Consider the following 144,179-nt stretch of genomic DNA (forward strand, 5'->3'; position numbering starts at 1 on the left):
AGGCATACACATTAAGGACTGTTCTTAGAATGATGCAATGCATGTTCATTCTCATTCATTCTGATTGGCCCCCTCAAACACCATTGTTCAGATTTACATAATTTAATAGGATCTCTGTGATAGGCTAACAACCCATATAAATAGAATGAATATAACGGGTTTGTAACCTCTAATCCTGGCAATTAATTCTATTCTATGTAACAACCACTCTATGACATCAGCAGCCATAGAGATAGAACGTGTTTCATCTCTATGATGGCAGTCTCATAGAAAAACTGTATTCTTTGAGATGGAATGTTTAAACCGTCTATGTAAAAACCATAGAGATATATGATCTTGGTAAAATGTAAACATAAGTACTGATCGTCTAACATCTAAATTATTATTAGGATAGGCGACTTCTATCATTCCTTTCTACAATAATATGCTACACAAACTTTCTTAACATCCAAAAAATACAGTTAGTAAACATTTCCTGTTGGTGGTTTATAGCCGATGTGAAATGGCTAGCTAGTTAACGGTGGTGCGCGCTAATAGCGTTTCAATCGGTGACCTCACTCGCTCTGAGACCTGAAGTAGTTGTTCCCCTTGCTCTGCAAGGGCCTCGGCTTTTGTGGCGCGATGGGTAACGATGCTTCGTGGGTGGCTGTTGTTGATGTGTGCAGAGGGTCCCTGGTTCGGGGCGAGGAGAGCGACGGAAGCTATACTGTTACATAATGTTATGTAAGTCTGCTCCTGGGAAGGACTTGCTGGACCCCTCCACACTCCCAGGAAAACCAGGTACCCAGCATCATATTGGAGGTCGGTATTGACTGTAATTGTAGTATTATAACCCCTCTTTTTAAAGGAGCAGAACATACTAATGTTAGGTGAGGAAATCACTCACCTGTCAGTTTGAAGAGGTGAAGAAAGACCAAGAGATCTCTGTGCTTCAGGAGGAGCTGACAGAACTGATCCTTTCTCATAATGAGAATGTGGTCAGAGGTCAGGTAGGAAGTAGGAACCTCTCGGTACTGTATATTTCAGAGTTCTGTGAGAGTATTGTTGCTCATGTACTGAACAACAACTGTGACCTTTGTCCATTTGACAAGGTTTAATGGGTATACAGACATATACTGATTACAACAGCAGTGCTCTATCTTTAACAGTCCCATCTATCCCTCTATCCCCGACGCTAACTACAGTATAAAAGTGACAAAAAATTAAGTAAAACCTTGAGCCTTCAGTTTACAAGACTTTTCAAACTAAAACTGATACCAGAACCAACAGAGATCTAGAATTAGACTTTTCAAACTCAAAAAGATACCAGAACCAACAGAGATCTAGAATTAGACTGTTCAAACTAAAACTGATACCAGAACCAACAGAGATCTAGAATTAGACTGTTCAAACTAAAACTGATACCAGAACCAACAGAGATCTATAATTAGACTGTTCAAACTGAAACTGATACCAGAACCAATATAGATCTAGAATTAGACTGTTCAAACTCAAACTGATACCAGAACCAACAGAGATCTAGAATTAGACTGTTCAAACTAAAACTGATACCAGAACCAACAGAGATCTATAATTAGACTGTTCAAACTAAAACTGATACCAGAACCAATATAGATCTAGAATTAGACTGTTCAAACTCAAACTGATACAAGAACCAACGGAGATCTAGAATTAGACTGTTCAGACTCAAACTGATACAAGAACCAACGGAGATCTAGAATTAGACTGTTCAAACTAAAACTGATACCAGACCCAATACAGATCTAGAATTAGACTGTTCAAACTAAAACTGATACCAGAACCAATATAGATCTAGAATTAGACTGTTCAAACTCAAACTGATACAAGAACCAACGGAGATCTAGAATTAGACTGTTCAGACTCAAACTGATACCAGACCCAATATAGATCTAGAATTAGAATGTTCAAACTCAAACTGATACCAGAACCAACGGAGATCTAGAATTAGACTGTTCAAACTAAAACTGATACCAGACCCAATATAGATCTAGAATTAGACTGTTCAAACTAAAACTGATACCAGAACCAATATAGATCTAGAATTACACTGTTCAAACTAAAACTGATACCAGAACCAACGGAGATCTAGAATTAGACTGTTCAATCTAAAACTGATACCAGAACCAATATAGATCTAGAATTAGACTGTTCAAACTCAAATTGATACCAGAACCAACGGAGATCTAGAATTAGACTGTTCAAACTAAAACTGATACCAGAACCAACAGAGATTTATAATTAGACTGTTCAAACTAAAACTGATACCAGAACCAATATAGATCTAGAATTAGACTGTTCAAACTCAAACTGATACCAGAACCAACGGAGATCTAGAATTAGACTGTTCAAACTAAAACTGATACCAGAACCAACAGAGATCTAGAATTAGACTGTTCAAACTAAAACTGATACCAGAACCAACGGAGATCTAGAATTAGACTGTTCAAACTCAAACTGATACCAGACCCAATATAGATCTATAATTAGACTGTTCAAACTAAAACTGATACCAGAACCAATATAGATCTAGAATTATACTGTTCAAACTCAAACTGATACCAGAACCAACAGAGATCTAGAATTAGACTGTTCAAACTAAAACTGATACCAGAAACAACAGAGATCTAGAATTAGACTGTTCAAACTCAAACTGATACCAGAACCAACGGAGATCTAGGATTAGACTGTTCAAACTCAAACTGATACAAGAACCAATATAGATCTAGAATTAGACAGTTCAAACTAAAACTGATACCAGAACCAACGGAGAACTAGAATTAGACTGTTCAAACTAAAACTGATACCAGAACCAATGGAGATCTAGAATTAGACTGTTCAAACTCAAACTGATACCAGAACCAACGGAGATCTAGAACTACTAGGTGTCACTGAACTCGATCATTACCACCAACCCTGGACTGTCTTGTCTCATTACGCACACCTGGTTCCCATTCCCCCTGATTAGTATGTGTATATATGTGCCCTCTGTCCTCCACTGTCCTTGTTGATTATTGTTCCATGACCATTGGTCTTGTGAGTACCTGCGCTCTGTTGTATTGGCATGCATGTCACCGTGTTAGTGTGTACTTGTTATTACGGGTCTCGGTCCCGTGTATTGTTATTACGGGTCTCATCCAGTGTATTTATTAGAGGTTTGCACCTCACTCTTTGTTTGGGTTACAGCCCTGTGTTATATATATACAGTATATATATATATACACACACACACACACGTTTGTTTGTTTTGGGCTTCGTCCCCGTCATGTTCATGACACACTGTCACGGTCGTCCTAATGAGGAGACCAAGGCGCAGCGTGGTAAGCGAACATAACTCTTTAATAAAAGAGAGAACACTGAACAGAACTAAACAAAACAACAAAACGAACCGTGAAGCAATATGGCTAGTGCAGAACAGGCAACTAAACATAGAATATAACCCACAATACCTAAGTGGAAAATGGCAACCTAAATAGGATCCCCAATCAGAGACAACGATAAACAGCTACCTCTGATTGGGAACCAATTCAGGCCACCATAGACCTACAAACACCTAGACTTACAAAAACCCCATAGATCTACAAAAACCCTAGACAACACAAAACACGTATACCCACCTTCGTCACACCCTGACCTGACCAAAATAATACAGAAAACATAGATAACTGAGGTCAGGGCGTGACAGTACCCACCCCCCAAAGGTGCGGACTCCCGACCGCAAACCTGAACTTATAGGGGAGGGTCTGGGTGGGCATCTACCCTCGGTGGCGGCTCTGGTTCTGGACGCCGCCCCCCATCTTTACACTGGTCCCTCCGCCTTTGTAGAGCTGAACCGTGGCTCGTCGCTGGAGACCCCGGGCTGGGGACCGTCGCTGGAGACCCCGGACTGGGGATTGTCGCTGGAGGCTCCGGACTGGGTATAGTCGCTGGAGGCTCCGGACTGGGTATCGTCGCTGGAGGCTCAGGACTGGAGATCGACGCTGGAGGCTCAGGACTGGAGAGCGACACTGGAGGCTCCGGACTGGAGTGTGTCGCTGGAAGCTCCGGACTGAAGGGTGACACTGGAGGCTCCGGACTGGAGGGCGTAGCTGGAGGTTCCGGACTGGAGAACGTCTCTTGAGGCTCCGGAATGGAGGGCGTCTCTTGAGGCTCCGGACTGGAGGGCGTCGCTGGAAGCTCCGGACTGGAGAACGTCTCTGGAAGCTCCGGGCTGGAGACCGTCTCTGGAGAATCGGAGCTGGAGACCGTCTCTGGAGGCTCCGGGCTGGAGACCGTCTCTGGAGGCTCCGGGCTGGAGTGTGTCGCTGGAAGCTCCGGAATGAAGGGCGACACTGGAGGCTCCGTACTGGAGGGCGTCACTGGAGGGTCCGGACTGGAGGCCCTCGTTGGAGGCTTCGTGCCCTGTCTCATCACTGGAGGCTTCTTGCCATGGATCATCACTGGAGGCTTTGTGCCATGGATCATCACTGGAGGCTTCTTGCCATGGATCATCACTGGAGGCTTCGTGCCATGGATCATCACTGGAGGCTTCGTGCCATGGCTCATCACTGGAGGCTTATTGCCATGGATCATCACTGGAGGCTTCTTGCCATGGATCATCACTGGAGGCTTCGTGCCATGGATCATCACTGGAGGCTTCTTGCCATGGATCATCACTGGAGGCTTCATGCCATGGATCATCACTGGAGGCTTCTTGCCATGGATCATCACTGGAGGCTTCGTGCCATGGATCATCACTGGAGTGGAGAGACACACAGGAGGCCTTGCTCTGGGAGCAGGCACAGGACTCACCAGGCTGGGTAGACATACAGGAGGGTTAGTTCTTGGCCGAGGCACAGGATTCACCAGGCTGGGGAGACATACAGGAGGCCTTGTCCTTGGCCGAGGCACCGGATACACTGGGTCGTGGAGGCGCACTGGAGGTCTCGAGCTAAGAGCCTGCACAACCCGTCCTGGCTGGATGGTGACTTTGGCCCGGCACTTGCGGGGCACAGGCACAGGACGCACTGGGCTGTGCAGATGCACTGGGGACACAGTGCGTAGAGCTGACGCAGGATAACCCGGGCCGAGGAGATGCACTGGAGACCAGATGCGCTGAGCCGGCACCCTCCGTCCTGGCTGGATGCCCGCTTTAGCCCGGCCGATGCGAGGAGCTGGGCTATAGCGCACCGGGCTATGAGTGCGCACTGGGGACACCGTGCGCATCACCCCATAGCACGGGGCCTGACCAGTCACATGCTCGCCACGGTAAGCACGGGGAGTTGGCTCAGGTCTCCAACCTGACTCTGCCATACTCCCCGTGTTCCCCCTCCCCTAAAACATTTATTGGGCTGCCTCTCATGCACGCCTCGTTGAGCCAACTCCTCGTAGCGTCGCCTCTACGCCTTCGCTGCCTCCAGCTCCTCTTTAGGACGGCGATATTCTCCTGTCTGTGCCCAGGGTCCCTTGCTGTCCAGGATTTCCTCCCATGTCCAACTCTCCAAAGACCGCTGCTCCCTCTTACCACGCTGCTTGGTCCGTTTTTGGTGGGTAATTCTGTCACGGTCGTCATATTGAGGAGACCAAGGCGCAGCGTGGTAAGCGAACATAACTCTTTAATAAAAGAGAGAACACTGAACAGAACTAAACAAAACTACAAAACGAACCGTGAAGCAATATGGCTAGTGCAGAACAGGCAACTATACATAGAATATAACCCACAATACCTAAGTGGAAAATGGCAACCTAAATATGATGCCCAATCAGAGACAACGATAAACAGCTGCCTCTGATTGGGAACCAATTCAGGCCACCATAGACCTGCAAACACCTAGACTTACAAAAAACCCATAGATCTACAAAAGCCCTAGACAACACAAAACACGTATACCCACCCTCGACACACCCTGACCTGACCAAAATTATACAGAAAACATAGATAACTAAGGTCAGGGCGTGACACATATGCTATTTTGGGTAGAGAAATAAAATAAAATAAATGTGTATTCCTGTGCCTGTCTCCGATCATTATACAATGCGACACACATCGAGAATTAAATATAAAAACCTGTCAAAATAAAACGAATAAAAAGAAAAATGTATATTTATATAAAAAATTGTGAAAATGCAGTGCTGAAGTAACCATCGTCATCTCACATACTTTTCTGTGTTTCTTTGCGTTAACTGTGGAGTTGATAGTGTGTCTGTCAGAGGAGGTCAGGAATCAGAGGGAGGTAGGAGGTGCAGGAGAAGAGACAGCAGATAGACAGGTTAGAAGAGGAGTTCCACAGGCTTAGAGATGCCAGCCCTGGGTGGGGTCCTGAACATGGAGGGTTCCCAGCCCTGTTGGACAGAGAAGCAACTCAATCTGAGACAGACACCAAGCCATACAGAATGAGGTTAAGCCTTAGTTAACTCTGTCAGAGTTAGGAATTCACAATTTGTTAACATTTGAAATTGATATACAGGCTGCATGTAATGTTATCTTCTGAAATTTGACATAAAACTAATATTGCATGGTGGCCATGTCTGCGTCTTGGAACATGGCCACAAACACAGCTCTTCAGTTATACAGAGAATTATGTGGACAGTGAGGAGGACGACAACACTTACTTTATCACTTACTGAACAGATGAGAGAAGTGGAGAGAACCAACAAACCACTGATGAGGGAGTTAGAGGAGGCCAGGAATAATCATGTGATCTCTTCTGGTGTGTTCACATGGAGATACAGTATCAAACACAGCTTTAGAGCCTAAACTGGGGGAGGATGAGCCCACAATCCTAAATCAACCCTTAGCCCTCACCCCCTGAGATCTGAAAGGTTTGGATAGGTGTGAACAATCCTGTCAATAAAAGGTGAAACTTGTGTTGTATGTTATCCCAATCAATACTGCATTTGTACTCTGCAGGTACAGTGAGTTCCTTGTGTAGAACTCTGTCCATAAAGGAAGGAGAGCTGATCACTGCTAAAGGCCAGCAGGGTGAGTTGAGACAGCACCTGAAGAACCAGTTGGTCCAGCTACAGGCCATGTCCAGGAAGTTATGAACATGCTTTGAGTGTGTAGAATAGGTTATATCTATAACTGTCAATCAAACCTGGGTCAAATATGTATTTCAAATAATTTTAATATTTATGGGGGAAATATTGCAGGCTTAAGGATTTATACAAGCATAAATCTTACTCTGTTAATCTTAGCTGTGCGCTATGCCCTGAAAAAGCAGGAAACGACTGGTTTCGTTGGACTTGTCTGACCCTGTTCAAGTGGGCCTGTACAGGATACGGTTCCTGTTTTCTCATGGTATGTGATGAAGTATGAGATGCTTAGCAACACTGCAAAATGTGTAACCATATATGGACATATGGCTCTTTGCCAGCTGGCAAAGATAGACGCTGAGGAAAGCTATAAAAGACAGTTTAAAATGTGTTTGGGGGCTTTTCGCTGTGTACCATTTTGGGTCTCTGTCAACCAGCTCCATTTTTGCTAATCTTATTAATAAAGAACTTTGCTGTTTGAGAGAACCTGCAACCTCTCTTGCTTTCCCTTTAATGTTTAGAATGTCCACGACATACTTCAGGTGCTCATGATTTAGCTTAACCAGCATGCAGAGTTTACACTTTTGGGACACTTCAGTTCTTTCCATTGTGCCTAGATCAAGCACATCTAAAGTCCTTTCAAATACACTGTGAATGTGACTTTTCTATGAACTGCCTTTACTTTCAGTTCTCCTGTTTACGTGAAGGAATGAGGGACTCATGAGAGTGCTGGAGGAGGAGAATGGAACTCGTGATCATCATCATTTGATAACTTTGTTTGTACTTCCTCTTAGAGTCATGCCCATGGTTAGAAAGCCTAAATACTTCTGTGGTTGAAATAATATTTCACCTTCATGAGCTGTACTAGATAAGGCATTGGTCGACACACATTTAGCAAAGTACAGTTTCCTTCCAAATAAGATAAATAGTTTAACGTTCAAGCGAGAAAGTACCAATGTCATCTTTTCAGCCTTATTAATACATTGTAAATGTTTACTGTTACAGTTGGATATTTGGTTCACATTCAAGATCATGCTTGTTAGTGTATGTTTCTACCAAATGTGTAAATATATACACTGGGTGTACAAAATATTAAGAACAGCTGTGCTTTCCATTACATAAACTGACCAAGTGAATACAGGTTAAAGCTATGATCCCTTACTGATGTCATTTGTTAAATCCACTTCAATCAGTGTTTTACATTTATTTTAACAGGTAAGTTAACTGAACACATTCTCATTTACAGCAACAACCTGGGGAATAGTTACAGGGGAGAGGAGGGGATTAATGAGCCAATTGTAAGCTGGGGATGATTAGGTGACCATGATGGTATGAGGGACAGCTTGGAATTTAGCCAGGACACTACAGTTAACACCCCTACTCTTACAATAAGTGCCATGGGATCTTTAATGACCTCAGAGTCAGGACACCTGTTTAACATCCCATCTGAAAGACAACACCCTACACAGGGGAATGTCCCCAATCACTGCCCTGAGATATTTTTTTAAACCAGAGGAAAGAGCACATCCTGCTGGCCCTCCAACACCACTTCCAGCAGCATGTGGTCTCCCATCCAAGGACTGACCAGGACCAACCCTGCTTAGCTTCAGAAGCAAGCCAGCAGTGGGATGCAGGGTGGTATGCTGCTGGCATAAAGAAAGCTTTTTAAGCCTTGAGACAGTTTAGAAATGGATTGTGTGTGTGTGCCATTCAGTGGGTGAATGGGGCAAGACAAAAGATGTAAGTGCCTTTGAACAGGGTGTGGTAGTAGGTGCCAGGTCCACCGGTTTGTGTCAAGAACTGCACCGCTGCTGGGTTTTTCACGCTCAACAGTTTCCTTTGTGTATTGTTGGGGTAGGTTCCTTGTTCCTTGTCAATCATTGGCTTATTGGTGAAATCAGCAATCAGACAATATCTTCTTTAAGTAAATCAATTAAACCTTTAATACAATTGCAGACAGAAGTTGACAACGGAAACACAGCACGCATGTTTCAGTAAGTTCTGCAAAATAAAAAAGGTCAAAGTTGCTTTAATATACTTGCAGTGATGTAACTGCCTACGTCAACACCTTCTACTCGTGAGACCAAGCCCATGCATATACAGTTATACAAACTTGCAGGAGAAAACAATAGTCCCGTGTTTTCTAAGGGCTCAGCAGTAATTTTCCATTCCGTGTGGCTTACAGTGGTGTGTCTGACTTGTCTCTTATCTATTTACTCCCCTGCAGGAGTCTATGTATCTATTTTAGCCTTGAGGTGCTTTCTCACAGACACCCTGTTTTGACTGCAATGGCTCACACATCTCTCAGACCATTTCTTATAAAAGGCACAGACTAGAAAATAACTGTGGAACAGTATTAAACCTTATAATGCATATATTGCTAATCTGGGGTCCAGGACACTATAAATGTAGTGGGGGAGGGTCTTATAGCCCTTCCCCTTCTATTAATACAACATAAGCATTATCAATTATTATAATACATCAAGGGTGCAGCCCCTATCATGACCCCAAGGTGACGCCCATCAGTATCGAGAATGGTCCACCACCCAAAGGACATCCAGCCAACTTCACACAATTGTGGGAAGCATTGGAGTCAAGATGGGCCAGCATCCCTGTGGAATGCTTTCGACACTTAGTAGAGTCCATGCCCTGACGAATTGAGGCTGTTCTGAGGCCTTTTGCCCTCAGAACAGCCTCAATTTGTCGGCCTCAAAAGTTTGGACACACCTACTCATTCAAGGGTTTTTCTTGACCTCAGGTGTGTCGAATTGCTGCAAAGCAACCAAAGCAAAGCAACCAATACTAAAGGACACCAATAATAAGAAGAGACTTGTTTGGGCCAAGAAACATGAGCAATGGACATTAGACTGGTGGAAATCTGTCCTTTGGTCTGATGAGTCCAAATGTACGATTTTTGGTTCCAACCGCTGTGTCTTTGTGAGATGCAGATTAGGTGAATGGAAAATCTCTAAATGTGTGGTTCCCACCATGAAGCATGGAGGTGTGATGGTGCTTTGCTGGTGACACTGTCGGTGATTTATTTAGATTTCAAGGCACGCTTAACCATATTGGTTACCACAGTATTCTGCAACAATACGCCATCCCATCTGGTGTGCGCTTAGTGGGACTATAATTTGTTTTTTCAACAGGACAATGACCCAACACACCTCGAACCAAAATGATCAATACTTTGTAGTTATTTATCTTTTGTAATGTTTTTTTCTCTTTTCTTTACTCTTCTTTTAGTTAGTTTTCTTCTGAGTGGCAGACCGTGGGTAAAATGTATGTATATACATTATTGTCACGCCCTAACCTTAGAGAGCCTTTTTATTTCTCTATTTGGTTAGGTCAGGGTGTGATTTGGGTGGGCATTCTAGTTTGTCTGTTTCTTTGTTGGCCGGGTGTGGTTCCCAATCAGAGGCAGCTGTCTATCGTTGTCTCTGATTGGGAATTATACTTAGGCAGCCTTTTCCCACCTGTGTTTGTGGGTAATTATTTATTTTCTGTGAGTGTTTGTGTGTGCCACGGTTGCGTCACGTTCGGTTTCTGTTTACCTGTTTTTTGTGAAGGTTTCATTTCGATTAAAAATGTGGAATTACATGCACGCTGCGCCTTGGCTCATTTATGACAGGGAGTTTGAGGATGTGACAATTATGGAATATAATTTGATATGAATTTAAATGTTGTACTTGTAACCCCCTCCGCCCCCTCCCCAATGAAGAAAATTTAAAATAAATATAAGGTTGGTAAGAAGAAAACAGTTGTCATGATATTAGCTGGAGCTGTTTTCTAATTAATAATAGTTAGAAAAAGAACTGATTCATTTTAGGAAATGTATCTGTTTCTATTTCATCGGTAAATGTATTGTTTAGTGAGTGAATTATTTTTTTGTGTTTGTGTTTGTGAGTCAGAGAGGAGCGTCAGGTAACCTAGCGGGATAAGAGCGTTAGGCCAGTAAACAAAAGGTCGCTGGTTCGAATCCTTAAGCAGACTAGGTGGAAGAAAAAAACATTCTGCCGACGTGCCTTTCAACAAGGCCCTAAGAATATTTGCTAAATGTAAAATCTAATGAAATTCCAGGGTTAGAGGTTTCAAGCCTGTTATATTTATATGGGTGTTAGCCTACCACAGAGATCCTCAATGGCGTTTGAGGGGGCCAATCAGAATGAATGAACATGCTTTGCATCATTCTAAGAACAGCCCTTAACAGTGTATGTCTTACTGCTTCTTTGCAGCATTGTTTGTATTTCGTTTTTTCTTATGCAATAAAAGTAGAGTTACAATTACATGAAAACAGTGGGAATTACAGAAACAAATTCATCAAATTAAATTGCAGGCGAAATGTTATATATAAAAATAATTATTTTAAGAAAACATACATTTATTATGAATTCACAATGGGGCTAATATCCACTCCTAATAAACATGCATTTTTGATAACCTTTGGTATTTAATGTTTAGATTGAGCACATCGAAATGAATGTTATACTTTGTCATTTATTTATATTAAATATATATATGTAACCCTTATTTAACTAGCTAAGTCAGTTAAGAACAAATTCGTATTTACAATGATGGCCTACCAGAAGGCAAAAGGCCTCCTGCGGGCACGGGGGCTGGGATAAAAAAATATATATATAATATAAGACAAAACACACATCATGACAAGAGAGACACTACATAAAGAAAGACCTAAGACAACAACATAGCATTGCAGCAACACATAAAAACACAGCATGGTAGCAACACAACATGGTAGCAGCACAAAACATGGTACAAACACTATTGGGCACAGACAACAGCACAAGGGGCAAGAAGGTAGACACAACAATACATCACGCGAATCAGCCACAGCTGTCAGTAAGTGTCCATGATTGAGTCTTTGAATGAAGAGACGGAAATAAAACGGTCCAGTTTGAGTGTTTTTTGCAGCTCGTTCCATTCGCTTGCTGCAGCGAACTGAAAAGAGGAGCGACCCAGGGATGTGTGTGATTTGGGGACCTTCAACAGAATGTGACTGGCATAACGGGTGTTGTATGTGGAGGATGAGGGCTGCAGAAGATATCTCAAATAGGGGGGAGTGAGGTTTAAGAGGGTTTCATAAATAAGCATAAACCAGTGGGTCTTGCGACGCGTATACAGAGATGACCAGTTTACCGAGGAGTATAGAGTGCAGTGATGTGTCCTATAAGGAGCATTGGTGGCAAATCTGATGGCCAAATGGTAAAGAACATCTAGCTGCTCGAGAGCAACCTTACCTGCCGATCTATAAATTAAATCTGCGTAATCTAGCATGGGTAGGTAGGCCATCTGAATCAGGGTTAGTAAGGCAGCTGTGTTGAAAGAGGAGCTGGAGGAAACCAAGTCTAAATTTAACCTTAGCCTGCAGCTTTGATGTGCTGAGAGGACAGTGTACGTCTAGCCATACTCCCAAGTACTTGTATGAGGTGACTACATGACGATAAACGAAGTATGGCCATAGCATCCATGTATTGGCTGGTTTGGCAATTTGAAGTGTAGGTCATTGTTTTAAAAGCGTTATGAAACGTGATAGAGGATTACACACTATCTCGAGTGACAATAATTATATACTTTAGCTGTGACGCGTTCTACACGATTTCAGGATTTTCCTAGGCAGACCGCTTTGAAGTTAATTAATGGGGGGAAATGTATTATACCCACTGATATAACATAGGCTTTCACCAAATTGATTTTTATTTCCGGGGTGGATTATCCATTTAAACTGTATAGTGGAATATCAGTAGGTTGCCTCCCACTTTTCGCAAACGTTATTTGGAAAGTCAGAGTGAAAGTAAAATAGTCCAACTGCGAACCAAGACGGGGTAAAATACAGATTATGTGTGTACATTTAGAAATAGCCTACTTAACATGTACCGTGCAGTAACTGAAAAATTATGACATCTTGATGAATGACTGTATTTGTAATTTTAAGACAAGGCAGTTATCTTCCTTTTATTCAATGTCTGTTCTGCCTCGTGACTCAACTGCCTTCTGATTGAGTACAGCAGCGCAATTTCTAATCGAATTTTCCCTTTTCTTGAAAAATTGAAATGTTTGGCCAAGTTTTTGGAAAAAAAATATTTAAAAGCTTGCTTATTTGTAACAAGAAAACGGACAAAATAATATTGAATGTCAGCGGCCCTGACTTGGCCTGGCTGTAGGCTTTCGTAGTTATTTTTTGCCTGATCCCAGATGTAGGACATTGCTGGATGGATGGATTGGCAGTGTGATTTCGGCCATTTGATTTCTATAGGCGGGCCGTTTTTTTCACCGGACCTCCTGTGTGCACGTGTAGCATTATAGCTTCCGTCCCTCTCCTCGCCCCTACCTGGGCTCCCCTGCACACGTCAACAACTGCCTCCCACGAAGCATCGTTACCCATCGTTCCACAAAAGCCGCCACACCCGGCTAACTAGCTAGCCATTTCATATCGGTTACACACGAGCTTGCAAATGTTAATGCGTGTTATAATACAGACCATAGGCAGCTGTTGAGTTTCAAGTTTGGAGAAGCTTACAATTTATCTTACCATTTCTATCGATCTGCGTGCCAGTTATGATTATTTTTAAATACACATTTTTGTGTAACAATTTAATTTCAATAACGTTTTTGTTTCTCAAAATTGTTGTCACTTGTTTAATCATACAAATCTGATTTAAAATTCAACTAATGCAAGAGTACCAGCCTTTGCAATATGGACACAGTGATACACTGTGATCCATTGGTAGCTATAGAAATGAGCGCATGGAATTCAGAGATAGCCTATAGGCCATTGCAGCAGTAGACCTATAACTTCCATCGTCAACTAAGTAAAATACAAAGGCCTAAGGCCAAAAAAACTGTAGAAAATATATTGATGAAAATTCTTTCAATTACATGAATCTTTACTCCGCTTGTCTGCCTCCCTTTCTATCTATCTTGAGTTGAGCTATCTCTTGTGAAGTGCAACATTGTATCAACTCAGGAGGTTGCTCAGGTGTATGCGCTCCCTCAACGTTTATCAGGACAGAGGTTTGTTTACACATGCTCATTGCTCACATGGAGCACTCCAAACAAAAGACAACGAAAACACAGACAAAACTCCAACATGATTATGAAATTAACCACAAGTTGTTTCTCACAAGTGTAGCAGGTTGTGAACTCTACAAACAACGTTTCCACTCCGATAACGAGAAAGGCAAATGATTGTAATGCATGCATTAGCAGTAATTAATGTAACCAAATGACGGGGATTAACAGTACATTTACCCGCGTACTGGTTACATATGTCATGGGGAATTGATCCAAAATAAACAAAGGACAAACAATTCACACAATGAATGTTCAGGAATTGTCAGGAGACAGCGGAGTACATTCTGGAGAGCTGAGTGCATGCATTCTGGAGAAAGACGCCCATATCTTCGCCACACAACTCTGCTTATTGTCTCAACATTTAAAAATATACTCAAGACACATTATCTTCACACATATTAGATGCTTTTCAATGACAAATCAATAACAACTAGGTTTATTGCCACGTGCGCTGCCCAAATGTTCAACTATCAGGAAAAAGGAGGGGAGTGGGTCCTACTGTCGAGAGAAGGAGGGGAAATGGGAAAACCATATAAATAATGACATGCCCTCCTAAAACGGTATAGAACACCAGTTCTGTTTGTGATACTAAGAGTAATAACGACTGTGTATTATAGATGTATTTAGGAAAAGTCAAGGACGGAGTGGGGTACGATTTAGAAAATGGCAGTGTAATAAAAGCAGTTCTGTTGTGGGTTTTATAGAAACACCATGTAATTGAACAGTAAACATGTATTAGCCTACCTTTTAACGTGGCATGAAAAAAAACAGTCATGATACAAGTCAAATTAATTAATGCAATGATTCAATTTGTGCATTACACATTAAAAAAATATTATATTCAATATCCTATTACAAATTCTAAATTGTGGAATTCAAATACAATTTCCGTTGGCACTGAAATCGCTCCATAGTTACCACAGGAACTTTCTAGTGTAGAATATCTATGCCTTTTCAAATAGGCTAGCCTACTTAAACGTGTGTCCTCCCATACCCTTCTTTGAAGAAATTACTGAGTTGATAGGACTGGATAAAGCAGGACTTCCCTTCATGTAAACCCACTCATACTATACATGGATATTCACAAGCTATGTGCCACTACCATAGAGAAGAGAGAAGTAGCAGTCAGTACTGTGTTCAAGGGTTAGAATAGAGGACAGTGACACCTGCTTTGTTCAGTCTCAAATTCAACTTCATATCGTCAGTGAAAAAATACTTTTCTATGGTTGTGTTTTCAATAAGAAAACCTCCAGCACACTGGCAATCTTGATGCTTCCAACAACTGAATGGATCAATACATTAGTACATCCATTGCATTGTGATCCATTACATTGTTGGAAGCATCAAGACTGAGAGTGTGCTGGAGTTCATATTAATTTTAAACTTGGAGATTTTTATTTGAGTTCACTTTTTTCCATGAACCTGGTAACACATGGTGAGTATTCTAGTTGTCCATCAGTCCAGGTAATAATTAAATTAGGGTATTTTATAAACCTGCCAGACACCAGTTTTAACTTGAAAACAGAGTTTTTGATCAGAGGCACAAACTATTATTCTTGTTAACCACATGTCTATTTTACTACAACCTTTTTGACTATTTCTGTTAAGCGCTCATAGATCCACTCATATTCCAATCATTTATGTAATTAATCTCTCTGATTCCTAAGGTTTCAATGAAGTCTTCAGGTCAGTTCATGATACACCGTAACTCTTAAGAATTTAACAAATCCAGTGTGTGGGTCTTCCAGTGAGTTGGTGATGATTGAGGAAACATGGAACAGTTTGAAACCTTCATATGGACTGTAAGTGAAACATTTCTGTTATTCACATTTTGTGGCTCGGCATGTTTCACACAGCATACATTCCTGGCACTACACAGTATGCTGAATTCTTACACACCAGGGGGGGTGCCAGCTCACTGACAGAAGCCCCACCTGGTCCTACATAATTACATTATATTTGAAATTAGAATATATTGGTTACAATTGTGCTAACTAGATCTGTACGTTTTATAAATACACATCAGTTATGATTTTGGGAATTTGTTGACATTTTTTCTACTTCCAGAGAACTATTATATTGGTGCATGTAAGCATTGGATCCTGTATTGCATGTGATAGAGCTGAGTACAGAATAGAGGATACATGTTGTCTCATGTGTTCACCAGGTAAGGAACCTCTCTTTACATCATCACCAGAGGTTCATAAATGATCAACAATAGAAAAACATGACATTGTGATTTTCTATTCCCCAGGAAATCATGTACATAAGCATTGTACTGAATTCACCACTACCTCCTGTGTGTCCTGTGTTGATTCTACATTCCTTGATGAGCCCAATGGTCTCATGAAATGTGCACCATGTTCCAGCTGTGATTCAGGTGAGAGTTGTTCTACATTTATAACAGCCAGACATTAATACTAACGTCATGTGCTATGTTGATGTGATTTATTATTGATATTTGACTGGCTTAATATGTTTGCTTAAGATAATGAATGAAACAGCCATGTTCTTGTATGTTCTTCATAGATTTGGGTTTGAGGGTGAAACAGCCATGCACATCACAAACAGATGATTTTTGTGAGCCACTGGAGGGGTTCTTTTGTTGGTTCTCAAACAGAAATGGTTGTAAAATAGCCCAGAAACACAGAAGCTGTCAACCTGGTCAATACATCCATCACACAGGTTGGTCTCCTTTCAAGTATTCAACATGATTTTGTTATGATCTCTAGTGTGCCAAGTTACTCTACTGAATTAAAAGTAGCTGATTGTTTAATTGATTGAAATAATTTGACAATTAAAATTAAGTCAAAATGATTACATGGGGAATGTTTAAGTATAATGTTTACAAGTTTGTTTTGAGGAAGACTAGTTTTTATTTACTTTATAATTTAAAGTTATGTTTAAACCTTCATTTATGCAGGAACATCATCTACAGATACTGTGTGTTCTGACTGTACTGGTGACACCTATTCAGATGGATCATTAACATCCTGCCAGTCACACACACAGTAAGTGTGGCTTACACAAATAGTTTTTACTCTGAAATTCAAATTTACCTAACACAAATCTGAAACTGAAAGATGTATGACCAAGTTATAAATGATTCATTAATGTCCAGTATTTCTCTGTTTATAGATGTGAATCCTTGGGACTTCAGGAAATTAAACCAGGATCTCCTTGGTCGGATTCAGAGTGTGGACCACAACTATCCCATTCCACAGCTAGAAGCAGATTTGGTGCTGTGGCATCCATAACAGTTCTCATGATATTAGCTGGAGCTGTTTTATTAATAATAGTGAGAAGAAATGTCGGCATTTTATCTGTTTCTATTGCGTCGGTAAATTATTTAGTGTGTGTGTGTGAGTATGAGTGAGTCAGAGAGAGGAGCGTCAAGTAACCTAGCGGGACGGCAGGTAACCTAGCAGTTAGGAGTGTTATACCAGTAACCTAGCAGTTAGGAGTGTTATACCAGTAACCTAGCGGGACGGCAGGTAACCTAGCAGTTAGGAGTGTTATACCAGTAACCTAGCGGGACGGCAGGTAACCTAGCAGTTAGGAGTGTTATACCAGTAACCTAGCGGGACGGCAGGTAACCTAGCAGTTAGGAGTGTTGTACCAGTAACCTAGCGGGACGGCAGGTAACCTAGCGGTTAGGAGTGTTGTGCCAGTAACCTAGCGGGACGGCAGGTAACCTAGCAGTTAGGAGTGTTGTGCCAGTAACCAAAAGGTTGCTGGTTTGAATCCCTAAGTTGACTACCTATTAACCCTAATAGCATCTGCTAAATTATTTAAATGTTACAAATTTGAGATTGCGTGTGCATCTATCACTCCAGTGCTTAATTGTTAAATTGTAATTATTTCGCCACTATGGCATATTTATTGCCTTACCTCCCTTATCTTACCTCATTTGCTGTATATAGACTGTATATAGACTTTTCTATTGTGTTATTGACTGTATGTTTATTCCATGTGTAACTCTGTGTTGTTTTTTGTGTCGCACTGCTTTGCTTTATCTTGGCCAGGTCGCAGTTGTAAATGAGATCTTGTTCTCAACTGGCCTACCTGGTTAAATAAAGGTGAAAAAGGTAAAAATAGAAATCATCGTCAATCTACACACAATACCCCATAATGGCATACAAAAACAGGATTTTAGATATTTTAGCAAATGTATTATAAAAACTACAGAAATAAAATTGAGCTCAGGTGCATCCTGTTTCCATTGATCATCCTTGATGTTTAGACAACTTGATTGGAGTCCACCTGTGGTAAATTCAATTGATTGGACATGATTTGGAAAGACACACACCTGTCTATATAAGGTCCCACAGTTGACAGTGCATGTCAGAGGAAGAAGCTGATTAAACAGCATACTCATTACACAGGTGCACCTTGTGCTGGGGACAATAAAAGGCCACTCTAAAATGTGCAGTTTTGTCACACAACACAATGCCACAGATATCTCAAGTTTTGAGGGAGTGTGCAATTGTGATGACTGCAGGAATGTCCACCAGAGGTGTTGCCAGATAACTACATTTTCATTTGTCTACCATAAGCCGCCTCCAATGTTGTTTTAGAGAATTTGGCAGAACGTCCAACCGGCCTCACATCTGTAGACCCCGTGTAACCATGCCAGCCCAGGGCCTCCACATCCGGGGTGCTGGGAAGTATTTATGTCTGTAATAAAGCTCCTTTTTATGGAAAAACTCATATTTAAATGTATATTTTTTTTTTCTCCCAATTTTATGGTATCCAATTGGTAGTAATAGTCCTGTCCCATCGTAGCAACTCCCGTACGGACTCGGAAGAGGCGACGGTCGAGAGCCGCGCGTCCTGCGAAACACAACCCAGCCAAGCCGCACTGCTTCAGTGGCAGAGCCACTGGAGAATTGCGATGCAGTGCCTTAGACCACTGCGCCACTTGGGAGGCCTGAAAAACTCATTCTAATTTGCTTCCTGTTCTTTGACGGACTCTGGCTGGACTGAAGACAACGCAAAGTTTGAAAAATGCGGCGCCTTCAACCGCAAGGGGGCTTTGCTATTCCACTCCATTGCGAACGTCTCCATTGAAATGCATTACATTCGGCTCAATGTAACGGAGTACTTATGGGTAGTTAAAGGTTCAATAAAAAAATGAAAATAAATATATATAATTTGCAGAGAACCTGGTTTATCACAAGAAGGCAGCATTGTATTCGATATTTTGGATGAAAACATTCTAGAACAGGGATGGAGGCCACAAAATATCTGATGATGAGGGGCCGCAGTTGCTCGCAGCTCTGTGTACCCACATCCATACCACTCCCCCATATATTTTTTAAGTTTTAGAGTTAATTTCATGCAATTCTAATTATTTAGCTATGGGATGTACAGAACATGCTGCAGTTTTCAAGGAAGTTTGCTGCAATTCTACACATGTTGCCATGAAACAGAAAGCAAAATTAGCTGCACTCTCCCTAGATAGAATTGTGTGGTTCAGTGGCAGATTTTCAAAATAAAATGTACATAATATGAACCACACATACTGTTTATCATCAGCAATTCTTAATCAGATGAGATACACAGCTAACTCAAATTGAATTTCATTCATGAATGTGGGCACTAATTATAGTTAATATTCCAATTATCTAGGTCCTCCATTCCCTAACCTGAAGCCTCCTGTCCCCAGCAGGAAAGACCAGGACAACATTTTGGCTTAAGGTACAACAATGCATCTCCTCCTCATGGACTGCACCAGATTTGCCAGTTCTTGCTGTGAGATGTTACCCCACTCTTCCACCAAGACACCCTCCGATCCAACAGGTCCCAGACGTGCTCAATGGGATTGAGATCCGGGCTCTTCGCTGGCCATGGCAGAACACTGACATTCCTGTCTTGCAGGAAATCACACACAGAATCAGCAGTATGGCTGGTGGCAATGTCATGCTGTAGGGTCATGTCAGGATGAGCCTGCAGGAAGGGTACCACATGAGGGAGGAGGATGTCTTCCCTGTAACGCACAGGGTTGAGATTGCTTGCAATGACAACAAGCTCAGTCCGATGATGATGTGACACACCGCAACCAGACCATGACGGACCTTCCACCTCCAAATTGATCCCGCTCCAGAGTACAGGCCTCGGTGTGACGCTCATTCCTTCGATGATAAACAAGAATCCGACCATCACCCCTGGTGAGACAAAACCGCGACTCGTCAGTGAAGAGCACTTTTTGCCAGTCCTGTCTGGTCCAGCGACGGTGGGTTTGTGCCCATAGGCAACGCTGTTGCCGGTGATGTCTGGTGAGGACCTGCCTTACAACAGGCCTACAAGCCCTCAGTCCAGCCTCTCAGCCTATTGCGGACAGTCTGAGCACTGATGGAGGGATTGTGCGTTCCTGGTGTAACTCAGGCAGTTGTTGTTGCCATCCTGTACCTGTCCTGCAGGTGTGACGGTCGGATGTACCGATCCTGTGCGGTTGTTGTTACACGTGGTCTGCCACTGCGAGGACGATCAGCTGTCCATCCTGTCTCCCTGTAGCGATGTCTTAGGCGTCTCACAGTACGGACATTGTAATTTATTGCCCTGGCCACATCTGCAGTCCTCATGCCTCCTTGCAGCATGCCTAAGGCACGTTCACGCAGATGAGCAGGGACCCTGGGCATCTTGCTTTTGGTGTTTTTCAGAGTCAGTAGAAAGGTCTCTTTAGTGTCCTAAGTTTTCATAACTGTGACCTTAATTGCCTACCGTCTGTAAGCTGTTAGTGTCTTAACGACCGTTTCACGGGTGCATGTTCATTAATTGTTTATGGTTCATTGAACAAGCATGGGAAACAGTGTTTAAACCCTTTACAATGAAGATCTGTGAAGTTATTTGGATTTTTAAGAATTATCTTTGAAAGACAGGGTTCTGAAAAAGGGATGTTTCTTTTTTTGCTGAGTTTAGCTAGCTTTTTTATGACCAGCACTGTCCAGAGCTTGGGGAAGTGTGTCTGCGCTGCGGCATGTGCGTGAGATAACTTTACCAGCATCATAGCAATACGTATCCGTGAATCGTTGGGACATATGAAATACGAGGGATAGTTATTACACATTGATTACACTATGTAAAAAATGTATGAACGTGTTAAATTATTATGTGCAGTCATATTCAGGTCGTGATTGTTAAACAAGCTTATTTGACGAGTCAAATAGTGTTTTGACGTGTATCTTTTTTGACGCGCAAATATGGAATGTTGTTTGGCTCTCTGCATGTTTGGGTCTTTGCATTCCATAGCCACCCCGCTGGGCTACCCACCGCGCCGCTGGGCTACCTGATGCCCCTCTCTGTTACTCACTCATACTCACACACACTAAACAATATTTTACCGATGTAATAGAAACCGATACAATTCCTAAAATGAATCTGAGTTTTTTATTAATTAGAAAACATCTCCAACTAATATCATGACAACTCATGGATGCCACAGCACTAATGCTGCTTCTAGCTGTGGAATGGGATAGTTGTGGTCCACACTCTGAATCCGACCAAGGAGATCCTGGTTTAATTTCCTGAAGTCCCAAGGATTCACATCTATAAACAGAGAAATACTGGCCATTAATGATTCATTTATAACTTGGTGATACATTTATCCATTTTAGATTTGTGGTAGGTAAATTTTGTATTTAGGGAAAAAACTATTTGTGTAAGCCACACTTACCCAGTGTGTGACTGGAAGGCTGTAAGTGTAGGGGGCAGTATTTTCGTTTTTGGCTAAAAAACGTACCCATTTGAAACTGCTTATTTCTCAGCCCCCGAAACTAGAATATGCATATAATTGTCAGATTAGGATAGAAAACACTCTAAAGTTTCCAGAACTGTCAAAATTTTGTCTGTGAGTTTAACAGAACTGATATTGCAGGCTAAAACCTGAGAAAAATCCAATCAGGAAGTGCCTCTGTTTTTGAAACCTCTCTGTTCTTATGCATCCCTATCACTCATTTAACGGGATATCAACCAGATTCCTTTTTCTATGGCTTCCCTAAGGTGTCAACAGCCTTTAGACATAGTTTCAGGCTTTTATTTTGAAAAATGAGCGAGAACGATCACATTGCGTAAGTGGATAGGTGGGGGCTCTCAGAGTGAGTTGTGCGCAACAGAGAAAGGCGGCCATTGTTACTCCCGGTCCTATTGAAAAACCAACACTCCCGGTATATATATTATCGAATAGATATTTGAAAAACAACCTGAGGATTGATTATAAAAAACGTTTGACATGTTTCTGTGGACATTATGGATATTATCTGCAATTTTTGTCTGCGTTGTCGTGACCGCTTTTTCCTGTGGATTTCTCAGCATAACGCGCCAAACGAACGGAGGTATTTGGATATAAAAATATCTTTATGGAACAAAAGGAACATTTGTTGTCTAACTGGGAGTCTCGTGAGTGAAAACATCCGAAGATCAAAGGTAAACGATTAATTTGATTGCTTTTCTGATTTTCGTGACCAAGTTACCTGATGCTAAGTGTACTTAATGTTTTGTCGAGCGATCAATAAACTTACACAAACGCTTGTATTGCTTTCGCTGTAAAGCATAATTTCAAAATCTGAGACGACAGGTGAAAAGGCTCAACTGTGTTTTGCAATATTGCACTTGTGATTTCCTGAATATGAATATTTTCTAGTAATATTATTTGACTGTGGCGCTATGCTATTCAGCGTTGCTGATGACAATTATCCCGGATCCGGGATGGGTGGTTCAGAAAGGTGAACCATCTGAATATGTATCACCGGTATAGTCAGCACACACAGTATCTGTAGATGTAGTTCCTGCATAAACGGAGGTTAAAACATACAGTACGTTTAAATTATTAAAACTAGACTTCCCAAAACAAACGTGTAAACATCGTACTTAAACTTTCCCCATGTACTCATCTGACTGAATTATTTTCATTGTCTAATGATTTCAATCAAACAAACAGCTACTTTTAATTCAATAGATAAACTTGGCACAATAGAAATCATGACAAAATCATGTTGAATACTTAAAAGGACACAAACCTGTTTTTCTGATGTATTGACCAGGCAGATAGCTGCTGTGTCTCTGGGCTGCTCTACAACCATCCTTAGTTGGGTCTAGACAGTAGAACCCCTCCAGTGTCCCACAGACAGTGTCTGATGAAGGTGTACATAGCTGCTTTACCTTCAAACCCAAACCTAGGAAAAACACATAGTGTTTATTGTAAGGCTAAGATGTGATGTGTGAATAAAAACAGCACATGTGTTTTATGTCTGGCTTACTGACCTTTTTTTATTTATTTTTATTTATTTATCCGTTATTTTACCAGGTAAGTTGACTGAGAACACGTTCTCATTTGCAGCAACGACCTGGGGAATAGTTACAGGGGAGAGGAGGGGGATGAATGAGCCAATTGTAAACTGGGGATTATTAGGTGACCGTGATGGTTGAGGGCCGGACCTAAGTCACAGATGGTACACACTTCACATTCCATGAGACCGTTTGGCTCGCCAAGGAATGTGGAGTCAATACAGGGTACACAAGATGTACTCGTGAACTCTGTGCAGTGCTTGTGTACATGGTTTCCTGATGGGGAGATGATCAAAACATAGGCACTTAGTCAATCAAGATGATAATCAGATATTCCAGAAAAACTTTGATGGCCTAGTTGAGATTTCAGAGACAATCAGGGCTGAGTCCTGACTCTCTGTGTAACATATACATTGTCCATTAATGTTACATATATGCATACATTTGAGTTACAAGTTTGTCCCTCAACAAAATGCGGCATTAGTGCACCCTTCATCCACATCAAAGCAATGCATACCATAGGTGCTCCTCTAATTACATTTACATTTAACAGACGCTCTTATCCAGAGCGACTTACAAATTGGAAAGTTCATACATATTCATCCTGGTCCCCCCGTGGGAATTGAACCCACAACCCTGGCGTTGCAAGCGCCATGCTCTACCAACTGAGCCACACGGGACTACTAATCTAGGCCACAGACAAGTACAGTGAGTGTTGTTCAGAACTATTTTTGAACTATAGTTTGAAGCACTTCAGAAGTAATACTGTAAATATCTCCAGAAAGGGACAGAAAACATTTGAGTTTAGTTTATTAATAACTCAACCATTTTAAAAAACAAGCACACATAAAACTTGAAAAAGCCATACATGCACATGAGTAAAATCATCGAGGACAACACACAATAAAGTCTGGGACTTATTTCCATTGTGGTCCTCTTGAGACAAGATGGCTAGGCAAGATCGAACACAGTTAAACACAGTATGGCATTGAGATAATAAAACATAAATACAAAGAAGAACATCTATCTCATCACTGTAGTTACATCGTAGGGGTTATTCATATAGGCACAAAAGACATCAAACATATTTTTAAAGCTGCCCAGAGAGGACGTAGTTTTTATAGGCAAAGGCAACTCATTCCATTCTGAGGCTCCAGTATACAAGAAAGTACCTTTCCCAGCATTACTCCTGAACCTGTATAAGCACACATCAGCAACACCTGATCTGGTGCTGTCATTGTGTGCATCCCGAACACAGGGAAAGTAGTCAATTAGATATCTGGGTGTAGAACCATAAATACTCCTGTACACCAAACCTAGTCTAATCTGGAACACCCTAGCCTCAACAGACAGCCAGTTTAGTTCCTGAAAGCAGCTCCTGCCTAGGTGAGTACGTGGACTCACCTTCAATATTTATTTTTTATTTATTTAACCTTTATTTAACCAGGTAGGCAAATTGAGAACACGTTCTCATTTACAATTGCGACCTGGCCAAGATAAAGCAAAGCAGTTCGACACATACAACAACACATAGTTACACATGGAGTAAAACAAACATATAGTCAATAATACAGTGAAAAAAATAAGTCTATATACAATGTGAGCAAGTGAGGTGAGATAAGGGAGGTGAAGGCAAACAAATATATGTATAAATAAATAAAAATATAAAAAGGCCATGGTGGCGAAGTAAATACAACACAGCAAGTAAAATGAAAACTAAAAACACTGGAATGGTTGGTTTGCAGTGGAAGAGAGCGCAAAGTAGAGACAGAAATAATGGGGTGCAAAGGAGCAAAATAAATAAATAAATACAGTAGGTAAAGAGGTAGTTGTTTGGGCTAAATTATAGATGGGCTATGTACAGGTGCAGTAATCTATGAGCTGCTCTGACAGCTGGTGCTTAAAGCTAGTGAGGGAGATAAGTGTTTCCAGTTTCAGAGATTTTTGTAGTTCGTTCCAGTCATTGGCAGCAGAGAACTGGAAGGAGAGGCGGCCAAAGGAAGAATTGGTTTTGGGGGTGACCAGAGAGATATACCTGCTGGCGCGCGTGCTACAGGTAGGTGCTGCTATGGTAATCAGCGAGCTGAGATAAGGGGGGACTTTACCTAGCAGGGTCTTGTAGAAGACCTGGAACCAGTGGGTTTGGCGGCGAGTATGAAGCGAGGGCCAGCCAACGAGAGTGTACAGGTCGCAGTGGTGGGTAGTATATGGGGCTTTGGTGACAAAACGGATGGCACTGTGATAGACTGCATCCAATTTATTGAGTAGGGTTTTGGAGGCTATTTTGTAAATGACATCACCGAAGTCGAGGATTGGTAGGATGGTCAGTTTTACAAGGGTATGTTTGGCAGCATGAGTGAAGGATGCTTTGTTGCGGAATAGGAAGCCAATTCTAGATTTAACTTTGGATTGGAGATGTTTGATGTGAGTCTGGAAGGAGAGTTTACAGTCTAACCAGACACCTAGGTATTTGTAGTTGTCCACATATTCTAAGTCAGAGCCGTCCAGAGTAGTGATGTTGGACAGGCGGGCAGGTGCAGGCAGCGATCGGTTGAAGAGCATGCATTTAGTTTTACTTGTATTTAAGAGCAATTGGAGGCCACGGAAGGAGAGTTGTATGGCATTGAAGCTCGCCTGGAGGGTTGTTAACACAGTGTCAAAAGAAGGGCCAGATGTATACAGAATAGTGTCGTCTGCGTAGAGGTGGATCAGAGAATCACCATCAGCAAGAGTGACATCATTGATGTATACAGAGAAGAGAGTCGGTCCAAGAATTGAACCCTGTGGCACCCCCATAGAGACTGCCAGAGGCCCGGACAACAGACCCTCCGATTTGACACACTGAACTCGATCAGAGAAGTAGTTGATGAACCAGGCGAGGCAATCATTAGAGAAACCAAGGCTGTCGAGTCTGCCGATGAGGATGTGGTGATTGACAGAGTCAAAAGCCTTGGCCAGGTCAATGAATACGGCTGCACAGTATTGTTTCCTATCGATGGCGGTTAAGATATCGTTTATGACCTTGAGCGTGGCTGAGGTGCACCCATGACCAGCTCTGAAACCAGATTGCATAGCGGAGAAGGTATGGTGGGATTCGAAATGGTCGGTAATCTGTTTGTTGACTTGGCTTTCGAAGACCTTAGAGAGGCAGGGTAGGATAGATATAGGTCTGTAGCTGTTAGGGTCAAGAGTGTCCCCCCCTTTGAAGAGGGGGATAACCGCAGCTGCTTTCCAATCTTTGGGAATCTCAGACGACACGAAAGAGAGGTTGAAAAGGCTAGTAATAGGGGTGGCAACAATTTCAGCAGATAGTTTTAGAAAGAAAGGGTCCAGATTATCTAGCCCGGCTGATTTGTAAGGGTCCAGATTTTGCAGCTCTTTTAGAACATCAGCTGACTGTATTTGGGAGAAAGAGAAATGGGGAAGGCTTGGGCGAGTAGCAGAGGGGAGGGCAGTGCTGTTGTCCGGGGTAGGGGTAGCCAGGTGGAAAGCATGGCCAGCCGTAGAAAAATGCTTATTGAAATTCTCAATTATAGTGGATTTGTCGGTGGTGACAGTGTTTCCTATCTTCAGAGCAGTTGGAAGCTGGGAGGAGGTGTTCTTATTCTCCATGGACTTTACGGTGTCCCAGAACTTTTTTGAATTTGTGTTGCAGGAAGCAAATTTCTGCTTGAAAAAGCTAGCCTTGGCTGTTCTAACTGCCTGTGTATATTGGTTTCTGGCTTCCCTGAAAAGTTGCATATCACGGGGGCTGTTCGATGCTAATGCAGAACGCCATAGGATGTTTTTCTGTTGGTTAAGGGCAGTCAGGTCAGGAGAGAACCAAGGGCTATATCTGTTCCTGGTTCTAAATTTCTTGAATGGGGCATGCTTATTCAAGATGGTGAGGAAGGCATTTTAAAAAAATGACCAGGCATCCTCTACTGACGGGATAAGATCAATATCCTTCCAGGATACCCCGGCCAGGTCGATTAGAAAGGCCTCCTCGCTGAAGTGTTTCAGGGAGCGTTTGACAGTGATGAGTGGAGGTCGTTTGACCGCTGACCCATTACGGATGCAGGCAATGAGGCAGTGATCGCTGAGATCTTGGTTGAAAACAGCAGAGGTGTATTTGGAGGGCAAGTTTGTTAGGATGATATCTATGAGGGTACCCGTGTTTACGGAATTGGGGTGGTACCTGGTAGGTTCATTGATAATTTGTGTGAGATTGAGGGCATCAAGCTTAGATTGTAGGGTGGCTGGGGTGTTGAGCATGTTCAAATTTAGGTCGCCTAGCAGCACGAGCTCTGAAGATAGATGGGGGGCAATCAGTTCACATATAGTGTCCAGAGCACAGCTGGGGGCAGAGGGTGGTCTATAGCAGGCGGCAACGGTGAGAGACTTGTTTTTAGAGAGGTGGATTTTTAAAAGTAGAAGTTCAAATTGTTTACTACCCTGATCAGCTTATTCTGGGCCATCTGGAGCTTCCCCTTCAGAAGCTTAGATATGCCCCCAAACCAGGAAGTACTAGCCTAGTCAAAATGGCATTGAATGAGGGCAGTGGCTAGCACTTTCACGGAGTCCTTATCAAGCAGCTTGGACTTTCTTGCCACAAAACTTAGTCCTGGCATTTACCTTCCCTAGCACTTTATTGGCCATGCTCACACCCTCCAAGCGTCCATCAAGGTTACATTCCAGGTAGCTAACAGAGTAGTAGTCAGCACCTCACCCCCTAACTCCACTCTGATTTCAGAGGACCTACGCAATTTAGGTCTGGGTCCAAAAATAAGTGCAGAGATAGCTTATTATCTCCAAGCCATTTGTTAATGTTAGTAAGCTCTGTGCTAAGTATGCTCTCCAACATAGTTTTACTTTTGTGAGACACCAGAAGTGTAGAGTCTCTACCTGATAAATAGGACTTTACCCAGCCTAGAGGGCTACTGCTTAATCCCAGTGCCTCCATTTAGGAGATTAGGAGACAGTGGTTAACTATATCAAAGGCCTTTTGTAGGTCAAGCATCACCATTCCACAGAGATTTCCCACATCAATCTCTTTCCTAATGAAGTCAGTCAAGTAAAGTAGACATGAATCAGTGGAGCAGGTTTTTGTAAAACCCGACTGAAAATCACACATTAGACTATGTTGACATATTCATAAATGTGCTCATGTAGAACTCTCTCCAAGATCGTTGATGTGATACTGAGAATAGATACAGGCCTATAATTGCCAGGGTCAGACTTTGACCCCTTATTATACAGAGGTAAAACTTCAGCTTGTTTCATGTCCCTGGGAAAGATGCCTTGTTCAAGAGAGAGATTAACGATATGCGTAATACAAGGGCCAATTTTCTCAGCAGAATGTATATGTCACACCCTGATCTGTTTCACCGGTCTTTGTGATCGTCTCCACCCCCCTCCAGGTGTCGCCCATCTTCCCCCATTATCCCCTGTGTATTTATACCTGTCTTCTCTGTTTGTCTGTTGCCAGTTCGTTTTGTTTCGTCAAGCCTACCAGCGATTTTCCCTCTGTTCCTGTCTCGCGATTGTTACTGTTTTCTAGTTTTCCCAGTGTTGACCATTTCTGCCTGCCCTGACCCCGAGCCTGCCTAACGTCCTGAACCTTTGCCCCACCTATCTGGATTACTAACCTCTGCCTACCCTGACCCTAAGCATGCCTGCCGTCCTGAACCTTTGAACCTCCTATCTGGATTACTGACCCCTTCCTACCCTGACCTGTCTAATGGGAGCCGTCACATTAAGGAATCTACATTTAAAGGTTATTGCTTTGTCATTATGGGGTATTGTGTGTAGATTGTTTTCCCTCAATCTATTGAATCCATTCTAAAAGGCTGTAACATAACAAAAGGTGGAAAAGGTCAAGGGGTCTGAATACTTTCCGAATGCACTGTATCCCGGTATGTACAAGCAAAACAGTCTTGTATCCTCGTGTCTGCTTCGTCCGACCACTTTCTTATGGAGCACATCACTGGTACTTTCTGTTTGAGCTTTTGTTTGAAAGCAGGAGAATGGAGTCATGGTCAGATTTGCCAAAGGGTGGATGAGGGAGGGCCTTGTAAGCGTTTCTGTGGGTAGGATAAGCGACCTAGAGTTTTAGGGCCCCTAATGGCGCAGGAGGCGTGTTGGTAGAAGTGATGTAGGACAGTTAAGTCGCTCCGCTTTAAAGTTTCTGCCCACTAGAAAGGCTGCCTCTGGGTGAGCAGTTTTTTGTTTGTTTATGGCCCAATACAGTTTATTGAGTGGTGTTGGCCCGAAGAGGAATGTAGACAGCTGTGATCATTACAGATGAGAACTCTGTTGGTAGATAAAAGGGCAAAATCCTTGAGGATAATCTGGTTGTCTGCTTTCCACCAGATACTGGGAGATTAATTCACCTTTCAGCAGGACAATAACCTAAAAACACAAGGCCAAATCTACACTGGAGTTGCTTATCAAGAAGACAGTGAATGTTCCTGAGTGGCTGAGTTACAGTTTTGACTTAAATCTGCTTGAAACTCTATTGCACGACCTGAAAATGTTTGTCTAGCAATGATCAACAACCAATTTGACAGAGCCTGGAGAATTTGGAAAAGAATAATGGGCAAATGTTGCACAATCCAGGTGTGGAAAGCTCTTAGAGGCTTACCCAGAAAGACTCACAGCTGTAATCGCTGCCAAAAGTGATTCTAACATGTATTGACTAGGGGGTTGAATACTTATCTAACCAAGATATAGTGTTTTATTGTTAATTTATTTTACAAACGTTAGACATTTTCTTCCACTTTGACATTTTTTTGTGTTTTGTGTAGATCGTTGACCAGAAAAATGACAATTTAATCAATTTTATTCCCACTTTGTTACAAAATGTAGATAAAGTCAAGGGGTGTGAACACTTTCTGAAGGCACTCCAATTATAATTTAATGGCTTCCGATCCACCTGTGCTAGAGATCTACAGACACGTGCAGTGTGTTCCCTGACCTCTATCAAAGTGAATTACAAAAAATAAAATAAAAAATCCCTTTTGATTATCTACAAATATTTATCCTTTTACAGCTGTGTTTATTAATTAATGTACAGATCTCATTTTCAATTGCTTTAACAAGTTATAATAAAAAATGTTTGAAACCTCTTTTTTCAATACTCCAGCACCCTCCCCTTGCTTGAATTATGAAACTGAGCCTTTTTCTAAAATGTTTTATGAAATTGGAGAACACATTGGGAGAGAAGGGTGTTTTCACATACAGTCCTCATTAACAGAACAGATCTCAGTCCTCTTTAAAGTAAACTTTGACATAAAAACAGAAGCAAAAGGACTTCTCTTTGCATTCACACTGCCCTTGGCTTTGAATGAGGACTCTTTTGCCAGTTCACTTCACCTATTGTGGTCCGTGTCCTCTTTGCATTCACATTGCTATGTTTAGAAAGGAGGCAAGAACTTTTTCCAACATTCACTTAATGCACTCTGGGTTTTTACAAAGTGCAGGACAAGCCCTTCCATCAGAACAAGTTATTAGACAGCTAGATATACCTACTTACAGTATGGAAGCTAATAGACTGCATTTAGTTAAAATATTAGACATAATAATTGTAATCAGAATATACTATTAAGGGAACTATACAGTAATTTCTCATGGCGGATCTTGGGGATCTGTTGCCATAAGGTTTAGATTTTATTAGTTATTTGAGTTATTTTTTTAAAAGAGAGGTTGGAATCAAGTATGATGCCTTGGTACTTAAAATCAGATACCACCGGGAGCTTTTCCCCTGATACATAGACATCTGTCTCAGAGGCATCAGTTGTTTTCTTTGTGAGGAACATGCAGACTGTGTTTTGTTTTATTGAGATGCAAACATGAGTCTCTGCGCAACTTTGTCATCTGAACCATTATAGTAGTGTGTTCTTGTGTAGCTTGTTGTTTGTTATTTGCATGAATTTATCACTGTATTATCGGCATACTTTGGATTTTCAGACCCTGTACAGACAGAAGGAAGATCATTGATGTAGGAGCTGAACAGTATTGACCTTTGGGGAATGAAAACCTTGTGGATATGAGTGGGAAAAAGTTACTTTTGATTTTTACGCTGATGAGACAGCGCCAACTTTTGAAAGATTTTAGATTTGTTAAAAAGATCAGGATAGTTTTTACTAAACATATCAACAGGTTGAAATGATTAGATTGCTGATTAAAGGGGTTATGGGTTTGTTTATTTGTTTACTGTTTATTGTTTATTTTAGGTGTTGATTTTACTTAATTAAACATTGTATTATCTGATGTGTTTGAGTATGATTCTTTCTTCCAGGACGGATGGAAGTTATCTAAAGTATGTAAGTTAAAGGAGACTGTCACGATCGTCTTGTGAAGAGAGATTGGACCAAAACGCAGCGTGTGAAAAATAAGACATCTTCTTTTTATTTGAAGAAGAAAAAACAAAACCAAACACTTTACAAACTAACAAAACAACAAACGACCGTGAAGCTACAAAACGAAAGTGCACACACAAGCTACTAACGTTTAGACATATACAATTACCCACATAGACCTAGTGCCTATGGCTGCCTTAAATATGGCTCCCAATCAGAGACAATTAATGACATCTGTCTCTGATTGAGAACCATTCAGGCAACCATAGACACAGCTAGACACCTATACTAAACACAAACCCATCTACTCTACCTAACCCCCTAAACCATACAACCACCCAAGACACTACAAAAACACATACATCCCCATGTCACACCCTGACCTAACTAAAAATAATAACGAAAACAAAGAATACTAAGGCCAGGGCGTGACAGAGACATGGGAGAACACGTCTACATTTTGATTAAATGCCTGGGATTAAATATCACTGAAATGTACTACATTTGCAACAGAGGAAAAATTATTACATTTAGATAGTAATGATATCAGGATAATTGTATCTAAGGGTAGCATGTTTACTTAAGCATACATATACATTGGTGTAGATTAAAATGTATGATTAATGATTGGAGGAAGTACAATGGAATTATCATTAGGTGTTGTTTATAGTTAACTTAAGTTTTTGTGTGTTTTTACATTAAGGTTTGCAAATACACACACGCAAAACATTTGTTATGACTATTTGTTGGTGTTTTTAAAATACTATGTTTGATTTGTGTTCAAATTTGTGTTAGTGCTAAGGTATCTTAATAACCTCCGTTTCATCTTCAAGTACCATGTCACAATGTGCCGTGTCAGTAGGATAACCCAACACAATAAACTAATATTAGATTTAAATACCCATAAAGGTTATCAAAAGGGATTATGTTTATTCTGAGTGGATATTAACCCCATTGTGAATCCATATTCAATGTGTTTTATCCTGCAATTTAATTTGATGAATATGTTTCTGTAATCCCCACTGTTTTCATGTACTTGAAACTGTAATAAAATAAAACACGAAATACAATCAATAATGCTGCATTGAAGCAGTAAGGCATACACATTAAGGACTGTTCTTAGAATGATGCAATGCATGTTCATTCTCATTCATTCTGATTGGCCCCCTCAAACACCATTGTTTAGATTTACATAATTTAAGAGGATCTCTGTGATAGGCTAACAACCCATATAAATAGAATGAATATAACGGGCTTGTAACCTCTAATCCTGGCAATTAATTCTATTCTATGTAACAACCACTCTATGACATCAGCAACCATAGAGATAGAACGTGTTTCATCTCTATGATGACAGTCTCATAGAAAAACTGTATTCTTTGGGATGGAATGTTTAAACCGTCTATATAATAACCATAGAGATATATGATCTTGGTAAAATGTAAACATAAGTACTGGTCATCTAACATCTAAATTATTATTAGGATAGGCGACTTCTATCATTGCTTTCTACAATAATATGCTACATGTATATTTCAGAGTTCTGTGAGAGTATTGTAGCTTATGTACTGAACAACAACGTGTGACCTTTGGTTTAATGGGTATATAGACATATACTTATTACCAAAGCAGTGCTATAACTTTAACAGTGCCATCTATCCCTCTATCCCTGACCCTAACTACAGTATAAAAGTGATCTAACTATAATAGTGTCATCTATCCCTCTATCCCTGACACTAACTACAGTATAAAAGTACTATAACAGTGTCATCTATCCCTCTATCCCTGACACTAACTACAGTATAAAAGTGATCTAACTATAACAGTGTCGTCTATCCCTCTATCCCTGACACTAACTACAGTATAAAAGTACTATAACAGTGTCATCTATCCCTCTATCCCTGACCCTAACTACAGTATAAAAGTGATCTAACTATAACAGTGTCATCTATCCCTCTATCCCTGACACTAACTACAGTATAAAAGTACTATAACAGTGTCATCTATCCCTCTGCATTTGAACCCTCAAGGTTGACTAACATTTCAACTAAAGGAAAATAAGCAATAAATAAACAACAGAGATCTAGAATTAGACTGTTCAAACTAAAACTGATACCAGAACCAGTAGAGATCTAGAATTAGACTGTTCAAACTAAAACTGATACCAGAACCAGTAGAGATCTAGAATTAGACTGTTCAAACTAAAACTGATACCAGAACCAACAGAGATCTAGAATTAGACTGTTCAAACTAAAACTGATACCAGAACCAACAGAGATCTAGAATTAGACTGTTCAAACTAAAACGAATACCAGAACCAACAGAGATCTAGAATTCGACTGTTCAAACTAAAACGAATACCAGAACCAACAGAGATCTAGAATTAGACTGTTCAAACTAAAACTGATACCAGAACCAACAGAGATCTAGAATTAGACTGTTCAAACTAAAACTGATACCAGAACCAACAGAGATGTAGAATTAGACTGTTCAAACTAAAACGAATACCAGAACCAACAGAGATATAGAATTAGACTGTTCAAACTAAAACGAATACCAGAACCAACAGAGATCTAGAATTAGACTGTTCAAACTAAAACTGATACCAGAACCAACAGAGATGTAGAATTAGACTGTTCAAACTAAAACGAATACCAGAACCAACAGAGATCTAGAATTAGACTGTTCAAACTAAAACGAATACCAGAACCAACAGTGATCTAGAATTAGACTGTTCAAACTAAAACGAATACCAGAACCAACAGAGCACAACACACATCTAGAATTAATCTGTCAAACTAAAATGAAACATAAATAAATGCCAAAATTGTAGTAACTTTTTTCTCATCTCATACTTTTCTGTGTGTTTATTTGTATTGGAGGTCTTGAATGACCGCCTCATCCAATTCTTGTTCACTTTGTCTAAAATGTAAACTAAAATAGAACATCTCTGATTGAAAGATAACCTGCTGTAAAATGTATACTGAAACTGGCATGAATTAACTTACATTAAATAAAGAATATATTAACCAAACTAGACAAATTAAAGTGAACAAAATCATTTCTACGCACAATTAACAGATTATTCTCCTTCTCATCTCTTTATGGCGTTATTATAAGATGTCGGGAACAGGACGAATGATAGAAGACATGAGGAATGAGGAAAAACTTGTTCCTGTGTTTCACCCTGTGTTTCTCTGTATTGAAGGTTGAGTTGATAGTGCGTCTATCAGAGGAGGTCAGGAATCGGAGGGAGGTGGAGAAGAAGGAGCTCTATCAAGCGAGGACACAAGAGGAGCTCCACAGGCTGAGAGAGGCCAGCTCTGTGTTGGGTCCTGAACATGGAGGGTTCCCAGCCCGTTGGACAGAAAAGGAACTCATTCTGAGACATACACCAAGCCACACAGCATGAGGTTAACCCTCAGTTAACTAGAAGAAACTCACTCTGAGACAGAACACCAAGCCACACAGCATGAGGTTAACTAGAAAAACCTGCTCTGAGACAAACACCAAGCCACACAGCATGAGGTTAACCCTTAGTTAACTAGAAGAAACTCACTCTCAGACAGAACACCAAACCACACAGCATCAGGTTAACCCTCAGTTAACGAGAAGAAACTCACTCTCAGACAGAACACCAAACCACACAGCATCAGGTTAACCCTCAGTTAACTAGAAGAAACTCACTCTCAGACAGAACACCAAACCACAAAGCATCAGGTTAACCCTCAGTTAACTAGAAGAAACTCACTCTGAGACAGAACACCAAACCACACAGCATCAGGTTAACCCTCAGTTAACTAGAAGAAACTCACTCTGAGACAGAACACCAAACCACACAGCATCAGGTTAACTAGAAAAACCTACTCTGAGACAGAACACCAAGCCACACAGCATGAGGTTAACCCGTAGTTAACTAACACACGTACTCTACACACACGTACATTTTGTGTTGTAAATATGTATTGGTGTAATGGTGTTATATGATGCGCTGTTTTATTTAAACATTTTGTTTGTTAATTGTGTGACGTGCCTTAATATGTCTGGACCCCAGGAAGAATGAGATCCATAGGTAGTGAAGAACCGGTTGGTCCAACTACAGGCCATGTCCAGGAAGGTAGTGAAGAACCGGTTGGTCCAACTACAGGCCATGTCCAGGAAGGTAGTGAAGAACCGGTTGGTCCAACTATAGGCCATGTCCAGGAAGGTATGAACATGCTTTGTGTGTAGATTTGTAGATTAGACCTGGGTCAAATATATATTTCAAATTATTGAAATACTATAGCTGCTCATTATTTAGCTTAACCGACAGACAGAGGCAGAACAAAATTTGAAAACAAAAGGGAGAGAACAGCGGAGCATTGGCCTGCTTATTCGTTGTATAAAATTACACAATCATTCATCAAGATGAAAAGATGTCATTCTTAATGTTAGGCTACATTCACAGAACATGTAAAGTAGGTTATTTCTACGTAAACACGTTATATTCATCTTACCCCAGCCTTGATCCCAGTAGGGTAGGGCCATGGACTAATTTGACTTACTTTATGATCAGCGTCTTGTCTTCGGGACTTTTTAGTTGTTTCCATTGTTCCTAGATCAAGCACAACTAAAGTTCTTTAAAATACACTGTGAATGTGACTTCTCAGTAACCTGGCTTTATTTTCAGTTCTCCTATAGGTGATGGTATGATAATGGTAATGCTGGAGGAGGAAAAAGACACCCTGATTCAGGTTGCGACACACCTTTCCTGTTACTCTAGTGTCAGTAGTATTAACAGATATTTACTAAGTCTAATGTCAAGCCAATATAAATACAAGGTATTTCTCACTGACACATTGACTCTGTGATTGTCCAGTTTTTTTTTGTCTTTGTGAGAAGTCTTGCACAGCTCTAAATTCTCTAAATTATAACAAAATACATAATTGTATGATGTAACCTTCGCTCATGTGTCACGTCCTGACCATAGTTCTTATGTGTTTTGCTTGTTTAGTGTTGGTCAGGACGTGAGCTGGGTGGGCATTCTATGTTGTGTGTCTAGTTTGTCTGTTTCTGTGTCCAGACAAATATGGTTCTCAATCAGAGGCAGCTGTCAATCGTTGTCCCTGATTGAGAATCATATATAGGTGGCTTGTTTTGTGTTGGGGATTTTGTGGGTGGTTGTTTCCTGTCTCTGTGTTTGTGTTCTGCACCAGATAGGTCTGTCTCGGTTTTCACATTTGTTATTTTGTATTTTGTATAGTGTTCACGTATTCGTCTCTTTGTTTATTAAATATGTTGAACACTGGCTACGCTGCGTGTTGGTCCGATCCCTGTTCCACCCTCTCTTCTCGTGAAGAGAGGGAAGGCTGCCGTTACAGAACCACCCACCAATTTCGGACCAAGCAGCGTAGCAACAGGCAGCAGCGGCTGCAGCAGCAGCAGCGGGACCAGGAGAAATGGACATGGGAGGACGAGCTGGACGGAAAAGGACCCTGGGCAGAGCCAGTGGAGTATCGCCGCCCCAAAGCAGAGCTGGAGGCAGCAAAAGCGGAGAGGCGGCGTTTTGAGGAGCTAGCTCGGCAGCAGGAGCCGGATCTGGGTTACACCACTTGGGAGGAAATAAACAGGTGGTCGGTTGACCCAGGGAGAGTGCCGGAGCCCGCCTGGGATTCGATGGAGTCGATGGAAAAATTTATTGGGGGGCTAAAGGGTAGTGTGGCGAAGTCAGGTAGGAGACATGCGCCCACTTCCCATGCTTACCGTGGAGAGCGGGAGTACGGGCAGACACCGTGTTATGCGGAAGAGCGCACGGTGTCTCCTGTACGTGTGCATAGCCCGGTGCGGGTTATTCCACCTCCCCGCACTGGCCGGTCTAGATTGAGCATTGAGCCAAGTGCCATGAAGCCGGCTCAACATATCTGGCCTCCAGTACGTCTCCTCGGGCTGGTGTACATGGCACCAGCCTTACGCATGGTGTCCCCGGTTCGCCAACACAGCCCAGTGCGGGTTATTCCACCTCCCCGCACTGGTCGGGCTACGGGGAGCATACAACCAGGTAAGGTTGGGCAGGCTCGGTGCTCAAGGGAGCCAGTACGCCTGCACGGTCCGGTATATCCGGTGCCATCTTCCCGCCCCAGCCCAGTACCACCAGTGCCAACACCACGCACCAGGCTTCCAGTGCATCTTCAGAGCCCTGTTCCTCCTCCACGCACTCTCCCTATGGTGCGTGTCTCCAGCCCGGTACCACCAGTTCCGGCACCACGCACCAAGCCTCCTGTGCGTCTCCAGAGCCCTGTACGCACTGTTCCTTCTCCCCGCACTCGCCCTGAGGTGCGTGCCCTCAGCCCGGTACCTCCAGTTCCGGTACCACGCACCAGGCCTACTGTGCGCTTTGAGAATCCAGTGTGCCCTGTTCCTGTTCCCCGCACTAGCCTTGAGGTGCGTGTCTCCAGTCCGGTACCACGAGTTCCGGCACCACGCACCAGGCCTACTGTGCGCCTCAGCAGGTCAGAGTCGGCCGTCTGCCCAACGCCGCCTGTACTGCTCGTCTGCTCAACGCCGCCTGCACTGCTCGTCTGCCCAGCGCCGTCTGAGTCATCCATCTGCCCAGCGCCGTCTGAGTCATCCGTCTGCCCAGCGCCGTCTGAGTCATCCATCTGCCCAGCGCCGTCTGAGTCATCCGTCTGCCCAGCGCCGTCTGAGTCATCCGTCTGCCCAGCGCCGTCTGAGTCATCCGTCTGCCCAGCGCCGTCTGAGTCATCCGTCTGCCCAGCGCCGTCTGAGTCATCCGTCTGCCCAGCGCCGTCTGAGTCATCCGTCTGCCCAGCGCCGTCTGAGCCATCCGCCTGCCCAGCGCCGTCTGAGCCATCCGCCTGCCTAGCGCCGTCTGAGCCGTCCGTCTGCCCAGCGCCGTTAGAGCCGCCCGTCTGTCCCGAGCCGTTAGAGCCACCCGTCTGTCCCGAGCCGTTAGAGCCGCCCGTCTGTCCCGAGCCGTTAGAGACGTCCGTCAGTCAGGAGCCGCTAGAGCCGTCCGTCAGTCAGGAGCCGCTAGAGCCGTCCGTCAGTCAGGAGCAGCCAGAGCCGCCAGCCAGTCAGGAGCCGCCAGAGCCGCCAGACAGTCAGGAGCCGCCAGAGCCGCCATTCGGTCCGGAGCGACCATTCTGTCCTGAGCTACCTCTCTTTCTTGAGCTACCTCTCTGTCTTGAGCTACCTCTCTGTCTTGAGCTACCTCTCTGTCTTGAGCTACCTCTCTGTCTTGAGCTACCTCTCTGTCTTGAGCTACTTCTCCGTCTTGAGCTACCTCTCTGTCTTGAGCTACTTCTCCGTCTTGAGCTACCTCTCTGTCTTGAGCTACCTCTCTGTCTTGAGCTACCTGTCTGTCTTGAGCTGTCTCCTCTATCTAGGGGGGACCTTTGAAGGTTCCTAGGCCAAGGTCGGCGGCGAGGGTCGCCACTCAAAGGACGCTAAGGAGGGGGACAAAGACAATGGTGGAGTGGTGTCCTCGTCCACCGCCGGAGCCGCCACCGCGGACAGATGCCCACCCAGACCTTCCCCTAGAGTTTTAAGGGGGTGCGTCCGGAGTCTGCACCTCAAGAGGGGGGTACTGTCACGTCCTGACCATAGTTCTTATGTGTGTTGCTTGTTTAGTGTTGGTCAGGACGTGAGCTGGGTGGGCATTCTATGTTGTGTGTCTAGTTTGTCTGTTTCTGTGTCCAGCCTAATATGGTTCTCAATCAGAGGCAGCTGTCAATCGTTGTCCCTGATTGAGAATCATATATAGGTGGCTTGTTTTGTGTTGGGGATTTTGTGGGTGGTTGTTTCCTGTCTCTGTGTTTGTGTTCTGCACCAGATAGGTCTGTCTCGGTTTTCACATTTGTTATTTTGTATTTTGTATAGTGTTCACGTATTCGTCTCTTTGTTTATTAAATATGTTGAACACTAGCCGCGCTTCATTTTGGTCCTCTCCTTCACCAATGGAGGAAAACCGTTACATCATGGATGTCTAAGAAAATAGACTAGGGCTGATTAAGTCAAACAATGCTTCAATGAGAAACCTCAAAGATTGGCAAGTCATGTAAAAGAAAGGGTGTAGATCACAGGAGGTTGGTGGCACCTTAATTGGTAACGTCTGGAGAGGAATAAGTGGAATGGTATCAAACGCGTAGTTTCCATGTATTTGATGCCATTCTATTTGCTCCGTTCCAGCCATTATTATGAGCCGTCCTCCCCTCAGCAGCCTCCACTGGTGTAGATAATGTATCTCCTGCAACACAGGTCTGTCTTTAACTCTGAATTGTGAAGGGAATCAATCAGTGATCATCATCAAATGTGATCATCAAAATCAAATATGATTTGATTGTTAGACCTTGTAGATGTTTGGAGGCTCAGAATCCCTGCTTCCCCAGGAACAGTAGCTACAGGGGATCATAATAAACGTGTCTTCAATGAGAGATCCTGAAAGTGGTTGAGTCAACTGAAGAGTCATAACAATCTTCCAACTGATCCTTTATTCTGACTGATGCCATAGAATGCTTGCTACAGCTCCAATCATATTATTTTCCAGAACCACAAGAGGATTGTCACAAATATAATCATTATCAGTTGACTCTGTCCATGTCCATATCACCATGTCAGCATGTGCTTGAATATAATTTATCTGTTTTTATGAGTCTGCACACCAGTGAGTCTGTTGTAACAAAATACATGTTTATAATTTAGGAAGAACATGCACTGGCTAGGTTGTACTGACCTCTAGTGTCAGTAACAGATATGAACTAAGTCGAATGTCGATCCAATATCAATGCAAGGTATTTCTCATTGATCCATTGAGACTGTGATCCTCCAGGTTGTAGTCCAGCTGCAGGAGGAAGTGTCCCAGAGGAAACAGGAAGCAGCTGAGGTTAAAGGTCAGTTGAAGCAGCTCAGCCGGGTGCTGAAAGTGGAGAGAGTAGCCCAGAGGAGTCTGAGGAGAGAGGTCCAGGTCTGCCAGGAGACCATTGACTCTCTGAACCTGCAGAGCATCAGCAGCCTAGTGGCCCTGGAGTAGATAAAGACCAGGGTATGACTGAACTCTCTCCTCATTCATAGTCATCTGGAGTAGTTACAGACCAGGGTATGACTGACCTCTCTCCTCATTCATAGTCATCTGGAGTACAGACCAGGGTATGACTGATCTCTCTCCTCATTCATAGTAATCTGGAGTACAGACCAGGGTATGACTGACCTCTCTCCTCATTCATAGTAATCTGGAGTACAGACCAGGGTATGACTGACCTCTCTCCTCATTCATAGTCATCTGGAGTACAGACCAGGGTATGACTGACCTCTCTCCTCATTTATAGTCATCTGGAGTAGATACAGACCAGGGTATGACTGATCTCTCTCCTCATTCATAGTCATCTGGAGTACAGACCTGGGTATGACTGATCTCACTCCTCATTCATAGTAATCTGGATATAGACCAGGGTATGACTGGCCTCTCTCCTCATTCATAGTCATCTGGAGTACAGACCAGGGTATGACTGACCTCTCTCCTCATTCATAGTCATCCTTATCATGCTGTCACCGTATGCAATGATGTAGGAACCAATGATGCAATAATGTTAAGTATACGTTTATAGATCGTATGCAATGAAGAAAGGCCTGCATGCTGTATGTATTGAATTACCACCTTTAATCACAACGTTTCAATCCTGTTTTTATCTAGACTTTATTAGCCCAGCACCTACTGTATGTTTGTTAGGATGTGCGTATGACCACAAACATTTCTATAGCAATGATGTAATAGTTAATAGTTAATAGTAAGGCATACTTAATGAATGATTTATAAAGAGTTAAGTAGATCAACTATTTATTATAGGTTTATTGTTTATTAAGTCATAATTAAACCTGTTTCCACGTCTTCCAGCATGAGAGGCTGAGATTGAAGATCATCCAGGCTGTGTTCTCTTCTCCTGGAGCCAAACAACCCCAGAATGAAGTCAGTGATCAGGCTCTTCTCCCCACCATGCAGGTATGTTTAAGGAGTAGTTTGATCGATCCTTGATAAATCTTCATCCAGGTTAATGTTTTGTACCCCACGGATAGCAGATTCTCAAAACAGGTTAAACACATAAATCAACTGGATACTACCCATGTCACCCCCCTCCATTGATAATTTGAGAATAAGATCACCTCCTCCCAGCTGCCCACTGCTCTGAGGCTAGGAAACACTGTCACCACCGATAAATCCACTATAATTGAGAATTTCAATAAGCATTTCTCTACAGCTGGCCATGCTTTCCACCTGGCTACCCCTACCCCGGTCAACTGCCCGGCACCCTCCACAGCAACCCGCCAAAGCCCCCACCATTTCTCCTTCACCTAAATCCAGATAGCTGATGTTCTGAAAGAGCTGCAAATTCTGGACCCCTACAAATCAGCCGGGCTAGACAATCTGGACCCTCTCTTTCTAAAATTATCTGCCGAAATTGTTGCAACCCCTATTACTAGCCTGTTCAACCTCTCTTTCGTATCGTCTGAGATTCCCAAAGATTGGAAAGCTGCCGCGGTCATCCCCCTCTTCAAAGGGGGTGACACTCTAGACCCAAACTGCTACAGACCTATATCTATCCTACCCTGTCTTTCTAAGGTCTTCAAAAGCCAAGTTAGCAAACAGAATACCAACCATTTCAAATCCCACCGTACCTTCTCCGCTATGCAATCTGGTTTCAGAGCTGGTCATTGGTGCACCTCAGCCACGCTCAAGATCCTAAACGATATCATAACCGCCATCGATAAGAGACATTACTATGCAGCCGTATTCATTGACCTGGCCAAGGCTTTCGACTCTGTCAATCACCACATTATTATTGGCAGACTCGACAGCTTTGGTTTCTCAAATGATTGCCTCGTCTGGTTTACCAACTACTTCTCTGATAGAGTTCAGTGTGTCAAATCGGAGGGCCTGTTGTCCGGACCTCTGGCAGTCTCTATGGGGGTGCCACAGGGTTCAATTCTCGGGCCGACTCTCTTCTCTGTATACATCAATGATGTCGCTCTTGCTGCTGGTGATTCTCTGATACACCTCTACGCAGACGACACCATTCTGTATACTTCTGGCCCCTCTTTGGACACTGTTAACTAACCTCCAGACGAGCTTCAATGCCATACAACTCTCGTTCCGTGGCCTCCAACTGCTCTTAAATGCAAGTAAAGCTAAATGCATGCTATTCAATCGATCACTGCCCGCACCTGCCCGCCCGTCCAGCATCACTACTCTGGACGGCTCTGGCTTAGAATACGTGGACAACTACAAATACCTAGGTGTCTGGTTAGACTGTGAACTCTCCTTCCAGACTCACATTAAGCATCTCCAATCCAAATCTAGAATGGGCTTCCTGTATCGTAACAAAGCGTCCTTCACTCATGCTGCAAAACATACCCTCGTAAAACTGACCATCCTACCGATCCTCGACTTTGGCGATGTCATTTACAAAATAGCCTCCAACACTCTACTCAACAAATTGGATGCAGTCTATCACAGTGCCATCCGTTTTGTCACCATAGCCACATATACTACCCACCACTGCGACTTGTACGCTCTCGTTGGTTGGCCCTCGCTTCATACTCGTTGCCAAACCCACTGGCTACAGGTTATCTACAAGTCTCTGCTAGGTAAGCCCCGTCTTATCTCAGCTCACTGGTCACCATAGCAGCACCCACTCGTAGCACGCGCTCCAGCAGGTATATCTCACTGGTCACCCCCAAAGCCAATTCCTCCTTTGGTCGTCTTTCCTTCCAGTTCTCTGCTGCCAATGACTGGAACGAACTGCAAAAATCACTGAAGCTGGAGACTCATATCTCCCTCACTAGCTTTAAGGACCAGCTGTCAGAGCAGCTCACAGATCACTGCACCTGTACATAGCTCATCTGTAAACAGCCCATCTATCTACCTCATCCCCATACTGTATTTATTTATTTATCTTGCTCCTTTGCACCCCAGTATCTCTACTTGCACATTCATCTTCTGCACATCTACAATTCCAGTGTTTAATTGCCATGTTGTAATTACTTCACCACCATTGCCTATTTATTGCCTTAACTCCCTAATCTTACCTCATTTGCACTCCCTGCATATAGACTTTTTGTTTTCTTTTTTCTACTTTATTATTGACTGTATGTTTTGATTATTCCATGTGTAACTCTGTGTTGTTGTATGTGTCGAATTACTATGCTTTATCTTGGCCAGGTCGCAGTTGCAAATGAGAACTTGTTCTCAACTAGCCTAACTGGTTAAATAAAGGTGAAATAAATAAAATAAAATAATTGGAAGCTTTTTAACATACTGAATGTTTTTTGTTTGTTTTAGAAAACCATTGAATACTGTTCTAATTTCTCCCAAAAACTGCAGCAGAAAGTACAGCAAATCCCTCCTCTTACATTGGTAGGACCAGGCTGGGGGGGTGAAAGCAGCAGCTCCTTAACCACAGATCTAAGTGGAGGAACTCCTGACAGCTGAAACTGGAAGGGATATTTTTGAAGCGGGTACCCTCTATGCATTTAAAAAAATAAACACTTATGGCAATTGTACATACTGTTGTAATCGCCAGTCAGAATGCTACAACCAAACAGACTGACCTGCACCTGTTCTGATTGGTCCATTTAATCTCACCTCCAGGGTTATACTAGAACAGAGTAAAGTCCTTGAGTTTGTACACCATCTCATGGAATGACATGTCAATTAATTTAGGCTTCTGCTGGCTTCTGCATTTTTAAATTTACAACAAATATTTTTTGGGTCAAATGAATGTGTTGAATGGATGTTGATTATTTTCACAATATTAACAAATGTACAAGTGTACTTTTCAAATTAAATTATTATACAACATTTTTGCAACCAATAGAATGTTATTTTTATGGGGGATACAACCTCCCCAGCTCTGCAGATTTTGCTGCGAAAATGCAGAATCATTAGATCATTTGTTTTGATACTGTCCATATGTAGCTTGTTTTTGGTCACAGCTCCAGGAATGGCTGAATAATTGCAACATTTACCTGGAACTAACCCTGATAGCACTACTGGGTGATCTGAAAAGTCATAGTCAATCGATCAATAATATAATAATACTTTTAGCAAAAATATTTATTCTCAATCTGTAGAAACAATGAGAATATAACATTTCAGAGCTATTGTGAAACATCACACCACAGTTGAAAAATATATGGCATATAAATAGAAATCCAATATGGACAGTGTTAAGAGATCGATGGGAGGGGTTGAATGGAGCTGAAGGTTGGGACTAATAACAACTAATAACAACAAGATACCTAATGTAAAACATACTGTGTCCTTATAACAACTAATAACAACAAGATAACTAATGTAAAACATACTGTGTCCTTATAACAACTAATAATAACAAGATAACTAATGTAAAACATACTGTGTCCTTATAACAACTAATAATAACAAGATAACTAAGGTAAAACATACTGTGTCCTTATAATAACAAGGTAACTAATGTAAAACATACTGTGTCCTTATAATAACAAGATAACTAATGTAAAACATACTGTGTCCTTATAATAATAACTAACAATAACAAGATAACTAAGGTAAAACATACTGTGTCCGTAAAACGTATATAGGTTAAGAACTTCTGTGAAAGAGCAGTTTGAAAGATATGGCAAATAAAAATCTAACTGGATGGACATTAGAAATAGTTGGAAGGGTTGAGGGTAGAGGAAGGACAGGAGGTAAAACAAACAAAATAGAACTATTGTAAAATAGACTGTCCATAAAATGCATATAGTATGTGTAAGCTGGAAATACAGGCCTAAGCATTGTAGTTATCTAGTTTGCTCCAATTGAGGAAGGGGTGGTAAGGTTGGAGGGTAATAAAGGGGAAAACAAGTTTTTTAAAGAGATATATATATATATATTATTACTTATTTTTTTACAAACAAATATATGTGGGATTGGAAGTGATGCAGACAATTACATTGATGGAAGCTACAATCTGCAATATTAAAGCTGATCTACCTCCTACAAAATATATATATAAATAAAAATGTACAAGTGTTTTGTGCCCATACAAATTACTGTACAAAAAAACAAGAAGTCATGTAAAATGTATCAGATGATTTAAATAGAATGTACATAGAATTGTTATTCATGTAATCAGCAAAACGGTTTGGTTAGAATTAAAGACTGTTCATATCACATTTTACTTTTTATAACACCATTAACAGTAAAAAGTGACATGGTCTTGACATAGGATGTTGCAAATCAACTAGGTTAAAGAACAGGTGAATCAAGATCATAGATCCCTGTAACTTTGCCTGAATACAGTCAACTCCTGATAAATCCACATTGAATTAGTCAAAATTCAAGTGGAAGTACATTGCAGTTTATTTTATCCACGGAGGTGTGGATATGTTCATGCTATAGTTCTGGTGTGTGGCATCCATGACACTTCATCTGAGTACAGATGGTGATCATTTATGATATTGCACATTTTCAATGGTACAATTTCAAACTCAGCTCCCAGATCAGTGCAGGCTGCGAAATGCCACTGAAATTTCACAAGTGTGGAGAGAGTGAGAGCAAAGGTGGACATGGAGGGCGCATGGCTTTAAGCATTGAACATCATGACATGACGTGAACTAGAATGTGTTTAGGCTATTACTAGCATCATAACTTCACTGAATTACATAATTATATACTAGACATTAGGAATATTTTTGGAACATAAAATAACATTACATGAACCGGTTTTCAAGATTTGTAAATAACGTTTCTGTTCCAGAAGACTAGAGATCACTTTTGTTCCCAGTTCAGTTTCTGTTATTTGAAGAAAATGTTTGTTCTGTTTTAGGTCCGTTCCCTGAACTGGCTAGAACTGCTGATTAAAACGCTATGTGTCTTCTGTTTCCACTATGAAAAAACAAGTATAATTTGGTTAGTTATTACTACGATAGTCTGAGAAATATTTAATCCAAATGGATGACATATAGGACGTTTTGGATTGACAGGGGCGCACAGACACAAACGTTGTACATTTAAATAATGTATCAGTAGCTCTTAGGGTTAGGTGCCTTGCTGAAGGGCACATCAACATAATTATTTTTCCTCCACCTAGTCTGCTTTGGGATTCGAACCAGTGACCTTAGTCAGCTAGGGGATGCGAACCAGCGACCTTTTGGTTACTATCCTAACACTCTTAACCACTAGTCTACCTGCGCCCTGCCACTCCACTCTCTGACATACACGCACACACACATTCTTGTACAGCTAACCTTAGGGGGAAAAATACAATTCAGACCCATTCAAAATCCCATTTTCCCTAACACTAATTCTAACCTTAACCATACACCCCCTAGAAATAGCATTTGACCTTGTGAGGAACAACAAAATGTCCCCAGTTGGTCAAATGTATCTTGGTTTACACACACACACACACACACACACACACACACACAATAATTTACCGATGCAATAGAAACAGATAGAATTCCTAACATGAATTTGAGTTTTACATTTTTTTCACTATTTCTAAAAATACATCCCGTGTAGCTCAGTTAGTAGAGCATGGCGCTTGCATTGCCAAGGTTGTTGCTTCGACTCCCATGGGTGACCAGTATTAATGAAAACGTATGCACTCACTACTGTACGTTGCTCTGGATAAGAGTGTCTGCTAAATTACTAAAATGCAAATAAAACAGCTCCAGCTAATAGCAGTGTCATGGATGCCACAGCACCAATTCTGCTACTAGCTGTGGAATGGGATAGTAGGGGTCCACACTCTGAATCCCACCAAGGAGATCCTGGATTAATTTCCTGAAGTCCCAAGGATTCACATCTATAAACAGAGAAGTTCTGGCCATGAATTATTAATTTATAACTTGGTCATACATCTTTCAGTTTTAGATTTGTATTTATGGTAAAAACGATTTGTGCACGCCACACTTACTGTGTGTGTGTCTGGCAGGATGTAAATGATCCATCTGAATAGGTGTCACCAGTACAGTCAGAACACACAGTATCTGTAGATATTGTTCCTGCATAAATGGAGGTTTAAACATAAGTTTAAATGATAAAATAAATAAAAACTAGTCTTCCTCAAAACAAACTTGTAAACATTATACTTAAACTTTCCCCGTGTAATCATTTTGACTTAATTGTAATTGTCTAATTATTTCAATCAATTAAACAATCAGCTACTTTTAATTCAGTAGAGTAACTTGGCACACTAGAGATCATAACAAAATCATGTTGAATACTTGAAAGGAGACCAACCTGTGTGATGGATGTATTGACCAGGTTGACAGCTTCTGTGTTTCTGGGCTATTTTACAACCATGTTTGTTTGAGAACCAACAAAAGAACCCCTCCAGTGGCTCACAAAAATCATCTGATTGTGATGTGCATGGCTGTTTCACCCTCAAACCCAAATCTATGAAGAACACATTTCATTCATTATCTTCTGCAAACATATTAAGCCAGTCAAATGTCAATAATAAATCACATCTGACAACCTGTAGCACATGACGTCAGTATTAATGTCTGGCTGTTATAAATGTAGAACAACTCTCACCTGAATCACAGCTGGAACATGGTGCACATTTCATGAGACCATTGGGCTCATCAAGGAATGTAGAATCAATACAGGACACACAGGAGGTAGTGGTGAGTTCTGTACAATGCTTATGTACATGATTTCCTGGGGAATAGAAAATCACAATGTCATGTTTTTCTATTGTTGATCATTTATGAACCTCTGGTGATGATGTAAAGAGAGGTTCCTTACCTGGTGAACACATGAGACAACATGTATCCTCTATTCTGTACTCAGCTCTATCACATGCAATACAGGATCCAATGCTTACAAGCACCAATATAACAGGTATCTGGAAGTAGAAAAAAATGTAAACTAATTACCAAAATCAAAACTGATGTGTATTTATAAAACTTACAGAACTAGCACAATTCTAACCAATAAATTCTAATTTAAAATATAATGTAATTATGTAGGACCAGGTGGGGCTTCTGTCAGTGAGCTGGCACCCCCCCTGGTGTGTAAGAATTCAGCATACTGTGTAGTGCCAGGAATGTATGCTGTGTGAAACATGCCGAGCCACAAAATGTGCATAACAGAAATGTTTCACTTACAGTCCATATGAAGGTTTCAAACTGTTCCATGTTTCCTCAATCCTCTCCAACTCACTGGAAGACCCACACACTGGATTTGTTAAATTCTTAAGAGTTACGGTGTATCATGAACTGACCTGAAGACTTCATGAAAACCTTAGGAATCAGAGAGATTAATTACATAAATAATTGGAATATGAGTGGATCTATGAGCGCCTAACAGAAACAGTCAAAAAGGTTGTAGTAAAATAGACATGTGGTTAACAAGAATAATAGTTTGTGCCTCTGATCAAAAACTCTGTTTTCAAGTTAAAACTGGTGTCTGGCAGGTTTATAAAATACCCTCATTTAATTATTACATGGACAGCTGGACAACTAGAATACTCACCATGTGCTACCAGATTCATGGAAAAAAAGTGAACTCAAATAAAAATCTCAAAGTTTAAAATTAATATGAACTCCAGCACACACTCAATCTTGATGCTTCCAACAATGTAATGGATCACAATGCAATGGATGTACTGATGTATTGATCCATTCAGTTGTTGGAAGCATCAAGATTGCCAGCGTGCTGGAGGTTTTCTTGATTGAAAACACAACCATGGAAAAGTATTTTTTCACTGACGATATGAAGTTGAATTTGAGACCGAACAAAGCAGGTGTCACTGTTCTCTATTCTAACCCTTGAACACAGTACTGACTGCTACTTCTTTCTTCTCTATGGTAGTGGCACATAGCATGTGAATATCCATGTATAGTATGAGTGGGTTTACATGAAGGGGAGTCCTGCTTTCTCCAGTCCTATCAACTTAGTCATTTCTTCAAAGAAGGCTATGGGAGGACACATTTTTTTAAGTAGGCTAGCCTTTTTGAAAAGGCATAGATATTCTACCCTTTGGTAACTGGAGCAATTTCAGTGCCAACAAAAATTGTATTTGAATTCCATAAAAGGATATTACATTTGAATTGAATATTTTTAAATATGTAATGCACAAATTGAATCATTGCATTCATAAATGAAATGCAATATTTATATATTCAGTTTCAATATGGTAAACATTGCATTAATTGTCTATGTATCACGTTTACAGAACTATCATTTCAAATTGATCAAAGTTTCATATATTCAACTTCTCCGATGCATTCAGATTCCGTTTTAAAATTCAGACAACATCCTGGTACTTTGCCAGATAGAATCAAGCTCCCTCTGTCGCAAACAGAAGCTTTTAAAGATTTCTGAAGCTTATATGACATGTTGAATTTATTTTATTGTAAATCCCATAACAAACTTAAAGACAAGAAGCAAACCAAAAAGTGGAGCAAAACGAAAACAGGGAAGATTGCTCTGGATGAATCAAATGTTCAAATGTAAAACCGCCAGGAGATTTTGAGAACTAAATTAATAAACCTAATCTGAACGCATCTGAGTGTCACGCCCTGGCCATAGAAAGGCGTTTATTCTCTATTTTGGGTTAGGCCAGGGTGTGACTAGGGTGGACATTCTAGTTTCTTTATTTCTATGTTTTCTGTTTCTATGTTTTGGTATGGTATGGTTCTCAATCAGGGACAGCTGTCTATTGTTGTCTCTGATTGGGAATCATACTTAGGCAGCCTGTTCTTCCACCTTAGTTGTGGGTAGTTGACTTTGTTAGGGGCCTGTATAGCCCTAGTAAGCTTCACGTTCGGTTTTGTTGTTTCTTGTTTTTGTTGGCGACATTCAAAATCAAAATAAATGTACGCTAACCACGCTGCACCTTGGTCCGGTCATTTCCCTAACGACGTTCGTGACAGAACTACCCACCACAAACGGACCAAGCGGCGTGGCCGGGAGGAGCAGCACTTTCTGGAGAAATGGACATGGGAGGACATCCTGAATGGGGAAGGATCCTGGACGTGGGAGGAGATCCTGGCTGGAAAGGATCGCCTCCCGTGGGAGCAGGTGGAAGCAGCGAGGAAGGCGGAGACAGCGAGAAAAGGGGCCCAGGATTACACAGGGTCACGGCTAGCACGAAAGCCTGGAGGCCACTCCCAAAACATTTTTGTGGGGGGCACACGGAGTGTGGCAGAGTCAGGATTCAGACCTGAGCCAACTCCTCGTGCTTACCGTAAGGAGCGTGGTACTGGTCAGGCACTGTGCTATGCGGTGGGGCGCACGGTGTGTCCAGTGCACGTTCACAGCCCGGTGCGCTACATTCCAGTTCCCCGCATTGGACGGGCTAGAGTGGGCATCCAGCCAGGACGGATGGTGCCGGCTCAGCGCGCCTGGCCTCCAGTGCGTCTCTTCGGCCCAGGATATCCTGCGCCGGCTCTGCGCACTGTGTCTCCGGTGCGTCTGCACAGTCCAGTGCGTTCTGTGCCAGCACCCCGCATTTGCCGGGCGAAGGTAACCATCCAGCCAGGACGGGTTGTGCAGGCTCTACGCTCGAGACCTCCAGTGCACCTTCACGGCCCAGTGTATCCGGTGCCTGCTCCAAGAACCAAGAATCCAGTATGTCTCCCCAGCCTGGTAAGCCCGGTGGCAGCTCCACGCACCAGGCTGCCTATACGTCTCCTCACTCCAGTGATGATCCATGGCCCGAAGCCTCCAGTGATGATCCATGGCACGAAGCCTCCAGTAATGATCCATGGCACGAAGCCTCCAGTGATGATCCATGGCATGAAGCCTCCAGTGATGATCCATGGCACGAAGCCTCCAGTGATGATCCATGGCACGAAGCCTCCAGTGATGATCCATGGCACGAAGCCTCCAGTGATGATCCATGGCACGAAGCCTCCAGTGATGATCCATGGCACGAAGCCTCCAGTGATGATCCATGGCACGAAGCCTCCAGTGATGATCCATGGCACGAAGCCTCCAGTGATGATCCATGGCACGAAGCCTCCAGTGATGATCCATGGCCCGAAGCCTCCAGTGATGATCCATGGCACGAAGCCTCCAGTGATGATCCATGGCACGAAGCCTCCAGTGATGATCCATGGCACGAAGCCTCCAGTGAGGATCCATGGCACGAAGCCTACAGTATCGATCCGCGGTCCGGAGCAGCAACGGTCTCCTGTCCGGAGCCTCCAACGACGGCCTCCAGTCCGGAGCCTCCAGCGACGGTCTCCTGTCCGTAGCCTCCAGCGACGGCCTCCAGTCCGGAGCCTCCAGCGACGGTCCCCAGTCCGGGGCCTGCAGCGAGGGTCCCCAGTCCTGAGGCGCCACCAAAGTGGGGGGAGCCAGAGGTGGAGCGGGGTCTGTGTCCCGCACCGGAGCCACCACCAAAGTAGATGCCCACCCGGACCCTCCCCTATAGAGTCAGGTTTTGCGGCCGAAGTCCGCTCCTTTGGGGCGGGGGGGGGGGGTACTGTCACTCCCTGGCCTTGAAGAGGCTTTTATTCTCTATTTTGGGTTAGGCCAGGGTGTGACTAGGGTGGGCATTCTAGTTTCTTTATTTCTATGTTTTCTGTTTCTATGTTTTGGCCGGGTATGGTTCTCAATCAGGGACAGCTGTCTATCGTTGTCTCTGATTGGGAATCATACTTAGGCAGCCTGTTTTTCCACCTTAGTTGTGGGTAGTTGTCTGTGTTAGTGGCCTGTATAGCCCTAGTCAGCTTCACGGTTGTTTTTGATGTTTCTTGTTTTTGTTGGCGACATTCAAAATAAAAATAAATGTACGCTTACCACGCTGCACCTTGGTCCGGAGAAGTAGAATATTTGTAACATTGATACACTTCAAATTACAGTTTGTAAACTTGATACACAGACAATGAATGCAATATCTACAATATTGAAACTGAATATATAGATTTTGAATTATATAACAGAATAATGAAATACAAGTGTAATTTATGAATTCAATTATTCTATTTGTGCATTACTATTTAATAAATATTAAATTCAATGTTCTAATACAAATTCACAATTATAGAATTCAAAAAAAAATTTTTTTTTTTTATTTCACCTTTATTTAACCAGGTAGGCTAGTTGAGAACAAGTTCTCATTTGCAACTGCGACCTGGCCAAGATAAAGCATAGCAGTGTGAACAGACAACACAGAGTTACACATGGAGTAAACAATAAACAAGTCAATAACATGGTAGAAAAAAAAGAGAATCTATATACAATGTGTGCAAAAGGCATGAGGTAGGCAATAAATCGAATAATTACAATTTAGCAGATTAACACTGGAGTGATAAATCATCAGATGATCATGTGCAAGAAGAGATACTGGTGTGCAAAAGAGCAGAAAAGTAAATAAATAAAAGCAGTATGGGGGGTGAGGTAGGTAAATTGGGTGGGTAGTTTACAGATGGACTATGTACAGCTGCAGCGATCGGTTAGCTGCTCGGATAGCAGATTTTTAAAGTTGTTGAGGGAGATAAAAGTCTCCAACTTCAGAGATTTTTGCAATTCGTTCCAGTCGCAGGCAGCAGAGAACTGGAAGGAAAGGCGTCCAAATGAGGTTTTGGCTTTAGGGATGATCAGTGAGATACACCTGCTGGAGCGCGTGTTGCGGGTGGGTGTAGCCATCGTGACCAGTGAACTGAGATAAGGCGGCACTTTACCTAGCATAGCCTTGTAGATGACCTGGAGCCAGTGGGTCTGACGACGAACATGTAGCGAGGGCCAGCCGACTAGGGCATACAGGTCGCAGTGGTGGGTCGTATAAGGTGCTTTAGTAACAAAACGAATGGCACTGTGATAAACTGCATCCAGTTTGCTGAGTAGAGTATTGGAAGCTATTTTGTAGATGACATCGCCGAAGTCGAGGATCGGTAGGATAGTCAGTTTTACTAGGGTAAGTTTGGCGGCGTGAGTGAAGGAGGCTTTGTTGCGGAATAGAAAGCCGATTCTTGCTTTGATTTTGGATTGGAGATGTTTGATATGAGTCTGGAAGGAGAGTTTGCAGTCTAGCCAGACACCTAGGTACTTATAGATGTCCACATATTCTAGGTCGGAACCGTCCAGGGTGGTGATGCTAGTCGGGCGTGCGGGTGCAGGCAGCGAACGGTTGAAAAGCATGCATTTGGTTTTACTAGCGTTTAAGAGCAGTTCGAGGCCACGGAAGGAGTGTTGTATGGCATTGAAGCTCGTTTGGAGGTTAGATAGCACAGTGTCCAAGGAAGGGCCGGAAGTATATAGAATGGTGTCGTCTGCGTAGAGGTGGATCAGGGAATCGCCTGCAGCAAGAGCAACATCATTGATGTATACAGAGAAAAGAGTCGGCCCGAGAATTGAACCCTGTGGTACCCCCATAGAGACTGCCAGAGGACCGGACAACATGCCCTCCGATTTGACACACTGAACTCTGTCTGCAAAGTAGTTGGTGAACCAGGCAAGGCAGTCATTAGAAAAACCGAGGCTACTGAGTCTGCCGATAAGAATATGGTGATTGACAGAGTCGAAAGCCTTGGCCAGGTCGATGAAGACGGCTGCACAGTAATGTCTTTTATCGATGGCGGTTATGATATCGTTTAGTACCTTGAGCGTGGCTGAGGTGCACCCATGACCGGCTCGGAAACTGGATTGCACAGCGGAGAAGGTACGGTGGGATTCGAGATGGTCAGTGATCTGTTTGTTGACTTGGCTTTCGAAGACCTTAGATAGGCAGGGCAGGATGGATATCGGTCTGTAACAGTTTGGGTCCAGGGTGTCTCCCCCTTTGAAGAGGGGGATGACCGCGGCAGCTTTTTCTAAATACAATTTCTGTTGGCACTGAAATCACTCCATAGGTAACCTTCTATAACAGTGATGGGCAACTGGTGGGCGCCCCTTTTGAAGGCCCGCGGATCAACCCCCCCACCCACAAAAAAAACGTGCACACAGGGGGCCCCAAGACCGACTTTGGGAGACCCTGAATTAGCCCATGTCCAATTTTTGTTGTTGTTGCATTCTAACCTTGTTAGGGGGGCTCCCAATGATTTGGTTGGTCAGTCTCACTCAGATATCATATACAAAACTGTAAAACATTTCTCTCCACCCTATGGCAAAATGTGTAGAATTGCAGGAAATTAGATGTAAAACAGCTAATTTTGCTCTCTGCCCCATGGCAAAATGTGTAGAATTGCATCAAACTTGCTTTAAAACTGCAGCATGTTCTGTACACCCCATATCTAAATAATTAGAATTGCACGAAATTAATTCTAAAACGTAACACGGGGGGTGGTATGGATGTGGGTACGCAGAGCTGCGAGCAACTGCGGCCCCTCATTATCAGATATTTTGTGGCCCCCACCCCCATCGAAGCTGTCCACCCCTGTTCTAGAATGTTTTCGTCCAAAATATCGAATACAATCAAATGCTGCCTGCCTTCTTGTGATAAACCAGGTTCACTGCAAATTATATATACTATATATATATATTTTTTTTAATTATTTAACCTTTATTTAACTACCCATAAGCACTCCATTACATTGAGCCGGATGTAATGCATTTCAATGGGGACGTCCACAATGGAGTGGAATAGCAAAGCCCCCTTGCGTTCAAAGATGCCGTTGCGAGATGGACTTCACATACTTTGACATTTTTCAAACTTTGCATTGTCTTCAGTCCAGCCAGAGTCAAAGAACAGGAAGCCAAATTAGAATGAGTTTTTTGGGCCTCCCGAGTGGCGCAGTGGTCTAAGGCACTGCATCGCAATGCTAGCTGTGCCACTAGAGATCCTGGTTTGAGTCCAGGCTCTGTCGCAGCCGGCCGCAACCGGGAGACCCATGGGGCGGTGCACAACGTCGTCCAGGTTAGGGGAGGGTTTGGCCGGCAGGGATTTCCTGTCCTATCGCTCACTACCGACTCCTGTGGCGGGTCGGGCGCAATGCACACTGACACGGTTGCTAGGTGTACGGTGCTTCCTCCAACACATTGGTGTGGCTGGCTTCTGGGTTAAGCGGGCATTGTGTCAAGAAACAGTGCGGCTTGGCTGGGTTGTGTTTCGGAGGACGCGCGGCTCTCGACCTTTGCCTCTCCCGAGTCCGTACGGGAGTTGCTACAATTGGACAGGACTCTTACTACCAATTGGATACCCTGAAATTGGGGAGAAAAATAAATAAATATATATTTACATTTAAATATGAGTTTTTCCCCAAAAATGGGCTTTATTACAGACATAAACACTCCCCAGCACCCCGGATGTGGAGGCCCTGGGCTGGCATGGTCTGCAGTTGTGAGAACGGTTGGACGTACTGCCAAATTCTCTGGCAACAGCTCTGGTGGACATTCCTGCAGTCATCATGACAATTGCACACTCCCTCAAAACTTGAGATATCTGTGGCATTGTGTTGTGTGACAAAACTGCACATTTTAGAGTGGCCTTTTATTTTCCCCAGCACAAGGTGCACCTGTGTAATGATTATGCTGTTTAATCAGCTTCTTGATAAGCCACACCTGTCAGGTAGATAGATTACTGTATCTTGACAAAGGATAAAATGCTCTCTAACAGGGATATAAACAAATTTGTGAGAAATAAGCTGTTTGTGCGTTTGAAAAATGTCTGGGATTTTTTATTTCAGCTCATGAAACATGGAACTAACACTTTTCATGTTGTGTTTATGATTTTGTTCAGTGTATATAGGTATATTTGGTGAGTTTTGACAATTGACAAATTAACAAAGTTTTGACTTATGCTTGTGTGAAGCTAGAACAGTACTGGCTCTGGAGCAGCATGTGCACACTGTGTCTGTGTGGAGTCTGGAGTCCCTAAACTAGGGGTCGCGACCCCATGTGGGTTTGCCTGATAGCAAAATGGGGTCGCGGGAGAATTTCAGAACCCCCCCCCAAAAAATTTTTTTGTCTTTGTATCTCAAAATGATTGTAATGTGGTTGACCTTAAAAATCCAAATGAAAATTATTTGAATCCAAAAGATAAAAATTCAACCAGAGAGTGTCCTTATATCATGGAAAAAGGCCGCACTTGACCGTTACACTTGAATCATTACTACGGTGAATCTCTAGGCCCGTTACCCTATGAAACCACACACTATTGCAGAGACTGATATTACAATTGATATGGTGAAAACAATGTGAGGGGAGGCAGAGGCACAGAAATTGACATCAATACCTTTGTCAGATAACACTGTTAAGTGAAGAATTTATGCTGTTGCAGGCAATCAAGAGGAAACTGACTGAACGACAACAAACTCCCCAGCTCTCCAAATGGATGTTGGCTATGAGACCCGAGTTGCCAATGCATTGACTTTTGTTCGCTATACATTTCGGGGGTTGCTATTCACAATGACATTGAACAATGACATTGTTCTGTCTCACGATTCCCGAGCATGAAACGGCACAGGGGATGTGCTGTGTGCTGTGTGGCTATTTTGACGAAAAACTGATTTCATGGGATCGAATGGTGGGCTTTTGCACAGATGGGGCTCCATCTACACTAAGTTTGGGGTCACTTAGAAATGTCCTTGTTTTTGAAAGAAAAGCAAAAATAAAATCCCTTAAAACTAACATCAAATTGATCAGAAATACAGTGTAGACATTGTTAATGTTGTAAATGACTATTGTAGCTGGAAATGGCTGATTTTGTATGGAATATCTACATAGGCGTACAGAGGCCCATTATCAGCAACCCTCACTCCTGTGTTCTAATGGCACGTTGTGTTAGCTAATCCAAGTTTATAATTTTAAAAGGCTAATTGAGCATTAGAAAACCGTTTTGCAATTATAATAGCACAGCTAAACACTATTGTTCTGATTAAAGAAGCAATAAAACTGGCCTTCTTTAGACTAGTTGAGCATCTGGAGTATCAGCATTTGTGGGTTCGATTACAGGCTCAAAATGGCCAGAAACAAATAACTTTCTTCTGAAATTAAGGCTATTCCATGCAACAAATTGCCAAGAAACTCAAGATCTCGTACAATGCTGTGTACTACTCCCTTCACAGAACAGCGCAAACCGGCTCTAACCAGAATAGAAAGAGGAGTGGGAGGCCCCGGTGCACAACTGAGCAAGAGGACAAGTACATTAGAGTGTCTAGTTTGAGAAACGCCTCACAAGTCCTCAACTGGCAGCTTCATTAAATAGTTCTCGCAAAACACCAGTCTCAACATCAAGAGTGAAGAGGCGACTCCAGGATGCTGGCCTGAGCCATATCTCAGACTGGCCAATAAAAAGAAAGCATTAAGATGGGCAAAAGAACACAGACACTGGACAGAGGAACTCTGCTTAGAAAGCCAGTATCCCGTAGTCGCCTCATCAATGCTGACGTTGAGACTGGTTAGCTGGTACTATTTAATGAGACAGAGGGGCACAAACATTTCCAGACCAATGGCCACTCAAAACATGCCCATTGTTTCACCCCACAGCAAGAGCTGCCACATTTATACAATAGACAATTTCTTTCCGCCATAACGTTATCGAACAAATTACAAAGGAATATCAGCAGAACTTGTAACCTAATTTTGCTTCTAACTTAGTTTTCATCAAAAGAATAACTCTTGTGAACTATGACAAGACGTAATAAACTGATTTGAATATGTCGCAAGAGAAAAGATAATTTGCACTTATTAAATTCGCCAGATCATTTTCCATCAATGGATGTTGATTAAACTTATTTGACAGCTATAATGAATCGATACGGCATGAGGGGGTATGGTATATATCCAATATACCATGGCTAAGGGCTGTTCTTTAGCATGATGACCCAGTGCCTGGGTGCCTTATTGATATTATAAACTGTTTACCAACGTAAATACATTTTTTGTCATACCCATGGTATATAGTCTGATATACCACTGATTTCAGTCAGTCAGCATTCAGGGCTTGAACCCGGTTTATAATTGTAAATAAATCCCTTTTGTGCATAACTATAGATAAATCCGACAGATTTTTGAATGATGAAAGTTGGACAGAGGATCTTGAAATCTCTGAGCAATAAACACTTGGACAAATATATATAGATATTTTTTTTAATCTTAAGCTATTTTCTGGCAAATGTGCCATTATTATAAGCCAGATGTTAAGACTACTGTAATATTTGTGTTTTGGAGAATATCACCAGGCAGGAAACGGGATTACAGTTTAGTGTCGTTTAGTAATGTAACGTTCGTCGTCGGAATGAGACCTAAGCGCAGCGTGGAAAGTGTTCATGATTTAATGTTCACAAAAACACTCAAACAAAATGACAAAAGGAGAAAACGAAAGCGAACAGTTCTGTCAGGAAAACAACCTAAACAGAAAATAACACCCCACAAAACCCAAACGGAAAATGAAAACGTATATATGATCCCCAATCAGAGACAACGATAGCCAGCTGCCTCTGATTGGGAACCACACGCGGCAAAACAACAAAGAAATAGAAAACATAGATTTTCCCACCCGAGTCACACCCTGACCTAACCAAACATAGAGAATAAATAAGGATCTCTAAGGTGACAAGTAAAAACATCTTGTGACCTTCAACCCCCGGGCCAATAGCAGCATGTGCACTTTATATTAGGTGTCGTAACATAACACTGCTGTGATAAATTACTGCTTAGTAACAGCATAGTAACTAATATAGACAGATATAGATCACCGATACTACAACTACAAACAGCCCATTTGCGAGATTGACTTGTCATTTCAAAAGGTTTAGGTTTATGATTGTAATTCAACTTTTCCATGGTTTGCTTAGATAGATGCAGGTAGCCTATAGCCCCTGATAGGACTACATCTTCAGATAGGCTACACTAGCCTGGGCAAAATGTAGGCGAGATGTAAACTGAACAATTTAGCAGCTTGCTTAGTTCAAATTAACAGACTAATTTATTCAACATGAATAGTTTGGCAATTTCGAAGTAAGAAGTAATTGTGTTTCCCAATAGCCTCCTGGAATTGGTTACTGAGGATGGGGTCATAATTTCAATCACTGAATTAAATATGAATATGAATGTATATGATCTGAATATGCTTGTCAACAACAGACAGTGTTAATTTGTTGTTGTTTGTTTTACCTGTTGCCTAATCTGACTGTTACCTTCAACCTATTGTGTTCTAAAAACTGATCGGCAATTCGATAGAGCTTTGATAGCTACGACAACAATACACTGAAGTTATAGGATATTTATTCAATCTGTTTGCCAGCTCCAGGTAGACTACACAAGTGGCACAAATTGATTTGCAATGACTCCAGTGATATAGTTGTTTCAACATATTTATTATATCAAATGGTAGCCTACAGTGGCCTGCAATGACATAGAAATGAATAGGCTACTTGATGGCCAACAGATGCAAATGTATCCTATCATTTCCCACATGTAATGTCAGTTTCAGAGGCCTTTTACCCATAACAGAAGCACGCGAGGGGGTTCCATAACTTCCATTTCAAATTTCCACTCAGGCATAAGAAGTTAAATAGTCTACCTACAACTGGTAAAAAGTTGTCACACACCTTTGTCTTCCCTCACTCACGTGACTCAGCCAATAGTGGACTAAACCGCATGCTCCATTGCTCTCTTAGAAGTATCCCAGAAACCATGAATCCTACCCAATATTCTCATCTCACCAAAGAAGCTAAATACATAATTAAATACTACCTCCATGAAGAGGAGCAGTTCACGTAATTCTGGCTCTTCAACCCCATTACTCCTCAAATCTAATAGCAATCACTCCATTTACCTCCCATATTTCTGGCACTGAAATAGAACGTGTTCCACTGTCTCCATCTCCTCCTGACAATGATCACACCTCCCAGTCTGATGTTTTTCCTCCAATTTCAATGTACGGTTGAGCCTTGTGTGTCGAAGTCGCCTATGCTTCCACTTTCATTTATTTAGGGAGATTATCTAATCCCATGACACGCAGCAGTCTCCTATTTACTTGTTAAGGGAGGTTATTTAATCACAAGCGCATGTAGCCTACGTCAACAATTTTTTTTATTAAATCAGCTGATTTCCTTTTTCTTTTGCAGCTTCAGATAATTTAAAATAATTGTATGAGGAAGTGAACAACGGTCATCACTAGTTACCACAGCCACAATGTCGTAAACCCCACTTATTTAAAACATGTATGTGTTTTAAATGTGATTTTAAACCTAACCTTAACAGCACTGCTAAAGCAATTCCTAAACCTAACGTTAAATTAAGACCAAAAAGTTCATGTTTGTTTTCATGAATTTCTATGATATAGCTTTGTGGCTGTGTTAACTAGTGGAAACCAATAATGTATGCAGTGCATTTGGGAAAGTATTCAGACCCCTTCCCTTTTTTCCACATTGTTACGTTACAGCCTTATTCTAAAATGGATAAAATAAATAAAAATCCTTATCAATCTACACACAATACGCCATAATGACAAAGCGAAAACAGGTTTGTAGAAATGTTTACAAATGTATTAAACATGAAAAAGAGAAATACCTGATTTACATAAGTATGCAGACTCTTTGCTATGAGACTTTAGCTCAGGTGAATCCTGTTTCCATTGATCATCCTTGAGATGTTTCTACAACTTCATTGGAATCCACCTGTAGTAAATGCAATTGATTAGACAGGATTTGGAAAGGTACACACCTGTCTATATAAGGTCCCACAGTTGACAGTGCATGTCAGAGCAAAAACCAAGCCATGAGGTCGAAGGAATTGTCCTTAAAGCTCCGAGACAGGGTTGTGTCAAGGCACAGATCTGGGGAAGGGTACCAAAACAATTCTGCAGCATTGAAAATCCCCAATAACACAGTGGCATCCATCATTCTTAAGTGGAAGAAGTTTGGAACCACCAAGACTCTTCCTAGAGCTGGCTGACCGGACAAACTCAGCAATCGGGGGAGAAGGTCCATGGTCAGGGAGGTGACCAAGAACCCGATGGTCACTCTGGCAGAGCTCCAGAGTTCCTCTGTGGAGATGGGAGAACCTTCCAGAAGGACAACCATCTCTGCACCAATCAGACGTTTATGGTAGCGTGGCCAGACAGAAGCCACTCCTCAGTAAAAGGCACAGCCCGTTTGGAGTTTGCCAAAAGGCACCTAAAGGATTCTCAGACCATGAGAAACAAGATTCTCTGTTCTGGATGAAACCAAGATTGAACTCTTAGGCCAGAATGCCAAGCGTCACGTCTGGAGGAAACCTGGCACCATCCCTACGGTGAAGCATGGTGGTGGCAGCATCATGCTGTGGGGATGTTTTTTAGCGGCAGGGACCGGGAGACTAGTCAGGGTTGAGGGAAAGACGAACGGAGCAAAGTACAGAGAGATCCTTGATGAAAACCTGCTCCAGAGTGCTCAGGACCAACGACCACCTTCCATCAGGACAACGACCCTCAGGACAACGACCCTAAGTATACAGCCAAGACAACGCAGGAGTGGCTTCGGTACAAGTATCTGAGTATTCCGGACTTGAACCCGATCTAACATCTCTGAAGAGACCTGAAAATAGCTGTGCAGCGAGGCTATCCATCCAATCTGACAGAGCTTGAGAGGATCTGCAGAGAAAAGTGTGAGAAACTCCCCAAATACAGGTGGGCCAAGCTCGTAGTGTCATACCCAAGAAGAGTTGAGGCTGTAATCGCTTCCAAAGGTGCTTCAACATAGTACTGAGTCTGAATACTTTTGTAAATGTGATATTTCCGTTTTTTTATTTTTAATACATTTGCAAAAATGTCTAAAGAACTGTGTAGATTGGTGAGGGGGAAAAAAACAATACATTTTAGAATCCGGCTGTGACGTAACAAATGTGGAAGTCAAGGTGTCTGTATAGTATCTGAACACACTTTAAATGGTAATCCTTCAGCCAGGACAGCCTAGCCATAGGTCCAGGGAAGATGGTACAGCTCAATGACATGAAAGAAGGTCCTGAGATTGCTACTAGATTGAATGTCTCAGTGCACACAAATGGTCTTTCAGTGAATTGGTTTTAAAGCACCAAAGTGCTGACTATCGCCTTGGCTTGATCGTACGTGTTGAAGTAATCATCGACGTGCCATTGTTTTACAAAATCAAGTACATTGTTGTGAAAGATGAGCAACTTATATTGGTTGGCTCACCCCTTGAAACTCTTTGTTTTGATGACCATTTCCATGCATTCAAAGTCGTATTGAAGCGAAGTGGGCTGTGTATTTAATGTCAATGTCACACCCTGATGTAGCAGGCTATACCCACCTAGCAAAATGTAGTTGAAAAGACGACTATGCCCGATGTCCAATCTCTGTTTGGTTTTGGTTGAAAGTTTCAACGACTTGAAAACAACTTAATTTCAACGTACTTGCAGCCTATACACATGAACGCAATATAAAAAAAATTGGCACATGGACAATGTTATTAACAATCATACATCACTCCAGTATTTACACACAGTACTTCTGTTCAACACTAGTTCTAATGGTCTTTATTACACTACTGAAGAACCATGACTCGAATCATCACCTGCTCATATTTCAAACGTCCATTATTCCATGCCTTACCATTAAGTGAATTATTGCCATTACATTTTAACTTCTTTGGGACTGGGGGACAGTATTGAGTAGCTTGGATGAATAAGGTGTCCAGAGTAAACTGCCTGCTACTCAGGCCCAGAAGCTAGAATGTGCATATGTGACAGGTTAAAGGAAATACTAATAGCCTGTTATACATTAAAAAGTATTAGTAAGTTCATAGTATGTGAGGATCTTAAAACATCTAAGGTTAAGTAGATCATGCATTCAGTATTAGTTGATAGATTGATAACATTTATATAATTGTGTTAAAATCCGTCAAGCATACAAAGTGAGAGGAATGTGTAAACGTTATGTTGATTACTTTATTTTGTCGTGGGTAAAAGTGTTAATCTGTGATCTACTAAATGCTCTTAATCTATGAGCCTGAGATCGATTGCTCTGGTCTCCACGGAGAAATCGCGGTCTTTTTCTCATTGCACTAAAAGTTTCAATGAGGTAACATTACCGTATCACAGTCGAGATTCTTTCTCCCCTTTTTCAGGTACGTTATTGATGATAAAAAAGAGTAATTTAAATGTAATAACTCGCTAACATGTCAAGAGTGTTTAAGGTGTGTCTTAGTAACATATTGAGAGAGTTAGTTAAGTTTGCAGAGAGTAATATAAGCCTCGTACTGCTACGTAGCTGCCATTTTATGTCGATTATGAATGAACATGTGCGTTGTTAATAAGATATTTTGCGGCATTATTTGTGTAATTGTTTTTCAAACACTTTATTGCCTGTTGATAAATTGAGTTATGGTTTACTGAGTTAAAGCTTTGTGCTTGACAGTTATATTGAAAATAGTATTTGTTTCAGTGATGTACAGTGTATACTGTTATGACTTGAATAAGCCTTGTACCCTACAAAACTCTATTTCCTGTAGATCTGTTATTCTGTAAAATGTGTTACTTTTGTAAAATGATTGCACTAAAAGTTTCAATGAGGTAACATTACCGTATCACAGTCGTGATTCTTTCTCCCCTTTTTCAGGGGTGTAACATTTATAATTAGTAGATTTGGATAGAAAACACTCTGACGTTTCTAAAACTGTTTGAATGATGTCTGTGAGTATAACATAACGCCAGCAGCATACCACCCTGCATACCACTGCTGGCTTGCTTCTAAAGCTAAGCAGGGTTGGTCCTGGTCAGTCCCTGGATGGGAGACCAGGTGCTGCTGGAAGTGGTGTTGGAGGGCCAGTAGGAGGCACTCTTTCCTCTGGTCTAAACAAAGATCCCAATGCCCCAGGGCAGTGATTGGGGACACTGCTCTGTGTAGGGTGCTGTCTTTCGGATGGGACGTTAAACGGGTGTCCTGACTCTCTGAGGTCATTAAAGATCCCATGGCACTTATCGTAAGAGTAGGGGTGTTAACCCCGGTGTCCTGGCTAAATTCCCAATCTGGCCCTCAACCATCACGGTCACCTAATAATCCCCAGTTTACAATTGGCTCATTCATCCCCCTCCTCTCCCCTGTAACTATTCCCCAGGTCGTTGCTGCAAATGAGAACGTGTTCTCAGTCAACTTACCTGGTAAAATAACGGTAAAATAAAAAAATAAATAAAAAATATGACAGGCAAAAACCTGAGAAAAAATCCAACCAGGAAGTGGGAAATCCTGAGCTTTGTAGGTTTTCAAGTCTTTGCCTATCCAATATACGGTGTAAATGGGGTCAGATTGCACTTCCTAAGGCTTCCACTAGATGTCAACAGTCTTTAGAACCTTGTTTCAGGCTTCTACTATGAAGGGGGAGCGAATAAGAGCTGTTTGAACCAGGTGTCTGGCAGAATGCCATGAGCGAAGTCTCACGCGCAGCCGTGAGAGCGAGCTGCGTTCCCTTTCATTTCTAAAGACGAAGGAATTGTCCGGTTGGAATATTATTGAAGATTTATGATAAAAACATCCTAAAGATGTATATAATCAATCGTTTGACATGTTTCTACGAACTGTAATGTAACTTTTTTGACTTTTCGTCTGGACTTAGTGCTCGCGCGTTGTGCATTTGGATTACTGAACTAAACGCGCGAACAAAAAGGAGGTATTTGGACATAAATTATGGACTTTATCGAACATTTATTGTGGAACTGGGATTCCTGGGAGTGCATTCCGATGAAGCTCAAAGGTAAGTGAATATTTATAACGCTATTTCTGAGTTTTGTGACACCTCTCCTCGGTTGGAAAATGGCTGTATGTTTTTCTGTGTCTAGGCGCTGACCTAACATAATTGCATGGTGTGCTTTTACCGTAAAGCTTTTTTGAAATCTGACACAGCGGTTGCATTAAGGAGAAGTTTATCTTTAATTGTGTGTTTAACACTTGTATCTTTCATCAATGTTTATGATGAGTATTTCTGTAATTTGATGTGGCTCTCTGCACTTTCACCGGATGTTTGTTTGAGACAATGCATTTCTGAACATAACGCACCAATTTCAAATGAGGTTTTTGGACATAAAGATTAACTTTATCGAACAAAACACACATTTATTGTCTAACATGGAGTCCTGGGAGTGCCATCCGGTGAAGATCATCAAAGGTTAGTGATTCATTTTAACGCTATTTCTGTCTTTTGTGATACCTCTCCTTCTTTGGAAAATGGCTGTATGTTTTTCTGTGGCTAGGCGCTGACCTAACATAAACGAAAGGTGTGCTTTCGCCGTAAAGCCTTTTTGAAATCAGACACTGTGGCTGGATTAACAAGAAGTTTATCTTTAAAATGGTGTATAATACTTGTATGTTTGAGGAATTTTAATTATGATATTTCTGTTGTTTTGAATTTGGCGCCCTGCAATTTCACTGGCTGTTGTTGAGGTGACGCTAGCGTATATCCCAGAGAATATCCCAGAGAAGTTAACAAAGGCGTTTCAATTCGGTTCTGATATGTCATGTTTACATTTCATGTAACATTTAGTAATCGTCATTATTTATGCAACCAACTGACTTTTGTTTTTTACAATTATATTGTTTGCAAACAATGGAGTAAAACAAGCTTATATTTTGGGTTGGATATTGCATCAAATTCTTACTCTTTTAATCAATGGCATCAATATATTGCAAAAGTATTGAACCCAATGATCGACCAATCAACACTCTTGCAAAACTAATGAACAAATATCTGCAAAAGCTACGTACATCTTGGTCCATCTTAGAATGAAAAACGGTACAAATTCAGTAAATAAGTAAATCAACATAGATGATGGAACATATTCCCTTTTGCTTACGTGATATAAATATTTACCATCTAAACCATGTGACCTCTCACCTCTCTGGCTGTAGAAGTGTCTCACTGTGCTCCACCCTCGCTGGGTCCTCAGAGGAGAGGAAGGCTGGGAAGGGATGGAAGGATGAATGGATCAATCATTCAACAAGTCAGTAAAATAAAGGGAGTGTTGATTAGCTTAAATATCCATCTCCCACCCATGGAGAGATCTATATTCTGTATCTTACCCTCCAGACAGTCTCGGGGTAACGAGGCGGCTTGCCTCATTCCTGTTCAGCTGATATCGCAGGGGGTGAGCGAATCATCACTGGTTCATACACAGGTCAGGGACATAGAGCCTAGTTAATACAACACTACTGTATAGAGAAATAGCAATGGCGTCTTTTTGTAGGCACTAATTCCACCATGGTTTGTTGGACAAAGCCTATGGGGAAATGAATGTCGTTTTGGTAGGGTTTTTGTATGAATGTAGAAAATAAGGTCTGTGGTAAACACAGGCTGAGGAGTTTTGTTCTATGAGATAATCATTAGCTAACGTCAATTTTGTGAATTTCTAAGCATTTATGTAATCATAAAAAGCACATAAATGCTTCATAATTCATCAAGGTCATGTTAACTGACTGATATTATCTCATAGAACAAAACGTATAATATTTCCTAAGCCTGTTTTAACCTCAGACTTATTTTAGGCATTTATCCTAAAACCCTATTCCTTCCCCATAGGAATGTCTGAACAAACCAGAGGTAACTTAACTCAGTTTTTTAGGACTACAATCTGGTGAGCTCTATAACATGCCGTCTTAACTGCCCGTGGGAAGATTAATTAAGATGTGATGGTTTGAATTAAATATAAAACTTCTGTCTCACAGACAACCTTATGTTCATAAGTGCAATGTATAACCAGAGGTGTTCCAGCTCTGAGTCTGGGTTGGATAATGATAATGCTATCTCTTACCTATCCATCTCTGAGTCTGGGTTGGATAATGATAATGCTATCTCTTACCTATCCATCTCTGAGTCTGGGTTTGATTATGATAATGCTATCTCTTACCTATCCAGCTCTGAGTCTGGGTTTGATTATGGTAATGCTATCTCTTACCTATCCATCTCTGAGTCTGGGTTTGATTATGATGCTGCTATCTCTTACCTATCCATCTCTGAGTCTGGGTTGGATAATGATAATGCTATCTCTTACCTATCCATCTCTGAGTCTGGGTTGGATAATGATAATGCTATCTCTTACCTATCCAGCTCTGAGTCTGGGTTTGCTCCTGATTTCTGGGCCACTGAAGCAGACTGGGATGTTACTGCCTGAGAGGTTACAGTCTGCCCTTTGACCTCTTGAGGAGGATCCAATGTCATCAAGCGGCTTTGTTTCTTCATCAGTGGAGTCATAAGTGAGAGCAGCTCCTTGGTCTCCTCATTCTGAGGGAGAGAAATACAGGACTGATAACAAGGCAGCCACAGCCTACTGTAGGGGTGCACCTCAATAGTCTACAGGGGCTTCCTCTATCTCCTTTCTTTCATTGTCACTCATCTGAACAGGAGACAGGGGAAAGCATTATGGTATTTGTTTTCACCCATCCAGTTTGACTAGGAAAGTCCCTGCAGTGTTTTTAATGAAACAGGCAGAGAATTGAAAGTACCCAATGCTTGCAGGCTTAGATTTACATTCTGTTTACTATCTGTCTGAGTAGTCTGACAAATTCATCCTAATAATACTGCTAAACTGCAAACAGTTGTATTGTTGTTAGATTATTTTAATTGTAGATACATTTGTCCATTGATTGCAGAGATAGAAAACAGGAAGAGAGGGGTTTTATGAGGAAGGAAACCTTGACCTACAGCTTAGAGTGAAACCAACATGTACAGTTGTATAACAGGGAATGTTAGGGAGGAGGACGTTTTAAAAGTCTATTGCTCTTTTATTTGTTCAGTTCGATGATTTGTATCTAGTCGTATACTATAACTATGTGTTTTGTGGGGGATGTTAAAAGACTGTCAACTGTAAATTATGTGTCAACAGTAATTCAGTAAAAAGGTGCTTTTGGGTGAATGTGTTACCCACAGAACTGTGGATAGAAGTGTATTTACTTGCTGGTAGTAAAACCTGTTTCACAAGGGAAATAAAGAAGTGATACTATCTAGGCTACATTTCTAGGGTCAACTCAGCAGAACGTTTTGAATTCATGCATATTGTGCAGTTGAAAGTCATGCTGACAACCACCTTAATGATTAGTACAACTTGTGTTCTAATGTTGTATCATGCAGGCGCCATGTGTGGGTTCAGTGTATTGTGGAGGCGCCACGTGTGGGTTCAGTGCCCTTTTAGTGTTGTCCTTGTCCTTTCCCCAGAGTTCCCAGTTTACCACAAGTTCACCTGTTTAACAGACACAATCATTGAGATGTCTTATGGTTAAAAGCAGGGCTTGAATTGAGGGGGTATGTGAGGATATAGGCCTAACTCTTGTTATAGAAATGGGCAAAAAGCGTATGCTGCCCCTTGTTTGCTAAGCCTTAGTAAAAACAACAGTCCAGATTATATAAAGCGATATAGGCTTTAACAATGATGAATTCCACAATTATTTCTGCATAGTCCACTAGACTATCGAAGCTCTTGCTCACCCTCAACATATAGAAAAAGACCAAAAAGATAGAATCGGTACAGAAGCGGTAATCATAGACCAAACAGCTTAACAGATTTTTATTCAGGAGAATCGCACTGAATCAGGCTATTCATCTCAGTGTATCTGAGTTCTTATGCGTAACCTATAGCCTAAACGGAACCGGAAACACCCCTGTCTATTTTGATCACAGATCCTGACAAAGCCTGCACATTTCAGCTATATTTTTCATTGATTCAGCCCACTATTGCCTACAGATTTGATACACATGAAGCCCTATATTTAATCTGGATTTCACAAAAAATAGCCTGACTAGGATCCTTTGACTTCTCCCTGCGCCATATGTGTTCCCAATTACTGTCACGTCCTGACCATAGTTCTTATGTGTTTTGCTTGTTTTAGTGTTGGTCAGGACGTGAGCTGGGTGGGCATTCTATGTTGCGTGTCTAGTTTGTCTGTTTCTGTGTTCGGCCTAATATGGTTCTCAATCAGAGGCAGCTGTCAATTGTTGTCCCTGATTGAGAATCATATATAGGTGGCTTGTTTTGTGTTGGGGATTTGTGGGTGGTTGTTTCCTGTGTCAGTGTTTGTGCTACACGGGACTGTGACGGTTAGTTCGTTTGTTATTTTGTATAGTGTCTTGTTTTCGTGTATATTAAATCATGGAAACTTACCACGCTGCACATTGGTCCTCCGATCCTTCTCGCCTCTCCTCGTCCGAGGGGGAGGAAGAGCTAGACTGCCGTTACAGAACCACCCACCAAACTCGGACCAAGCAGTGTGGCAACGGGCAGCAGCGACAGCAGCAGCGGTACCAGGAGGAATGGACATGGGAGGAAATTCTGGACGGTAAAGGACCCTGGGCAGAGCCAGAGAAGTGTTGCTGCCCCAAAGCGGAGCTGGAGGCAGCAAAAGCGGAGAGGCGGCATTATGAGGCGCTAGCAAGGCAGAGCGGCTGGAAGCCCGAGAGGCTCACCCCAAAATTTCTTGGGGGGGGGGGTGGCTAAAGGGGAGTGTGGCGAAGTCAGGTAGGAGACCTGGGCCAACTTCCCGGGCTTACCGTGGAGAGCGAAAGTACGGGCAGACACCGTGTTATGCGGTAAAGGGCACGGTGTCTCCTGTACGTGTGCTTAGCCCGGTGCGGGTTATTCCACCTCCTCGCACTGGCCAGGCTAGATTGAGCATTGAGCCAGGTGCCATGAAGCCGGCTCAACGCGTCTGGTCTCCAGTGCGTCTCCTCGGGCCGGCATACATGGCACCAGCCTTACGCATGGTGTCCCCGGTTCGCCAAAACAGCCCAGTGCGGGTTATTCCACCTCCCCGCACTGGTCGGGCTACGGGGAGCATTCAACCAGGTAAGGTTGGGCAGGCTCGGTGCTCAAGGGAGCCAGTACGCCTGCACGGTCCGGTATATCCGGCGCCACCTTCCCGCCCCAGCCCAGTACCACCAGTGCCTACACCACGCACCAGGCTTCCTGTGCGTCTCCAGAACTCTGTTCCTCCTCCACGCACTCTCCCTATGGTGCGTGTCTCCAACCCAGTACCTCCAGTGCCGGTACCACGTACCAGGCCTACTGTGCGCCTCAGCAGGTCAGAGCTGCCTGCCTGCCCAGCGCCGTCTGAGCTGCCTGCCTGCCCAGCGCCGTCTGAGCTGCCTGCCTGCCCAGCGCCGCCAGAGCCGTCCGTCAGTCAGGAGCCGCCAGAGCCGTCCGTCAGTCAGGAGCCGCCAGAGCCGCCAGTCAGTCATGAGCCGCCTTCCAGTCATGAGCCGCCCTCCAGTCATGAGCCGCCCTCAAGTCATGAGCCGCCCTCCAGTCATGAGCCGCCTTCCAGTCATGAGCCGCCCCTCAGTCCGGAGCCGCCCCTCAGTCCGGAGCCGCCCCTCAGTCCGGAGCCGCCCCTCAGTCCGGAGCCGCCCCTCAGTCCGGAGCCGCCCCTCAGTCCGGAGCCGCCCCTCAGTCCGGAGCCGCCCTTCAGTCCGGAGCCGCCCTTCAGTCCGGAGCCGCCCTTCAGTCCGGAGCCGCCCCTCTGTCCGGAGCTGCCCCTCTGTCCTGAGCTGCTCCTCTGTACTGAGCTGTCTCCTCTATCTAGGGGGGACCTTTGTGAAGGTTCCTAGACCAGGGTCGGGGGCCAGGGTCGCCACTCAAAGGACGCTAAGGAGGAGGACAAAGACAATGGTGGAGTGGTGTCCTCGTCCTGCGCCGGAGCGGCCACCGCGGACAGATGCCCACCCAGACCCTCCCCTTGAGTTTTAGGGGTGCGTTCGGAGTCCGCACCTCAGGAGGGGGGTACTGTCACGTTGGGTGGGCATTCTATGTTGTGTGTCTAGTTTGTCTGTTTCTGTGTTCGGCCTAATATGGTTCTCAATCAGAGGCAGCTGTCAATCGTTGTCCCTGATTTGAGAATCATATATAGGTGGCTTGTTTTGTGTTGGGGATTTGTGGGTGGTTGTTTCCTGTGTCAGTGTTTGCGCCACACGGGACTGTGACGGTTAGTTCGTTTGTTATTTTGTATAGTGTCTTGTTTTCGTGTATATTAAATCATGGAAACTTACCACGCTGCACATTGGTCCTCCGATCCTTCTCGCCTCTCCTCGTCCGAGGAGGAAGAGCTAGACTGCCGTTACAATTACGCTAAATGTTGTCCTATTAATAAGCTTGGAATGTTTTCCTATTTATTTTCATAGGCTAACCGGTGTCAGAGGAAGGCCCTAAAAATTGTCAAAGGCTCCAGCCACCCTAGTCATAGACAGTTCGCTCTGCTTACGCATGGCAAGCGGTACCGGAGCGCCAAGTCTAGGTCCAAAAGGCTTATTAACAGCTTCTATACCCAAGCCATAAGCCTCCTGAACAGCTAATCAATTGTCAACCCAATATTATTAATTAACCAGGTTGTCACCGAAATAATTAGAATATAATAGTAGCCCTATCTTTAAAAAAAAAAAATCTTTGCTGCCAATACTGTTTTCTATGTTTGTTTTTAACTTAATACTTTGGGATACTAGTGCACAAAAAACACTGACAAATACAGTGTTTTACTCCAATCTGGCAACCCTCATAAAATCCTACATAGCAACTGTAATATGCCAGAAACCAATGTTAAGAAACATTTGAATATAGATCACATTTACCACAGTGTACAGAATCTGTACGTACCTCAGGTAGCATTTGTAATGATGAGTGCGGTCAGAGCTTGAATCTGTGGGAGAGAATAAACCAGTAATGAACAAGGACCGTGTGAAAGTGAAGCTATAGTTTCATAGCACTTTGACCATATCTTAGTTGTCATCATTGCATTGATAACGTGAAGTAATAGAACATACACCTTTAGTCATATGGCTGAAGTTCTTGACAACTCACCATCTACAAAACTAACACCTGCAAGATGCTGTACTTACTTCTGTTTCATTGTACTACATTGCTTGGTGTTTCCTCTAAATCTGATGATGCCTAATAGAAGGAAACATATTACTCAATAAAACATTTCTAGTTCAGCCCCAGAGTAAGTAGAGCAATAATAACATCTGCTCAGCTAACCTTAGCACAGTGACTGTTCAACATGTAGATTATATCAACATACCTCTACAGCATTTACTGTCACTGGAGAAAAAGTCACTGGTGTTGGACTTTTTCTCCTCCTTAGAATTACAATTCTTATTATTATTATTATTATTATTGCAGGAGCTATTAGGACTGATGCCAGAACAACACCAATGATGAGTCCAGGTTCTATTTGTGAGGATTGTGGTCCACATTCAGAATTGGACAAATGAGTTCCTGGTCTAAGTTCTTGAAGACCTAAGGATTTACACCTGTAACACATAATGTAACAGTCTGCGACAGCAATTTGATCATTCAACTTCCCGTTCAATTGTAGATTTGTACTGTAGTATATTGTATTATTTATCTTAGACTTTTGATTTATGTAAATGTATGTGAACTTACTCTGTGTGTGGCTGGCAGGATGTAAATGATCCATCTGAATAGGTGTCACCAGTACAGTCAGAACACATCGTATCTGTAGATGTTGTTCCTGCACAAATACATCATTGCATTTCATTTTCCCCCTACTAATTATATTATATTTACTGTTAATGATTATTCACACTGAATTTACCAACTTGACTCAATTGAATTATGACAACACAATTAGTATTATGAGTGAGACAGAAGACCAACCTGTGTGACTGATGTATTGACCAGGTTTACAGCTGCGGTGTCTCTGGGCTGCTCTACAACCATCCTTAGTTGGGTCTAGACAGTAGAACCCCTCCAGTGTCCCACAGACAGTGTCTGATGAAGGTCTACATGGCTGCTTTACCATCAAACCCAAACCTATAGAGAAAACATGGCATGTATTATCTGATGTAGATACAACTGACATATCCTCATAGAATAACAGCATAGACTAACATATCAGTGTTTGTGTCTTGGTTTCAGTACAGACACACAGGACCACTCTTACCTGGATCACAGTTGGTACACAATTTGCATTTTATGAGACCATTGGGCTCATCAAGGAATGTAGAATCAACACAGGGCATGCAGCTGGTGCTGGTGAATTCAGTACAATGCCTATGTACACAATTTCCTGGGGAAGAGAGAATCACAATGTCATGTTTTTCTGTTAGTGTTGATGTATTAACGTCTGGTGATTCATATCATGTAAAGAGGTTCCTTACCTGGTGAACACATGGGGCAGCATTCATCCCATATTCTGTACTCTGCTCTACCACATGCAATACAGGATCCAATGCTTTCAAGCACCAATATAATAGTTATCTGGAAGTAAAGAAAATGTCAGAAAACAAATCACAAAAATCTAAACTGATGGTGTGTTTTCATAAAACTTACATAAGTAGTTAACATAATTCTAACCCAAATATTCACATTTCAAATAAAATTAAAGTAATTATATGGGACCATTTTAAACAGTATTTTGTGAGTGTGGTGGCGCCCCCTGGTGTGATTTTATTTGTCTTTAAAGGTGTGATACCAGACCCTAAACCTAGGTCAGCGTTTCCCAAACTTGGTCCTGGGGACCCCAAGGGGTGCACGTTTTGGTTGTCGCCCTAGCACTACACAGCTGACTCAAATAACCAAAGCTTGATGATGAGTTCATTATTTGAATCAGCTGTGTAGTGCTAGGGCCAAAAACTAAATGTGCACCCTTTAGGGTTCCCAGGACCGAGTTTGGGAAACGCTGACCTGGTGAAAATGTACATCTCTCCACCACGTGTTTTCTAAAAGGTTTCTTTAAAATTGACAGAACTAGTAGGCTAAAAATAACTCTGATTTATATTTCATAGGGGAAATATTTAAATTGATAATTGTTTTTTAAACATGCCAAGCAAATCAGAAAAGTTTCACTTACAGTCCATATCAAGGTTCCAAACTGTGCCATGGTTCCTCATTCCTCTCCAACTCACTGGAAGACCCACACGCTGGATTTGTGAAGTACTTAGGAGTTTTGAAGTATCGAGATGAACTGACCTGTTGAATTCATGTATTTTAGTACATATAAATCTAATCCTTTAAATTAGTAAATGATGATATCTTACTGAATTGAGTCACTGAAGAAAAAATGAATAAGCTAGTTATCAACTTTGAGAAGTATGACACAGAATTAGGCGTGTAGTTATTAGAGAATGTTGCCATCTTTGACACTTGATACAGCTACGACCGGAAGTGATTTTTGTAGCAGGTTAGGAGAGCATTTCCGCTAACACTAACCTCTTTCCTAACCTTAACCTAACCCTCCTAACCTGCAGTGTATAACATCAGTAGTACACTATAGTACAGAGATTTCCAACCTTTACTGTACCAGTGAGTGAAGAAACATGGTCTCCCTCCTTTTTAACCAGCTCTTTTTAACCAGCTCATGTTTAAAACAAATACATGTTAAAACACCACTGGAGTCTGGAGATACAACTCATCACTATAACTGGGCCTCTGAGTCTGTTTTCTCCCTGTTGTCCTGTCTGTCTCTGCATCTCTGCTGTCACTGTCCGTCTGTCTGTGATTCTCCTTGTTCTGATCTGTCATTCTGTCTGTAACTCTGTCTGTAAATTTGTTGTCACTCTGTCTGTAACTCTGTCTGTAACTTTGTTGTCAATCTGTCAGCCTGTCTGTCTGTGATTCTCCTCAGTTGTCCGTCCGTCCGGTCTGTCCGGTCCGTCCGTCTGTCTGTTTCTTCTTGTTCTCCTCTGCTGTCCCTCTGCCCTCCCTACCCTTTTGTCAGCACGTGTCACAGCAGTTCTTCTCTGTCATCCTGTCAATGACATCATCTGTATCCAAGACCATAAGGATTTCCTTTTTAGTTGCCATCAGAATAAATGCCTCCAAGTGATCATAGGATAGGGTGCTCCTGAGTCTATGTTGTATGAATTTGAGAGTTGAGAAGCTCCTCTCACCGGCTACCCGGATGACAGACAGGGTGAATAGGAACGTGTACCCCAGGCCTACAACATGGTAAGCCTCTGTCAACAAGATGTACCACCGTAGACGTTGATAACAACATACAGCACAGTTCTTACATGTTGAACAACTTGTATTCATCATCTCCACTTGTTCTTCATCATGTCCATCTGCAGGTATCTCACTCACAGTCCTGGTTGTGTACTTCTCCACTGCTGATGTTTTCAGTCTCTCCCATTGACCGGCAAAACTAGTCAACTCACACTGCAAAGTGCTGACATCTGCTCGGCTGTCAAACTCAAGCAAGAGATTTGCAAGTGATGTCTGGGGCAATCCATTATATTGTATCTCTGAGAACCTGCTGGGGTCCAGATGAGTAAAGTCTGTGTACAACGTGCCTGGTGTCAGCAAGAGCTGACAGATGCTCTCAGTGACTGTTTCCATGATGACATAGTGCACCTTAGTCTTGTTGACCCTCTCTGCATCCCTATCATGGTATCATGGCCTCTCTGCATCCCTATCATGGTATCATGGCATGGTCTTCCTTTTCTTTGTTCTCTTCTGAGGCATCTCAGCTTGCACTTCCAGTTCGGTGTGTTCATCCTGTTCTTGCAGCTTGTCAGTGGACCACTGCACAAAGCTGTTTGCAGCCCTCTTCACAGCAAGTCCCTCACATTATTTTGCAGAGCCTCTTGTGTTCCCAATACCATCCTACTGTCAGGATGTCCATGCCACTGGTTTGTAGGTACTTGGAGAGAGGGGACGTTTTCTCAAATATAGACAGAACTGTTTGGGCAGTGAAGATTGTGTTGTACCTTGAGCAGGGAATCTGTTAATGCTCTGACCTTGACACGTACAGTTGGCCTTTGACCTGCCATCTCTTCAATAGCCATCGAGGTGAGAATTACATCCACAAACAGAGCATTTTGTAGGTCGCCAAAGAATACATCCTTGGCCCACCAGCGTGTTTCTCCTATAGGAGAGAGACGTCTGTGGGAGTGTCCAGGCTCTTTTTTCCCCACACATTGATTCTTTGGTAGGACTCTGGAATGAACACTGCTTATTTAGTAGAGAGAACAGCCATAATTACTCCTATTGTGTCTGTCTTCACAAGAGTCAGGACGTGTGTGTAACACCACATGTACTTGGTTGGGAGAGTGTGAGGATAGCAAGGCAGAGAAACCATTGTACTGGTCTTGTATGTTTGCAGCTCCATCGGTAGCATTACCAATACATTTACTAATGTCCAGTTGTATTGTTTCAATGACATCTTTATCAACTGAACAAAGTACCTCCCAGACGATGCCTCGCAATTGACAACGTCAACAAGTGGCTTGTAGTTTTGGACGTCAAAGCAGGAAGGGAGCCTCTGCCTCCAGACTGATGCAGACTCATGCGATGGTGCCTGTAAGAGCCGGCCAGCAGCGGAGAATATTCTCTCCACACTTGCAGAGCCACTGGGGGTGCTAAACACCCTTTCGGCCACTCTTGCCAGGCTGGGCAGAGATGCAGAGTTATTTTTCAAAACTTTTCTATAGTTTGGCCTAAAGGTTTTTACGCAAAATAATCCAATCAAATCGGAAAGCTCTTTGAACGTGGGAATATGCCAGGCCTACCTCGTTCCTTTCTTTTAGCATGTGCACGTAGTAAGTACACCATCATACTTTTGGGATAAGTGTCTTTTCAGATACCACAATGATCCTTTAGTTGTGGAGGTTTCATGTAGCCAGCCTGTAACAACTTCCATATCCTGCACATAGAACTATGGCATTCGGTCTGTAACTTAACAGTTTAGCACCATACCAGCAGGTGGCATCCAAGCCTTAAACATACCAGTGGACACTACATCACCGCACTCCCTCTCTTGCTCTTGGACCTCATCTTTGTAAGTCACCTTGATTTAGCACCTGTGTTTTTTATCAGTTTCTTTATGAAAATATTTAGCCAACTCCATGACAGCAGTAAAAGCAAGAGGCTGTAGCAGCACACACGTAGACTACAAATGCAGGCTGGGGCGGTCATGCCCCAAGCTCCTGAAGTGAGCACTGCTGGAGCGAAATTGGAACGGGCAAGAAGCTCGACGCTCCAACCTTTGGGAATCTCGCACTAAGATCCAGTCAAATTGAGCACGCTCTGCTCCAGCTCCGCTCACATACTCTGATCTGATCAAAAGAGTATGACATGTCATACTTTTCTGGCCAGACAGAATCAGCTACATCGGGATACATATAGTAAAACAGAGGGGCGCTGTTTCGCCCGCTAGTTTCAGCAGAGAGGAAAAGGTGAAGCAAGAGGACTCACTCTCGCCAAAATCTGTCCTGAATAAGCCCAATGTGTTTCTATGTGCATAATATGCGTGTCATCTGCATTCCCACTGTTGTGGGTGTAAAAAAAGAAAATAAAGAAAACAAATGTATTTATATAGCCCTTCGTACATCAGCTGATATCTCAAAGTGCTGTACAGAAACCCAGCCTAAAACCCCAAACAGCAAGCAATGCAGGTGTAGAAGCACGGTGGCTAGGAAAAACTCCCTAGAAAGGCCAAAACCTAGGAAGAAACCTAGAGAGGAACCAGGCTATGAGGGGTGGCCAGTCCTCTTCTGGCTGTGCCGGGTGGAGATTATAACAGAACATGGCCAAGATGTTCAAATGTTCATAAATTACCAGCATGGTCAAATAATAATAATTACAGGAGTTATTGAGGGTGCAGCAAGTCAGCACCTCAGGAGTAAATGTCATTTGGCTTGTCATAGCCGATCATTAAGAGTAAATAAGTGTTAAACAAATCAAAATGTAGCCACCCTTTGCCTTGATGACAGCTTTGCACACTCTTGGCATTCTCTCAACCAGCTTCACCTGGAATGCTTTTCCAGCAGTCTTGAAGGAGTTCCCACATATGCTAAGCACTTGTTGGCTGCTTTTCCTTCACTTTGTGGTCTAACACATCCCAAATCATATCAATTGGGATGAGGTCGGAGATTGTGGAGGCCAGGTTCTCTGATGCAGCACTCCATTCACTCCATCTTGGTCAAATAGCCCTTGAACAGCCTGAAGGTGTGTTGGGTCATTGTTCTGTTGAAAACACAAATGATAGTCTCACTAAGCGCACACCAGATGGGATGGCGGGCATATCGTTGCAGAATGCTGTGGTAGCCATGCTGGTTAAGTGTGTCTTGAATTCTAAATAAATCACAGACAGTGTCACCAGCAAAGCACCCCCACACCATTACACCACCCCCCCCCCCATGCTTCACAGTGGGAACCACACATGCAGAGATTGTCCGTTCACCTACTCTGCGTCAGAAAGACACGGCGGTTGGAAACAAAAATCTCAAATTTGGATTCATCAGACCAAAGGACAGATTTCCACCGGTCTAATGTCCATTGCTTATGTTTCTTGGCCCAGGCAAGTCTCTTCTTATTATTGGTGTCCTTTAGTAGTGGTTTCTTTGCAGCAATTCGACCATGAAGGCCTGATTCACGCAGTCTCCTCTGAACAGTTGATGTTGAGATGTGTCTGTTACTTGAACTCTGTGAAGCATTTATTTGGGCTGCAATTTCTGAGGCTGGTAACTCTACTGAACTTATCCACTGCAGCAGAGGTAACTCTGGGTCTTCCTTTCCTGTGGCGGTCGTCATGAGTTTCATCAAAGTGCTTGATGGTTTTTACGACTGCACTTGAAGAAACTTTAAAAGTTCTTGAAATATTCCGGATTGATTGAGCTTCATGTCTTAAAGTAATGATGGACTGAGGTTTCTCTCTGCATATTTGAGCTTTTCTTGACATAATATGGACTTGGTCTTTTACCAGATAGGGGTTTCTTCTGTATACCACCCCTACCTTGTCACAACACAACTGCTTGGCTCAAACGCATTAAGAAGGAAAGAAATTCCTCAAATTAGCTTTTGACAAGCCACTCCTGTTAATTTTAAAGCATTTGTGACTACCTTATGGAGCTGGTTGAGAGAATTCCAAGAGTGTGCAAAGCTGTCATCAAGACAAAGGGTGGCAACTTTGAAGAACCTCAATTTTGAAATATATTTGGATTTTTTTAACACTTTTTTGGTTACTACATGATTCCATATGTGTTACTTCATAGTTTGGATATCTTCACTGTTATTCTACAATGTAGAAAATAGTAAAAATAAAGAAAAACCCTGGAATGAGTAGGTGTGTACTTTTGACCGGTACTGTATGTATCACTGTTTTTGTTACCCGTTTGACTTTGAATGTGTGCCACTTCAGCTCAGCCAATCAGAAAACCGCGCCGAACCATTTTGGGAGGGTGGGGCGGTCTTGCCTACTGGTCAGCCAAGTGCTCAATATAGATTATTATGACAACAGAGAAATTGTACAAAAGTCATCAAAAACAGGCTCATGACCCGCAGGCCATGTTTTTTTGTATAAATAAAACATTTTATTATTATTTATTTTTTCACCAACCCACCCCAATAAAAACTGGTTTGGCCTTTCTGGCATTTGCCAGAATTGTCAGATGGCCAATATGCCCATGTGTAACGGATGTGAAATGGCTAGCTAGTTAGCGGTGGTGCGAGCTACCAGCCTTTCAGTCGGTTACGTCACTTGCTCTGAAACCTAGAAGTAGTGGTTCCCCTTGCTCTGCAAGGGCCGCGGCTTTTGTGGAGCGATGGGTAACGATGCTTCGTGGGTGACTGTTGTTGATGTGTGCAGAGGGTCCCTGGTTCACGCCCGAGGTCTGGGCGAGGGGACGTACAACCACCCACAAACCCCAACACAAAACAAGCCACCTATATATGATTCCCAATCAGAGACAACACAAAACACCTGCCTCTGATTGAGAACCATATTAGGCCAAACATAGAAACAGACAAACTAGACACACAACATAGAATGCCCACCCAGCTCACGTCCTGACCAACACTAAAACAAGCAAAACACACAAGAACTATGGTCAGAACGTGACATTATGAATACTGCCGTGCACTTTTTTTTATCATCTGTATAATTGCAATTTTTGGGATTCACACACTTCACCCTCCCTACACCTCTGATGAATACAACAGGAAACCTGTTCGATCACCATGCACTGCAAAATCATTCTGGCTATGGATACGGAGAACATCAACACGACAGAGGATATATCCATTGGACTTGGGGCTCGGCTGGGAATTTTTCTCATTTTTGGATTTTTTTATTCTGCTTTGCCACTAAAATCATAATAAACACTTACAACTGAAATATTGTGTTCTTGTTGTTATTGTTATGCGTATTAATTATTATTAATAATAGGGAAGGGGGGAGTTAAAAAATGTACCCCAAAAGGTTATTCGAGGATCGATTAAAAGGGGTTCTTCGAAGAATTTATAGAGGTTCTCACAGTTTCAATTTGAAGAACCCCTAAAGGATACTCCAGCAATCTTTTACTATTAGAGTGTACAGTACAGTCAGGCCAAGTCAGGGCTTCTGACGTTCGCTATATTATTGTGTCCGTTGTTTTTGTTGCAAACAAGCAAAATTGTAATTATTTTTCTTTAAAAATTAGAAGGCCAAAACTTTTCATTTTTCAAGAACAGGGACAATTTGATTGAGTTTAGCACCACGCGTTCAAATTAAAAAGCAGTTGAGTCACCAAGAGGCAGAACAGACATTGAAAACAAAAGGGAGAGAACAGCCTTGTCGTAAAATTACAAATACAGTCATTCATCACGATTAAAATCTGTCATTCTTTTTCAGTTACTGCACGGTACATGTTAAGTAGGCTATTTCTACATATACACACATAATCTGTATCTTACCCCGTCTTTGTTCGCAGTTGAATTATTTTACTTTCACTCTGACTTTCCAAATAACGTTTGCGAAGAGGGAGGCAACCTACTGATATTCCACTATACAGTTTAAATGGATAATCCACCCCAGAAATACAAATCTATTTGGTGAAAGCCTATGTTCTATCAGTTGGTAAAATACATTTCCCCCCGTGATTTAACTTGTAAATGGTCCGCCTGTGAAAATCTGGACATCGTGTATGAACGCATCATAGCTTGGCTATAGAATTATTGTCACTGGAGATACAGGTTTGAACGCTATCACATTTCACAACGCCTTCAAAACAATGACCTACACTTCAGATCGACAAATCAGCCAATAGATGGTATGGCCACACATCCATCCGTTTATATTGTCATGACAAAGTATAGATTTCGCTAAAATGTGCTCAATCTAAACAGTGTACCACGTTAATAACGTCCGTTTCATCTTCAAGTACCATGTCACAATGTGCCGTGTCTGTTGGATAACCCAACACACTATAAACTCATATTTGTGAATCATCTTAAATCACATTCACATTGTGAATCATATTAAATGTATGTTTTCTTGTTTTTAAAGAACATTTATCCTGCAATTTAATTTGACGAACATGTTTCTGTAATCCCCAATGTTTTCATGTACTTGTAACTGTAATAAAAAATAAAAAAAACGAAATACAAAAATAATGCTGCAATGAAGCAGTAAGACATACACTTTAAGGACTGTTCTTAGAATGATGAAATGCATGTTTATTCTCATTCACTTTGATTGCCCCCCTCAAACGCCATTGCCCCCCTCAAACCACTCTATGACATCAGCATCCATTGTGATAGAACGTGTTTCTTTGAGATGGAATGTTTAAACCTTCTATGTAATAACCATAGATATATTGTAAACTATATGATTTAAAAAATAACTGTACTATTGACTTTCTCTCATTTGATCTTGGTTAAATGTAAACATAAGTACTGGTCGTCTAACATCTAAATTATTATTAAGATAGGCGACTTATATTACCGTAGCACGCGTTCCAGCAGGTATATCTCACTTGTCACCCCTAAAGCCAATTCCTCCTTAGGCCGCCTCTTTTTCAAGTTCTCTGCTGCCAATGACTGGAACGAACTGCAAAAATCTCTGAAACTGGAAACATTTATCTCCCTCACTAGCTTTAAGCACCAGCTGTCAGAGCAGCTCACAGATCACTGCACCTGTACATAGCCCATCTATAAATAGCGCAAACAACTATCCCTTCCCCTACTGTATTTATTTATTTATTTTGCGCCCCAGTATTTCTACTTTGCACACTCATCTACTGTCAAATCTACAATTCCAGTGTTTTAATTGCTATATTGTATTTACTTCGCCACCATGGCCTATTTATTGCCTTTACCTCCCTTATCTCACCTCATTTGCTCACATTGTATATAGACTTGTTTTTCTACTGTATTATTGACTGTATGTTTGTTTACTCCATGTGTAACTCTGTGTTGTTATATGTTTCGAACTTTACTTTACTTTATCTTGGCCAGGTCGCAGTTGTAAATGAGAACTTGTTCTCAACTTGCCTACCTGGTTAAATAAAGGTGAAATATTAAAAAAAAAATTAAGATCACTGCTTTCTACAATAATATGCTACATGAACTTTCTTAACATCCAAAAATACGCTTAGTAAACATTTCCTTGATGATGGTTTATATAATATTATGTAAGTCTGCTCCTGGGAAGGACTTGCTGGACCCCTCCACACTCCCAGGAAAACCAGGTACCCAGATTTACCAGAGATGTTCTATAATGTTGTAACGGACTGTAGAAACCTTTCTTGTCTGGTGGGAACCCCACTTGAATTCAGTTCATAAACTGTGACTTACATTTTTAATTCACATTTAATCACTCTTAGTTGATAAGAAATAATGCTTTGTTTTACAGGCCGAAATGACCAGTAATCCAGTCAACGGTCAGAGAGAAGGTCAAACAGCTTCAGTAAAAAGAAAACTATATGTGAATAAAGTGAACGTTATTGAATGTTTCGTGCATGTAACTGAAGCCTGCAGGTGAACGGCTCCACAAAAGGAAATGGCAGGTTTAGCCTGCTTGGACCCCGGAGCAGCTAGAGAGGGTTATCAGAACAAGTCTAACTTCACCAGTACCACCATGGCTGAGGACACAGGGGGGAAGGTACCATGGTACATGACCCTACTACATGAGAAGGTACATCATTTTATACAGATTGGTGTGGCCCAGTCTGAAAACCTCCCTGTAGACACTTAAATGGCCCCTAGTAGATCTAGAAGGATCTGATGGTTGTTGGCACTATGCTTGGCTCTGTGGGGTGTGCACCATATTGGAGGCTGACTGTAGTTGTAGTATTGTAACCCCTCTTTTTAAAGGAGCAGAACATACTGATGTTAGGTGAGGAAATCACTCATCTGTCAGTTTGAAGAGGTGAAGAAAGACCAAGAGATCTCTGTGCTTCAGGAGGAGCTGACAGAACTGACCATTTCTCATTATGAGGATGTGGTCAGAGGTCAGGTAGGAAGTAGGGACTTCTCTGTACTGTATATTTCAGAGTTCTGTGAGAGTATTGTAGCTTATGTAGTGAACAACAACGTGTGACCTTTGGTTTAAAACTTCTTTGGGATAGGGGGCGGCATTTTCACTTTTGGATGAATAGCGTGCCCAGAGTAAACTGCCTCCTACTCAGTCCCAGATGCTAATATATGCATATTATTATTATTATTGGATAGAAAACACTCTGAAGTTTCTAAAACTGTTTGAATGATGTCTGTGAGTATAACATAACTCATATGGCAGGCAAAAACCTGAGAAGAAAATCCAAACAGGAAGTGGGAAATCTGAGGTTTGTAGTTTTTGAACCCCTATCGAATTCACAGTGGGATATGGGTTATTTTGCACTTCCTAAGGCTTCCACTAGATGTCAATCGTCTTTAGAACGTTGTTTCAGGCTTCTACTGTGAAGTGGGAGCGAATGAGAGCTGTTTGACGAAGGGGTCTGGCATCAGCCTCGTTCTCAGTCACGCGCGTTCACATGAGAGGTATTTCTCGTTCCATTGCTTTTCTACAGACAATGGAATTCTCCGGTTGGAACATTATTGAACACTTATGATAAAAACATCCTAAAGATTGATTCTATACTTAGTTTGACAAGTTTCTTCGACCTGTAATATAACTTTTTGAACTTTTCATCCGACTGGACCTGAACGCGCGTTTGGATTTGTTTACCTAACGCCCTAACAAAATAAGCTATTTGGACATAAATGATGGACATTATCGAACAAATCAAACATTTATTGTGGAATTGGGATTCCTGGGAGTGCGTTCTGATGAAGCTCATCAAAGGTAAGTGAATATTTATAATGCTATTTATGACTAATGTTGACTGCGCAACATGGCGGATATTTCTTTTGGCTGTTTTGGACTCTGAGCGCCGTACTCAGATTATGCTTTTTCCGTCAAGTTTTTTTGAAATCTGAGACAGCGGATGCATTAAGGAGAAGTTTATCTATACTTCCATGTATAACACATGTATTTTCATCAACATTTATAATGAGTATTTCTGTAAATTCATGTGGCTCTCTGCAATATCACTGCATGTTTTGGAACTACTGAATCTAACACGCCAATGTAAAATAAGATTTTTGGATATAAATATGAACTTTACCGAACAAAACATGCATGTATTGTGTAACATGAAGTCCTATGAGTGTCATCTGATGAAAATCATCAAAGGTTAGTGATTCATTTTATCTCTATTTGTGCTTTTTGTGACTCCTCTCTTTGGCTGGAAAAATGGCTGGGTTTTTCTGTGAGTTGGTGGTGACCTAACATAATCGTTTGTGGAGCTTTCGCTGTAAAGCATTTTTGAAATCCGACACTGTGGCTGGATTAACAAGAATTTGATCTTTAAAATGGTGCCCAATACTTGTATGTTTGAGAAATTTGATTTATGAGATTTCTGTTGATTTATATTTGGCGCCCTGCAATTTCATTGGCTGTTGGCGAGGGGAACCCCAGTCCTAGACAGGTTAATGGGTATATAGACATATACTGATTACCACAGCAGTGCTATAACTTTAACAGTGTCATCTATCCCTGACACTAACTACAGTATAAAAGTGATCTAACTATAACAGTGTCATCTATCCCTCTGCATTTGAACTATAAAGGTTGACTAACATTTAACTAAAACAAAATGAAAAAGAAGGTAAAACCTTGACACTTCAGGTTACAAGACTGATACCAGAACCAACAGAGATCTAGAATTAGACTGTTGAAACTAAAACTGATACCAGAACCAACAGAGATCTAGAATTAGACTGTTGAAACTAAAACTGATACCAGAACCAACAGAGATCAAGAATTAGACTGTTCAAACAAAAACTGATACCAGAACCAGCAGAGCACAACACACATCTAGAATTAAATATAAAAACCTGTCAAACTAAAATAAAACTAATGAAAAGAAAAATGTATATAAAAAAATAGTGAAAATGCGGCGCTGAAGTAACCATCGTCATCTCACATACTTTTCTGTGTTTCTTTGCGTTAACTGTGGAGTTGATAGTGTGTCTGTCAGAGGAGGTCAGGAATCGGAGGGAGGTGGAGAAGGAGGTACAGGAAAAGAGCCAGCAGATAGCCAGTATAGAAGAGGAGCTCCACAGGCTGAGAGAGGCCAGCTCTGGATGGGGTCCTGAACATGGAGGGTTCCCAGCCCTTTTGGACAGAGAAGCAACTCAATCTGAGACAGACACCAAGCCATACAGAATGAGGTTAACCCTTAGTTAACTCTGTCAGAGTTAGGAATTCATAAATTGTTAACATTTGAAATTGATATACAGGCTACATGTAATGTTATCTTCTGAAATTTGACATAAAACTAATATTGCATGGGGGCCTTGTCTGTGTCTTGGAACATGGCCACAAACACAGCTCTTCAGATATACAGAGAGAACCAACCAACTGCTGATGAGGGAGTTAGAGGAGGCCAGGAAGAATCATGTGATCTCTTCTGGTGTGTTCACATGGAGATACAGTATCAAACACAGCTTTAGAGCCTAAACTGGGGGAGGATGAGCCCCAAATCCTAAATCAACCCTTAGCTCTCACCCCCTGAGATCTGAAAGGTTTGGAAAGGTGTGAACAATCCTGTCAATAAAAGATGACACTCTTATTGTATGTTTTCCCAATCAATACTGTACTCTGCAGGTACAGTGAGTTCCTTGTTTAGAACTCTGTCCATAAAGGAAGGAGAGCTGATCACTGCTAAAGGCCAGCAGGATGAGTTGAGATGGCGGCTGAAGAACCAGTTGGACCAGCTACAGACCATGTCCTGGAAGGTAGTGAAGAACAGGTTGGTCCAGCTACAATCCATGTCCAGGAAGGTATGAAGGACAGGTTGGTCCAGCTACAGGCCATGTCCAGGAAGGTAGTGAAGAACAGGTTGGTCCAGCTACAGGCCATGTCCAGGAAGGTATGAACATGCTTTGAGTGTGTAGATTAGGTTATATCTATAACTGTGAATCAAACCGGTGTCAAATATGTATTTCAAATAATTGAAATATTTATGGGGGAAATATTGCAGGCTTAAGGATTTATACAAGCATAAATCTTACTCTATTATTAATCTTAGCTGTGCGCTATGCCCTGAGAAAGCAGAAAACGACTGGTTTCGGTAGACTTGTCTGACCCTGTTCAAGTGGGCCTGTACAGGATACGGTTCCTGTTTTCTCATGGTATGTGATGAAGTATGAGATGCTTAGCAACACTGCAAAATGTGTAACCACATATGGACATATGGCTCTTTGCCAGCTGGCAAAGATAGATGCTAAGGAAAGCTATAAAAGACAGTTTAAAATGTGTTTGGGGGCTTTTCGCTGTGTACTATTTTGGGTCTCTGTCAACAGCTCCATTTTTGCTAATCTTATTAATAAAGAACTTTGCTGTTTCAAAACCTGCAACCTCTCTTACTTTCCCTTTAATGTTTAGAATTTCCATGACATACTTCAGGTGCTCATGATTTAGCTTAACCAGCAGGCAGAGTTTGCACTTTTGGGACACTTCAGTTCTTTCCATTGTTCCTCAATCAAGCACAACTAAAGTCCTTTCAAATACACTGTGAATGTGACTTTTCTAAGAACTGCCTTTACTTTCAGTTCTCCTGTTTACGTGAAGGAATGAGGAACTTGTGATAATGCTGGAGGAGGAGAATGGAACTCGTGATCATCATCATTTGATAACTTTGTTTGTACTTCCTCTTAGAGTCATGCCCATGGTTAGAAAGCCTCAATACTTCTGTGGTTGAAATAATATTTCACCTTCTTGAGCTGTACTAGATAAGGCATTGGTCGACACACTTTTAGCAAAGTACAGTTTCCTTCCAACTAAGATAAATAGTTTAACGTTCAAGCGAGAAAGTACCAATGTCATCTTTTCAGCCTTATTAATACATTGTAAATGTTTAATGTTACAGATGGATATTTGGTTCACATTCAAGGTCATGTTTGTTAGTGTATGTATCTACCAAATGTGTAAATATATACACTGGGTGTACAAAATATTAAGAACAGCTGCGCTTTCCATTACATAAACTGACCAAGTGAATCCAGGTTAAAGCTATGATCCCTTACTGATGTCACTTGTTAAATCCACTTCAATCAGTGTTTTACATTTATTTTAACAGTTAAGTTGACTGAACACATTCTCATTTACAGCAACAACCTGGGGAATAGTTATAGGGGAGAGGAGGGGATAAATGAGACAATTGTAAGCTGGGGATGATTAGGTGACCATGATGGTATGAGGGACAGCTTGGAATTTAGCCAGGACACTACAGTTAACACCCCTACTCTTACAATAAGTGCCATGGGATCTTTAATGACCTCAGAGTCAGGACACCTGTTTAACATCCCATCTGAAAGACAACACCCTACACAGGGCAATGTCTCCAATCACTGCCCTGAGATATTTTTTTAAACCAGAGGAAAGAGCACCTCCAACACCACTTCCAGCAGCATGTGGTCTCCCATCCAAGGACTGACCAGGACCAACCCTGCTTAGCTTCAGAAGCAAGCCAGCAGTGGGATGCAGGGTGGTATGCTGCTGGCATAAAGAAAGCTTTTTAAGCCTTGAGACAATTTAGAAATGGATTGTGTATGTGTGCCATTCAGTGGGTGAATGGGGCAAGACAAAAGATGTAAGTGTCTTTAACCAGGGTGTGGTAGTAGGTGCCAGGTCCACCGGTTTGTGTCAAGAACTGCACCGCTGCTGGGTTTTTCACGCTCAACAGTTTCCGTTGTGTATTGTTGGGGTAGGTTCCTTGTTCCTTGTCAATCATTGGCTTATTGGTGAAATCAGCAATCAGACAATATCTTCTTTAAGTAAATCAATTAAACCTTTATTAATGCAATTGCAGACAGAAGTTGACAACTGAAACACAGCACGCATGTTTCAGTAAGTTCTGCTAAATAAAAAAGGTAAAAAGTTGCTTTAATATACTTGCAGTGATGTAACTGCCTACGTCAACACCTTCTACTCATGAGACCAAACCCATGCATATACAGTTATACAAACTTGCAGGAGAAAACAATAGTCCCGTGTTTTCTAAGGGCTCAGCAGTAATTTTCCATTCCATGTGGCTTACAGTGGTGTGTCTGACTTGTCTCTTATCTATTTACTCCCCTGCAGGAGTCTATGTATCTATTTTAGCCTTGAGGTGCTTTCTCACAGACACCCTGTTTTGACTGCAATGGCTCACACATCTCTCAGACCATTTCTTATAAAAGGCACAGACTAGAAAATAACTGTGGAACAGTATTAAACCTTATAATGCATATATTGCTAATCTGTGGTCCAGGACCCTATAAATGTAGTGGGGGAGGGTCTTATAGCCCTTCCCCTTCTATCAATACAACATAAGCATTATCAATTATTATAATACATCAATCATTTGGTGCAGCCCCTATCATGACCCCAAGATGACGCCCATCAGTATCGAGAATGGTCCACCACCCAAAGGACATCCAGCCAACTTGATACAATTGTGGGAAGCATTGGAGTCAAGATGGGCCAGCATTCCTGTGGAACGCTTTCGACACCTCGTAGAGTCCATGCCCCGATGAATTGAGGCTGTTCTGAGGCCTTTTGCCCTCAGAACAGCCTCAATTTGTCGGCCTCAAAAGTTTGGACACACCTACTCATTCAAGGGTTTTTCTTTAGGTGTGTCGAATTGCTGCAAAGCAACCAATACTAAAGGACACCAATAATAAGAAGAGACTTGTTTGGGCCAAGAAACATGAGCAATGGACATTAGACTGGTGTCCTTTGGTCTGATGAGTCCAAATGTACGATTTTTGGTTCCAACCGCTGTGTCTTTGTGAGATGCAGATTAGGTGAATGGAAAATCTGTAAATGTGTGGTTCCCACCATGAAGCATGGAGGTGTGATGGTGCTTTGCTGGTGACACTGTCTGTGATTTATTTAGATTTCAAGGCACGCTTAACCAGCATGGTTACCACAGTATTCTGCAACAATACGCCATCCCATCTGGTGTGCGCTTAGTGGGACAATAATTTGTTTTTTCAACAGGACAATGACCCAACACACCTCGGACCAAAATGATCAATACTTTGTAGTTATTTACCTTTTGTAATGTTTTTTTCTCTTTTCTTTACTCTTCTTTAAGTTAGTTTTCTTCTGAGTGGCAGACCGTGGGTAAAATGTATGTATATACATTATTGTCACGCCCTGACCTTAGAGAGACTTTTTATTTCTCTCTTTGGTTAGGTCAGGGTGTGATTTGGGTGGGCATTCTAGTTTCTGTTTCTTTGTTGGCCGGGTGTGGTTCCCAATCAGAGGCAGCTGTCTATCATTGTCTCTGATTGGGAATTATACTTAGGCAGCCTTTTCCCACCTGTGTTTGTGGGTAATTATTTATTTTCTGTGAGTGTTTGTGTGTGCCACGGTTGCGTCACGTTCGGTTTCTGTTTACCTGTTTTTTGTGAAGGTTTCATTTCGATTAAAAATGTGGAATTACATGCACGCTGCGCCTTGGCTCATTTATGACAGGGAGTTTGAAGACATTGAACGTGACAATTATGGAATATAATTTGATATGAATTTAAATGTTGTACTTGTAACCACCTCCGCCCCCTCCCCAATTAAGAAAATTAAAAATAAATATAAGGTTGGTAAGAAGAAAACAGTTGTCATGATATTAGCTGGAGCTGTTTTCTAATTAATAATAGTTAGAAAAAGAACTGATTCATTTTAGGAAATGTATCTGTTTCTATTTCATCGGTAAATGTATTGTTTAGTGAGTGAATTATTTTTTTGTGTTTGTGTTTGTGAGTCAGAGAGGAGCGTCAGGTAACCTAGCGGGATAAGAGCATTAGGCCAGTAAACGAAAGGTTGCTGGTTCAAATCCCTGAGACGACTAGGTGGCGAAGGTCGCTGGTTCGAATCCTTAAGCAGACTAGGTGGAAGAAAAAAACATTCTGCCGACTGACGTGCCTTTCAACAAGGCCCTTAACCCTAAGAATATTTGCTAAATGTAAAATCTAATGAATTGCCAGGGTTAGAGGTTTCAAGCCTGTTATATTTATATGGGTGTTAGCCTACCACAGAGATCCTCTTAAATTATGTAAATCTAAACAATGGCGTTTGAGGGGGCCAATCAGAATGAATGAACATGCTTTGCATCATTCTAAGAACAGCCCTTAACAGTGTATGCCTTACTGCTTCAATGCAGCATTGTTTGTATTTCGTTTTTTCTTATGCAATAAAAGTAGAGTTACAATTACATGAAAACAGTGGGGATTACAGAAACAAATTCATCAAATTAAATTGCAGGCGAAATGTTATATATAAAAATGTATTTTTTAAGAAAACATACATTTATTATGAATTCACAATGGGGCTAATATCCACTCCTAATAAACATGCATTTTGATAACCTTTGGTATTTAATGTTTAGATTGAGCACATCGAAATGAATGTTATACTTTGTCATTTATTTATATTAAATATATATATATGTAACCCTTATTTAACTAGCCAAGTCAGTTATTAAGAACAAATTCGTATATACAATGATGACCTACCAGAAGGTAAAAGGCCTCCTGCGGGGACGGGGGCTGGGATAAAATATATATATATATATAATATAAGACAAAACACACATCATGACAAGAGAGACACTACATAAAGAAAGACCTAAGACAACAACATAGCATTGCAGCAACACATAAAAACATAGCATGGTAGCAACACAACATGGTAGCAGCACAAAACATGGTACAAACACTATTGGGCACAGACAACAGCACAAAGGGCAGGAAGGTAGACACAACAATACATCACACGAATCAGTCACAACTGTCAGTAAGTGTCCATGATTGAGTCTTTGAATGAAGAGACGGAAATAAAACGGTCCAGTTTGAGTGTTTTTTGCAGCTCGTTCCATTCGCTTGCTGCAGCGAACTGAAAAGAGGAGCGACCCAGGGATGTGTGTGCTTTGGGGACCTTCAACAGAATGTGACTGGCATAACGTGTGTTGTATGTGGAGGATGAGGGCTGCAGAGGATATCTCAGATCAGCCCAGCCTCACATTCAATTCGCGCATATATGTACAACATGTATTTCAGCAGATTTCGTGCGTTTTTGTGCATTTTTGGGGTGGTTCAATTCGTTTGAAAATACACGAATTTCTGTGCTACTTAATTCGTGCGAAAAGACACGAATTTAACCAGTAGGCGACACACAAGCCGTTGCAACAACCATAGACGCGATCGCCTGTATTTATTTATTTTACGTTATGAATATATAGATATTTTGTCTTTTTTTAACCATTTAACCATAAGAGGTTATATATATATTGTCTTTATTTAATCCCTATTAAAACATTGTGGTTTTATGCCTATATGTACTGTTTTCGATTTTTCTGAACAGACTTTTCAGGATAGAATGAATGTAAGCAATGCATGATGGTTAATGGTGTTTTTTTCGGTTGTAGTTCCATGTATTTCTTAAAAAATAAACGTGTAAACCATTTTTATTGAACAGAATGTAACTGAAAATACAATGGCAGCCTTGCCATTGTCCATCAATAACAAAACATTTTTTTTTCGTATAACATTTGGGGAAACGTATGCAGTCATTGTAGTCTTACATTTTGTTGGCCAACCAAAATTACCAAAACGTTAACCCGTAATAAGGCTAGGGTGGCTGAGTGTAAATACATGGCTCTGAGTGTAAGCACCTTTTCACTAGAAACGTTCTTGTGTTCAAATTACCGTCAGTGCGAAATAGCTAGAAAGCTTTCGTATTTCCACTTGGCTGCACCTACGGTTACGATAACGATAAATCAAGTGCAATACCTGCGTCGACCTGTGTCGAGCAGCAAAACACCGGAAAGCTTCTAGCCTACCGGAAAGTTACAAGAAGAACAAGAATAGTTACCTCATCCGGTCATGTGACACTCTGGATGCCCCCTAAAAGCAATTTCAACCGTTTTGAAAAATGACGCCTGGTAACCCCAAAAAAATACCAGGTGCATGAAAAGTTTGGACTTAGAATATTTTTTGAAAACCTCCATAAATCACTCAGGCCATTGACTCGAGAAGAAAAAACATAAAATATTTTCCAGAAGAAAAAACAGAATATTTTTTTAAAACCTCCATAAATCACTCAGGCCAGCACCCATTGATTTGGGGCGGTAGTATAGCGCTCCCAGAGCGGGTATGGAAGTCTGGATCCCCCCTAAAAGCATTTAAGGCTCTGTGTGTCTTTAAGCACCATACTTTTTCACTCCATCCTTGCTGTGTGTGTGTGTGTGTGTGTGTGTGTGTGTGTGTGTGTGTGTGTGTGTGTGTGTGTGTGTGTGTGTGAGAGAGCTTTTCTTTGACATCTGTTTAGCGAAATTACTGATTTACAGTTCATGAGGGTTGACCGATTCACACATTTAAAGTTTTGGAAAGATCTGACTTTTTTAAACCTTCGAAACAGCACCTATGACCCCATTTTAAGGCACTTCCGGTTGGCACAGGAAGCTATAAGTAAATACATATCCTGATCGGGGTATGCTTTTACAGAATCCTGAGTTTTAAGTTTATACGTTAAGAACTGACTGATTTACACAGGGTTGAATGCACTATATATCACAAACTGCTGGTTGGGTATGGCAAAACACTTTTAGGGTGATTTTATCACTTCCGGTTGCTCCAGGAAGCTTAGAATCAACACAGGTAGACCTCATAGTGGCTTAATGGATTGTCATTGAAGACAGGTTCATAAGACATTCATAACCCACATAGGCTTCAGGTTGAATTTAGGGGTGCAGGCAATGTGTTCCTATGGGGTGAGATGTCATTGTAAACTGTTTGATGTAAACACCTTCTTTTAACTGTTAAGGGTTAATGCCACACGGTCAATGTTAGGCTTGCACAGAGACCTTAGGAACGTTCCTGAGGTCAAATTGTGCTTCTAAACCTTAACAGTTCTCTCTCTGTCTCCCAAAAGCAAAATACTTGAAATGTAGGTCAAGGGTCATCTTCTTGTCACTGTCGCTGCGCTCAGACCGAGCAAGCTACGGTCAAGCGGGGCATCTCGTTGAACTCGGCACGGCTATGGTGATGTCATTTTTAGTGGTGATTTCAGAATGCTATTTTGGTGGTTTTTCACTGTTGAAACATATTGCAAATCCACAAAAGTCAACTAGCAAGTCAGTGTCCATCAGCCAATTAGATATTTTCAGACACCAAACTGATACCATCTGACTCCAAACTCACTTTTTCCAACTCGTTTAGAAGCCAACTATCACATATTTCAGAGCAGGCCCAAAATTCACAGCGCCTTCCATTTAAACCATAATAAAACAAATAATACGTAGTTATGTTCTAGCTGCGGGTCCAGTTTTCACATTATGTTTAGCCCTATGTGAGGGGACCTCGAATCCCAAGTTTCGGCTCGATAGGTCATTCGGTGCCCGAGCAAAATCTTAATTGGTGCTGAAATTCCACTTTTTTCCATGCCTTGCTACGGGGTCCTTGAATGAGCTATCGGACAGAAATGTCGGGGTCCGTCTCTATGGGCCGAGCCGGTTTCAATGCACCTAGTCTTGCAACTCTGGGACTTTTCTAAATGTCACCATTTTGTAATGCTCAAAATGAATTGAAGTCAATGCAAATGCACCGAGGCTTTTTATCGGTCCGAGAACCTTCTAGAGCCACATAACTCACCGTGCTTAATCGACCTGAGCTCTAGAACAGGTTTGTAAAGTTTCAGAACTCTAGGTCTGACGGTTCTTTAAAAGTTCAAACAAAAGTAACTATTGCAGGCACTGTCTGCCTCTAAGCCCCTCAGTGTGTCACTCCATCCTTTCTGTGTGGGTGTGTAAATTTTTCCTTGAAATCTGATGGGATGAATGACTGATTTACAGTTCATGAGGGTTGCCTATTCACATATATTAAGTTTTGGAAAGATTTGACTTTTTTAACCCTTCGAAACAGCCCTTTTGACACCAATTATGGCACTTCCGGTTGGCACAGGAAGCTGAAAGTAAACACACATCCTCATTGGAGTGGGCTTTTACAGAATCCTGAGTTTTAAGTCTATACGTTAAGAACTCACTGATTTACATAGGGTTGAATGCACTATTTCTCTCAAACTGCAGGTTGGGTATGGCAAACACTTTTAGGGTGATTTAAAATCGAATCTTTAGAATCGACACAGGTAGACCTCATAGTGGCCTGATGGATTGTCATCGAAGACAGGTTCATAAGGCATTATTAACCCACATAGGCTTCAGGTTGAATTTAGGGGAGCAGGAAATGTATTCCTATGGGGAGACATGTCATTGTAAACTGTTTGATGTAAACACCTTCTTTTAACTATTAAGGGTTAATGCCACACGGTCAATGTTAGGCTTGCACAGATCGGGAGGACCTTAGGAACGTTCCTGAGGTCAAATTGTGCTTCTAACCTTAACGGTTCTCTCTCTGTCTCCCAAAAGCAAAAAAATATGAAATTGAGGTCAAAGGGTCATTTGGGTCCTTCTTCTTGTCCCTGTCGCTGCACTCAGACCGAGCTAGCTACGGTCAAGCGGAGCATCTCGTTGAACTCGGCACGGCCTGGAGATAATGGCAATGCCATTTCAGGCTTTGTGTGTCTTTAAGCACCGTACTTTTTCACTCCATCCTTTTATCCCCTTTTCTTCGTGGTATCCAATCGCTAGTAATTACTATCTTGTCTCATCGCTACAACTCCCGTATGGGCTCAGGAGAGACGAAGGTCGAAAGCCACGCGTCCTCCGAAGCACAACCCAACCAAGCCGCACTGCTTCTTAACACAGCGCGCCTCCAACCCGGAAGCCAGCCGCACCAATGTGTCGGAGGAAACACCGTGCACATGGCCCCCTTGGCTAGCGCGCACTGCCCCCGGCCCGCCACAGGAGTCGCTGGAGCGCGATGAGACAAGGATATCCCTACCGGCCAAACCCGGACTACGCTAGGCCAACGGACCTCCCGGTCGCGGCCGGCTGCGGCAGAGCCTGGGCGCGAACCCAGAGACTCTGGTGGCGCAGCTAGCACTGCGATGCAGTGGCAGAGCTTCGAGACCCACTTAAAAAATGTTTGTCTGAACACACTGCTGGATCTGTAACTTTTTTTTTTTTAACTCCTTTTTGTGAACATGACCAATTTGTCAATGTACGATTTCTCTTAAATTACGATAGATGAATGGCTGGTTCTTTTTTTCCTGACACCGTATGCTTATGTACTTTGACGTGAAGCGGTCAAATTAGCACCCTACTTTACGTTTTTGACCTTTAATCCCAGAAAAATGGCCATAACTCAAAAAGCGTTGAGGCCTCGACGCCATCTTGTTCGGGGCCAACTGTCCATTACGTCTTCGAAATATTTTCCGTTTAGGAGAAAAGGCTACATGCATTTGCAATGTGCTTGTGCATTTGCAATATTATTTATTTTCCCTCTGGTGGGAATTTCCTAGACTGCGGAAAAATGACCAAAATGTGTTATTTTTATAAAACGGAAACCGAACGTCCGAGAGATTTAGTTTGATGACTTCCTGAAAGATCTCTCCCCCGCGCACGGCCCGACGCCGTCCGCGAATTTTAGAAACGTTGCAGGACGTCTAGTAAGGGACCTTACATTTGCAATGTGGCGTTTCTCACTAACCATATGGCGAGTGCTAAAATGTTCCCTTAAGGTATGGAAAGGCCTTGGAAAGGCCATAAGTGTAAGCCAACATAATTCATTATTTTACATTAACATGTAATACATGCATTATGAAGAAAATGGTGTAATTTAGGCTCCACGAAATATGAAATGGGTTATGAAGAAAATCGTGTATGGTTGCCTACATGACAAAAAGGCGTTCTGATTACAAGTGCACCAGTATCCAAAGTATTAAGCGAAATCAAGCACAGAAAACAGCATTGGCATTAATAAAACAATATTTCCCACGAATTAAGTCGCAGGTAAATGTGCGTCTTTTCTCAAAAATTCTGTTCAGCAAGTCTAAAACAGTACATATAGGCATACAACGGCACATTTTAAAACATGGTTAAACAAAGACAACATTTCTGTATATTCATGACGTTGAATTAGCCATTAAGAAGAACAAAAATGAAATATAAATTATCTCGTCTATATGGTTGTTGCAAAGGCTTGTGTCGCCTACTGGTTAAATTCGTGTCTTTTCGCACGAATTAAGTAGCACAGAAATTCGTGTATTTTCAAACGAATTTAACCACCCCAAAAATGCACAAAAACGCACGAAATCTGCTGAAATACATTTTGTACATATATGCGCGAATTGAATGTGAGACTGTGTTGCAGCCGCAGCAGGACAGAGGTTTACACATGCTCATTGCGCACATGGAGCACTCCAAACAAAAGACAACGAAAACACAGACAAAACTCCTACATGATTATGAAATTAACCACAAGTTGTTTCTCACAAGTGTAGCAGGTTGTGAACTCTACAAACAACGTTTCCACTCCGAGAATGAGAAAGGCCAATGATTGTAATGCATGCATTAACAGTAATTAATGTAACCAAATGATGGGGATTAACAGTACATTTACCTGCGTACTGGTTACATATGTCATGGGGAATTGATCCAAAATAAACAAAGGGCAAACAATTCACACAATGAATGTTCAGGAATTGTCAGGAGACAGCGGAGCACATTCTGGAGAGCTGAGTGCATGCATTCTGGAGAAAGACGCCCATATCTTCGCCACACAACTCTGCTTATTGTCTCAACATTTAAAAATATACTCAAGACACATTATCTTCACACATATTAGATGCTTTTCAATGACAAATCAATAACAACTAGGTTTATTGCCACGTGCGCTGCCCACATGTTCAACTATCAGGAAAAAGGAGGGGAGTGGGTCCAACTGTCGAGAGAAGGAGGGGAGACGGGAAAACCATATAAATAATGACATGCCCTCCTAAAACGGTATAGAACACCAGTTCTGTTTGTGATACTAAGAGTAATAACGACTGTGTATTATAGACGTATTTAGGAAAATTCAAGGACGGAGTGGGGTACGATTTAGAAAATGGCAGTGTAATAAAAGCAGTTCTTTTGTGGGTTTTATATTAACACCATGTAATTGAACAGTAAACATGTATTAACCTACCTTTTAACGTGGCATGAACAAAACCAAGTTAAATTAATTAATGCAATGATTCAATTTGTGCATTACAAATTTAAAAAAATATTATATTCAATATCCTATTACAAATTCTAAATTCTGGAATTCAAATACAATTTCTGTTGGAACTGAAATCGCTCCATAGTTACCACAGGAACTTTCTAGTGTAGAATATCTATGCCTTTTCAAATAGGCTAGCCTACTTAAACGTGTGTCCTCCATTACCCTTCTTTGAAGAAATGACTAAGTTGATAGGACTGGAGAAAGCAGGACTCCCCTTCATGTAAACCCACTCATACTATACATGGATATTCACATGCTATGTGCCACTACCATAGAGAAGAGAGAAGTAGCAGTCAGTACTGTGTTCAAGGGTTAGAATAGAGAACAGTGACACCTGCTTTGTTCAGTCTCAAATTCAACTTCATATCGTCAGTGAAAAAATACTTTTCTATGGTTGTGTTTTCAATAAGAAAAACTCCAGCACACTGGCAATCTTGATGCTTCCAACAACTGAATGGATCAATACATTAGTACATCCATTGCATTGTGATCCATTACATTGTTGGAAGCATCAAGACTGAGAGTGTGCTGGAGTTCATATTAATTTTAAACTTGGAGATTTTTATTTGAGTTCACTTTTTTTTCCATGAACCTGGTAACACATGGTGAGTATTCCAGTTGTCCAACTGTCCAGGTAATAATTAAATGAGGGTATTTTATTAACCTGGTAACACATGGTGAGTATTCTAGTTGTCCAGCTGTCCATGTAATAATTAAATGAGGGTATTTTATTAACCTGGTAACACATGGTGAGTATTCTAGTTGTCCAGCTCTCCATGTAATAATTAAATGAGGGTATTTTATTAACCTGGTAACACATGGTGAGTATTCTAGTTGTCCAGCTGTCCATGTAATAATTAAATGAGGGTATTTTATTAACCTGGTAACACATGGTGAGTATTCTAGTTGTCCAGCTGTCCATGTAATAATTAAATGAGGGTATTTTATTAACCTGGTAACACATGGTAAGTATTCTAGTTGTCCAGCTGTCCATGTAATAATTAAATGAGGGTTTTTTATAAACCTGCCAGACACCAGTTTTAACTTGCAAACAGAGTTTTTGATCAGAGGCACAAACTATTATTCTTGTTAACCAGTTGTGTATCCACCTCACATGTCTATTTTACTACAACCTTTTTGACTATTTCTGTTAAGCGCTCATAGATCCACTCATATTCCAATTAGTTTTGATGAAGTCTTCAGGTCAGTTCATCATACTCTGTAACTCTTAAGAATTTAACAAATCCGGTGTGTGTGTCTTCCAGTGAGTAGGTGAGGATTGACAGACCATGGAACAGTTTGAAAGCTTGATATGGACTGTAAGTGAAACATTTCTGTTATTTACATTTTGTGGCATGGCATGTTTCACACAGCATACATTCCTGGCACTACACAGTATGCTCAATTCTTACACACCAGGGGGGGTGCCACCTCACTGACGGAAGACCCACCTGGTCCTACATAATTACATTATATTTCAAATTAGAATATATTGGTTAGAATTGTGCTAACTAGTTCTGTACGTTTTATAAATACACATCAGTTTTGATTTTGGGAATTTGTTGACATTTTCTCTGCTTCCAGAGAACTATTATATTGGTGCTTGTAAGCATTGGATCCTGTATTGCATGTGGTAGAGCTGAGTACAGAATAGAGGATACATGTTGTCTCATGTGTTCACCAGGTAAGGAACCTCTCTTTACATCATCACCAGAGGTTCATAAATGATCAACACCAATAGAAAAACATGACATTGTGATTTTCTATTCCCCAGGAAATCATGTACATAAGCATTGCACTGAATTCACCACTACCTCCTGTGTGTCCTGTATTGATTCTACATTCCTTGATGAGCCCAATGGTCTCATGAAATGTGCACCATGTTCCAGCTGTGATTCAGGTGAGAGTTGTTCTACATTTATAACAGCCAGACATTAATACTGACGTCATGTGCTACAGGTTATATCAGATGTGATTTATTATTGATATTTGACTGGCTTAATATGTTTGCTTAAGATAATGAATGAAACATGTTCTTCATAGATTTGGGTTTGAGGGTGAAACAGCCATGCACATCACAATCAGATGATTTTTGTGAGCCACTGGAGGGGTTCTTTTGTTGGTTCTCAAACAAAAATGGTTGTAAAATAGCCCAGAAACACAGAAGCTGTAAACCTGGTCAATACATCCATCACACAGGTTGGTCTCCTTTCAAGTATTCAACATGATTTCGTCATGATTTCTAGTGTGCCAAGTTATTCTACTGAATTAAAAGTAGCTGATTATTTGATTGAAATCATTAGACAATTAAAATCCAGAGTCAAGATTAGTACATGGGGAAAGTTTAAGTACGATGGTCACAAGTTTGTTTTGGGAAGACAATTCTTAAATTATTTTTATTTAAACTTATATTTTAATCCTCCGTTTATGCAGGAACTACATCTACAGATACTGTGTGTTCTGACTGTACTGGTGACACCTATTCAGATGGTTCATTAACAGCCTGCCAGCCACACACTGGGTAAGTGTGGCGTGCACAATTAGTTTTTTCCCGAAATACAAATTTACCTAACACAAATCTAAAACTGAAAGATGTATCACCAAGTTATAAATGAACCATTAATGGCCAGTATTGATCTGTTTATAGATGTGAATCCTTGGGACTTCAGGAAATTAAACCAGGAACTCCTTGGTCGGATTCAGAGTGTGGACCACAGCTATCCCATTCCACAGCTAGAAGCAGAATTGTTGCCCTGGCAGTTGTCATTATATTAGCTGGAGGGGCTTTCTTATGTATAATGGTGGGAAGAAGGTCCAGAAGGATCCTTAACAGCTTCTGCTGTTAAGACTGCTGAACATTTAATCAAATGGCCACCCGGTTTTACCTATGCATAGTCACTTTACTCCTACCTACATATTACCTCGACTAACCTGTACCCCCGCACATTGACTCGGTACTGGTACCCCCTGTATATAGCTTAATTATTGTTATTTTATTGTTACTTTTTATTTAAAAATTTACTTTAGTGTATTCAGTAAATATTTTCTTAACTATTTCTTGAACTGCATTGTTGGTTAAGGACTTGTAAGTAAGCATTTCACAGTAAGGTCTACACCGGTTGTATTCGGCGCATGTGACCAATACAAAAGTGTGCCTTATTTTTTGCTTTTTGACAAATAAAAATGTGTTGCTCAATTTAAAAAAAGACTTAGGCCACTAGTGAATTGATTCCAGCAGTAGCCTAAATTAATTTACATGTCATTCCATGAGATGGCGTACAAGTTTAACAGTTACAGCCACACTCAAGGACTTTACTCTGTTCTAGTGTAACCCTGGAGGTGAGATTAAATAGGCAGGTCAGTCTGTTTGGTTGTAGCATTCTGATTGGCGATTACAACAGTATGTACAATTGCCGTAAGTGTTTATTATTTGAAATGCATGGAGGATGCCCGCTTCAAAAATATCCCTTCCAGTTTCAGCTGTCAGGAGATCTTCTTCTGTGGTGTTGGAGCTGCTGATTTCTTTGGCTGGTTTGGGCTCTGAGCGCCGTACTCAGATTATGCTTTTTCTGTAAAGTTTTTTTGAAATCTGACACAGCGGTTGCATTAAGGAGAAATCTATCTTTAATTCTGTGAATAACACTTGTATCTTTTATCAATGTTTATTATGAGTATTTCTGGGATTTGATGTGGTTATCTGCAAAATCACCGGATGTTTTGGAATCAAAACATTACTGCACGTAACGCGCCAATGTAAACAGATATAAAACAGATATAAATATGCACATTATTGAACAAAACATACATGTATTGTGTAACATGATGTCCTATGAGTGTCATCTGATGAAGATCATCAAAGGTTAGTGATTCATTTTATCTATATTTCTGCTTTTTGTGACTCCTATCTTTGGCTGGAAAAATGGCTGTGTGTTTTTGTGACTTGGCTCTGACCTAACATAATCATATGTTGTGCTTTCGCTGTAAAGCCTTTTTGAAATCGGACATGATGAGTAGATTAACAAGAAGTTTATCTTTCATTTGCTGTATTGGACATGTTAATGTGTGAAAGTTACATATTTCTAGAAAAATATTTTAGAATTTTGCGCGCTGCCTTTTCAGCGGAATGTTGTCGAGGGGTTCCGCTAGCGGAACGCCTGCGCTAGAAAGGTTAACATGTTTTTATTCAGGAGAATCGCATTGAATCAGGCTATACATTTCAGTGCAGCTGCGTTTTTACACATAACCTTAGCCTAAACGGAACCAAAAACACACGCGCCTATTTTGATCACAGATCACGACAAAGCCTGCACGTTTCAGCTATATGTCTCATTGATTTAGCCCACTATCGGCTACAGATTTGATACACATGAAGCCATATATTTAATCTGGATTTCACAAAAAATTGCCTGACTAGGATCCTTTGACTTCTCCCTGCGCCATATGTGTTCCCAATTACGCTAAATGTTGTCCTATTAATAAGCTGTGAATGTTTTCCTATTTATTTGCATAGGCTAACCGGTGTCAAAATTGTCAAAAACTCCAGCCACCCTAGTCATAGACGTTCTCTCTGCTACCGCATGGCAAGCGGTGCCGGAGCTCCAAGTCTAGGTCCAAAAGGCTTATTAACAGCTTCTACACCCAAGCCATAAGACTCCTGAACAGCTAATCAAATGGCTACCCGGACTATCTGCATTGTCAACCCAATATTATTAATCAACCAGGTTGTCACCGAAATAATTATAATATAATAGCCTTACCTTTTTCTTTTTTTTTCATTGATGCCAGTACTGTTTTCTATGTTTGTTTTCACTTAATACTTTGGGATACTAGTGCACAAAAACACTGACAAATACAGTGTTTAACTCCAATCTGGCAACCCTCATAAAATCCTATTTAGCAACAGTAATATGCCAGAAACCAACTTTAAGAAACATTTGAATCTAGATCACATTTACCACAGTGTACAGAATCTGGACGTACCTCAGGTAGCATTTGTAATGATCAAATCAAATTTTATTTGTCACATACACATGGTTAGCAGATGTTAATGCGAGTGTAGCGAAATGCTTGTGCTTCTAGTTCCGACAATGCAGTAATAACCAACAAGTAATCTAACCTAACAATTCCACAACTACTACCTTATACACACAAGTGTAAAGGGATTATATCAACATACCTCTACAGTATTTACTGTCACTGGAGAAAAAGTCACTGGTGTTGGACTTTTTCTCCTCCTTAGAATTCTTCTTCTTCTTCTTCTTCTTCTTATTATTATTATTATAGCAGGAGCTATTAGGACTGATGCCAGAACAACACCAATGATGATTCCAGGTTCTATTTGTGAGGATTGTGTTCCACATTCAGAATTGGACAAATGAGTTCCTGGTCTAAGTTCTTGAAGACCTAAGGATTTACACCTGTAACACATAATATAACAGTCTGCGACAACAATTTGATCATTCAACTTCCCGTTGTAGATTTGTACTTAAGTATATTGTATTATTTATCTTAGACTTTTGATTTATGTTAACATATGTGAACTTACTCTGTGTGTGGCTGGCAGGCTGTAAATAACCCATCTGAATAAGTATCACCAGGGCAGTCAGCACACACATTATCTGTAGATGCTGTTCCTGCATAAATACATAATTGCATTTCGTTTTTTCCCCTACTAATTTAATTCCATTAACTCTTAATGATTATTCACACTGAAGTTACCAACTTGACTCAATTGAATTATTACAACACAACTAGTATAATGAGTGAGACAGAAAACAAACCTGTGTGGCTGATGTATTGACCAGGTTTACAGCTGCTGTGTCTCTGGGCTGCTCTACAACCATCCTTAGTTGGGTCTAGACAGTAGAACCCCTCCAGTGTCCCACAGACAGTGTCTGATGAAGGTCTACATGACTGCTTTACCTTCAAACCTATAGAGAAAACATGTTTTAAAAATATAAATATATTTATTTCACCTTTATTTAACAAAGTAGGCCAGTTGAGAACAAGTTCTCATTTACAACTGCGACCTGGCCAAGATAAAACAAAGCCACCAAATGTCACTTGTTATCTGAAGCTAAATGTAAAGTCTGTTGTATTTCATCAAAACAACAGATGATATAGTAAAGTAGCACAGTGTTTATGCCCAGAACACAGAATTCTCACCTGGATCACATGTGGTACAGTTGTTGCATGTTGTTTTACCACTGGGCTCATCAATGAACGTGGAGTCAATACAGAGCACACAGACAGGTATACTTGTAAATTTGGTGCAATGACTATGCACATGATGTCCTGTTGAAAAGAGAACCAGAAAATAATGATGTTTTGGTATTATTATTATCATAAATATTATTGTTGTTATTATTATAATTAACCCCTCATAAAAATACACAAGGTCCTTACCAGAGACCACACATTATGCAATATCTATCACCTATTTTATAGATGGTTGGATCATTATGTGAAACAGTGTTCAATGTTTAGAAGGATAAAAGTCATATGTTGGTGTTGATGATGTATTAACGTCTGGTGATTTATATGATGAAAAAAGAGGGTCCTTACCTGGCCAACACATGAGACAACATTCATCCCCTATTCTGTACTCGGCTCTACCACATGCAATACAGCATCCAATGCTTACATGCACCAATACAATAGTTATCTGGAAGTAGAGAAAATGTCAGAAAACAAATCACAAAAATCTAAACTGATGGTGTGTATTCATAAAACTTACAGAAGTAGTTAACAAAATTCTAACTCAAATATTCACATTTCAAATAAATTATAGTAATTATGTGGGACCATTTTAAACAGTATTTTGTGAGTGTGTTGGCGCCCCCTGGTGTGATTTTATTTTGTCTTTAAAGTTGTGACACCAAACCCAAGATAATCTAGGTCAGCGTTTCCTTAACTCGGTCTTGGGGACCCAAAGGGGTGAAAGTTTTGGTTGTCGCCCTAGCACTACACAGCTGACTCAAATAATCAAAGCTTGATGATGAGTTCATTATCTGAATCAGCTGTGTAGGGCAAGGGCCAAAAACTAAATGTGCACCCTTTAGGGGCCCTAGGACCGAGTTTGGGAAACGCTGACCTAGTGAAAATGTACATCTCTCCACCACGTGTTTTCTAAAAGGTTTCTTTAAAATGGACAGAACTACTAGGCTAATAATATTTAATATTTACATTGATAACTGTTTTTTAAACATGCCAAGCAAATCAGAAAAGTTTCCCTCACAGTCCATATCAAGGTTTCCATCTATGCCATGGTTCCTCAATCCTCTCCAACTCACTGGAAGACCCACACACTGGATTTGTGAAGTTCTTAGGAGTTTTGAAGTATCGAGATGAACTGACCTGTTGAAATCATGTATTTTAGTACATGTAAATATAATTCTTTCAATTAGTAAATGATGATATCTTACTGAATTTAATCACTGAAGAAAAAATGAATAAGCTAGTTATCAACTTTGAGAAGCATGAAACAGAATTAGACATGTAGTTATTAGAGAATGTTGCCATCTTTGACACTTGATACAGCTACGACCGGAAGTGATTTTTGTAGCAGGTTAGGAGAGCATTTCCGCAAACCCTAACCTCTTTCCTAACCTTAACCTAACCTGCAGTGTATAACATCAGTAGTACACTATAGTACAGAGATTCCCAAACGTTACTGTACCAGTGAGTGAAGAAACATGGTCTCCCTCCTTTTTAACCAGCTCTTTTTAACCAGCTCATGTTTAAAACAAATACATGTTAAAACACCACTGGAGTCTGGAGATACAACTCACCACTATAACTGGGCCTCTGAGTCTGTTTTATCCCTGTTGTGCTGTCTGTCTCTGCATCTCTGCTGTCACTGTCCGTCTGTCTCTGCATCTCTGCTGTCACTGTCCGTCTGTCTGTGATTCTCCTTGTTCTGATCTGTCACTCTGTCTTTAACTCTGTCTGTAACTTTGTTGTCACTCTGTCTGTAACTCTGTCTGTAACTTTGTTGTCACTCTGTCTGTAACTTTGTTGTCAGTCTGTCAGCCTGTCTGTCTGTAATTCTCCTCAGTTGTCCGTCCGGTCCGGTCCGTCCGTCCGTCCGTCTGTCTGTTTCTTCTTATTCTCCTCTGCTGTCACCCTGCCCTCTCTACCCTTTTGTCAGCAGGTGTCACAGCAGTTCTTCTCTGTCACCCTGTCAATGACATCGTCTGTATCCAGGACCATAAGGATTTCCTTTTAAGCTGCCATCAGAGTAAATGCCTCCAAGTGATTGTAGGATAGGGTGCTTCGGAGTCTATGTTGTATGAATTTGAGAGTTGAGAAGCTCCTCTCACAGGCAACCCGGATGACAGACAGGGTGGATAGGAACTTGTACCCCAGGCCTACAACATGGTAAGCCTCTGTCAACAAGCCTCTGTACCACCGTAGACGTTGATAACAACATACAGCACAGTTCTTACATGTTGAACAACTTGTATTCATCATCTCCACGTATTCTTCATCATGTCCATCTGCAGGTATCTCACTCACAGTCCTGGTTGTGTACTTCTCCACTGCTGATGTTTTCAGTCTCTCCCATTGACCGGCAAAACTAGTCAACTCACACTGCAAAGTGCTGACATCTGCTCGGCTGTCAAACTCAAGCAAGAGATTTGCAAGTGATGTCTGGGGCAATCCATTATATTGTATCTCTGAGAACCTGCTGGGGTCCAGATGAGTAAAGTCTGTGTACAACGTGCCTGGTGTCAGCAAGAGCTGACAGATGCTCTCAGTGACTGTTTCCATGATGACATAGTGCACCTTAGTCTTGTTGACCCTCTCTGCATCCCTATCATGGTATCATGGCCTCTCTGCATCCCTATCATGGTATCATGGCATGGTCTTCCTTTTCTTTGTTCTCTTCTGAGGCATCTCAGCTTGCACTTCCAGTTCGGTGTGTTCATCCTGTTCTTGCAGCTTGTCAGTGGACCACTGCACAAAGCTGTTTGCAGCCCTCTTCACAGCAAGTCCCTCACATTATTTTGCAGAGCCTCTTGTGTTCCCAATACCATCCTACTGTCAGGATGTCCATGCCACTGGTTTGTAGGTACTTGGAGAGAGGGGACGTTTTCTCAAATATAGACAGAACTGTTTGGGCAGTGAAGATTGTGTTGTACCTTGAGCAGGGAATCTGTTAATGCTCTGACCTTGACACGTACAGTTGGCCTTTGACCTGCCATCTCTTCAATAGCCATCGAGGTGAGAATTACATCCACAAACAGAGCATTTTGTAGGTCGCCAAAGAATACATCCTTGGCCCACCAGCGTGTTTCTCCTATAGGAGAGAGACGTCTGTGGGAGTGTCCAGGCTCTTTTTTCCCCACACATTGATTCTTTGGTAGGACTCTGGAATGAACACTGCTTATTTAGTAGAGAGAACAGCCATAATTACTCCTATTGTGTCTGTCTTCACAAGAGTCAGGACGTGTGTGTAACACCACATGTACTTGGTTGGGAGAGTGTGAGGATAGCAAGGCAGAGAAACCATTGTACTGGTCTTGTATGTTTGCAGCTCCATCGGTAGCATTACCAATACATTTACTAATGTCCAGTTGTATTGTTTCAATGACATCTTTATCAACTGAACAAAGTACCTCCCAGACGATGCCTCGCAATTGACAACGTCAACAAGTGGCTTGTAGTTTTGGACGTCAAAGCAGGAAGGGAGCCTCTGCCTCCAGACTGATGCAGACTCATGCGATGGTGCCTGTAAGAGCCGGCCAGCAGCGGAGAATATTCTCTCCACACTTGCAGAGCCACTGGGGGTGCTAAACACCCTTTCGGCCACTCTTGCCAGGCTGGGCAGAGATGCAGAGTTATTTTTCAAAACTTTTCTATAGTTTGGCCTAAAGGTTTTTACGCAAAATAATCCAATCAAATCGGAAAGCTCTTTGAACGTGGGAATATGCCAGGCCTACCTCGTTCCTTTCTTTTAGCATGTGCACATAGTAAGTACACCATCATACTTTTGGGATAACTGTCTTTTCAGATACCACAATGATCCTTTAGTTGTGGAGGTTTCATGTAGCCAGCTTCCATATCCTGCACATAGAACTATGGCATTCGGTCTGTAACTTAACAGTTTAGCACCATACCAGCAGGTGGCATCCAAGCCTTAAACATACCAGTGGACACTACATCACCGCACTCCCTCTCTTGCTCTTTGACCTCATCTTTGTAAGTCACCTTGATTTAGCACCTGTGTTTTTTATCAGTTTCTTTATGAAAATATTTAGCGAACTCCATGACAGCAGCAAAACGTAGACTACAAATGCATGCTGGGGCGGGCATGCCCCAAGCTCCTGAAGTGAGCACTGCTGGAGCGAAATTGGAGCGGGCAAGAAGCTCGACGCTCCAGCCTTTGGGAATCTCACACAAAGATCCAGTCAACTTGAGCACGCTCTGCTCCAGCTCCGCTCACATACTCTGATCTGATCAAAAGAGTATAACATGTCATACTTTTCTGGCCAGACAGAATCAGCTACATTGGGATACATACAGTAAAACAGAGGGGTGCTGTTTCGCTCGCTAGTTTCAGCAGAGAGGAAAAGGTGAAGCAAGAGGACTCATTCTTGCCAAAATCTGTCCTGAATAAGCCCAATGTGTTTCTATGTGCATAATATGCGTGTCATCTGCATTCCCACTGTTGGGGGTGTAATTTTTTTAAATAAATAAGTGTTAAACAAATCAAAATGTAGCCACCCTTTGCCTTGATGACAGCTTTGCACACTCTTGGCATTCTCTCAACCAGCTTCACCTGGAATGATTTTCCAACAGCCTTGAAATAGTTCCCACATATGCTGAGCACTTGTTGGCTGCTTTTCCTTCACTCTGTGGTCTAACACATCCCAAATCATATCAATTGGGATGAGGTCGGAAATTGTGGAGGCGAGGTCCTCTGATGCAGCACTCCATTCACTCTTCATCTTGGTCAAATAGCCCTTGAACAGCCTGGAGGTGTGTTGGGTCATTGTTCTGTTGACAAAACAAATGATAGTCTCACTAAGCGCACACCAGATGGGATGGCGGGCGTATCGTTGCAGAATGCTGTGGTTGCCATGCTGGTTAAGTGTGTCTTGAATTCTAAATAAATCACAGACAGTGTCACCAGCAAAGCACCCCCACACCATTACACCACCCCCTCCATGCTTCACAGTGGGAACCACACATGCAGAGATTGTCCGTTCACCTACTCTGCGTCACAAAGACACGGCGGTTGGAACCAAAAATCTCAAATTTGGACTCATCAGACCAAAGGACAGATTTCCACCGGTCTAATGTCCATTGCTCATGTTTCTTGGCCCAGGCAAGTCTCTTCTTATTATTGGTGTCCTTTAGTAGTGGTTTCTTTGCAGCAATTCGACATTGAAGGCCTGATTCACGCAGTCTCCTCTGAACAGTTGATGTTGAGATGTGTCTGTTACTTGAACTCTGTGAAGCATTTATTTGGGCTGCAATTTCTGAGGCTGGTAACTCTACTGAACTTATCCACTGCAGCAGAGGTAACTCTGGGTCTTCCTTTCCTGTGGCGGTCGTCATGAGTTTCATCAAAGTGCTTGATGGTTTTTACGACTGCACTTGAAGAAACTTTCAAAGTTCTTGAAATATTCCTGATTGATTGAGCTTCATGTCTTAAAGTAATGATGGACTGAGGTTTCTCTCTGCATATTTGAGCTTTTCTTGAAATAATATGGACTTGGTCTTTTACCAAATAGGGGTTTCTTCTGTATACCACCCCTACCTTGTCACAACACAACTGCTTGGTTCAAACGCATTAAGAAGGAAAGAAATTCCTCAAATTAGCTTTTGACAAGGCACTCCTGTTAATTTTAAAGCATTTGTGACTTCCTTATGGAGCTGGTTGAGAGAATTCCAAGAGTGTGCAAAGCTGTCATCAAGACAAAGGGTGGCAACTTTGAAGAACCTCAATTCTGAAATATATTTGTATTTTCTTTAACACTTTTTTGGTTACGACATGATTCCATATGTGTTACTTCATAGTTTTGATGTCTTCACTGTTATTCTACAATGTAGAAAATAGTAAAAATAAAGAAAAACCCTGGAATGAGTAGGTGTGTACTTTTGACCGGTACTGTATGTATCACTGTTTTTGTTACCTGTTTGACTTTGAATGTGTGCCACTTCAGCTCAGGGGCGGTCTTGCCTACTGGTCAGCCAAGTGCTCAATATAGATTATTATGACAACAGAGAAATTGTACAAAAGTCATCAAAAACAGGCTCATGACCCGCAGGCCATGTGTTTTTGTATAAATAAATTAAAAAAATATTATTTATTTTTTCACCAACCCACCCCAATAAAAACTGGTTTGGCCTTTCTGGCATTTGCCAGAATTGTCAGATGGCCAATATGCCCATGTGTAACGGATGTGAAATGGCTAGCTAGTTAGCGGTGGTGCGAGCTACAAGCCTTTCAGTCGGTTACGTCACTTGCTCTGAAACCTAGAAGTAGTGGTTCCCCTTGCAGAGCCGCGGCTTTTGTTGAGCGATGGGTAACAATGCTTCGTGGGTGACTGTTGTTGATGTGTGCAGAGGGTCCCTGGTTCGCGCCCGAGGTCGGGGCGAGGGGACGTACTAAAATTATACTGTTACACATGCATGGAGCAATGTCCTACACCTGGCAGCAGGCCAAAATAACGATGAATATCTACACTCTAAAAGTTAGCGTTCCATCAAGCGTTCTTCTAAGATCCTAAAAGTTCCTCCAAGTTCCTCATGGTTCTTGGCTCTGAAAAATGCCCCCAAAAATGTTCTTCCAAGAACCCCAAAGGAGGTGGGGTCAGTCGAGGAACCTCTTTAGGTGGTGGGGGTTCTTGCAGGAACTGCCCAACTGAAACATTTGGATTTGAATTTGAGATGACAACAGGTGTAGGCACTTAACTGTAAAATGTAAAGATTTCCTCAATGTAAGGTAAGGTTTCTCCCTTGTATGATCTAAATTTATACTGTTTTATGATCATACCCTCTATCTTTTCATATTTGTAAAAAATTGCCGTGTTTGACACTTTCTCCCTTTTAAAATAATTTATAAAACATAAAATGGACAACTGAATGGATATCAAATCAACAAAGAGGTAAGATCATGTTGAAGGTTATAGCTGCATTGGGTGCAGATGACTATACCTCTCACTGTTGTGTGTGTCTGAGTCTGCAGGTATACTGACCAGGAGGCACACAAAGGTATTGTACACATTGGTATGTTGTGCAGATCACATCATCTACAGTTAATTTTGGTTTCTCTAAAACCTTATAGGACTCAGTCACAGCAGCCTCCCTTACCTCTTCAATGAGAATCCCAGAGGCCTCTACATTATGGACAAGGTATGTGTATAAAAACCATAATCAAAAGTGAATAGTTTTTTAAATTCACATTTACCACAAAAACCAAGGTATAAATACTGCCATTCGCACGTTTAAAAAAAAAACATCTGTATAATTGTAATTTTTGGGATTCACACACTTCACCCTCCCTACACCTCTGATGAATACAACAGGAAACCTGTTCGATCACCACCATTCTGGCTATGGATACGGAGAACATAAACACTAACATCAACACCACAGAGTATATATCCATTGGACTTGGGGCTCGGCTGGAAATTTTTCTCATTTTGAATTTTTCATTCTGCTTTGCCACTAAAATCATAATTAACACTGACAACTGAAATGTTGTGTTGTTGTTGTTATTGTTATGTGTATTATTATTAATAATAGGGGAGGGGGGAGTTAAAGAATGTACCCCAAAACGTTATTCGACGATCCATTAAAAGGGGTTATTTGAAGAACCATATTAAAGGGTTCTTAAAAGAATTTATAGAGGTTCTCCACGGTTTCAATTTGAAGAACCCCTAAAGGATACTCCAGCAATCTTTTACTATTAGAGTGTACAGTACAGCCAGGCCAAGTCAGGGCTTCTGACGTTCGCTATATTATTTTGTCCGTTTTTTTTGTTGCAAACAAGCAAAATTGTAATTATTTTTCTTTCAAAATGAGAAGGCCAAAACTTTTCATTTTTCAAGAACAGGGACAATTCGATTGAGTTTAGCACCACACGTTCAAATTAAAAAGCTGTTGAGTCACCAGAGGCAGAACAGACGTTGAAAACAAAAGGGAGAGAACAGCCTTGTCGTAAAATTACAAATACAGTCATTCATCAAGATTAAAGTATTTAATTATTTTTTTAGTTACTGCACTGAACATGTTAAGTAGGCTATTTCTACATGTCCACAAATAATCTGTATCTTACCCGGTCTTGGTTCACAGTTTGACTATTTTACTTTCACTGACTTTCCAAATAACATTTGCGAAAAGTGGGAGGCAACCTACTGATAATCCACTATACAGTTTAAATGGATAAGCCACCCCAGAAATACAAATCAATTTGGTGAAAGCCTATGTTCTATCAGTGGGTAAAATACATTTCCCCCCGTGATTTAACTTGTAAATGGTCCGCCTGTGAAAATCTGGACATCGTGTATGAACGCATCACAGCTAGGCTATAGAATTATTGTCACTGGAGATACAGGATTGAACGCTATCACATTTCATAACGCTTTCAAAACAATGACCTACCCTCCAGACCGCCAAATCAGCCAATAGATAGTATGGCCACACATCCATCCGCTAATATTGTCATGACAAAGTATAGATTTCGCTTAGATGTGCTCAATCTAAACAGTGTACCAAGTTATTAATAACCTCCGTTTCATCTTCAAGTACCATGTCTGTGTCTGTAGGATAACCCAACACACTATAAACTAATATTAGATTTAAATACCCATAGGTTATCAAAAGGGATAATGTTTATTCTGAGTGGATATTAGCCCCATTGTGAATCCATATTCAATGTATGTTTTCTTGTTTTTAAAGAACATTTATCCTGCAATTTAATAATCCTGTAATAAAATAAAACACGAAATACAATCAATAATGCTGCATTGAAGCAGTAAGGCATACACGTTGAGGACTGTTCTTAGAATGAAGCAATGCATGTTCATTCTCATTCATTCTGATTGGCCCCCTCAAACACCATTGTTTAGATTTACATAATTTAATAGGATCTCTGTGGTAGGCTAACAACCCATATAAATAGAATGAATATAACTGGCTTGGAACCTCTAATCCTGGCAATTCATTATATTCTATGTAACAACCACTCTATGACATCAGCAGCCATAGAGATAGAACGTGTTTCATCTCTATGATGGCAGTCTCCTAGAAAAACTGTATTCTTTGAGATGGAATGTTTAAACCGTCTATGTAATAACCATAGAGATATATGATCTTGGTAAAATGTAAACATAAGTACTGACCTTCTAACATCTAAATTATTATTAGGATAGGCGACTTCTATCATTCCTTTCTACAATAATATGCTACACAAACTTTCTTAACATCCAAAAAATACAGTTAGTAAACATTTCCTGTTGGTGGTTTATAACCGATGTGAAATGGCTAGCTAGTTAACGGTGGTGCGCGCTAATAGCGTTTCAATCGGTGACCTCACTCGCTCTGAGACCTGAAGTAGTTGTTCCCCTTGCTCTGCAAGGGCCTCGGCTTTTGTGGCACGATGGGTAAAGATGCTTCGTGGGTGGCTGTTGTTGATGTGTGCAGAGGGTCCCTGGTTCGGGGCGAGGAGAGCGACTCAAGCTATACTGTTACATAATGTTATGTAAGTCTGCTCCTGGGAAGGACTTGCTGGACCCCTCCACACTCCCAGGAAAACCAGGTACCCAGCATCATATTGGAGGTCGGTATTGACTGTAGTTGTAGTATTATAACCCCTCTTTTGAAAGGAGCCGAACATACTGATGTTAGGTAAGGAAATCACTCACCTGTCAGTTTGAAGAGGTGAAGAAAGACCAAGAGATCTCTGTGCTTCAGGAGGAGCTGACAGAACTGATCCTTTCTCATAATGAGAATGTGGTCAGAGGTCAGGTAGGAAGTAGGAACCTCTCGGTACTGTATATTTCAGAGTTCTGTGAGAGTATTGTAGCTCATGTACTGAACAACAACTGTGACCTTTGTCCATTTGACAAGGTTTAATGGGTATACAGAAATATATACTGATTACAACAGCAGTGCTCTATCTTTAACAGTCCCATCTATCCCTCTATCCCCGACACTAAATACAGGATAAGAGTGACAAAAAATAAAGTAAAACCTTGAGCCTTCAGTTTACAAGACTTTTCAAACTAAAACTGATCCCAGAACCAACAGAGATCTAGAATTAGACTGTTCAAACTAAAACTGATACCAGAACCAACAGAGATCTAGAATTAGACTGTTCAAACTAAAACTGATACCAGAACCAACAGAGATCTAGAATTAGACTGTTCAAACTAAAACTGATACCAGAACCAACGGAGATCTAGAATTAGACTGTTCAAACTAAAACTGATACCAGACCCAATATAGATCTAGAATTAGACTGTTCAAACTCAAACTGATACCAGAACCAACGGAGCACTAGAATTAGACTGTTCAAACTAAAACTGATACCAGAACCAACGGAGATCTAGAATTAGACTGTTCAAACTAAAACTGATACCAGAACCAATATAGATCTAGAATTAGACTGTTCAAACTCAAACTGATACCAGAACCAATATAGATCTAGAATTAGACTGTTCAAACTCAAACTGATACCAGAACCAATATAGATCTAGAATTAGACTGTTCAAACTAAAACTGATACCAGAACCAACAGAGATCTAGAATTAGACTGTTCAAACTAAAACTGATACCAGAACCAACAGAGATCTAGAATTAGATTGTTCAAACTAAAACTGATACCAGAACCAATGGAGATCTAGAATTAGACTGTTCAAACTAAAACTGATACCAGACCCAATGGAGATCTAGAATTAGACTGTTCAAACTCAAACTGATACCAGAACCAATATAGATCTAGAATTAGACTGTTCAAACTAAAACTGATACCAGAACCAATATAGATCTAGAATTAGACTGTTCAAACTAAAACTGATACCAGAACCAATATAGATCTAGAATTAGACTGTTCAAACTAAAACTGATACCAGGACCAACGGAGATCTAGAATTAGACTGTTCAAACTCAAACTGATACCAGAACCAATATAGATCTAGAATTAGACTGTTCAAACTCAAACTGATACCAGAACCAACTGAGAACTAGAATTAGACTGTTCAAACTCAAACTGATACCAGAACCAATATAGATCTAGAATTAGACTGTTCAAACTAAAACTGATACCAGAACCAACAGAGATCTAGAATTAGACTGTTCAAACTAAAACTGATACCAGAACCAACACAGATCTAGAATTAGACTGTTCAAACTAAAACTGATACCAGAACCAATATAGATCTAGAATTAGACTGTTCAAACTCAAACTGATACCAGAACCAACTGAGAACTAGAATTAGACTGTTCAAACTAAAACTGATACCAGAACCAATATAGATCTAGAATTAGACTGTTCAAACTAAAACTGATACCAGAACCAACAGAGATCTAGAATTAGACTGTTCAAACTAAAACTGATACCAGAACCAATCTAGATCTAGAATTAGACTGTTCAAACTCAAACTGATACCAGAACCAACGGAGAACTAGAATTAGACTGTTCAAACTAAAACTGATACCAGAACCAATATAGATCTAGAATTAGACTGTTCAAACTAAAACTGATACCAGAACCAACGGAGATCTAGAACTACTAGGTGTCACTGAACTGGATCATTATCACCAACCCCGGACTGTCTTGTCTCATTACGCACACCTGGTTCCCATTCCCCCTGATTAGTATGTGTATATATGTGCCCTCTGTCCTCGTTGATTATTGTTCCATGTTCATTGGTCTTGTGAGTACCTGCGCTCTGTTGTATTGGCATGCATGTCACCGTGTTAGTGTGTACTTGTTATTACGGGTCTCGGTCCCGTGTATTGTTATTACGGGTCTCATCCAGTGTATTTATTAGAGGTTTGCACCTCACTCTTTGTTTGGGTTACAGCCCTGTGTTATATATATACAAAATATATATATACACACACACACACACACACGTTTGTTTGTTTTGGGCTTCGTCCCCGTCATGTTCATGACACACTGTCACGGTCGTCCTAATGAGGAGACCAAGGCGCAGCGTGGTAAGCGAACATAACTCTTTAATAAAAGAGAGAACACTGAACAGAACTAAACAAAACAACAAAACGAACCGTGAAGCAATATGGCTAGTGCAGAACAGGCAACTAAACATAGAATATAACCCACAATACCGAAATGGAAAAAGGCAACCTAAATAGGATCCCCAATCAGAGACAACGATAAACAGCTACCTCTGATTGGGAACCAATTCAGGCCACCATAGACCTACAAACACCTAGACTTACGAAAACCCCAAAGATCTACAAAAACCCTAGACAACCCAAAACACGTATACCCACCTTCGTCACACCCTGACCTGACCAAAATAATACAGAAAACATAGATAACTGAGGTCAGGGCGTGACAGTACCCACCCCCCCAAAGGTGCGGACTCCCGACCGCAAACCTGAACTTATAGGGGAGGGTCTGGGTGGGCATCTACCCTCGGTGGCGGCTCTGGTTCTGGACGCCGCCCCCCATCTTTACACTGGTCCCTCCGCCTTTGTAAAGCTGAACCGTGGCTCATTGCTGGAGACCCTGGGCTGGGGACCGTCGCTGGAGACCCCGGGCTGGGGACCGTCGCTGGAGACCCCGGGCTGAGGACCGTCGCTGGAGACCCCGGGCTGGGGACCGTCGCTGGAGGCCCCGGGCTGGGGATCGTCGCTGGAGGCCCCGGGCTGGGGATCGTCGCTGGAGGCCCCGGGCTGGGGATCGTCGCTGGAGGCCCCGGACTGGGGATCGTCGCTGGAGGCCCCGGACTGGGGATCGTCGCTGGAGGCCCCGGACTGGGGATCGTCGCTGGAGGCCCCGGACTGGGGATCGTCGCTGGAGGCCCCGGACTGGGGATCGTCGCTGGAGGCCCCGGACTGGGGATCGTCGCTGGAGGCCCCGGACTGGGGATCGTCGCTGGAGGCTCCGGACTGGAGTGTGTCGCTGGAAGCTCCGGACTGAAGGGCGACACTGGAGGCTCCGGACTGGAGGGCGTCGCTGGAAGCTCCGGACTGAAGGGCGACGCTGGAGGCTCCGGACTGGAGGGCGTCGCTGGAGGCTCCGGACTGGAGAACGTCGCTGGAGGCTCCGGACTGGAGAACGTCTCTGGAGGCTCCGGGCTGGAGACCGTCTCTGGAGGCTCCGGGCTGGAGACCGTCTCTGGAGGCTCCGGACTGAAGGGCGACACTGGAGGCTCCGGACTGAAGGGCGACACTGGAGGCTCCGGACTGAAGGGCGACACTGGAGGCTCCGGACTGAAGGGCGACACTGGAGGCTCCGGACTGAAGGGCGACACTGGAGGCTCCGGACTGAAGGGCGACACTGGAGGCTCCGGACTGGAGACCGTCGCTGGAGGCTCCGGACTGGAGGCCCTCGTTGGAGGCTTCGTGCCCTGTCTCATCACTGGAGGCTTCTTGCCATGGATCATCACCGGAGGCTTCGTGCCATGGATCATCACCGGAGGCTTCGTGCCATGGATCATCACCGGAGGCTTCGTGCCATGGATCATCACTGGAGGCTTCGTGCCATGGATCATCACTGGAGGCTTTGTGCCATGGATCATCACTGGAGGCTTTGTGCCATGGATCATCACTGGAGGCTTCGTGCCATGGATCATCACTGGAGGCTTCGTGCCATGGATCATCACTGGAGGCTTCGTGCCATGGATCATCACTGGAGGCTTCGTGCCATGGATCATCACTGGAGGCTTATTGCCATGGATCATCACTGGAGGCTTATTGCCATGGATCATCACTGGAGGCTTCTTGCCATGGATCATCACTGGAGGCTTTGTGCCATGGATCATTACTGGAGGCTTTGTGCCATGGATCATCACTGGAGGCTTCATGCCATGGATCATCACTGGAGGCTTCTTGCCATGGATCATCACTGGAGGCTTCGTGCCATGGATCATCACTGGAGTGGAGAGACACACAGGAGGCCTTGCTCTGGGGGCAGGCACAGGACTCACCAGGCTGGGTAGACATACAGGAGGGTTAGTTCTTGGCCGAGGCACAGGATTCACCAGGCTGGGGAGACATACAGGAGGCCTTGTCCTTGGCCGAGGCACCGGATACACTGGGTCGTGGAGGCGCACTGGAGGTCTCGAGCTAAGAGCCTGCACAACCCGTCCTGGCTGGATGGTGACTTTGGCCCGGCACTTGCAGGGCGCAGGCACAGGACGCACTGGGCTGTGCAGACGCACTGGAGACACAGTGCGTAGAGCTGACGCAGGATAACCCGGGCCGAGGAGATGCACTGGAGACCAGATGCGCTGAGCCGGCACCCTCCGTCCTGGCTGGATGCCCGCTCTAGCCCGGCCGATGCGAGGAGCTGGGCTATAGCGCACCGGGCTATGAGTGCGCACTGGGGACACCGTGCGCATCACCCCATAGCACGGGGCCTGACCAGTCACATGCTCGCCACGGTAAGCACGGGGAGTTGGCTCAGGTCTCCAACCTGACTCTGCCACACTCCCCGTGTGCCCCCTCCCCTAAAACATTTATTGGGCTGTCTCTCATGCACGCCTCGTTGAGCCAACTCCTCGTAGCATCGCCTCTACGCCTTCGCTGCCTCCAGCTCCTCTTTAGGACGGCGATATTCTCCTGTCTGTGCCCAGGGTCCCTTGCTGTCCAGGATTTCCTCCCATGTCCAACTCTCCAAAGACCGCTGCTCCCTCTTACCACGCTGCTTGGTCCGTTTTTGGTGGGTTATTCTGTCACGTTTGTTGTATTGAGGAGACCAAGGCGCAGCGTGGTAAGCGAACATAACTCTTTAATAAAAGAGAGAACACTGAACAGAACTAAACAAAACTACAAAACGAACCGTGAAGCAATCTGGCTAGTGCAGAACAGGCAACTATACATAGAATATAACCCACAATACCTAAGTGGAAAATGGCAACCTAAATAGGATGCCCAATCAGAGACAACGATAAACATCTGCCTCTGATTGGGAACCAATTCAGGCCACCATAGACCTGCAAACACCAAGACTTACAAAAACCCCATAGATCTACAAAAGCCCTAGACAACACAAAACACGTATACCCACCCTCGACACACCCTGACCTGACCAAAATAATACAGAAAACATAGATAACTAAGGTCAGGGCGTGACACATATGCTATTTTGGGTAGAGAAATTTTAAAAACGATTTTCGTATTCCTGTGCCTGTCTCCGATCATTATACAACGCGACACACATCTAGAATTAAATATAAAAACCTGTCAAAATAAAACGAATAAAAAGAAAAATGTATATTTATATAAAAAAATTGTGAAAATGCAGTGCTGAAGTAACCATCGTCATCTCACATACTTTTCTGTGTTTCGTTGCGTTAACTGTGGAGTTGATAGTGTGTCTGTCAGAGGAGGTCAGGAATCGGAGGGAGGTGGACAAGGAGGTGCAGGAGAAGAGCCAGCAGATAGCCAGGATAGAAGAGGAGCTCCAAAGGCTGAGAGGCCAGGTCTGGGTGGGGTCCTGAACATGGAGGGTTCCCAGCCCTTTTGGACAGAGAAGCAACTCAATCTGAGACAGACACCAAGCCATACAGAATGAGGTTAACCCTTAGTTATCTCTGTCAGAGTTAGGAATTAATAATTTGTTAACATTTGAAATTGATATACAGGCTGTATGTAATGTTATCTTCTGAAATTTGACATAAAACTAATCTTCCATGTCTGTGTCTTGGAACATGATCACAAACACAGCTCTTCAGTTATACAGAGAATTATGTGGACAGTGAGGAGGAAGACAACAGTTTATCACTTACTGAACAGATGAGAGAAGTGGAGAGAACCAACAAACCACTGATGAGGGAGTTAGAGGCCAGGAAGAATCATGTGATCTCTTCTGGTGTGTACGCATGGAGATGCAGTATCAAACACAGCTTTAGAGCCTAAACTGTGGAAGGATGATTCCCCAATCCTAAATCAACCCTTAGCTCTCACCCCCTTAGATCTGAAACGTTTGAAAAGGTGTGAACAATCCTGTCAATTAAAGGTGAAACTTGTGTTGTATGTTTTCCCAATCAATACTGTATTTGTACTCTGAAGGTACAGTGAGTTCCTCGTGTAGAACTCTGTCCATAAAGGAAGGAGAGCTGATCACTGCTAAAGGCCAGCAGGATGAGTTGAGACAGCAGCTGATGAACCAGTTGGACCAGCTACAGGCCATGTCCAGGAAGGTAGTGAAGGACAGGTTGGCCCAGCTACAGGCCATGTCCAGGAAGTTATGAACATGCTTTGAGTGTGTAGATTAGGTTATATCTAAGAAAACCAGCCCCGTCGCGGACCAGGATGTCTTGCTCCCAGATAGACTAAATAACTTTTTTGCTCGCTTTGAGGACAATACAGTGCCACTGACACGGCCCGCTACCAAAACCTGCGGGCTCTCCTTCACTGCAGCCGAGGTGAGTAAAACATTTAAACGTGTTAACCCTCGCAAGGCTGCAGGCCCAGACGGCATTCCCAGCCGCGTCCTCAGAGCATGCGCAGACCAGCTGGCTGGTGTGTTTACGGACATATTCAATCAATCCTTATCCCAGTCTGCTGTTCCCACATGCTTCAAGAGGGCCACCATTGTTCCTGTTCCTAAGAAAGCTAAGGTAACTGAGCTAAACGACTACCGCCCCGTAGCACTCACTTCCATCATCATGAAGTGCTTTGAGACCTGACCTGACACCCTAGACCCACTCCAATTTGCTTACCGACCCAATAGGTCCACAGACGACGCAATCGCAGCCACACTGCACACTGCCCGAACCCATCTGGACAAGAGGAATACCTATGTGAGAATGCTGTTCATCAAATACAGCTCAGCATTTAACACCATAGTGCCTTCCAAACTAGTCATTAAGCTCGAGACCCTGGGTCTCGACCCCGCCCTGTGCAACTGGGTACTGGACTTCCTGACGGGCCGCCCCCAGGTGGTGAGGGTAGGTAACAACATCTCCACCCCGCTGATCCTCAACACTGGGGCCCCACAAGGGTGCGTTCTGAGCCCTCTCCTGTACTCCCTGTTCACCCACGACTGCGTGGCCATGCACGCCTCCAACTCAATCATCAAGTTTGCGGACGACACTACAGTGGTAGGCTTGATTACCAACAACAACGAGACGGCCTACAGGGAGGAGGTGAGGGCCGTCGGAGTGTGGTGTCAGGAAAATAACCTCACACTCAACGTCAACAAAACAAAGGAGATGATTGTGGACTTCAGGAAACAGCAGAGGGAGCACCCCCCTATCCACATCGACGGGACAGTAGTGGAGAGGGTAGTAAGTTTTAAGTTCCTCGGCGTACACATCACGGACAAACTGAATTGGTCCACCCACACAGACAGCGTTGTGAAGAAGGCGCAGCAGCGCCTCTTCAACCTCAGGAGGCTGAAGAAATTCGGCTTGTCACCAAAAGCACTCACAAACTTCTACAGATGCACAATCGAGAGCATCCTGTCGGGCTGTATCACCGCCTGGTACGGCAACTGCTCCGCCCACAACCGTAAGGTCCTCCAGAGGGTAGTGAGGTCTGCACAACGCATCACCGGGGGCAAACTACCTGCCCTCCAGGACACCTACACCATTCGATGTCACAGGAAGGCCATAAAGATCATCAAGGACAACAACCACCCGAGCCACTGCCTGTTCACCCCGCTATCATCCAGAAGGCGAGGTCAGTACAGGTGCATCAAAGCAGGGACCGAGAGACTGAAAAACAGCTTCTATCTCAAGGCCATCAGACTGTTAAACACCCACCACTAACATTTAGTGGCCGCTGCCAACATACTGACTCAAATCCAACCACTTTAATAATGGGAATTGATGGAAATTTATGTAAAAATGTACCACTAGCCACTTTAAACAATGCCACTTAATATAATGTTTACATACCCTACATTACTCATCTCATATGTATATACTGTACTCTATATCATCTACTGCATCTTGCCATCTTTATGTAATACATGTATCACTAGCCACTTTAAACTATGCCACTTTATGTTTATATACCCTACATTACTCATCTCATATGTATATACTGTACTCTATACCATCTACTGCATCTTGCCTATGCCGTTCTGTACCATCACTCATTGATATATCTTTATGTACATATTCTTTATCCCTTTACACTTGTGTGTATAAGGTAGTAGTTGTGGAATTGTTAGGTTAGATTAATCGTTGGTTATTACTGCATTATCGGAACTAGAAGCACAAGCATTTCGCTACACAAGCATTAACATCTGCTAACCATGTGTATGTGACAAATAAAATTTGATTTGACTTGATTTGATCTATAACTGTCAATCAAACCTGGGTCAAATATGTATTTCAAATAATTTAAATATTTATGGGGGAAATATTGCAGGCTTAAGGATTTATACAAGCATAAATCTTACTCTGTTAATTCTTAGCTGTGCGCTTTTCCCTGAGAAAGCAGGAAACGACTGGTTTCATTAGACTTGTCTGACCCTGTTCAAGTGGGCCTGTACAGGATACGGTTCCTGTTTTCTCATGGTATGTGATGAAGTATGAGATGCTTAGCAACATTGCAAAATGTGTAACCATATAAGGACATATGGCTCTTTGCCAGCTAGCAAAGATGGATGCTAAGGAAAGCTATAAAAGACAGTTTAAAATATGTTTGGGGGCTCTTCGCTGTGTACCATTTTGGGTCTCTGCTAACCAGCTACATTTTTGCTAATCTTATTAAAGAACTTTGCTGTTTAAGAGAACCTGCAACCTCTCTTGCTTTCCCTTTAATGTTTAGAATTTCCACGACATACTTCAGGTGCTCATGATTTAGCTTAACCAGCAGGCAGAGTTTACGCTTTTGGGACACTTCAGTTCTTTCCATTGTGCTTAGATCAAGCACACCTAAAGTCCTTTCAAATACACTGTGAATGTGACTTTTCTAAGAACTGCCTTTAAATTCAGTTCTCTTGTTACATTTACATTACATTTAAGTCATTTAGCAGATGCTCTTATCCAGAGCGACTTACAAATTGGAAAGTTCATACATATTCATCCTGGTCCCCCCGTGGGGAATGAACCCACAACCCTGGCGTTGCAAGCGCCATGCTCTACCAACTGAGCCACACGGGACCAGGATTGTTTACGTGAAGGTGTGAGGAACTCGTGATAATGCTGGAAGAGGAGAATGGAACTTGTGATATGATAACTTTGTTTATAAGCTACACTTCCTCTTAAGGATCAGACTCTTTTTTTCAATTTTCGCCTAAAATGACAGACCCAAATCTAACTGCCTGTAGCTCAGGCCCTGAAGCAAGGATGTGCATTTTCTTGGTACCATTTGAAAGGAAACACTTTGAAGTTTGTGGAAATGTGAATCAGTGTAGATTAAGGGGTGTAGACATGTTAAAGAAAGGTTTTTAAGCCTTGAGACAATTTAGAAATGGATTGTGTATGTGTGCCATTCAGCGGGTGAATGGGCAAGACAAAAGATGTAAGTGCCTTTAACCAGGGTGTGGTAGTAGGTGCCAGGTCCACCGGTTTGTGTCAAGAACTGCAACACTGCTGGGTTTTTTCACGCTCAACAGTTTCCTGTGTCTATCGAGAATGGTCCACCACCCAAAGGACATCCAGCAAAATTGACACAATTGTGGGAAGCCTTGGAGTCAAGATGGGCCAGCATCCCTGTGGAATGCTTTCGACACTTAGTAGAGTCCATGCCCCGACAAATTGAGGCTGTTCTGAGGGCAAAAGGGGGGGGTGCCACTCAATATTTAGAATGTGTTACTAATGTTTGTTATACTCAGTGTATGAGCATCATCTAGTAAAAACGTTTGGATGTAGAGGAAGGAAGATTCACCCACAGCAATTATGTTTTAGGTTTCTCACTGGAGCAATCTCCGACAACTAATTGGACTAACACGTTATATTGTGTTACAAGTTACTTCTAGGCAGAGTTGCAAAAAAAAAGCCATGGAATGCTGTGCAAAGCTGTCATCAAGGCAAAGGGTGGCTACTTTGAAGATTCTCAAATATAAAATATACTTAGATTTGTTAAACACTTTTTTAGTTACTACATGATTCCATATGTGTTATTTCATAGTTTTGATGTCTTCACTATTATTCTACAATGTAGAAAAGAGTAAAACTTAAGAAAAACCCTGGAATGAGTAGGTGTGTCAACTTTTGACTGGTACTGTATGTTGACACCTGTTTCGTTTTGTTATCCTCTCCAGGCCATTCTAAACAGTTGTCTTTCACATGCTTCCTGCCTTGGTATTTCACATGGATTTCATTTGGGGTCACCTCTAGAGGGCAGTCATGTATTGCCATTAGTGCACATTGTAGGAAATTAAAATGCTTTTTCAGAAGGAAATTGGGTTAATTGTAAATACTGCTAAATACTGCACAATTTAAACACTTGCCCCCAATCATATTTTCCCCAAATCACGTGTAAATATTGTCCTATAAAATACTGCCTTCCTGTATTATAATTAAGCTAAAAGGTTTATTATATTCTAATAAGCCATTTACTTTATGTTCATATTCTTAGATTTTATTTATTTCTTATTGTTGTTGTTGCATTGTCGAGAAGGAACCTGCAAATAAGCATTTAATTGGACGGTGTATACCATATCCTTTACATACGACTAATGAAACTTAACTTAATAACCTTCACAATTTAAAATAACCCAATAGAATAAATGTAAATCAAAAACCTCATGACATCATAATGTTAAAATGAATGATTGAGTGAATGTTGAGAGGAGACCAACCTGTGTGACTGATGTATTGACCAGGTTTACAGTTGCTGTGTCTCTGGGCTGCTCTACAACCATCCTTAGTTGGGTCTAGACAGTAGAACCCCTCCAGTGTCTCACAGACAGTGTCTGATGAAGGTGTACATGGCTGCTTTACCATCAAACCCAAGCCTATGGAGAAAACATGGCATGTATTATCTGATGTAGATAGAACTGACATATCCTCATAGCATAACAACAGACTAACATATCAGTGTTTGTGTCTGGGTTTCAGTACAGACACACAGGACCACCCTTACACTGGACCACCCCCTAGATCACAGTTGGTACACACTTTGCATTTTACCATTGGGCTCATCAAGGAATGTAGAATCAACACAGGGCACACAGCTGGTGCTGGTGAATTCAGTACAATGCTTATGTACATTACTTCCTGGTGAAGAGAATCACAATGTCATGTTTTTCTGTTAGTGTTGATGATGTATTAACGTCTGGTGATTCATATGATGTAAAGAGACGGTCCTCACCTGGTGAACACATGGGACAACCTTCATCACCTATTCTGTACTCGGCTCTACCACATGCAATACCAGATCCAATGCTTACAAGCACCAATATAATACAGTTGAAGTCGGAAGTTTACATACACCTCAGCCAAATACATTTAAACTCAGTTTTTCACAATTCCTGACATTTAATCCACGTACAAATTCCCTGTCTTAGGTCAGTTAAGGGCACCACTTTATTTTAAGAATGTCAAATGTCAGAATAATAGTAGAGAGAATGATTTATTTCAACTTTTATTTATTTCATCACATTCCCAGTGGGTCAGACGTTTACGTACACTCAATTGGTATTTGGTAGCATTGCCTTTAACTTGATTAACTTGGGTCAAACATTTCAGGTAGCCTTCCACAAGCTTCCCACAATAAGTTGGGTGAATTTTGGCCCATTCCTCCTGACAGAGCTGGTGAACTGAGTCAGGTTTGTAGGCCTCCATGCTCACACACGCTTTTTCAGTTCTGCCCACACATTTTCTATAGGATTGAGGTCAGGGCTTTGTGATGGCCACTCCAATACCTTGACTTTGTTGTCCTTAAGCCCTTTTGCACAACTTTAGAAGTATGCTTGGGGTCATTGTCCATTTGGAAGACCAATTTGCGACCAAGCTTTAACTTCCTGACTGATGTCTTGAGATGTTGCTTCAATATATCCACATAATTTTCCTTCTCATGATGCCATCTATTTTGTGAAGTGCACCAGTCCCTCCTACAGCAAAGCACCCCCCACAACATGATGCTGCCACCTCCATGCTTCACGGTTGGGATGGTGTTCTTCGGCTTGCAAGCCTCCCCCTTTTTCCTCCAAACATAACGATGGTCTTTATGGCCATTTTTGTTTCATCAGACCAGAGGACATTTCTCCAAAAAGTCCGATCTTTGTCCCCATGTGCGGTTGCAAACCGCTTCTTTTTTAGTCTGGCTTTTTTATGCCGGTTTTGGAGCTGTGGCTTCTTCCTTGCTGAGCGGCCTTTCAGGTTATGTCGATATATAGGACTCGTTTTACTGTGGATATAGATACCATTGTACCTGTTTCCTCCAGCATCTTCACAAGGTCCTTTGCTGTTGTTCTGGGATTGATTTGCACTTTTCGCACCAAAGTATGTTCATCTCTAGGAGACAGAACGCATCTCCTTCCTGAGCAGTATGACGGCTGCATGGTCCCATGGTGTTTATACTTGCGTACTATTGTTTGTACAGATGAACGTGGTACCTTCAGGCGTTTGGAAATTGCTCCCAAGGATGAACCAGACTTGTGGAGGTCTACAATTTGTTTTCTGAGGTCTTGGCTGATTTCTTTTGATTTTCCCATGATGTCAAGCAAAGAGGCTGGGTTTGAAGGTAGGCCTTGAAATACATCCACAGGTACACCTCCAATTGACTCAAATTATGTCAATTAGCCTATCAAAATCTTCTAAAGCCATGACATCATTTTCTGGAATTTTCCGAGCTGTTTAAAGGCACAGTCAACTTAGTGTATGTAAACTTCTGACCCCCCAAAATTGTGATACAGGGAATTGTAAGTGAAATAATCTGTCTGTAAACAATTGTTGGAAAAATTACTTGTGTCATGCACCTAGTAGATGTCCTAACCAACTTGCAAAAACTACAGTTTCGTTTCTTAACAAAAAATTTGTGAAGTGGTTAAAAAACGAGTTTTAATGACTCCAATCTAAGTGTATGTAAACTTCCGACTTCAACTGTAAGTGGAGGATCAGCAATTAAATTATTAAAAATTGCATCCAACCGGCCTTACCACCGCGGACCACATGTAACCACACCAGCCCAGGACCTCCACATCCGGCTTCTTCACCAGCGGGATCGTCTGAGACCAGCTACCCAGACAGCTGATGAAACTGTGGGTTTGCACAACCTAAGAATTTCTGTACACACTATCAGAAACCGTATTAGGGAAGCTCATCTGCATGCTCGTCATCGTCACCAGGGTCTTGACCTGATTGCAGTTCGGTGTCGTAACCAACTTCAGTGGGCAAATGCTCGCCTTCGATGCTAGCACGCTGGAGAAGTGTGCTCTTCACGGATGAATCCCAGTTTCAACTGTACCCGGCAGATGGCAGACAGCGTATATGGCGTAGTGTGGGTGAGCAGTTTGCTGATGTCAGCATTGTGAACAGAGTGCCCCATACTGTCGGTGGGGTTATGGTTTGGGCAGAAATAAGATATGGACAACGAACACAATTGCCATGTGCCATTGGAACACAGGAGTGATGGTTGCTGACAATGGGCCTCTGTATGCCTATGTAGATATTACATTAAAAAATCTGACATTTCCAGCTCCAATCGTCATTTACAACATTAACAATGTCTACACTGTATTTCTGATCAATTTGATGTTATTTTAAATGTGTCACGTTCCTGGCCTGTTTTATGTTATTTTTGTATGTGTTTAGTTGGTCAGGGCGTGAGTTGGGGTGGGCATTCTATGTTTTGTGTTTCTATGTTTAGGTCACTTGTAATTAGCCTTATATGGTTCTCAATCAGAGACAGGTGTTTGACGTTTTCCTCTGATTGAGAACCATATATAGGTTGGCTGTTCACACTGTTTGTTTGTGGGTGATTGTCGCTGTGTCTGTGTTTATTGCACCACACGGTACTGTCTCATTCATTCATTCATTCATTCATTCATTCATTCATTCATTCATTCATTCATTTCGTTCGTTCTTTCCTGTTCGTGCGTTCATTGTTTTTTATGTTCACAAGTTCAGGTCTGTTTAACGTCGTTTGTTGTTTTGTAGTTTATGCAAGTGTTCTTCGTGTTCGTTTTCATTAAATAAATCATTTATGTCTACATACCTCGCTGCACATTGGTCATCCGATCCATCTCGAAGTAGAATGCCGTTACAAAATGGACACTTTTTTTTTTTTAAACAAGGACATTTCTAAGTGACCCCAAGCTTTTGAACGGTAGTGTAGATGCGTGTGTGTGTATTTATATCTATTTACATATATACACATCAGTTACACAATACATGAAAATCAAACACAAAAATCAACCTAATGATGATTTCATCAACAATATTGATATCAACTGTCAGGTATTGACTCATCAGTGAAGATGAAAGGTGGTGGGGGGGAGACAGATCCTCAGGCCACAACCAATACAATCAAGTTCTATTTTACCGCCTGGCTACGCAGACGCTTGAGAGCAGTTTGGATGAAATTATTGAATAACGTGTACATTTATTTTGAAACACTCGCGCACACATTGCGGCCGGTGTGATTAGCATGTTAGTCCAGGACTGGGCTTAATCTCTGTCCGGGAAACCGGCCTAATGTGTTTGACTAACTACTGATTCTGTCTGATAGGCATCCCCAGATCAGGGTATCTTGATGCTGTCTGTGGGAGCTGGAAAAGGTGAGGCACACCTTTAAGGTTTTCAAAATATGTACAGAATAGTTTTTATGAGTTAAAATAATTTCAAACATATTATTATGAAATGTATATGGTACATTACTTAATCAAGTCATCACTGCTAAGACCAATGATATGATACAAGAATATAGGACAAGCTATTGTACTACAAAACATTGTCCAGAATGATAATTCTTTACTGATCAATTACAAATTACTTCTTTCCCCAGATTCAAGCTTCCATCACAGTCAGCAACTCAACATTCTGTGGTCCACTGGCTGGCTGGTCCATATATCTCTCATGTATCTTAACACCACATGTTAACTGTGAAATTGTAGAATCTGGTCGATATGAAAACAGGATTCTACACCACATTCTATTGTAGAGTAAAGAAATGAAACACATTTTGAAACCCAACCTCCAGTTAGAAGAATATGACTTCTGGGTAGAGGATCGCTGTGCCTTGACAATGAGTAGTATGTGACTTAGTGTATTAATCATATACACCAGCTTCCACCCACACTGGAGCATGTGCATCAGCTTCTGCCTACAGCCTGTTCTAAAATGAAAAGGACCATGTGATGAGTGTTAGGATCCAGCATCAGTAGGTGAGAACCCTCTGTTCTGCCCAGGGGAAAGTCAAATGTGTGTATTTTTTTTAAGTGTATTTTATTTCACCTTTATTTAACCAGGTAGGCTAGTTGAGAACAAGTTCTCATTTACATCTGCGACCTGGCCAAGATAAAGCAAAGCAGTGCGACACAAACAACAACACAGAGTTACACATGGAATAAACAAACATGCAGTCAATAATACAATAGAAAATGTACAGTGTGTGCAAATGAGGTAGGATAAGGGAGGTATGGCAATAAATAGGCCATAGTGGTGAAATAATTACAATATAGCAATTAAACACAGTATAACTTCAGGACCACAATGTCTATGTCAACCCAGACTATGGAACTCTAAAGGGGACTTGATAATATCTTGAGACACAGATTACTGGATACTGGTGCAGGATGCGCTGTTCGCTTGGAGAAGGTGCCCCAGAAATGAGAAGCATTGTCAAAGGGATGGGAAGGAAAATTCAAATGGATAACTTTACACTACAAGAACATCAACATCACACTCATAGAAGCAGACAAGGACACAAACAAGAAGATATAACCTCCCTATGGACTGTATGGATCACAGAAGGGTGAAAAGACAATATTTCAGGAACTATTCTGAACTGCTTCCACTTCTATCTCACATATACGTCAGAATAAGTATTGTAGAAGAGTGCAGGTCCACTCAATCACCTGTGGTGTCCCCCATCCTGTTCATCCTCTCCAGAATTCCACTCTGCTAGGTTAATCAGGTGACTTAGGGTTATCTTCCACAGTTTTGCGGATGACATGCTTGTCTACATCAAAAACCTCCCCAAATCCTTCAAAGTACAGGCTTGGTTAAAGCTCAACATTCAAAACGTGAACAGAAGCTAAACTGAAGCCACACTAAGTTGGCACCCCACAAGGTTTAATTTTATTTAGATTTGTTTGCCATGGGGCAGAGAGAAAACATTTCTGTTTTGTAGCTTATCTACACATTCTGCCATGAGGCTGAGACAACATTTAGCAGTTTTAATGCTAATTTCCTGTAAAATGTTTTATTAAATATCATGGCTAATGACGTGATCATATTATATATGGGGTCCCATACAGTATACCGTGTCTATATATTGTTCTGTTTGGGGCCCCCAAGGCCCCCAAACCAACCCCTCCACCACCCCCCCACCCCCATTTGGGGGCTGCTGGGGTGGTCTGATTAGCCACGAATTCTCCAGAATGCACTATATTAAATCTGCTCCAAACAGCTATAAAATGCCTTTCTGTATGCTGTCCTCTCTTTGTTCTGGACCGATGATGTAAGAAAGGCTTTAAAAAATATATTTATTCGATTTTATTAGGCTTTCTAAATAAATGTATTTGATTAATTTCTCATCTTTATTTTATTTACCCATAGCTAGAGCCTTGCGCTACTTCAAGAGGGCGATACAGCACCTTCTCACACCATGTGAGAAGGTATATTCCAAGATGGCGTAGCAGTCAGACGTCTTTGTCTTGTCTCGTCCCATGTATATATCTTTTTATATCTTTTTCATTCTTTTTAATATTTTTCCTAAACCTTAACTTCAAAATACTCTCCTGCAACCCGCCTCACCCAATGTGGTGTGGATCTGTTTTTTTTCTGAAGTATTTCTATTTACCTCCGAACTGGAATACCTCAACTGAAGCTAGCTAGCTAACTAGCTACCAGCTAACTAGCTACCAGCCAGTTAATCACTGCTAGCGGTCATCAGCTAACCTTTAGCTCGGAAAGCTCTCGCCAGTTCGTACAACGCGTTTCAAACCAGAGCATACCGGACCTATTTTTCTCTCCATATCCTTGGATTCCTAAATCACAGCTGCCAGTGGTCCCAGATTAGCATCATTTATTTCTGTTGCTGTTGTTAAATAGGAAACAGCACGTTAGTTGTGCAGGGCTTAACGATATTGATGGCTGTTGATGGCAAAATCTGTTGCATGAAGACAACTGTGTTAGCAGTGGGCTTATGTGATCATTACATCGGTGTATGCTAGCTAACACACTTATTTACAGCAATCATATGCCAAAGCACATCCAAAAAAGCCCCTCAATCCCTAACAGGTACCATATACCCACACATGTATAAATCAGTAATGTACAGCAAACTTGTACACATTGTAAAATAGAAAACAGAAAACAGTATTCAGAACGTGACCTACCCCTTGCATCACATTTTCATACTGGGAAGACCTGACGTTCGTGATTTCCCCCTATCTGCAAGCGGGGCCAATCACAACACGCCTTATTGTCATCAGAGTTGAACCAACCAATAATATGCTTGAACATTAAATACACCTTTCGTTAGAGGCAAGGGGAAACATAACCAACCCTGTTACACAAGCATCAACTAGCCTGGGGCTAGCCCATGCTAGACCCATCTCCCGGCTAGGGCTCCTAGGCTACTCCTGAACCCCACTCCTCGGCTACAATATCCGGACCCCTTCTACTGACAGTATGGGGCACGGAACCCCGCCAATCCTTCAGGACTGGAATACCGACATAATCTGCCCAAGGATCCCAACAGGCCCCTCAGGCGCGACGTCCCCTGAAGGCCAATTCTGCTAACCACGGCCTGCTAGCTATCTATAGCATATTGGACTGTTAGCTGATCCTCCGGCCAGTTTCTTGGACCACTATACCCATTTATCCAATTGGACTTGGACCCCTCTGCTACTTGGAACCCTACTAATTCCACGACTGGTCTATCGACGTCACCGCACGAGGAGGCAAAAACAGACTTTTCCCCTATCGCGATGTCCCTCTAAGGCCCTTATGCTAGCTTGCTAGCCCCGGCCTGCTAACTGTCTGAATCGCCGTGTCCCCAGCCAGCCCAACCACTCACTGGACCCATACGATCACTTGGCTACGTATGCCTCTCCCTAATATCAATATGCCCTGTCCATTACTGTCCTGGTTAGTGATTACTGTCTTATTTCACTGTAGAGCCTCTAGCCCTGCTCAATATGCCTTAACCAACCATGTTGTTCGACCTCCCACTTATGCGATGACATCACCTGGTTTAAACGTCTCTAGAGACTATATCTCTCTCTTCATTACTCAATGCCTAGGTTTACCTCCAATGTACTCTCTTCCTACCATACCCTTGTCTGTACATTATGCCTTGAATCTATGCTATCGTGCCCAGAAACCTTCTCCCTTTACTCTCTGTTCCGAACGTGCTAGACGGCAAGTTCTTATAGCCTTTAGCCGTACCCTTATCCTACTTCTCATCTGTTCCTCTGGTGAGGTAGAGGTTAATCCAGGACCTGCAGTGCCTAGCTCCACTCCTACTCCCCAGGTGCTCTCATTTGTTGACTTCTGTAACCGTAAAAGCCTTGGTTTCATGCATGTTAACATTAGAAGCCTACTCCCTAAGTCTGCTTTCACTGCTTCACTGCATTCTGACAACCCGGATGTCTTAGCCGTGTCTGAATCCTGGCTTTGGAAAACCCTGAACCCTGAAATTTCCTTGATCCACCTCTACGCAGACGACACCATTCTGTATACTTCTGGCACTTGTTAACTAACCTCCAGATGAGCTTCAATGCCATACAACACTCCTTCCGTGGCCTCCAACTGCTCTTAAATGCAAGTAAAAGTAAATGCATGCTCTTCAACCGATCGCTTCCCGGATCTGCACGCCCGTCCAGCATCACTACTCTGGACGGTTCTGACCTAGAATATGTGGACAACTACAAATACCTAGGTGTCTGGTTAGACTGTAAACTCTCCTTCCAGACTCACATTAAACATCTCCAATCCAAAATTAAATCTAGAATCGGCTTCCTATTTCGCAACAAAGCATCCTTCACTCATGCTGCCAAACATACCCTCATAAAACTGACCATCCTACCGATCCTCGACTTCGGTGATGTCATTTACACAATAGCCTCCAAAACTCTACTCAACAAATTGGATGCAGTCTATCACAGTGCCATCCATTTTGTCACCAAAGCCCCATATCCTACCCACCACTGCGACTTGTACGCTCTCGTTGGCTGGCGCTCGCTTCATACTCGTCGCCAAACCCACTGGCTACAGGTCATCTACAAGACCCTGCTAGGTAAAGTCCCCCCTTATCTCAGCTCGCTGGTCACCATAGCACCATGTAGCACGCGCTCCAGCAGGTATATCTCTCTGGTCACCCCCAAAACCAATTCTTCCTTTGGCCGCCTCTCCTTCCAGTTCTCTGCTGCCAATAACTGGAACGAACTACAAAAATCTCTGAAACTGGAAACACTTATCTCCCTCACTAGCACCAGCTGTCAGAGCAGCTCACAGATTACTGCACCTGTACATTGTCCATCTATAATTTAGCCCAAACAACTACCTCTTTCCCTACTGTATTTATTTATTTTGCTCCTTTGCACCCCATTATTTCTATCTCTACTTTGCACATTCTTCCACTGCAAATCAACCATTCCTGTGTTTTACTTGCTATATTGTATTTACTTCGCCACCATGGCCTTTTTTTGCCTTCACCTCCGTGTGTAACTCTGTGTTGTATGTGTCGAACTGCTTTGCTTTATCTTGGCCAGGTCGCAGTTGTAAATGAGAACTTGTTCTCAACTTGCCTACCTGGTTAAATAAAGGTGAAATAAAAAATGAATAAATAAATAAAAACACTGTGATCCATTGGTGGCTAAAGGAATTAGTGCATGGAACTCAGAGATAACCTATAGGTCAATGCAGCAATAGGCCTATAACTTACATGTTTTACTATGTAAAATACAAAGGCCTAAGGCCAACAAATAAAAACTGTAGAAAATATCCTAATGAAAAGTCAGGTTCATTCAATCGCATTAATCTCTACTCAGCTGGTCTGCCTCCCTTTCTATCTGTCTTGACTTGAACTAGCTATGTCTGGTGAAGTGCAATATTATACCAATATAGGAGGTTGACGTGATCAGGTGCACACGCTCCATCAAATTCTTATGAAGAAAGAGAAGTATTTTGTATTTTGAATTATTTTTGTTAGATAGGGGTGATTATATAATTTTGGCTAAACAACAATTTACTTTAGGGGAAGCCAGCATTCGAACAGTGCACTCTTCCACGTGCCAACTGTCATTTCTAATTCGCAAATTGCTGAAACCAGAATTATGTATATAATAATGTGATGGTCATGTCTCCGCCCTAACAATGCGAGTCGTCCCAAAGGCGGAAATGCAGGTGACAAGCTCAGGTCTGCATATTATGCCCATAGAAACGCATTGGGTTAATTCAGAACAGATTTTGTGGAATTTTTTTTATTACATTTTTTTATTTCACCTTTAAAGGACACACACAGGTGTCTGTAATCATGGCCGGGTGTGGCCTGATATCATTAGTTAACTAAAATAGCATACAAAAAAACATAAATGGATAGCATACGATCATAGATACAATTTGGCTACATCGGCCTACAAACTTTTACAATAGCAAAATCACAAGAATCACAAGAATCAGATCAAAGTCTAGGTTGAGACAGAAGGAAGCAAGGGTCTTTAAATTAAATATCTCACTAATTAAACCATACAAAAATGCACAAAACGCACGAAATCTGCTGAAACACATTATGTACATATATGGATGAATTTAATATGAGGTTGGGATGGAATTTAAGGCGTGTCACAAATTGAGAATTTGGTGAAACTTTATTTCACAGTGTTTTAAGTCTATTCATAGGTACTGAAAATATTAATAAAAAACTTCATGATTTGAGTAAACATTAGATTATTCAAATCATATTACTTAAAATAAAATCAGGATTATCAGTGGGTGGCAGGTATCCCCTAGCTGACAAGGTAAACATATGTTGTTCGTCGTTGTAAATAAGAATTTGTTCTTAACTGACTTTCCTAGTTAAATAAATGTTTAAAAAATAATAATAATTATGCTGAGACATTTAACTCAAAGTGAGCGCAGGGGTTGCCTTGTAATGTTCATCATAACAGATATTGCACCATTAATCTTCCTCAGAATTCTATTTCCCCTCTTGAATCAGAAAGCGGTAGGGGAGAATGGAGCGAACATAGTACATTTAAGGTGTGGCACAAGTTAAGAATTTGGTGAAACTTTATTTCATACTGTTATAAATCTCTTCATATGTAAAGTAAATAATACAACAAATGAACACATGATGATTTGAGTAAATATTTGATTATTGAAATCGTATAATTTAAAATAATCTGGATTATGCTGAGACATTTAACTCAAGAGGGAGCGTTTGTCTTCCTCAGAATCCTATTTCATCTCTTTAATCAGGATGCCGTATGGGCGAATGGAGCGCTCCACTATCCTCTTCTCTTCCTCCTTCGATGTATTTTTTGGAACACGAACTAGCCAGTATTCATTCATTTCACATTTCTCTCTCTCCTTTGAATTGATCCTGTTCTGCATTACCACTCTGTAGCTCTTCTCATTCTTCTTTGATGTAAAAGTAGTGGAAAATCTACTGGCAATACTTAAATCTGGGGTTGAGTAGATTCCTCTCCCGTACAGCTTCCTTTCCCCCGCTTCGTAGTGATAGCTGATGATGCCTTTGGCTCCATCTTTACTGGTTCCATGGAAGGAGACAGGCCACTCACCCGGTGCAGACTCACTTCTCCATCCATTTGGGCCCAGCCAATTCCTATCCGGGTATTTATCCAGAACCTTCACAGCCATTCGATACCACCCAAATGGACGTTGGTATGGCTCATCTCCCCTCATGCACCCGGGCGATGTAGTCATATTGGTGTAGTCGTAGTCAAACCGATGATCAAAGAACTCTGCTACATCTATGAAGAACTCTTCTTCGACGTCAGAATAATGATGTGCTAAGAAGAATCTGTGGTGAAAGTCGAGAAGAGACATATTTGGATTGATTCCATGCTTTATACACTTCCCTAAGAGTGCAGATAGCGCTTCACAAACTAACTCATTGTCCAGCATAATTGCAGAGCAGGTGTCCGTAGAAAAGAAGTGAGTAGGAGCTTATAGAAATTCGATCAGTCTCTTGCTTTAAAATGAGCAGTGTTGCTAGGTCTAGCTATAATGTATAGCCTAATGACATCTGAAACCTCGCCCACAGGGCATTGATCTCTAAACCACATTTTTCTCTGAGTGTACTACCCATAGACTTTCGGTTTCTGTATGAGGGTTTTGGGAAATTGGAGCATAATTTTTCCAGGAATTGCGTAAACACTTTTGGTTTCTCTACGAGGTTAAGGGGAAATACTTTCTGATTCTATATGAGGTTTTAGAACATCATTCAACTGAACTGTACAAGACGTGATTAAATACAGTATTAATGTTCACTTGCTTTGTTTATCATTTCCAATGAGGAAGACTGTATTAAAACAATATCCCTTGTTTCAGTTTTCTGTGTCTTTTTCTGTGACTTTATTTCATTCCAAGTCATCTGCTGCCTATGCTGTCTGACGAAATCATTATTTTAGTAGTTCTTCAAAGTAAACAAGACATACTTTTATGACTGCTGAATACAAACTGTCAATCACTTAAATACATTATTATTCACCCCAACCTCACATTCAATTTGTGAATATACACTACTGTTCAAAAGTTTGGGGTTACTTAGAAATGTCTTTGATTTTGAAAGAAATGCATTTTTTTGTCCATTAAAATAACATTGATCAGAAATACAGTGTAGACATTGTTAACGTTGTAAATGACTATTGTTGTCACGCTGGTATAAAGGATTTGAAGACAGGCGCAGGAATACACAATAGTGGATTAATACACCCAAAACAAACACGTAAACAAAAACACTGGGCTGTACCCAAAAAAAAGAGCGAGTGTAAACCTTGTTGAACGACACGGGACGTTACCCGTAATACACAATATACACTGCTCAAAAAAATAAAGGGAACACTTAAACAACACAATGTAACTCCAAGTCAATCACACTTCTGTGAAATCAAACTGTCCACTTAGGAAGCAACACTGATTGACAATAAATTTCACATGCTGTTGGGCAAATGGAATAGACAAAAGGTGGAAATTATAGGCAATTAGCAAGACACCCCCAATAAAGGAGTGGTTCTGCAGGTGGTGACCACAGACCACTTCTCAGTTCCTATGCTTCCTGGCTGATGTTTTGGTCACTTTTGAATGCTGGCGGTGCTTTCACACGAGTGGTAGCATGAGACGGAGTCTACAACCCACACAAGTGGCTCAGGTAGTGCAGCTCATCCAGGATGGCACATCAATGCCAGCTGTGGCAAGAAGGTTTGCTGTGTCTGTCAGCATAGTGTCCAGAGCATGGAGGCGCTACCAGGAGACAGGCCAGTACATCAGGAGACGTGGAGGAGGCCGTAGGAGGGCAACAACCCAGCAGCTGGACCGCTACCTCTGCCTTTGTGCAAGGAGGAGCAGGTGGAGCACTGCCAGAGCCCTGCAAAATGACCTCCAGCAGGCCACAAATGTGCATGTGTCTGCTCAAACGGTCAGAAACAGACTCCATGAGGGTGGTATGAGGGCCCGACGTCCACAGGTGGGGGTTGTGCTTACAGCCCAACACCGTGTAGGACGTTTGGCATTTGCCAAAGAACACCAAGATTGGCAAATTCGCCACTGGCGCCCTGTGCTCTTCACAGATGAAAGCAGGTTCACACTGAGCACATGAGCACATGTGACAGACGTGGCAGAGTCTGGAGACGCCGTGGAGAACGTTCTGCTGCCTGCAACATCCTCCAGCATGACCGGTTTGGCGGTGGGTCAGTCATGGTGTGGGGTGGCATTTCTTTGTGGGGCCGCACAGCCCTCCATGTGCTCCCCAAAGGTAGCCTGACAGAGAGAATAAAGTAGATGTCACACGTCAAAATGTTGATTTATGACCCTATGTCATGACGACGTGTGCATGCCCATATTTGGGCTTCCGGTCAGGACACCCTGGTGGGGTGGGTGGCGGGGGGAGGAAGTGACCATGTGTTTGGGCATCCTGTTCCTGTTTCTCACGGTTTATAGTGTGAAAATAGTTTTTATAGTGTCTTTGAAGTTGTCATGATGTTTGATGTCTAGTGTCCTGTTTGGAACGGGGTGGGGGGAATGAACATTTCAAAGAGTAAGCATTTCAAAGAGTAAGGCCCCCTCCTATTTTATTGCCCTCCGGGTTGTTGTCTATGAAACACGAATGTCCTGGGGTATTGGGCTTTGCAGACGCCTTATAAAGCCCCAGAACAATACATGCGTAAGACTGTACATGATAACTCCCGGAATATTAAACAAAAATGACACCTATGCCAAATTTCGGTATGTTATGCGCGTCTTGTCATGAACCCAGTGACCAAAACATTGAGGAAGTTCTGTGTGAAGCTCCAGAATGTTTTAAAGGAGTTTTGGGTACGAGTGAGGGACATATGTCTTACATATTCCAGCCGGAGGATTCTACGGTAAAGATATTTAACGACAGTGGCCCCAAACCCCTTTATCAGGCAAAACCTGGGAGTTTTTCTCCTGCTCTGCGGATGAGAGAATGGCTAAAGATTAGGCTGGCGCTCTGTAAAATTGAACAGGCCCTGAGTGGTACAAATGTGCCAGGATATGCGTTGGAAGAACAGGTCTGTGGCCGCAGTGATCTGAAGGCCCTAAGAATCGCTTCAATGGCCTATAGCCCTGACACCAAAGTGACAATTTTAGCCTGTGAACTTTATGATGGTGCTAATGCTACAAAGTCTGTCAATTCTCCTGTATCTTCCCCAGCATGCAAAGATGTAAACTTTTTTATTCCTGTGTTTAGTTTTAAATGGGTGGATTATCCAATTTTCATAACACTTATGAATAAGCTGGACAGTCTTTTCCAAAATCGTGAACAGTTAAAGCGCTGGCCGCGGCTATCCTTGAGACATACCCAGGACCTAAAGGCCCGAAGGATTATATACCCCTGGATTGAAAACTTACGGAGTTTTTATGGACCGTGCAAGAGAGCCAGGCAGTTTGAAGGGGAATTAGACACGGATAATGGTGGATGGCTATAACACAGTCTGTCCCTGAGAAAAAAACTTGAGGAAAAAGCCATGTGCGCTCGTGTGTGTGCGTGCGTGTGTGTTAGAAACAAGGTCCCTTCGCATTGTGTACATTTCAAGCTTTCAACAACAATAAAACAGCCATCTAAATAATGTTTCTAGGCCTAACACACTGTTGAGTTTCCTATTTAGTTGTCTTTATATGTACATGCACCGAGCTTCCAGGTGGCTCCAGCCTATGGTTGTTCGGTGCATGTACACCGGGGAGATTAGAACCCCAAAGAAAGATCCTAAAGGTCATTTCAGATTCAGGTTTAGGGTGTAATAACTTTAGTGAAACCGCATTTCACACTATGTACAGACATAGAGAGCCAACACATAAAGGTGCAACAGGGATGAATGGCTATTCAATGTACAACAGTGGTCTTCTGTAGCAAGCAATACGTGTTAAATATGGGCTACAGTCAATCATGACAGCCTCTTTAGGAAAGGCCTTTACTTATGCCTTAAACAGATTCATTTTCTACACATCTTATTCATTAATGCTGTGGGATAAATCAGGTGTTTCTAGGTGGGCTTAAACAAATCTACAGTGAAACAAAAGTGTACATTTTACACACATGTTTATTGACTTTTAAAAAGACCACAGTAACACGACAGATATAGTGGAGATGCATGCTACACAAATCTGCTAGTGGATATTCAATGTACAACAATAGTCTTAGGTAACAAGCAATACGTGTTAAATATGTGCCACAGTCAATCATGACAGCCTCTTTATGAAAGGCCTTTACTTATGACTTAAAGAGATTCATTTTCTACCCCTCTTATTCATTAATGCTGTGGGTATACCCAGGATTTACATGCCGGACGGATTATCTACCCATGGAGGGAAAATTTACGGAGCTTTGAGGGAGTGTGCAAGCGTCTTAGCGATCGGATAATGGTCAGGGCTAACCAGGACCTATATCTGTAAGAAAGGCATAGTAAAAGACATTAATTATGAACGCCTATAAACTGTATGTACTAAATATTAATGTAAATGAATTAAATAAATGGTTTTAAAATTGTATCTCACCTTTTAACGATAGGAATAAGTCCTTTCCATCTATCACCAAGCATGCCCCCGGAGAAAAAAACATGCGGAAAAAGCCATGTGCGCGCGTGTGTGTGCGTGCGTGTGCGGTAGTGGATGTGTGTGTGTTTCAAAACAAAGAAAACGGGGCGGGGTGTGTGTTCATAAATGGCTATGCGGTTGCGCTCAAGGCTCTCTCTCTCTTTACAATATCCTGCAAAACAGAGGCCTACCCCCCCCAAACAAAAAAGGGTGTCTGGGTCTTACGGACACTTACGCTTCATTAACAGCCTTTCAAAACCTAATTTAGCTCACCCCCCAGAGGATGTGGGGGCTAAAAAGTAGGTATTCTTTAAGGAATACCTAGGATAGGATAAAGTAATCCTTCTCACCCCCCCCCCCCTTAAAAGATTTAGATGCACTATTGTAAAGTGGCCGTTCCACTGGATGTCATAAGGTGAATGCACCAATTTGTAAGTCGCTCTGGATAAGAGCGTCTGCTAAATGACTTAAATGTAAATGTAAACAGCCCAGAAATAATAGCGATGTCTAGACCGACCCCCCAGCATCGAGGTGCCCCCCGGAGGTTGTAGAATATCAAAAGGGTAATACTGTCTCGACACCCCAATCCTAATGTTTGAACCCACTAACTTAGTAATCAAATATACCGGATAGCGCCCCCCCCCCCCCCCCCCAAAAAAAAAAAACGTCACCCCGGGCTCTGTAAACTCATTCCGTACTATCACTACTTTTGAGCCAAGGCCGCAAACTTCTCAACGAGTCTAGTGAAACAGATAGTTTCCCACTCTGTTCGCATCGTTTTAGCGCAGTTACACACAGGCAGGACAGCAGCCCCAGAATAGTTATCGGACAAGATCATCTGTAAATCCTTCCGCTTTCTGAAGGTGAGTTCGTGAAAACGTATAAATTAGATTTGGGATGCGGGGACTTGTTTGAACATTGTGGATGTTATAGTAATATTAAACAGGAGTTATAAGGGTTTTAACCGATGACAACAATTATTATTTTATTTAAGTCAAATGCACATATTCATGTAATTTAAAAATGTATATAATATGTTAATATTAATTCAATTCAATTCAATTCAATTGACTTTATTGACATGGCAAGTTCCTTATTACTTACATTGTCAAAGTATACATATCGAAAAATAAAAATAAAACATATATGTATATATATACAAAATATATATATATTTATATATAAATAAATGGTGGGACCAACAGTAATAATAATAGTAGTAGTGGACATGGGATTACCATTAATAACAGCTACAACAACAATATTAATCAGAACAACAATATATTAAAGCAATGGTAGTAGACCAGTGTCAATATGACTTGAGAAGGCACATGACCTGGTACGAAAGACAAAACAAAACTAAGCTAAATGGGAAATATTATTAACATTACTTTGCATTTTTCACTGGCTGTCCCTCAGGCTGTGGCAGGAGGACACATATTTGGCTGCCAAAACTGCACATTTTGGCTTTTCACCTAATGACTGACCCCATGACTGACCCTTTTATAGTTTCAAATTCTTTGTATTGAGTTATAATTTTGGGAAAGAAATATGCTCTTAGGTCTGAGTATTTGTCACAGTGTAGTAGGAAATGCACCTCTGTCTCTACCTCTCCCCTGGAGCAGAGTGAGCACAGCCTGTCCTCTCTGGGCAGCCAGGTTTGTCTGTGACGACCGGTCTCTATAGCCAGACTGTGCTCACTGAGTCTGTACCTAGTCAATGTTTTCCTCAGTTTTCTATCAGTGAAAGTGGTCAGATAGTCTGCCACCATGTACTGTCTGTTTAGAGCCAAATAGCATTGAAGTTTACTTAGATTTTTTGTGGTGTCTTTCCAATAGGTTATATATTTTTCTTTTTGTTTTGTGATGATTTGGTTGGGCCAGATTTTCTGAGGGCTGTCCCGAGGCTCTATGGGGTTGGTTTGGGTTGGTGAACTGAGCCTCAGAACCAGCTGGCTGAGGGGACTCTTCTCTGGTTTCATCTCTTGACATTGTAGAGCTGTGTGATGGAATGTTTTAGGGTCACTTGTTTTTAGATGGTTGTAAAATTTGATGGCTCTTTTTTCTTTTCGAATGAGGAGGGGGTATTGGCCCAATTCTGCCCTACATGCGTTATTTGGAGTTTTTCTTTGTACTTGCAATACAGTCTTGCAAAACTCTGCATGCAATATTTCAATTGGATGTTTGTCCCATTTAGTAATTTCATTATTAGAGAGTGGACCCCATACTTCACTGCCATATAGAGCAATTGGTTCTATAACTGATTGAAACATTTTGAGCCAGATTCTAATTGGAATTTCAATTTTGATGTTCCTTTTAATGGCATAGAATGCTCTTCTTGCTTTGTCTCTCAGCTCATTCACAGCCATGTGAAAGCTACCTGTGTTGCTGATATTTAGTCCTAGATATGTGTAGTTTTTGGTGTGTTTTAATAGAACTGTGTCCAAATAGAATTTATATTTGTCATCCTTATTTCCGGACCTTTTTTGGAATATCATAATATTATTTTTTTTTAGGTTAACGGTCAGAGCCCAGGTCTGACAGAACCTGTGAAGACGATCTAGGTGTTGCTGTAACCCCTCTTTAGTGGGAGACAGCAGCACCAGGTCATCTGCGTACAGCAGACACTTGATTTCAGTGTAGTGTATGTACCTAATATGTTGTACTAGTATCATAGGCGGAAATCCCGGGGGGGACGGGGGGGACACGACCCCCCCATCCTGGGAAAAATATGATTTGTCCCCCCCAATATATCACTGTAAACATAACTATGTAATTTCAATAATATTAATAATACGCAATGAAAGCACTTGTGCTGATTATAGACACTTAATAGCGCGTTTCTAAGTTTCAAAAGATTGAGACCCCCCTCCCTTTGCCTCACAATGGTTTGATCCACTGCCAGTTCCTTATCTGGCAGGTAACAGGGTTCGTATCTACTGTCTGAAAGAACTCAATGCACGTAACTGACGTGAGGTTAGTCCAGTCAATCGCGCCATAGCAATGTATTTTTTTTTAGATGTTGGCAGGGTTTACACACACACTAGCTGAATTTGCAGAGCTAGTGGGCAAACATAAACTATTAAGCTAGCTAGTACCTATTCCATTTATGTGGCGTCGTCAAAGATGGAATCTTTGCTATGGTCAGTTTATTCCAAGATCAGCATGCAGCTGTAGTGCTTCGAAGTCCCCGTGATAAGGTTAGCGATAAACTGAAGTCCAAACTGAACAGAACAGAACTACACTCTCTTCTTATACCATTGTCTTAAATATATTTAATGGTCTCGTTGCAAAAGTTAAATTGTCGCTATGGGACTTTGAAGTACATGTGTGCCGATCTTGGAGTAAACTGACGATAGCAAAAATTATAGCAAACACCACAGAAACGGAATTGGTGCTCGCTAGCTTTGCAAATTCAGCTATTGTTGGAAGCCAGCCAATATGAAACAAACTATATTAAAATCACCAAAGGTTGCAGCATATGTTGTGTAAATGGTGAACTCATACAGCTGTCAACTCTTGTCACTGCAATCCGTTTCACATTTGCTAGTTACCTTTTAGATCGAAGCACATATAGAAGATAAGATGATAGAAGCCCATCTCCTACTGTAAATAA

At 42.0% G+C, this 144,179-nt stretch overlaps 1 protein-coding gene and 2 long non-coding RNA genes across 5 annotated transcripts; 2 read left to right on the top strand and 1 right to left on the bottom strand.

Moving 5' to 3' along the window:
• Positions 1 to 16,211: 16,211 nt before the first annotated feature.
• Positions 16,212 to 17,755, top strand: LOC120058799. The gene is made up of 5 exons (XR_005478060.1): positions 16,212 to 16,291; positions 16,379 to 16,504; positions 16,654 to 16,809; positions 17,048 to 17,135; positions 17,263 to 17,755. It is a non-coding gene; the product is annotated as an uncharacterized LOC120058799 (long non-coding RNA).
• A 27,313-nt stretch (positions 17,756 to 45,068) lies between these two features.
• LOC120059067 (tumor necrosis factor receptor superfamily member 14-like) lies at positions 45,069 to 81,474 on the bottom strand. 3 transcript variants are annotated; one of them, XR_005478089.1, is made up of 9 exons: positions 67,693 to 69,504; positions 66,677 to 66,756; positions 66,492 to 66,555; positions 48,882 to 49,016; positions 48,520 to 48,619; positions 48,307 to 48,432; positions 48,010 to 48,165; positions 47,684 to 47,771; positions 45,069 to 47,572 (listed from the first exon to the last, which is right to left on the bottom strand). XR_005478089.1 is itself a non-coding variant. In XM_039007851.1 (7 exons), exons 2-7 carry the CDS (start codon positions 74,474 to 74,476, stop codon positions 72,507 to 72,509), a joined length of 516 nt encoding a protein of 171 aa, XP_038863779.1. In that variant the 5' UTR covers positions 74,477 to 74,565; positions 81,268 to 81,474; the 3' UTR covers positions 72,441 to 72,506. The 3 variants fall into 3 exon arrangements, 1 of the variants encoding a protein (XP_038863779.1); XR_005478090.1 differs by lacking the exon at positions 66,677 to 66,756; XM_039007851.1 differs by lacking the exons at positions 45,069 to 47,572; positions 47,684 to 47,771; positions 48,010 to 48,165; ... (4 more) ...; positions 66,677 to 66,756; positions 67,693 to 69,504 and adding exons at positions 72,441 to 72,522; positions 73,018 to 73,105; positions 73,252 to 73,407; ... (2 more) ...; positions 74,447 to 74,565; positions 81,268 to 81,474.
• Positions 81,475 to 99,584: 18,110 nt separating this feature from the next.
• On the top strand, positions 99,585 to 100,959 carry LOC120059068. The gene is made up of 4 exons (XR_005478091.1): positions 99,585 to 99,943; positions 100,087 to 100,242; positions 100,477 to 100,564; positions 100,691 to 100,959. It is a non-coding gene; the product is annotated as an uncharacterized LOC120059068 (long non-coding RNA).
• Positions 100,960 to 144,179: the final 43,220 nt, after the last annotated feature.

Source organism: Salvelinus namaycush, chromosome 14 (assembly GCF_016432855.1).
Source record: "Salvelinus namaycush isolate Seneca chromosome 14, SaNama_1.0, whole genome shotgun sequence".
NCBI classification, from domain to species: Eukaryota; Metazoa; Chordata; class Actinopteri; order Salmoniformes; family Salmonidae; genus Salvelinus; species Salvelinus namaycush.

Excerpts from the sequence above, each read along its gene's own strand:
- LOC120059067 (XM_039007851.1), bottom strand. The coding sequence starts at position 74,476 with ATGGCACAGTTTGGAACCTTGATATGGACT. Across the intron at positions 73,664-73,754 it reads CTGCCCCATGTGTTCACCAG|GAAATTGTGTACATAGGCAT; the intron begins GTAAGGAACCTC and ends TCTCTTCCCCAG. Across the intron at positions 73,408-73,537 it reads GTGTACCAACTGTGATCCAG|GTTTGGGTTTGATGGTAAAG; the intron begins GTAAGAGTGGTC and ends TTTTCTCTATAG.